The sequence below is a fragment of the Panthera pardus genome, unplaced genomic scaffold (genome assembly GCF_024362965.1).
Source record: "Panthera pardus isolate Hobbes unplaced genomic scaffold, ASM2436296v1 HiC_scaffold_17, whole genome shotgun sequence".
NCBI classification, from domain to species: Eukaryota; Metazoa; Chordata; class Mammalia; order Carnivora; family Felidae; genus Panthera; species Panthera pardus.
Genome location: NW_026526732.1, coordinates 115,307,587 through 115,451,765, shown reverse-complemented (window position 1 = coordinate 115,451,765; position 144,179 = coordinate 115,307,587). Strand labels below are relative to the sequence as shown.

Here is a 144,179-nt window from a genome sequence, read left to right as displayed (position 1 = left end):
TAGGTGTAAGGTTAGATTGTTTGATATTTTTCTTGGTTCTTGAAGTAGTTCTGCATTCCTATAAATTCCCCTCTTAGAATTGCCTTTGTTGCATCCTAATGATTTGGAACCATTGTTTTTCCATTTTCTTTTGTCTCCAGGGATCTTTAAAAATTCTTCTTTGATTTTTTCATTGACTCATTTGTTGTTAATAGCATATTGTTTAGCTTCCATGTGTTTGTGGTTTTCCAGCTTCCTTCTTGATTGATTTCTACTTTCATACCGTTGTGATTGAAAAAGATGCTTGAGGGGTGCCTGGGTGGCTCAATCAGTTGAGCGACTGACTTCAGCTTAGGTCATGATCTCTCAGTCTGTGAGCTCGAGCCCCGCGTCAGGCTCCGTGCTGACAGCTCAGAGCCTGGAGCCTGTTTTGGATTCTGTGTCTCCCTCTCTCTCTGCCCCTAACCCACTCGCATTCTGTCTCTGTCTCTCTCAAAAAATAAATAAACATTAAAAATTAAAAAAAAAGAAAGATGCTTGACATAATTTCAGTGTGCTTAAATTTTTGCGACTGATTTTGTGGCCTAACAGCTGATCTATCCTTGAGAAATGTTTCATGTGCACTTACCTATACTTTTTCTTCAGTCTCACCTTACCCCTTCATTCTCCCTGCCCAAATCCATCATTCCTTGGAGTTCTTCCTCAGAGAGGCTTTCTGATGTCTCCCTTCTCTGGGCTTACAGTGGTTGATATCTTTCTTACTCATTTTGACAGTTGCTAACAAACTTAGTGTTACCTTTTTCAAGTTACTTTTTTCAACCTTTTCAAGTTACCTTTTTCAAGTATGTATGTATTTTCAGTTAGCCTATTGTAATACCTGGATATCTCATATCTTTAAACTTATTTTCATGGCTCTCAGCATGTTGTATAGTGCCAGAAATGTGAATCACAGATACAGAAAGAGCAGGAGTATCTGTGTGGAGGATATGGCAACTGCCCACCCACCTCCTCTCAACACTCACTTCCCTTGTACATGGAGCAGCTTCTAACTGAAATCCCTTCAACTATGTCCAGGGCCCTGTATGGCTATTAAGCAGGACATGCCATGGTGCTGGGGAGTTGTCTCAATGACAAATGAGATTTGGTCCACCAATACTCCAACTTCTTCTTTTCTCAGATGGGACAACTCTGGGGTGTGCTCTACATAGTCTCCCAGAGATCCCCAGCAGACCGTGCCCCATTTGCCCACAGTGGTAGTCTACTAATTAATGCATGTCGTATTATCTTCTATCCTTTCCCTGTCTCCCACATTCCAGGTCCTTCCTCTATCAATTCCCAAACAAATTTCTTCTACTTAAAGTGAAATCCCCATCTTAGGTGTGTTTCTGGGGAGATGCCACCCATGACCGTTTACGGACATTTCTTTGTCTCTAAACGGATCATTCTTCATTCAGAAATTAACAAGCCTTAAAAAACCAAATAATTACAATTTATTCAAACTAATAGCACAAGAAGATTTGTTTCATATAATTCTCAAAATTAGCTTACACAGTTTGGTGATACAGACTTCAGTCTAAGAAGGCAACTCAGTGTTCCAGTGCTGACGTCATCACTCCCTGGCTGTATAGCCATGGGAAAGTCGCTCGGCTTCTTCAGATATCAGGTTCCTAATTTAAAAATGGGTGGTAATACCTTGCTTTTGTTTGTTTTTTCTAAGGTAGAGGACAGTGTAGCATTTGACCCTGCAGGAACACAGTCATCAATATCTGACCTTTACTCCGACAGACTGTCATTTACAGTTTAAAAAACGAACACCAGATAGGTTAAAGTAGCAACTATTAAGTATTAAGAGTGTGAATGAATGAACTAACCTACCAAGGAAGGAACAGTGGGAGGGAAAAAAATGAATGAAAACTTGGCTTTGCAATGCAATATGAGCTCCCTGCAATTACCTGAAATGTCCACAAGATGTCGTTACTTTCCACCAATTCAGAAAAACCATCCTCATTCAAGTCACTTTTAGATCTTTGAACAGATATAATTGATCACTTGTAATTGAAAGAGGTTCTGTCATTTCTAATGTCTTTTGACTGCCTCCTTGTTTTCTCTTAAATCTACCTCAAGAAATACTGTAAAACCTAGACTAACTAAGGTTTGAGACTGAATGCTCTAATGCTGGGAAACATGAAGAGATCACCCTAGTGGGGTCCTCATGTGACTGAGTGTAAACAAAAGAAAGGCGGGAGACCTTGCATTAAGCCCTTAACCTGCTCAGTTGCAAAGCTTCTCTCAGCACTTTCTTGTAATTTCACCACCTTCCCTGCTTTCGACTCACGGGAAACAGTGATTCTGCAACATCCAAAAGGCAACACATTGGAATTGTAAATTGTGCTTTCTTCTTGAAATACTTCTCGCACTTTCCTTCACCAGGACTAGTGTTCAAATGACCATAGTGAGTTTATGTGTGTGGTGTATGCGTTCATCCAGTTTGGAGCAGTTCTATGCTTATTGGGTTTTTTTCCAGTAACATAAGCATTGTGTTTGCAAATCATTATTGCAAGTTTTTACACATTTCAAAAACACCAAAATTATGTTAACCAGGCTCAATATTTTAACTTCAGCTATGTTTAGTATTGACATACCTTAAGTCCAATTGAAATACTGTATTCATGCAAGATCTACTAATGCAAAATATGCTTATGGATTGAAGGTTTTTAAAGGCCCCAGATAATTCTGAAGTTTTGTATCCTTTATTACTGTTCTCTACTGAGATTCTTTCTCCTAATCTGTTTTTATGGACATTGGGATAAATTATCTTTATTAATGGCAGTTCAAATCTGGTGAGGCAGAGAAGGCAGTGAACTCACTCTGTTAAAAAGGAACTTTCTTGGTAGGTTTTCAGAAGATCATTCAACTTTATAGACCAAAAGAGTAGTTTTGCTTTAAAGGACTGTATTTCCTATACAGACACATCCAACTTACCAAGAGGCCAAATCAAGTCACTTAGGAGGTGGCAGGTTAAATGGGGCCTCAGAGAAGCAGACCTTAGCCTTGTGTTCTAATGGATTGTGAGATATAACTAAGTATTTTCTAATGTAGTTATTATCGAAGTATAATTGATATGCAATGTTGTATTAGTTTCGGGTGTCCAACATATTAATTTGACAATTCTGTATGTTACTCAGTCCTCACCACGATAAGTATAGTTACCATCCATCACTGTATAACATTATTATGGTATTATTGACTATATTCCTTATGCTGTGATTTTCATCTCTGTGAATTACTTATTTTATAACTAGATGTTTGTAGCTCTTAATCCCCTTTACCTAATTCACACATTCTCCTAATCCACCTTCTTTCTGGCAACCACCAGTTTGTTCTCTGAGTCTGTTTCTGTTTCATTTGTTCATTTGTTTTGGTTTTTAGGGTTCCCATGTAAGTGAAATCATATGATATTTGTCCTTCTGTCTCTGAATTATTTAACTTAGCACGATACCACAATGCCCTCTAGGCCCATCTATGTTATTGTAAATGACAAAATTTCATATTTTATATGGCTGAATAAAGCTCTACGTAAATGTGTGTGTGTGTGTGTGTGTGTGTGTGTGTGTGTGTGTGTGTGTGTGTGTGTATCACATCTTCTTTATCTGTTTATCTATCATTGGATACTTCGGTTGCTTCCATATCTTGATTTTTGTAAATAATGCTACAATAAACAGAGGGGTGTATATATCTTTTCAAATTAGTGTTTTTATTTTCTTGGGCTAAATAGCTAGAAGTGCAATTGATAATATGGTATTTCTATTTTTCATTTTTTTTAAACCTCCATATTTTCCACAGTGCTTATACCAATTAGCTTTCCCACCAACAGTACATGAGAGTTCCTTTTTGTCCAAATCCTCATCAACTCTTGATGTTTCTTGTCCTTTTGATTCTAGCCATTCTGACGGGTGTGAGGGGATAGCTCATGGTGATTTTGATGTGCATTCCATGATGATTAGTGATGGTGAGCATCTTTTCATGTGTCTGTTGGCCATCTGTATTTCTTCTTTGGAAAAGGGTCTTTAGACATTTTTAATGCCCATTTTTAATCAAATTATTTAGGGGGCTCTTTTTGGTATTGATTTGTATAATTTCTTTACATATTTTGGATACTAATCCTTTACAGATATATTATTTGCAAATACACTTTCCCATTTAGTGGCTTGCCTTTTTTGTTGTGTTAATGGTTTCCTTTGCACAAAAGCTTTTTATTTTGGTGTAGTCCCAATAGTTTATTTTTGCTTTCGTTTTGCTTTCTTCAGGAGGAATAAATAAATAATATATAAATAAATAAATATATTACTAAGCCAGATGTCCAAGAGATTACTGTCTCTGTTTTCTTTTAAGAGTTTTATGGGTTCCATTCTCACATTTAGGCCTTTAATCCATTTTGAGTTTATTTTAAAATGTGTATAGTGTGAGAAAGTGGTCCGGTTGTATTCTTTTACATGCAATTGTTCAGTTTTCCCAATGCTATCTTTGAAAAGACATTCTTGTCCTTACTGTGTATTTGTGCCTCCTTTGCCATAGGTTAATTGATCATGTAAGTGTGGGTTCATTTCTGGGCTCTCTATCCTTTTCCATTGATTTATATGTCTATTTTTGTGCCACTACATTCCTGTTTTGGTTACTACAGATTTGTAGTATATCTTGATATCTGGGATTGTATAACTCCAGCTTTATTCTTCTGTCTCAAGATTGCTTTTGCAATTTGGACTCTTTTGTCATTCCATGCAAATTTTAGTATTATTTGTTCTAGTTCTGTGAGAAATGCCGTTGGTATTTTGATGGGGATTATGCTGAAACTGCTGATTGCTTTGGGTAGTATAGACATTCTGACAATACTAATTCTTCCAATCCCTGAGCATGGTATGTTTTTCATTTGTGTTATCTTCAGTGTCTTTCATCAATGTCATAATTTTCAGAGTACAGGTTTTCTCTCTTTGGTTAAATTTATTCCTAGGTATGTATTTTACTTTTTGGTGCAACTTTAATGGGATTGTTAACTTATCTTTCTGCTTTGTTGGTATTAAAAAAAATGCAGCAGAGTTCTGTGTATTAATTTTGTATCCTGTCACTTTACTGAATTAATTTATCAATTCTAATAGTTTTTTGGTAGCATCTTTAGGATTTTCTATAATAGTATTATGTCATCTGCAAGTAGTAACAGTTTTACTTCTTCCTTACCAATTTGGATGCTTTGTACTTATCTGTCTTCTCCAATTGCTATGGCTAGGACTTCCAGTACTATTTTGAATAAAAATGGAGAATGGATCTGTATTTTGTTCCTGATCTTACAGGAAGTGTTTTCAGTTTTTCATCATTGAGTATGAGGTTTCTTGTGGGTTTTCATATATGGCCCTGATTATGTTGAGGTATGTTCCTCTAAATTCACTTTATTGAATGTTTTTAACATGAACGGATGTCCTATTTTTTCAAATATTTTTTCTGCATCTGTAGAAATTGTATAATGTTTATCCTTTCTCTTATTAGTGTCTACTAAATTGATTTGCAAGTGTTGAGTCATCCTGCAACCTTAGAATAAAGCCCACTTGATCTTGGTGAATTATTTTTTTAATGTATTGTTGAATTTCCTTTGTTAATATTTTGTTGAGGATTTTTACATCTATGTTCATCAGGGATATTGGTTTGTAGTTTTATTTTTTTTGTAGTGTTTTTGTCTGGTTTTGATATTTTGGGTAATGCTAGCCTTGTGGAACAAATCTGGAAGTTTTTCTATCTCTTGCATATTTTGGAATAGTTTGAGAAGTAATAATTCTTCTTTAAATGCTCGGTTGAATTCACCTGTAAAGTCATCTGGTCCTGGACTTTTGTTTGTTGGGAGTTTCTTGATCACTGATTCTATTTCATTACTGGGAGTCTGTCAAATCAAATTTTCTATTTCTTCCTGATTCCGTTTTGAAAGATTGTATGTTTCTAGGAATTTATCTACTGCTTCCAGTTTGCCCAATTTGTTGGCATATAATTTTTCATACTATTTTATAATGTTTTTACTTATGTGTGTTGTTATTTCTCCTCCTTGATGTCTCACTTTGAGTCCCCTCTCTCCTACTTGATAACTCTGGCTAAAAGTTTATCAGTTTTATCTTTTCAAAGAACCAGCTCTTGGTTTCATTTGATCTTCTTTTAGACTGTGTTTATTGCTGTTCTCTTCTTTAGTATTAACTTCCTTCTACTAACTTTGGGCTTTTCTGTTTGCTCTTCTTTCTAGTTCCTTTAGGTATGAGGTTAGATTACTTATTAGATATTTTTTTTGTTTCTTGAGGTGGGCCTGTATCACTAAATCTTACTTCTTAGTACTGCTTTTGCTGCATCCCAAAGATTTTGTATCTTTGTGTTTCTATTTTCATTTGTCTTCATGTATTTTTTTATTCCTCTTTGATTTTTTTCACTAAACCATTGGTTTAGTAGTTTGTGTTTTCTATTTTGTTTTTTTTTTCCTTGTAATTGATTTTTAGTCTTACATCATTGTGGTCATAAACAATACTTGATACGATTTCAGTCTTCTTAAAGTTATTGAGACTTGTGGCCTACCATGATCTATCCTGGAAAATAGTCCATGTACACTGAAAAAGAATGTATATTCTGATTTGGGGGGAGATGGAATATTCTGTATTTATTGGTTAGGTCCATCAGGTCTAATGTGCCACTCAAAGTCTGTTTCTTTGTTGATTTTCTGTCAAAATGATCTATTTGTTGACGTACATGGGATGTTAAAGTCTCCTATTATTGTATCACTGTCAATATCTCCCTTTACATCTATTAATATTTGCTTTATGTATTTAGGTGCTCCACTGTTGAGTGCACAGAAGTTTATAATTATTACATTCTCTTGTTGGATTGCTCCCTATTGCACTATTGTTTATTGCTCCCTTTATCCTCACATAATGCCTTTGTCTTTTGGTGCTTTTGTTTTAAAGTGTATTTTTTTCTGATATAAGGATAACTACTCTGGCTTTTTTCCCCACATTTATTTATATGTAATTTTTTTTTCATCCCTTCAATTTCAGTCTGTAGGTGCTTTAAGTTAAAGTGAATCTCTTACAGGAAGCATATAGATGGGTCTTGTTTTTTCATCTATTCAGTCACCCTTATCTTTTGATTAGAGCATTTAGTCCATTTACGTTTAATATAATCACTGATCCATATTTATTTGTTGCTTTTTTCTTTTTTCTTTCATGTTTTCTCGTTGTTTTTGTAGCTCTTCTTGGTTTCTTTGTTCTTCTCTTGCTCTCTTCCCTTGTGGTTGAATGTCTTTACATAGTGAAATGCTTGCATTACTTTCTCTTTATTTTTTTGAATATCAATTGCAGGTTTTTGTTTGTGATTACCACTGGGTTCATATATAACATCTTATGTGTACAGTGGTCTATATTAAGTTGATGATCTCTTAAGTGCACATACAATCTAAGAGTCTATATTTTTACCCCTTTCCATGTTTTGGGTATATGATGTCATATTTTGCATCTTTTTATTATTTGTATCCCTTGACTAACTTTGGTAGATATAATTGCTTTGGCTACTTTTGTGACTTGACCTTCATACTGGCTCTATAAGTGATTAATCTACTACTTTAACTTTATGTTTGTTTTTACCAGTGAAATTTTCTCCTTTCATAATTTAATTCTAGTTATCACCTTTACTTTCCACTTAACTCCCTTTAACATTTCTTGTAAACTGGCTTAATACTGATAAACTCCTTTAACTTTTGTCTGGGAAACTATTTATCTCTCCTTCAATTCTGAATCATAATCTTGCTAGGTTGAGTATTCTTGGTTGTGGGTGGTTGTTTTTGTTTTTCCTTTCAGCAGTTTCAATATATCATGCCACTTCCTTCTGGTCCACAAAGTTTCTGCTGAAACATTACCTGGTAGCCTTATGGAATTTCTCTTATATGTAACTGTTTCCCTTTCTCTTACAGCTTTTAAGACTCTGTCTTTAATTTTTATGATTTTCATTATTATATGATTTGGTGTGTGGACCTCCTTGAATTTATATTGTCGGGAGCCCTCTGCTTCCTAGACCTGGATGTTTATTTCTTCTAAAGATTAGGGAAGTTTCCTGCTATTATTTCTTCAAATAATTTTCTGCTCCCTTCTTTCTCTTTTCTCCTTCAAGTGTCCCTATAATGTGAATGTTATACTTGATGATGTCACAGTGGTTCCTTAACCCATTCTCACTTTTTTTAATTATTTTTTGTTTTTGGTGTTCAGCTTGGTTGCTTTCCATTATCTTATCTTCCAGACCACTAATCTGTTATTTTTCATCCTCTAATCTGATTTTTTTAATTCTCTTGATGTATTTTACATTCTACTTACTGTATTCTTTACCTCTGACTCGTTTCTTTTTATATTATCTATCTCTTTTTTGAAATTCTGAGTTTATCTACTCTTTTCTTCAGTCCAGTGAGTATTTTTACAATGGTTACTTCAAACTGTTTATCAGGTATATTTTTTTATATCTGTTATGCTTAGCTCTTTTTCTCTGATTTTTGCCTTGTTCTTTCATTTGGCACCTATTTTCTGTCTCCTCATTTTGTCTACTTCTCTCTCTTTTTCTCTTTGTATTAGGTAGGTTATCAAAGTCTCCTGGTCTTCAAAGTAGTGGTCTGTTGACAAAGGGGTCCCGTGGTGTCTTGTAGAGCAATCCCTCTGGGTCACTAGGACCAGACATCCAAAGGTGTTCTCTATGTGGGCTCTGTGCCCACTACTGTTGTGGCTTAGACACAGTTGCCATGGGCATGGTGGTGGGTGGGTCTGGCCTTCAGCCCAGCTGGCTGCTCTAACCCACCTCATATTCTATGGGCACATTGGCATGGTTTGCCCCTTGTTACAGTGTAAGGCCTGGATGCAGCCACCATGAGCTCACTGGTGGGTGGGCTGGCATTCAGCCTAGCTGTTTGCACTTAGTCTCTGTGACAGCTGCATGTACCCCACAGGGTAGGACTTTCTCCTTACACAGCCTGCTAAGGCTCTGCTGCAGGAACTGAAGTCATGCCGTGTGGTGTTATCCCATCACCTCCTCAGTACAGGACTTGCTTTGGAGTGATGCTGATTTTAGTTGGGGCTACCTGCTTTGGCAGGATGACTAGCTGGGGTAGGAATTGCTTTGGAGCGATGCCTGCCCCACTGGCTAGCTTGGGTTGGGACAGTTCTGCAGGGGAATGCCAGAGTGGATCACGCAGTGCCAAAAACTTAGATGGAGGGTGTTAGAATTGGCTCCTGCAAGCAACTGACTAAGCTGGGGGTGATGCAAGATAAATGACACCCACTAGCACTTTTGTTCCCAGAGAAATATGCAGACCCCCCACCCTTCCAGCACATGCCTTAAGATTAGTCAATAAATCTCCTTCACACATATGCCACATATTTTTCAAACTGCTGCTCTATGTTGTATCTCCCACTAAGTTATTTATGATGCTGCCTCTTGAAGGGTGCAGTCTCAGTTTCATATCACCTCCAGCTCTCCTGGAGTTAAGTCCTGCTGATTTCCAAAGTTCCCAAAATTAAGGCCCACTGACTTTCAAAGCCAGTGTTTTCCCAGTGAGGATCCCCACAGCCAGGGGTACTTAATGTGGATTCTCTTCCATGCTTGTGGTGTCCCTCCTGTTTATGGTTCATTGTGCTGAGAGTTTGGATCCCAATGGCATCTCCACTCCTCCTCCCCTTTTTAATGTGCTCTTTTCTCTATGGAAGATCTGTTGTGCCAGTCTTCAGGTTGTTTTCAGAGTTGTTGCAGAGAATGTAACTGTTGCCTCACGGTGTCCAGGTGACAAGGTAAGCTCAGCATCCTCCTATTCTGTCATCTTCTCCCTCTCCTGTCAACGTAATTTCTTACTGATAGTAATTTTAAAAGATAAAGTTGACGATAGACTTTTAAACATTTTAAAAAATTATATACCATGTCCAAGCCAACCCCCATCACGGCCTCACTGGTTTTCATTCCTCAACGTACTCACGGGAGCAGAAGAGAAAGGTATGGAAGATTTTGATCACTTGGGGCATCCTCACACTGTAAAGTTAAATAAGAAAAAAAAATCCAAACTCTGTAGGAAGTATTAGACTTCTGTAAAAATAAGTGCCTATAAAAGGAACTAGAAAATCTCTTAAACTGCAAAAGAAAAACTAGAAATACAATAAAGTGTTAACAGTTACTGAGATTAAGGATGCCTTATCCTCCTCATGAACTTAAAACTTTCTAAAAGGATTTTTTTTAACTGAAGCGACAATCCACGTCCAACAATTAGAAGGGGGTGTTTTTCAAAACTATGGCACATTTATTTACAAAATAGAATGCAGCTATTAAAAAAAACTTTTGGAAGATGGTGACATAGGAGGACGCTGGGCTCACCGCGCATCCTGCTGATCACTTAGATTCCACCTACACCTCCCTAAATAACCCAGAAAACCGCCAGAAGACCAGCAGAAGGGAGTCTCTGGAGCTAAGTGCAGACAAGAGGCCCACGGAAGAGGGTAGGAAGGGCCGCGAGGTGGTGCGCGCTCCACAAACTGGCGGGAGGGAACCGGGGCGGAGGGGCGGCCCAACGGCCAAGCAGAGCCCCCGAGTCTGGCTGGCAAAAGTGGAGGGGCCGGACGGAGTGTTCAGACAGCAAGCGGGACTTGACATCTGGAAGGTTATAAGCTAACAGCTCTGCTTGGAGAACGGGAGGGCTGGAGGACAATGGGAGGGAGAGTCCTTGAGCCCCAGACGACAGAGCTCAGCTTGGCGGGGAACAAAGGCACTCACCACCACCATCTCCTTTGCCCATCCCCTAGCCAAAATCCCAAAGGGAACCGGTTCCTGCCAGGGAACTTACTTGCACCACACAAACACCCAAGCTGTGCTTCTGCGGATCCATCCCTCCGGCTGGCGGGGGGTCTGACTCCCTCTCAGTGCCGCAGGGCCCCTCCCGAAGCAGATCACCAAGGATAAGCGAGCTTGAGCCTGCCCCTCCCGCCCCCCTACACCTGGCCAATCCACCCCAGCTAATACGCCAGATCCCCAGCACCACAAGCCTGGCAGTGGGCAAGTAGCCCAGAGGGGCCATGCCACCCCACAGTGAATCAAGCCCCTAGGAGAGGGGAAGAGAAGGTACACACCAGTCTGACTGTGGCCCCACGGTGGGCTAGGGGCAGACATCAGGTCTGAGGCCCCGCCCACCAATGCAAGTTATTCAAGACAGCACAGGGGAAGTGCCCTGCAGTTCTATCCAAAATGACAAAACAGAAGAATTCCCCTCAAAAGAATCTCCAGGAAATAACAACAGCTAACGAACTGATCAAAAAGGATTTAAACAATGTAACAGAAAGTGAATTTAGAATAATAGTCATAAAATTAATCGCTGGGCTTGAAAACGGTATACAGGACAGCAGAGAATCTATTGCTACAGCGATCAAGGGACTAAGGAACAGTCAGGAGGAGCTAAAAAAAAAAAAAAAAATGCTATCAATGAACTGCAAAATAAAATGGAGACGACCATGGCTCCGATTGAAGAGGCAGAGGAGAGAATAGGGAACTAGAAGATAAAATTATGGAAAAAGAGGAAGCTGAGAAAAAGAGAGATAAAAAACTCCAGGACTATGAGGGGAAAATTAGAGAACTAAGTGATGCACTAAAGAGAAATAATCTATGCATAATTGGTGTTCCAGAGGAGGAAGAGAGAGGAAAGGTGCTGAAGGTGTCCTTGAAGAAATAATAGCTGAGAGGGGCGCCTGGGTGGCGCAGTCGGTTGAGCGTCCGACTTCAGCCAGGTCACGATCTCGCGGTCCGTGAGTTCGAGCCCCGCGTCGGGCTCTGGGCTGATGGCTCGGAGCCTGGAGCCTGTTTCCGATTCTGTGTCTCCCTCTCTCACTGCCCCTCCCCCGTTCATGCTCTGTCTCTCTCTGTCCCAAAAATAAATAAAAAACGTTGAAAAAAATTTTTTAAAAAAAAAAAGAAATAATAGCTGAGAACTTCCCTGATCTGGGGAAGGAAAAAGGCACTGAAACCCAAGAGGCACAGAAAACTCCCTTCAGACATAACTTGAATCGATCTTCTGCACGACATATCATAGTGAAACTGGCAAAATACAAGGATAAAGAGAAAATTCTGAAAGCAGCAAGGGATAAACTTGCCCTCACATATAAAGGGAGACCTATAAGACTCGTGACTGATCTCTCTTTTGAAACTTGGCAGGCCAGAAAGGCTTGGCACGATATCTTCAGTGTGCTAAACAGAAAAAATATGCAGCCGAGAATCCTTTATCTGGCAAGTCTGTCATTTAGAATAGAAGGAGAGATAAAGTTCTTCCCAAACAAAAACTGAAGGAATTTGTCACCACTAAACCAGCCCTACAAGAAATCCTAAGGGGGATCCTGTGAGACAAAGTACCAGAGACATCACTACAAGCATAAAACATACAGACATCACAATGACTCTAAACCCATATCTTTCTATAATAACACTGAATGTAAATGGATTAAACGCACCAACCAAAAGACATAGGGTATCAGAATGGATAAAAAAACAAGACCCATCTATTTGCTGTCTACAAGAGACTCATTTTAGATCTGAGGACACCTTTAGATTGAGAGTGAGGGGATGGAGAACTATTTATCATGCTACTGGAAGCCAAAAGAAAGCTGGAGTAGCCATACTTATATCAGACAAACTAGACTTTAAATTAAAGGCTGTAACAAGAGATGAAGAAGGGCATTATATAATAATTACAGGGTCTATCCATCAGGAAGAGCTAACAATTATAAATGTCTATGTGCCGAATACAGGAGCCCCCAAATATATACAACAATCGCAAACATAAGCAACCTTATTGATAAGAATGTGGTAATTGCAGGGGGCTTTAATACTCCACTTACAGAAATGGATAGATCATCTAGACACACGGTCAATAAAGAAACAAGGGCCCTGAATGATACATTGGATCAGATGGACTTGACAGATATATTTAGTACTCTGCATCCCAGAGCAACAGAATATAGTTTCTTCTCGAGTGCACATGGAACATTCTCCAAGATAGATCACATACTGGGTCACAAAACAGCCCTTCATAAGTATACATGAATTGAGATCATACCATGCATACTTTCAGACCACAATGCTATGAAGCTTGAAATCAACCACAGGAAAAAGTCTGGAAAAACTCCAAAAGCATGGAGGTTAAAGAACACCCTACTAAAGAATGAATGGGTCAACTAGGCAATTAGAGAAGAAAGTTAAAAAATATATGGAAACAAACAAAAATGAAAATACAACAATCCAAATGCTTTGGGATGCAGCGAAGGCAGTCCTGAGAGGAAAATACATTGCAATCCAGGCCTATCCCAAGAAACAAGAAAAATCCCAAATACAAAATCTAACGGCACACCTAAAGAAAATAGAAGCAGAGCAGCAAAGACAGCCTAAACCCAGCAGAAGAAGAGAAATAATAAAGATCAGAGCAGAAATAAAAAATATAGAATCTAAAAAAAACTATAGAGCAGATCAATGAAACCAAGAGTTGGTTTTTTGAAAAAATAAACAAAATTGACAAACCTCTAGCCAGGCTTCTCAAAAAGAAAAGGGAGATGACCCAAATAGATAAAATCATGAATGAAAATGGAATTATTACAACCAATCCCTCAGAGATACAAGCCATTATCAGGGAATACTATGAAAAATTATATGCCAACAAACTGGACAACCTGGAAGAAATGGACAAATTCCTAAACACCCACATGCTTCCAAAACTCAACCAGGAGGAAATAGAAAGCTTGAACAGACCCATAACCAGCAAAGAAATTCAATCAGTTATCAAAAATCTCCCAACAAATAAGAGTCCAGGACCAGATGGCTTCCCAGGGGAGTTCTACCAGACGTTTAAAGCAGAGATAATACCTATCTTTCTCAAGCTATTCCAAAAAATAGAAAGGGAAGGAAAACTTCCAGACTCATTCTATGAAGCCAGTATTACTTTGATTCCCAAACCAGACAGAGACCCAGTAAAAAAAGAGAACTACAGGCCAATATCCCTGATGAATATGGATGCAAAAATTCTCAATAAGATACTAGCAAATCGAATTCAACAGCATATAAAAAGAATTATTCACCATGATCAAGTGGGATTCATTCCTGGGATGCAGGGCTGGTTCAACATTCGCAAATCAATCAACGTGATACATCACGTTAATAAAAGAAAAGATAAGAACCATATGATCCTGTCAATCGATGCAGAAAAGGCATTTGACAAAATTCAGCAACCTTTCTTAATAAAAACCCGTGAGAAAGTTGGGATAGAAGGAACATACTTAAACATCATAAAAGCCATTTATGAAAAGCCCACAGCTAACATCATCCTCAATGGGGAAAAACTGAGAGCTTTTTCCCTGAGATCAGGAACACGACAGGGATGTTCACTCTCACCGCTGTTGTTTAACATAGTGTTGGAAGTTCTAGCATCAGCAATCAGACAACAAAAGGAAATCAAAGGCATCAAAATTGGCAAAGATGAAGTTAAGCTTTCACTTTTTGCAGATGACATGATATTATACATGGAAACCCGATAGACTCCACCAAAAGTCTGCTAGAACTGACACATGAATTTAGCAAAGTTGCAGGATACAAAATCAATGTACAGAAATCAGTTGCATTCTTATACACTAATAATGAAGCAACAGAAAGACAAATAAAGAAACTGATCCCATTCACAATTGCTCCAAGAAGCATAAAATACCTAGCGATAAACCTAGCCAAAGATGTAAAAGATCTGTATGCTGAAAACTATAGAAAGCTTATGAGGGAAATTGAAGAGGATATAAAGAAATGGAAAAACATTCCGTGCTCATGGATTGGAAGAATAAATATTGTCAAAATGTCAATAGCACCCAAAGCTATCTACACATTCAATGCAATCCCAATCAAAATTGTACCAGCATTCTTCTCAAAGCTAGAACAAACAATCCTAAAATTCATATGAAACTACCAAAGGCCCCGAATAGCCAAAGTAATTTTGAAGAAGAAAACCAAAGCAGGAGGCATCACAATCCCAGACTTTAGCCTCTACTACAAAGCTGTAATCATCAAGACAGCATGGTATTGGCACAAAAACAGACACATAGACCAATGGAATAGAATAGAAACCCCAGAACTAGACCCACAAACGTATGGCCAACTCATCTTTAACAAAGCAGGAAAGAACATCCAATGGAAAAAAGACAGCCTCTTTAACAAATGGTGCTGGGAGAACTGGACAGCAACATGCAGAAGGTTGAAACTAGACCACTTTCTCACACCATTCACAAAAATAAACTTAAAATGGATAAAGGACCTGAGTGTGAGACAGGAAACAATCAAAATCCTCGAGGAGAAAGCAGGAAAAGACCTCTCTGACCTCAGTCGTAGCAATTTCTTACTTGACACATCCCCAAAGGCAAGGGAATTAAAAGCAAAAATGAACTACTGAGACCTCATGAAGATAAAAAGCTTCTGCACAGCAAAGGAAACAACCAACAAAACTAAAAGGCAACCGACGGAATGGGAAAAGATATTTGCAAATGACATACTGGACAAAAGGCTAGTATCCAAAATCTATAAAGAGCTCACCAAACTCCACACCCAAAAAACAAATAATCCAGTGAAGAAATGGGCAGAAAACATGAATAGACACTTCTCTAAAGAAGACATCCAGATAGCCAGCAGGCACATGACAAGATGTTCAACGTCGCTCCTCATCAGGGAAATACAAATCAAAACCACACTCAGATATCACCTCACGCCAGTCAGAGTGGCCAAAATGAACAAATCAGGAGACTATAGATGCTGGAGAGGATGTGGAGAAATGGGAACCCTCTTGCACTGTTGGGAATGCAAACTGGTGCAGCCACTCTGGAAAACAGTGTGGAGGTTCCTCTGAAAATTAAAAATAGACCTACCCTATGACCCAGCAGTAGCACTGCTAGGAATTTACCCAAGGGATACAGGAGTACTGATGCATAGGGGCACTTGTACCCCAATGTTTATAGCAGCACTCTCAACAATAGCCAAATTATGGAAAGAGTCTAAATGTCCATCAACTGATGCATGGATAAAGAAATTGTGGTTTATATATACAATGGAGTACTACGTGGCAATGAGAAAGAATGAAATATGGCCCTTTGTAGCAACATGGATGGAACTGGAGAGTGTGATGCTAAGTGAAATAAGCCATACAGAGAAAGACAGATACCGTATGTTTTCACTCTTACGTGGATCCTGAGAAACTTAACAGAAACACATGGGGGAGGGGAAGGAAAAAAAAAAAAAGAGGTTAGAGAGGGAGGGAGCCAAAGCATAAGAGACTCTTAAAAACTGAGAACAAACTGAGGGTTGATGGGGGGTGGGAGGGAGAGGAGGGTGGGTGACGGGTATTGAGGAGGGCACCTTTTGGGATGAGCACTGGGTGTTGTATGGAAACCAATTTGACAACAAATTTCAAAAATAAATAAATAAAACTTTTAGGAAGTTTAATAACATGGGAAATGCTTATAACATTTCTGAACGTCCAGATGCAGGGTACAGAATTTCTCTGAAAGACTGCACACAAAGAAGATAATAGTGACTGCCTCCAGGGAATGAAACAAGATTGCTGAAGACAAACCTAGGAGGTAGAATTACTTTTCTCTGCATATCTTTTAACATTGATCACACTGGCAAAAACAAAAGTCTGGTAACACCAGGTACTGATGACAATGTGGAGAAAGAACTGTTACACATTGCTGGGCAAAGGGGAAATTCCTATATGCATTTGGAGAGCAATCACAGCCAGGCAAGCTGAAGAATCCATTCCTTTATTGAGATCCTGCAGTTCCACTTCCCCCTATGTAGCTTATCACCCCCTGTGTGCAGAGAAATACAAAGGGTGTTCTTGCTGCCTGGCTAAATACCATGGAAACAGTGACAACAACCTAAAGGTCTGTTGTGGACTAAATTATGTGCCCCCAAAATTGTCATGTTGATGTCCTAAATCCCAGTACCTCAGAATGTGACTATATTTGGAAATAGGGTCTTTAAAGAGGTAATTAAAATGAAGTCATTGGGGTGAGCTCTAATCCAATATGGTATCCTTACAAGAAGAGATTAGGACACAGGCACGTACAGAAAGGAGACCGTGTGAAGATGGAGAGAGATGGCCATTGACAAGCCTATAAGAGGGGCGTCAGAAGAAATCAACCCTGCCAACGCCTGATCTCAGACTTCGAGCTTCCAGAACTGTGAGACAATAACTTTCTGTTGTTGAGGCCCCCCAGTCTGCGGTGCTTTTCTGTGGCAGCCTGAGCAGATGAATGCAAAGTCCATCAGTAGCAAATGGATAAATAAAGCCTTGGTTATGCAGACAATAGTCCCACTAACCACCAAAAGTGGTAAAAGATGAGGGTCCCAGCAATATGGAGTCCTGTGAGTAGACAACCCCCAGGAATTTAGTTGAAGCATGTTGATCTTATCCTACCTGAACTCCAGTGGCCAGGAGAGTTTGATCTAGCATCATATCCAAAGGAAAGCCTAGATGGTAGAGGAAAAGGCAACATGGTGCCTTTGGTCATTACAAAGGAGATTTATAAGGCTGATCTCTAAAGACAGAGGACAGAACCCCAAAGCCAGCCTGCGTCTCCAGTATGCCCCCTCTAGCTCATTCCAGAGGAATAATCCTGCCAGGGTGAATGGAATTTATTCCTTCGGTCATTTGTTCCACCAGCACTGACTCAAGTACCCCTTTGAGCCCAGTGCCTTGCTAGGTATGAAAATATAAAGATAAACACAGTTTATAGTCGTCAGGTAGCTGGCTGGGGAGAGACAAATGAAGTCATGTCACTACACAAGGTATTACTGGGGACCTATGAGCAGAGCCCAGAGGTGAGTGAAGATGTCACAGTGAAAACAGCATCTTGCACATTGTATTTTCTCTGCCAGAAAGGCCTGTCTTTTTTGCTTTCGGAAGTGTCTGTTCAAAAAAGACAGGCCTTGAAGGCAGCAGCAAAAAGTACAAGGACAAAAAGTCACAAATGCCCCAGGCTGGCTGGGGCAGGGCTCTAAGCGGGGCAGCCGCATTGCCTGGCATGCGGCATAGGAACCAGGCTGGTCAGGGTAAGAGGGGAAGGAGGTGGGTTTTAAGCTGTAGATAGTAGGCGTTAGACAAATTTTTTCTGAAGAAGCCTGGCCTGATGGGCTGTCCAGGAAGATTCTCTGGCAGTAGTTTGCGGAAGGACTGGAGGGAGAAGGGACTGGTGGCCAGGCAGAAAACCTGTCCCGGCATCTGGGGCTTTTTCAGGCTGGTGCACACAGAGATAGTTGTGACTCAGGACTGCAGCTGGAATCGCTGAAAGGTTATTTTGCCCGTGAAACACAAGACAATAGACAGAGGGCCCAGAATGAATGGATGAGTGTCGCTGGCAATTGCTTAGACCGTGTATATTTTAATGTCAAAAGTGCTTATTCCGTATGAATTTTCTTTGAGAACAAAAGGGCCATTTGATCCTCGGGGCTATGTGGATCCAGAAAGGCATAGAGAAAAGTGCTGTGCTATCCAGAAAAGTGTTCCCCATCTGCCTCCACTGGTTGGGTCAGCAGTTCTGAAAAAACTGAGAGGTTGACACGATGCTGCAGCATGTAGAAACCAGCTGGTACCCAGGTAACGCAGGTGTCCAGGCCACTGGAACACCCAACCACTCACCTGTGCTCCCATTCTCAGGCCTTAGAAGGGCATGCTCATCTGAGAAGGTGTCATTAAGATTTAGGAGGCACATCATAGACCCGTGTGTCCATGAGGTGCACTCTGGTGGGTCAAAGAATTTGTTTCTACCCTCAACTCTCCTACAGAAGAGCTCTGTGATACGTGGGGCCTCCGTTTCCTCAGATGTGAAAATAGGAGATGAAGCCAATTGTTACCAAACATGGCCGCACATCGGAATTACAAGGGGAGTCAGTTAAGACTAATGATTCCGAGGCATAACTCTAGACCAATGGAATCAAGGTATGTGGGGAGGAGAACTCTGGAGACTGTTCATGACCAAATATTTGTTAAGGCGTCTGTTACCTGCCTATCCCCAAGGTCCCTCACTTTATAAGATATCCTTGTACTTACAAATTCAAATTATAGGAAGCATAGCACCACCCCTAACCCTATGGCCAATATTTTGGCCAGAATTCAGGGCAGTTCTCACAGGAGGCGTAGGTGACTCCTGGACATACCTGCTCCAATCTCTAGCACTTACTGTATTCTCTATCTCGCTGGGTCTGTTCCTTTCTCTTTTCCAATGCCAGTCAAACTTGAACTGAGCCCACCGTCATTAAGATTAAGAGTGTCTCCAGCCATGGTGGTAAGAGACAAAAAGTCCATAACACTTCAGCTGACCAGTCCACCCATGGGGATTTCCCCTTCCCCTCAGGTCCCAAAGTTGTCTCTTGTCACTCTTCTCCTGAGCAGTGTGTACCTAATTCCCCCCAAGTCCTGTCCATTTCCCCCATGAGGCAGTTTGCCCCACACAACCTGCATCAAATGCTGAAAATCTCGGCCAACCTTTGCTTATTTCAAAATGCACTAAAGATTGCGTTAAACAAAAGGTCTTTGAGGAGCACAAGCACTGACAGAAGTTTCAAAACACCTTCTCTTGAACAGAATCAAATGATTTACTTTGACTCTCACCTCATGGGTTTGTTCCTTCCCCTAAGCAGCAGAGAGTAATGGCAAGGTAACCATTACCTTCCATGGATATTAATTCTGCTGCTTCCCTTAGAAGATGGGAATAGTGGCAGATGGCACTTTCTCTTCAATAGCAAATCAGTCTATCTCCCCACTCCTTGCATGTTTACTAACTCCCTAAGTGTCCAATACAGCCATTCTGTATTTGGAAACCACTGGACCAGGTGAACGATACAGTTACCTTCAACTTTAAGATTCCTGGTCTCTCTGAAAACAGAAGTGCTTCTGCACTTGTGAGATGGATTTGGGCGATCCACGAACTAGCTGGGCGATCTTGGGCAAGTTACTTCAAGTCTCTGAGCTTTGGCTTCCACATTTGCAGAAAAGAGAATGAGAATACCAAGTTCATGGAACTGTAGGAGGTGACATTAGATGGGACGGGAACCCACAGTACTGCTAGCTTTCATCTTCCTAGCATCTGGTAGGCAAACTTGCAGAAATTTAGGAATTAGACAAAAGCTTAGGTGGGATGAGCTTTCTCTTTGTCAATACATCTTCTCCCGGACCTCATGAGGTCATTTACTGAGTGTGGGACCTTTACCAAATACCCTTCCAGACAGGGACTAGATACCCCACTACTGCTCTGGACAACTGTGAAAGTACAGCCTGCTGCCCTGGGTGGTCACTGCATTAACAAGTACTGATATGCTGCAAGGTCAACATCTAATTTCAGGACAAGGGCAAGCTCGATTCCGACAGACAGGACAGGACTCCTGGACATGAGGCTGGAAAACAGCAATGTTGCTGTGCTAGGCGGCCATCAGGCACCATGAAATGATGTGCTCCAAACTTACAGGAAAACAAGGGTGGAAGGCAACCAATCACTGAATAATTGTGGATGCTGGGGTTTTCCTGGACACTCTTACCTGCAGTCTTTTTTATCTGCCATACCTAACAGAGTACCAAGCCCATAGCAGACATAATAATAGTTAAGAAATTAAGTGAATGCTAGGACACCTGGGTGGCTCAGTTTATTGAACTTCTGACTCTTGATTTTGGCTCAGGTCATGATCCCAGAATCATGGGATCGAAACCCATGTCGGGTTCCATGCTCAGGATGGAGCCTACTTAAGATTCTCTCTCTTTCTCTCTCTCCCTCAGCCCCTCTCCCCTGCTCACACTCTCTCTCACTCCCTCGTAAAAAAAAAAAAAAAAAAAGAAAAAGGAAAGAAGTGAATGTGTTCATTAATGGATCAGATAGATGGATGGATGAGGGAGTTTTAGGCTATGGAAACTGCCTGAGTGGTTATTTCACATAACAGACTTTCTGAATCCCCTGAAAACACAAACCTTTATTTCAAAAACTCGTTCTGAAAACCAGAAAATATGTTTCCCAGTGTAAAAGGGACCCCATCAGAACTGTCAAGTGCAATGATGCATTAAACTAATTCATTCGATACTTCATTCATTCAACAAACTTACTAAATCCTTACATAGCAGGCATTATGCCAAGTGCTGAAGGCAAAAAGAGAAATAAAATGTGGTACCTTGAAGGGGCTGAGCACTGGTCAATTTTTTTTTTTTTTTTACTTCCTATGTGGTTCTACTCTGCAGCCAGGGTGGACAAATGTTGCCTGGGATGGCTGTCTTCCCAGAGCCTGCACAATAATGGAGGGGGCACCCACACCAGTTCTCAGACCACCTGCCAACCCCTCTTTCTCCTCTCCATTTCCCAGTCTTCCCAATTTCCATCTTTTTCTCCCTTAAACTGTAAAAATCTCACTGAATTTTTATTGCTTTTTGCAACTATTGAATAATGGTTACCTTAAAGAGAAAAAGAACCCCCCCCCAAAAAAAAAAAAACATTTTAGACTTGGCTTTTTGAAAAACAAACTATGAAATGGATTTTTTTTTTTAAATTTTAATTCCAGTGTAGTTAACATACAGTGTTATATCAGTTTCAGGTGTATAGTATAGTGACTCAACAATTCCATACATTACTTAGTGCTCATCATGATCAGTGTCTTTTTTAATTCCCTTCACCTATTTCACCCATCTCTCCACTCACCTCCCGTCTGGCAACCATCAGTTTATTCTCTCTAGTGAAGAGTCTGTTCCCTGGGTTATCTCTTTCCTTTGTTCATTTGTTTCTTAAATTCCACATACGAATGAAATCATACAGTATTTGTCTTTCTCTGACCTATTTCACTTAGCATTATACACTCTAGATCCGTCCATGGTATTGCAAATGGCAAGATTTTACTATTTTTATAGCTGGATAATATTCCATTGTATAAACATACTACATCTTCTTTATCCATTCATCAATTGATGTACACTTGGGCTGCTTCCATAATTTGGTTATTGTAAATAATGCTGCTATAAACATAGGGGAGCATGTATCCCTTTGAATTAGTGTCCCTGTATTCTTTGAGTAAATACCCAGTAATGCCATTGCTGGATTTTAAGGTAGTTCTATTTTTAATTTTTTGAAGAACCGCCATACTGTTTTCCACAGTAGCTGTACCAGTTTGCATTCCCACCAACAGTTCATGAGGGTTCCTTTATCTCCATATCCTCATCAACTCTTATTTCCTATGTTTCATCAGGACTAAAATCTGTCAGATTTTAGCCATTCTGATAGGCGTGAAGTGATATCTTATTGTGGCTTTGATTTGCTTTTCCCTGATGATGAACGATGTTGAGCATATTTTTGTATGTCTGTTAGCTATCTGGAGGTCTTCTTTGGAGAAATGTCCGTTCATGTGTTCTTCCCATTTTAAATTGGATTATTTGCTTTTTGGGTGTTGAGTTGTATCAGTTTTTTATATATGTTGGATATTAACTCGTTGTTGGATATGTCATTTGAAAAGATCTTCCATTCAGTAGGTTGCCTCTTAGTTTTGTTGATTGTTCCCTTTGCTATGCAAAAGATTTTTATTTTGATGTAGTCTCAATAGATTGTTTTTGCATTGGTGGTTCAGTGGTAGAATTCTCGCCTGCCAATAGATTGTTTTTGCTTTTGTTTCTCTTCCCTCAGGAGATATAGCTAGAAAGTTGTTGATACAGCCAGCATCAGAGAAATCATTGCCCGTGTTCTCTTCTAGGATTTTTATGGTTTCAGGTCTCACACACACACACACACACAAAAAAAAACCTGGAAGTATCACAATCCCAAATTTCAGGTTATATTACAAAGCTGTAGTAACCAAAACAATATGGTACTGACACAGAAATAGACACACAATGTGTAATGGAACAGAATCAAAAGTCCAGAAATAACCCCACAAATATACGGTCAATTAATCTTTGACAAAGGAGGCAAGAATACGCAATGGGAAGAAAGACAGTATCTTCAAGAAATGGTGCTGGGAAACTGTATAGCAACATGAAATAGAATCAAACCTGACTACTTTCTTACACCATATACAGAAATAAACCTGAATTACTCGGCAATCAAAAAGAATGAAATCTTCCCATTTGCAACTATGTGGATGGAACTGGAGGGTATTATGCTAAGTGAAATTAGTCAGAAAAAGACAAAAATCATATGACTTCACTCCTATGAGGACTTTAAGAGAAAAAACAGATGAACATAAGGGAAGGGAAACAAAAATAATATAAAAACAGGAAGGGGGACAAAGCAGAAGAGACTCATAAATATAGAGAACAAACTGAGGGTTGCTGGAGGGGTTGTGGGAGGGGGGATGGGCTAAATGGGTAAGGGGCACTAAGGAATCTACTCCTGAAATCATTGTTGCACTATATACTAACTAATTTGGATATAAATTTTAAAAAATAAAATTAAAAAAATACTTAAAATGTATGTCTTTTAAACTGAAAGCTCATTGATCCAAAACTGTTTAATGTATTTTTAGGACAACTTGGATCTATAAGGCAATAGAAATAGTTCCAACTTTCCATCTAAACTTTGGTCCTAAATTGAAACTTTTTCTATGTATGAATCATTCTCATGGAGAAAATGCTGCTATTCACCCTTCTAGGAGTTGTCTTTTTAGTACAAGAACACCTCAGAGATATTTCAGATTTAGTTCTAGACCACTGCAATAAATACTCTAGTATCTATTGCAAATATTGCAATAAAGTGAGTCAAATGAATTTTTTTGGTTTCCCAGTGCATATAAAAGTTACATCTACATTATGCTGTCATCTATTAAGTGTGCAATATCATTATGTCAAAAAAAGGAATGCATACCCCTTAATTAAAAATATTTTATTGCTTAAAAATGCTAACCATCATTTGATATTTCAGCAAGTCTTAATCTTTTTGCTGGTGGAGGGTCTTGCCTCAATGTCTTTGGCTCTGGACCGATCAAGGTGGTGATCTGAGGTAGGTGGTTGTGGCACCTTTGGCTCTGGACCGATCAAGGTGGTTGCTGAGGTAGGAGTGGCTGTGGCAATTTCTTAAAATTAGTCATCAGTTAAGACTGCTACATAGATTGCTTTTTCATGAACAATTTCTCTGTAGCTTGAGATGCTGCCTCATGGCATCTCACCCACAGTAGAACTTCTTTCAAAATCAGGGTCAATCCTCTCAGAACCTGCTGTTACTTAATCAACCAAGTTTATATAATATTCAAAAGCCTTTGGTGTCATTTCAACAATCTTCACAGCATCTTCACCAGGCGTAGATTTCATTTCAAGAAATCAAATTCGTCGCTCCATCCCAAGAAGCCAACTCTCTGTTCATTCAAGTTTTATCATGAGATCGCAGCAAGTTTACCACATCTTCAGGCTCCGCTTCTAACTCTAGTTCTCTTCATGTTTCCACCACATCTGCAGTTACCTCCTCTACAGAAGTCTCAAACCCCTCAAGGTCATCCATGAGGGTTGGGATCAACTGCTTCTGAACTCCTGTTCATACTGATTGTTTTGATCACATCTCATGAATCACAAGGGTTCTTCATGGTGAGTCCTTTCCAGGTGGGTTTTTTTTTTTTTTAACTGATTAATTTTTTGTTGAAGTATAGGTGACATAAAATGTTACATTAGTTTTCACAAATGTAACATAGTGATTCAACAAGTGTATACAGTATACAATGCTCACCACCAGTGTAGCTACCCTCTGTCACCATACAATGTTATTACAATACCATTGACTATATTCCCTGTGCTGTGTCTTTCTTATCTCCATGATTTATTCATTCCATAACTGGAAACCTGTGTCTCCCACTTACCATCACTCATTTTGCTTATCCCCCCACCTGTTCCATTCCTAAAACCTTAAGTTTATTCTCTGTACTTATGGGTTCTTTTCTGATTTTGTTTTGCTTTTTAGATTCCCACATAAGTAAAATCATATACATTTGTTTTTTTCTGACTTATTTCACACAACATATACCCTGTATACATAGCCATCCATGTTGTTGTAAATGGCAAGAGTTCACTCATTTTTATGACCAAGTCAGATTCCATTGTATATATCATCCATTCAGTGTATATAGCCATATTTTATCCATTCATCTATTGATGGGCATTTGGGTTGCTCCCATATCTTGGCTTTTGTAAATAATAGGGGTGTACATCCTTTTTTTTTACGTTACTGTTTTCATTTTCCTTGGGTAAATAACCCAAAAGTGGAATTACTAGATCATATGGTATTTTTATTTTTAATTTTTTGAGGAATCCCAATGGCTTCAGCAATTTACATTCCTACCAACAGTGTACAAGGGTTCTTTTCTCTCCTCATTCTTGCCAACACTTGTTATTTCTTGCTTTTTTTTTTATTCTAGTCATTCTAACTGGTGTAAGATGCTATCTCGTTGTTTTGATTTGCATTTCCCTGGTGACTAGTGATGTTGAGCATCTTTTCATATGTCTGCAGGCCAGCTATAAAAATTCTTTGGAGAAAAGTCTACTTGGGTCCTCTGCCCATTTTTAAATCAGATTATTTGGGGTTTGGGGTATTGATTTGTATAATGTTTTAATATAATTTGGATATTAACCTCATCAAATATATCATTTGCAAATATCTTCTCCCATTCCGTTGGTTGTCTTTTTGGGTTTTTGATGGTTCCTTTGCTGTGCAAAAGCTTTTTGTTTTCATGTAGTTCCAATAGTTTATTTTTGCTTTTGTTTTGCTTTCCTGAGAAGACATAGCTAGAAAAGTGGTGCTAAGGCTGAAATCAAAGAAATTACTGCCTATGTTTTCTTCTAAGAGTTTTAGGTTTTCAGGTTTCACACTAGGTCTTTAATCATTTTGAGTTCATTTTTGTGTATAAGAAAGTGGTCCGGGGCGCCTGGGTGGTTCAGTTGGTTGGGCGGCCGACTTCGGCTCAGGTCATGATCTCGCGGTCCGTGAGTTCGAGCCCCGCGTCGGGCTCTGTGCTGACAGCTCAGAGCCTGGAGCCGGTTTCGGATTCTGTGTCTCCCTCTCTCTGACCCTCCCCTGTTCATGCTCTGTCTCTCCCTGTCTCAAAAATAAATAAAACGTTAAAAAAAGAAAAAAAAAGAAAAAAAAAGAAAGTGGTCCAGTTTTCATTCTTTTGCAGGTAGCTGTTCATTTTTCCCACCACAATTTACTGAAGAGACTGTCCTTTCCCTATTGTATATTTCTGCCTCTTTTGTTATTGATAATATAAGCATGAATTTATTTCTGGCTGTCTATTCTGTTTCATAGATCTGTATATTTGTTTTTCTGCCAGTAAAATCTGGACTATGATGCTTCCAGCTTTTTTTCTTCTTTCTCAAGATTGCTTTGACTATTTGGAGTCCTTTGTGGTTCCATACAAGTTTTAGTATTGTTTTTCCTAGTTCTATGAGAAATGCTGTTGATATTTTGATAGGGATTACAGTGACTCCATAGATTGCTTTGGGCAGTATAGACATTTTAACAATACTAGTTCTTCTAATCCATGAACATGGTATATACTTTTATTTGCTTGTATCAACTTTCATTTACTTAATCAGTGTTTTATAGTTTTTAGAGTATAGGTCTTTCACCGCCTTCATTAAGTTTCTTCCTAGATATTTTATTCTTTTTGGTGCAATTACAAATGGAATTGTTTTCTTAATTTCCCTTTCTCCTACTTCATTATTAGTGTAATGAGATGCAACAGATTTCTTTAAGTTAATTTTATATCCTGCAACTTTACTGAATTTATTCCAATAGTCTTCAGATGGAGTCTTTAGGGTTTTGTAAGTGTAGTATCATGTCATCTGCAAACAGTGACCATTAGTAACATTTTTCTTACTAACTGGTATGACTTACATTTCCTTTTCATCTCTGATTGCTGTGAATGTAACTTCCAGTACTGTGTCGAATAAAAATAGTGAAAGTAGACCTTTTTCCATTGTTTCTGATCTTAGGTGAAAGACTCTCAGTTTTTCACCACTACGATGTTAGCTGTGGGTTTTTATATATGGCCTTCATTATGTTGAGGTATGTTCCCTCTAAACCCACTTGAGTGAGAGTTTCTAACACGAATGGTTGTTGTATTTAGTTAAATGTTTTTTCATTGAGATGATTGTATTTTTATCCTTCATTTTGTTAATATTGTGTATCATGTTGTTTTGCAAATATTTAATCACGCTTGCATCACAAGAATAAATCCCACTTGATAAGAGGTGAATAATCCATTGAATATGGCTTGCTAATATTCTGTTGAGAATTTTTGCATCTATGTTCATAAGGGATATTGGTCTATAGTTCTTTTTTTTGGTTGTGTCTTTGTCTAGTTTTGATATTGGGGTAATGCTGGCCTCACAGAATGTATTTGGAAACTTTCTTCCATCTTCTATTTTTTTGGAATAGTTTGAGGAGAATAAGTATTACATCTTCTTTGTAAAGAAGATGTAATACTTATTACATCTTAAAAAAAATTTTTTTAATGTTTTATTTATGTTTGACAGAGAGACAGAGCATGAGCGGGGGAGGGGAAGAGAGTGAGGGAGACACAGAATCCAAAGCAGGCTCCAGGCTCTGAGCTGTCAGCACAGAGCCCAATGCAGGGCTTGAACTCACAGACTGTGAGATCATGACCTGAGCTGAAGTCGGACGCTCAACCGACTGAGCCATCCAGGGGCCCCTAAATCTTCTTTAAATACTTGGTAGAACTCACCTGTGATGCCATCTGGTCCTGGACATTTGTTTGTTGGGAGTTTTTAGGTTACTGATTTAATATGGTTATGACTAACTGGTCTGTTCCAATTTTCCATTTCTTCCTGATTCAGTTTTGGAAGATTGTATATTTCTAGAAATATATCTGTTTCTTCTACATTGTTCAATTTGTTGGCATATCATTTTCCTTACCAGTTTCTTAAAATCCTTTGTATTTCTGTAGTGTCAGCTGTCATTTCTTTTGTATCTGAATTTATTTGGGTCCTCTCTCTTTTTTTTTCTTGATGAATCTGGCTAAAGGTTTATCTATTTTAAGCTTATTTATTTTTGAGAGAGAGAGAGCACAAGCAGGAGAGGGGCACAGAGAGGAGACAGAGAATTACAAGCAGGCTGTGCACTGTCAGCACAGAGCCCAACATGGGGCTCAAACTCATGAACCCGTAAAAGCATGACCTGAGCTCAAATCAAGACACTTAACCAACTGAGAAGCCCAGGCACCCCTTTTCTTGTTCCTTGAGGTAGGCCTGCAGCACTATAAATTTCCTTTTTAAAATGGCGTTTGCTGTGTCTCAGATTTTGGCCATTGTGTTTTCATTGACCCATTGGTTGTTCAGTAGCATGTTGTTTAGACTCTACGTTTGTATTTTTTCCAGTTTTTTCCCCATGATTGATTTCTAGTCCAATCCCATTGTGGTCAGAAAAGATGAATATGATGTCAATCTTTCAAAATTTATTAAGGCTTGTTTTGTGGCATAACATGTGATCTGTCCTGGAGAATGTTGCATGTGCACTTGAAAAGAACGTGTATTCTGTTGGTATTTTGGGGATGGAACATTCATACAGATGTGTTAAGTCCATGTGGTCTGTTTCATTCAAAGATACTATTGTTTTTTTTTTTATTTTCTGCCTGGATGATCTATCCACTGATTTAAGTGAGGTGTTAAAGTCCCTGTCAGTTTCTCCCTTTTCGTCTATTAATATTTGCTTTATGTATTTAGGTGTTCCAATGTTTTGTACACAAATATTCACAATTGTTATATCCTCTTGTTGGACTGATCCCTTTATCATTACGTAATGTCCTTCATGGTGCCTCATTACAGACTTTGTTTTAAAGTCCATTTTTTCTGATATAAATATTGCTACATTGGTTTTTTACTTTGTGTCTTTAAAACTGAAGTGAGTCTCTTCTAGGCAACATATAGAAGGTCTTGTTTTTCTATCCATTTAGTCACCCTGTGTCTTTTAAGTGGACCATTTAGGCCATTTACATTTAAAGTAATGTCTTTTAAGTGGACCATTTAGGCCATTTACATTTAAAGTAATTATTGATAGATATGTACTTGCTACATTTTGTTCGCTCTTTCATTTTTTTGTAGTTTTTCTAAGTTTCTTGCTCTCTCCTTATGACTGGTGACTTTCTGTAGGTGTTATGCTTTTACTACTTTCTCTGTATTTTTTGTACATATATTCTAGGGTACCATGTGGTTCACATGTAACATCCTAAGTACACAGCAATCTATATTAAGTTGATAGTCCCTTTTTCACTCCCCACTCTACATTTTATGTATATGTTGTTCCATTTTACATCTTTTAATTTATAATTTTCTCCTAATTATGTCCTTTTATTTTCCATTTAAAGAAGTACCTTTAACATTTCTCCTAAGGCCAATTGAGTGGTGATGAACATTTAAAATTGCTGTCTCAGAAACTCTACCTCTCCTTCAATTCTGAATAACTTTGCCAGGTAGAGTATTCTTGGTTGTAGGTAGGGTTGTTTTTTTTTCCCCTTTCAGATAGGCTTGGATTGTTCTGGGATGCTTTGTGACTGTGTTACCTTGGTGAGATGGCTAAAGCTGTAGTTTGTGTTTACTAGGGGCGTCCTGGTATGTACCATGCTGGGGCCACCTTGGTGGGATGGCTGGGGCTGGTGTGGGCTAGGTGCCTGGGGCTCACTGAGGTAGTAGGCTGGCTAGGGTGGACCTGAACGCTGCTCCTACCCATGCTATCAGGGTGGAGAAGGAAAGTTAACCAAGGTTAAGCCATGGCTTTTTTTCTGTGCCCAGGGGTATCTGTGGCTGGTATGAACTAGGCACCCAGGGCTCACTGAGGTGGCTAGCCAGTTGTGGTACCCAGAACCTTCCCTCCATCTACACTATCACGGTACATGGTAAACATAAACCATGGTGCTCCCCAGCCCCTCTAACCTGGATAGAGTTCCAGAAGATCTGCTATTTGGAAGAGGTCTAGGGCTGGATCTCTTCCATTCTAGTTGCTCTTTGAAACCACTTTTTTTCTGTGCCCCAGAGCATCTTTGGCTGGTGTGGGCTAGGGTCCCAAGGCTTTGAGTCGGCGGGCCAGCTATGGTACCAGAACCCTGTTGTCATCTTCACTGTCAAGAAGGAAGGAAAACAGTAGTGCTGGGTGGCTCTCTCAGTTAAGCATCTGACTCTCGATTTTGGCTCAGGTCCTGATCTCACGGTTCATGAGTTTGAGCCCCGCGTCGGGCCCCTCACTGGCAGTGCAGAGCTTGTTTGGGATTCTCTCTCTCTGCCTCTCTCTTGCTCATACTTGTTTGCTCACTTGCTCTCAAAAATAAACAAACTTATTAAAAAAACTTTAAAAAAAGAAAAAAAGGAAGGTGAACATAAACCATGGTACTCGTCAGCCCCTGCAACCCAGAGAAAGTTCCAGAAATTCACCAGCCATTTGCAGGGTTCTAGAGCAGTTCCTTTATATTCTTATTCTAGTTGCCCTTGTAAACCATGGCTTTTTTTTCTGTGCCCCACATCACGTCAGATGAATCTGCTCACGATCCCTCAATACTATTCCTCCCCACTGCTGTCTGCAGCATTGGGGATGGGGGGTTCCCTTCATTGCCATGTCTCCCATCTCTCTTGCTGTTCTCTACATGGCTTATCTTTACCTGTGCAAAACCTGCTTAGCCCCCAGTTCTTCTTCAGGAGGAACTACTCTGTAAATCGGTGTAGATTTGCTGTATCCATGGAGGAGGGGAGAAAGGGGGTCTTCCTAGGTCACCATCTTGGACGAGAACCCCAGAAAGTTTTCAGTTTACTTTGCCTGGATCCTTCAGAAGAATCATTATCTATAGCAGCTATACCTTAGGAGATGTATTAATAAGACGTAAAAATCAAAATTACCCTTTAATCCATGGGCTACAGAGTGGATATTGCATCAGCAGGCATGAAAACACCATTCATCTCTGTCCATCTCTATCAGAACTCTTGGGTGACCAGGGACACTATCAATGAGCAGTAATATATTTAAAGGGATCGTTTTTTCCCCAAGCACTAGGTCTCAACTGTGGGCCTAAAAGATTCAGGAAACCATGTTGTAATTCAGACTCTGTCATTCAGACTCTGTTCTTCCATTTATAGAGGGCAGGCAGAGTAGATCTAGCGTCAGTCTTAAGGGACCTAGCATTGGCTTCAGCTTGAAGTCACCCACTGCATTAGCCCCTAACAAGAGCCAGCCGTGCTTTGAAGCCATGCATTGACTTCTCTCCAGCTCTGAAAGCCTTACATGGCATCTGTCATTCAGACTCTGTTCTGTGCTGTCATTCAGACTCTGTTCTTCCATTTATAGAGGGCAGGCAGAGTAGACTTAGCGTCATTCTTAAGGGACCTAGCATTGGCTTCAGCTTGAAGTCACCCACTGCATTAGCCCCTAACAAGAGCCAGACGTGCTTTGAAGCCATGCATTGACTTCTCTCCAGCTCTGAAAGCCTTACATGGCATCTTCTTCCAGTAAAAGACTGTTTAGCATAGCCACCTTCATTAACTACCTCAGCTAGAACTTCTGGAGAACTTGCCGAAGCTTCTACATCAGCACCTCCTGCTTCACTGTGAACTTTGATGTCATGGAGACGGTTTCTTCCCTTAAACCTCACGAACCAACCTCTCCTAGCTTCAAACTTTCCTTCTGTAGCTCCTCACCTCTTTCAGCCTTCATAGAACTGAAGAGAGTTAGGGCCTTGCTCTGGATGCAGCTTTGACATAAGGGATGCTGTGGCTGGTTTGGTTTATCCAGACCACTAAAACTGTCTCCAAACTGGCAACCGGGCTCTTTTGCTTTCTTATCATTCCTGTTTCACTGGAGTAACGCTTTGAATTTCCTGCAAGAACTTTTTTCTTTGAAACACAGCTTGGCTGTTTGACGCAAGGGGCCTAGCTTTTAGCCTGTTTTCAACATGCCTTTCTCACCATGTCTAATCGTTTCTAGTTTTTGATTTAAAGTGATAGATGTGTGATTACTGCTCCCACTTGAACACTCAGAGGCCATTGTGGGGTGATTAATGGGCCTAGTTTCAATATTGTGTCTCAGGAATAGGGAGGCTGAGGAGAGGGGGAGTTGGGGGAACAACTGGTTGGTGGAGAGGTCCGAACACACACAGTTCTCAATTAAGTTTGTTGTCTTCTATGGGTGTGCTTCATGGCACCCTAAAACAGTCACAATAGTAACATCAAAGATCACCATAAGAAATATAAAATAACAAAGATGTTTGGAATATTGTGAGAATCACCAAGCTGAGACAGACACGAAGTAAGCAAATGGTGTTGGAGAAATGTTGCCAACAGACTTGCTCAACACAGAGTTGCCATTAATCTTCAAATCGTAAAAACAACAACAAAAAACGCAGTATCTGCAAAGCACAATAAAGTGCCTGCACTGAATAAAGTCCCACAATAAGAAAAATGTGCCTAAGAGCCCAGCGCTGTCTGACATAAGGCCTCTATGAGCCCAGATTCCAAAGGCCTGACTTTGACTCCATTCTGTAATACTTGATTCTCGGCAAACACGGGAGGGACCAAATGGTCCAAGTTTCCCCACGACTGAGGGGTCAGTAAAGTCACTGTACAACAGGATGGTCACCCTGGTGATCACCCCTCCTCTTGTTACCAAAATTTTTCTCTCAGAAATGAAGTTATTTAGATACAGTGAAGCCTGAATATAAATCATATTGCCAAGTTCAAAGACTTTACTGTAATATGGATTACTCCAAAGACTTTGGGCCCACGGTGATCTATATCATTTTTACTGGTGTGCATTTTTCTTGGTCTTGCACCTCTACGTGTTCCTGTTGGAAAAAGCCCCTGATAGATGGTAAGTACCCATATCCCCTCTCCCCTAACATTCCTCGTGGACCAGCAAGGTGGTATTGCCCCAAGGTTACCTGGTTAAATTGGGGTGAGCCTCAAACACCGGCCAAAATGTGCTATTTCTTAACTTCCATTATCTTACATATAAGGCCTAGAGTTTAGGTTCTAGTATTCTCCATGAACACCATACAAACTCTTCAAGGGACAAGCACATCACTTCACATTTCATCGCCCTAAGCAGCAGCAGGGTACCTCCTGGAAATTACAAACTGTCCAAAGCTTTGGAATTTGGATTTTAATCTCTGCTCCTTCACTAACTCTGTGACTGTGGGGGCACTTAGAAAACCTCCCCCTGATTCTCTGTTTCCTCGTCTGGGAAAGGGGGTTAATCCTACCTGCAAAGTTGGGAATGAAGACAGGAAATTAAACCAAAAAAACCAAAACCTTCCAAGTACATGACACAGAGGACAAATTGAACAGGTCATAAAAGGTCAAATTTTAAACAAGTAAAAACTGGAACTTTGTGCATTTGTTAAAACTTAAGAGAAAAACCTGAACTATGTGCATTTGTTAAAACTTAGAGAAACACACAAATATAAGGCACGTACTTCAGAATGCTGAGTCACCCCTCACAGAAACAAAAAGCAATCATTCCATTCAGGAATGCTTCCTTTATATAGAAACACAGCATTCATTTGGTAAAAAACCAATTGGGAGCCATCTGATTGGAACAAATTCTCTCACCATTACTTTAGGGTACACTGTTGTAACATATAATTTATTATTATCAGTTTCATCATTTTGCACATTTAATACCATGTTTCTTTCTCCCACATAGAATATTATCCAATAGAAGTCCCCGAAAGGAACCACAGCACATTCATAACAAGGATAGAAAACGGTCCTCCATTTCTGCTCTCCGATACAATGATTCAACTAAAATAGTCAAATTTAATCAACTGCAAAACCAGAAAAGTGAAAATCAGCTGGTGTGTGTATCATAACCAAGATCATGAACACCTCCACGAAATGAGGTGAGCAAAGAGAAAAATGCTGCTTCTTAACAAGCTTCTATGGAACTTTACTTTTTTAAAACAAATTACTTATTTAGAAGGCTTATTTATTCTGCCTTTGATGGTACAAACATTTGGGTGTTTTCTCAGGGCCATCCCTGGGCAAAGAGATGGCGTGTGTGAAATGGAAAACAGTAGCCCTTCCTAGACTCCCGGAGTACAGGAGACTGATTTCCAATCTTGGCTCAGTTCAGAAGGAAAAAAGGGAAGAGTTCTATCTCTTGGGGAAAAAAATGCAGCCTACTTTCGGGCATGCCTGATTTTCCATCCACTCAAGTGTTCATGGCAAGTCCTCCTGGTTCTTTCGTGCCGGCTCCTCCTCCTCCGCGGTCTTCTGAGTGTCGTCACTGTGGTCAAAGGGTCTGGGGCTTCCCAAGGAACAACCATATCTGGGTATATTCTGGAAGATCAGCTCTGTCAGCGACCACACCTTCTGCCTTCCGGAGCAGATGTATGGGCTCCCGTGGCTGGAAATGGTGCCAGAGAAGCAAAGACCCAGCAGCCCAGACTGCACGGTCTCTGGCACATTCTGCACATACCTCCACACCACTCAAGTGTCCTAGGAAATATTAAGTCAACCGGACATGGCTGACTTAAAAAGGCTTGAGAAAAATTCTCCCTGCACTTAAAAAAAAATGCACGTAAACATTGCTTCTAAGTCACTGGAGAACCCTTGAGCCTTTTGGTCTCAACTTTCCGATGTTTTGCAGTTTTACACGCTCAGCTTTTTCTTGGAGGTATCAATCTTTTTTCTTCTTATTAATGGAGTTCAGAGTCTGAGGCTGCCTCTGAATATGAGCATGGGGTTTGACCGGCAGAAATAGTATTATCAGAAGACTTATGATGTGTAAATAAAAGTACATGGACCTAAAATAAAACACAAAAATTGTATTTCGCACAAGGATGCAAATGGGAAAAGTCACATGGGTGTGATTACATCATCTGTAGGCCAGCAAGTGAAGGCACAATTTTGGGCAGTAGCCAACCCGTCTGTATTCCAGTTTGCCTTGATCCACCCCAAGGCGGGGGGCTCCTTCGGTAGGTGAGCAGGCCAGGGATGGACCAAAAGCATAGAACTGAACACAGCAAACCCATCAGCCCATCTACAGATAGATACACAGTACTGTCCCCCTGCCCTGATCAGACTAAGAGCATGAATCCCATAACAGCCAGAAACCCCTAATGATTTGAAATCTAAGAACACACAGGACCCAATTCAAACCCTATACTCTGTTCCCTAGACACAAACGCACCTTACACTTTAACTGATATGCTCAAGTGTGAAGAGTTGTTCTTGTGTGCGTTAGGAGCCAGAAGAATCCAGATTTTCAAAACCTGCTCTATGACTCTGAAAATCGCTTTCACCCAAACTAATAAGAAACAAGTGCTGCTTTTTCAGTCTGTGCATTTCTATTGTGTAAACGTGGCATTCAGCACACTGAGCACAATGTAGACAATAAATATCTGTAAATGCAAGTAATTAGAAACAGCTCACATTTGTACAACTGTTCTATAGCCTTTTGGAAAGGCTGAACTTAAACGTTCTCCAATGCTTCTGGAAGATCAAAGGAAAATAATGTCAAGAAACCCAGAACGGATTCATGTGTCCTTCTCAGACACATTGGAATCAGGTTAATTCACATATCCCCTAAATAAATTTCCCTGAAAGCATCTACAGAATAGTGAAGAGTTCTAACAGAAGCAAATACATCTTCACTTATTCTTTCAATAAGCATTTACTGCTTAGGATGTACAAAGCATTAAACCAGGACCTAAAAAAAAGGCAAAGCCCTTCCTTCCTTCAGGGGAATGGGGAACAACAGGAATATAGGAGTGAGGGTACCACAGATACCTCCCTCCCACCTTAGCTGGAGGACACGGTCCAAGAGCCCCAAGTAGAGGTCTGAAACTGTGGACAGTACTGAAACCTATATATACTGTTTCTCCCTCTACAGACCTATGATACAGTTTAATTCATAAATTAGGCAAAGTAAGAAATTAATAGAACTACAACCATGTACTTTAATAAAAGTTATAAGAATATGGTCTCTCCTCTCTCAAAATACAGTACAATAGTACTGTACTCACCCTTGTGATGATGGGAGGTGATAAAATTAGTAACATTAGGCTACTACTGACCTTTTGATCACACATCAGGAGGCGGATCATTTGCTCCCAGAGAGTAATTGCGGGTAACTGAAACCATGTAAAGCAAAACCGGGGATAAGGAGGCTCCTATAATTTAACCAGCCCCAGGCAAGTAAACAATTAATTTATTGTCTAAACCAGGACACTGAGAGTGAAAAAGAGTTCTATAGATAGACACACTGGCTCAACAGGCACTCCAGCCACGCTTTGTTCTTGCATTTTCCTTAATCTTTCATCTACACTGGAACAGTTATGTTAGATTAAAGCCAATTATTTTGGAAGTCAGAAGGAAAATATTTCAATCCCCTCCCAAAGTTTAGTAACCTATTCTGCCATTCCATATTTTTCTAAAATTTTAAGAAATACTTCATCTCTTTATTATGGAAAAACTCAACATTTGTTGAGCACCCTAGTTCCGAACCAGGTACCCCAGATACACCGACGAATGAGGCATAGTCCTCACTCTCAAGGAGATGCTATCTGCAAAAGATGTCTCTACCTGGCATCCTTACACACTGAATTTAAGAAAGTGTCACTACTAGGGCACCGGGGTGGCTCAGTCAAGCGTCGGACTTCGGCTCAGGTCATGATCTTGCAGTTCATGGGTTCGAGCCCCTGTGCTGACAGCTTGGAGCCTGCTTCAGATTCTGTGTCTCCTTCTCTGTCTGCCCCTCCACTGCTTGCTCTGTGTCTCTCTCTCAATAAGTAAATGTTAAAAAATATTTTTTAAGGGTCTTCTACTTAAAGACAAGTTCATGGATAAGGATTTGCCTTTCAAAATGAGTTCCCAAAAAGGTCCAGCCATGGACCCCAAAGGTGCCCCAACCTTCCAATTCATGTATTGAAGCCCTAACTTCCCAAGGGATGGTATTGGAGAAGCGGAACTTTGGGAGGTAATCTGGTTGGGGGTGGGCCCCGTGATGGGATTAGTACCTTTATGGGAAGATAAAGTGAAACCAGAGTGTGAGCTGCCTCTCCCTGTGTGGCTCTGCCACCCTGTGAGGACACGGAGAGAAGGCAGCTTCCGTAAACTAGGAAGACAGCACTCCCCAGAAACCCAATCTGCCAGCACCTTGATCTTGGGACTTCCCGGCCTCCGCAACGAGGGAAATGTTTGTGGCAGAACTCACTCGGGCTATATTTAGTCATAGTATCCTGAGCTCAGACAGGTTCTTTCATAATACATTTAAGTGTTTACTTGGGATTCACAACTTAAAGATTAGACAGGAATTTAAAGCTGAGATGGGAAGTCACCATAGATTGAAAACCGACTAGACCTAAAATTAAAGCACATCTGAAATTTAAATGTTAAGCAGTGATGGATGTGCGGAGAAGTGATTTGCATACAACTGCCATTCATTGCCAGTCACCGAAATTAGCCCCAAGTGAGGAACAGATCTGGAATGCAACCAGACCCACCTCCGCTAAAAAAAAAAAACAAAAAAACGCACATTCAATTTTCATTTCTTTCATCAGATTCAGTGATTCTCTTAAGAGATGCTGAAAACACTTTGTGAGATGCAATCTATGATAGCCGTTGGCAACACGTGGCTGTTACAATTCAAATTAATTAAAATTAGATAAAATTGACCATTCAGTTCCTCAGTCGCCGCAGCCACATTGCAGACGCTCAACGGCCACACGTGCCGATGACTAACACACCGGATAGCATTTCTAGACTGTAGAAACTTCTGGACAGAGCTGATCTGGGCAGGGAATTATTGTTTTTGTAAATACATGGAAATCTACTTGGGTGATCTGGCTTGGTAGCTATTTGCTTCTCTTCCTCTAGAGCCCCTGAGTGTAGGAATCAGCATACTTCAGTCGGTTAAATGCACGTTATCTCCAACAAATCGCTATTTAGCATGATCTCCAACCAGTAACATTCTGCCCAAATAGCTTGTAAAGACATTTTTCGTGACTGCATTACTGTTCTTGCTATAAAGGAACTCCAGGTCTGAAACTCAGGTCGAGGTGTGTGAGTTTTGTTCAATCACCCTCTCTGAGCTTCCACTTCCTCTTACGACAAACAGGGATACTGAGAGCTACTCTCTCCCCTCAGCTCACCGCTATCTACCATGGATTCTCGGTTCTGCCAACACTCAGGTCACTTGGGGCTTCAGTGCCCAGAACCTCCTCCTAGCACAGGGGGCCTTTTCAGTGCTGTTCCCTGTGTCTGGAGCACAGTCCCTAGGGTGCTCCACCTGGACCATCACCCTCACATCCCCACACACACTATGTTTCACTCCCCCCCCCCCCCCCCCCCCATGCAGCCTCCAGGTCTTAGCTCGAATGCCGTTGTCACCCAAAAGCTACCCTTGATGTCCGGTCTGAGTCCGATTCCTGTTACGTGCCCTCCTAAGTCTCGATACTGATGAGGGAGCATTAAGGCAAGCTGAGGGCAAAGTGCAAGCCAGCACCCCTGCCCCCGCCCCGCCCCCAGGTGGGATATGTGCCATATTCCTCAGACACTCCTGGCCGCCCAAGGACCAAGGAAAGGAAACAAGCAGTTAATAGAGATCAAAGTCATGCGGGACGGGAGTCTCCCTCAGTTCACAAATATCTTATGATGGCCTTTTTTTGGTAATTTATTATCAACAGACTCCTCTCCAGTTATCTCTAGACTCCGTTTCCTGGAGCCCCTGGTATCACCTTCCTCTCCATAGGGATATAGGGAACAAAGGCAAGAAAGAAACAGCAGGTAAAATTAAATTTCTTTACAACCTGCAGCCCATTGATAAATACTTCAGGCAAATTCGTAGTAGAACATTTCCTCCAGGAACCCCCCCACCATCCTAGCGTAAATGCCTTACTAGAGGAAAAACGACCTTAGCTTCACAATAGCAAGGCCTCAGGTATCCTAGGAGTCCTCTTTAGCAGACCAAAGGCCTTCTGGAGGCCTCCTTTTGACTCTACCTCCCCCAACTCCGGGGTATATAACTAGTCACTCTTCACAACCCCAGTAGAGCTGTTCCTGCCCACCGGTCCTGTCCATGTGCTTTGATAAAATCACATCTTGCAGCAAAGACATCTTCAACAATTCTTTCTTGGCCATCAGCTACCAACCCCCACCACTCCAAAACCTCATCAGTATCATTCACTCTGAGTACAATCTTAATGTACTCTTAATGTACTTAATGCCTCTATCAAGCTATCCCCTCCATGGGACCAGGAAGGATTTCTTTTATTTTTCTCACCATTTTATCCCTAACTTCTAGGACAGTGCCCAGCAACCAGAAGGTATTAAATGGTTTTGAGCTGAACGCAAACATTCCTGCTGTAAGTTGACACATATTTCACATTTTGGCAGTTTCCTCCACTTAAGATACGTGGAAGCCATATTTAGAAATTCTTAATACTGATGGATTCAATTTGCCAACTTCCAAGCCAAACGCAGAGAAGACAAGTTTATGAAACAGCAATGGAGAACGACGGAAACTTACTTGTATAAGCTGATGGTTGGTTCAACTGCTAACATAACGAAGGGAGCAACGGTGTAGGACACGGCCAGCTGAGTGACCGCCCAGGTGACCACGTCATACGCAACCTTGAGGGCTTTTGAGGAAAGGAAGTAATGTCTGTAGTTGTTCCTCATCTGCAAGCCAAGGAAGGCAGAGCCAGGGATAAAAAAATAAAAACAGTTTTTATTCCATGCATGGGGGCAGTATACCTTGGGAACACAGGTGATCAAAAATGCCATTATGATTTTTATTATCGTAAAAACATATATTTATGTCCACTGTTGACAAGTGTTCAAAGAACTAAGCAAAAAAGAATTTTATCTTTTGATATCTGCCAGCGAAAAGCACTGTTTATAACCTTGGCACATATCCTCCCAAGCCTCTCGCTATGCATACACATCCACATTTATATTTTCACTGATGGCACAGATTTATTTTCTAGGCTTTTTTTTTTTAGTATTCTATCGGAAACCATATTTCATGCCGAAAATATTAATCTGTGATATAATATGGAAAAGCTAACTTTTCCATAATTATTTGTAGGTCTTTTAATAAATGGGACTAGATTTGCCTCCAGAAAGACATGTAATTCCCAGATCCAAGAACCAAAGGCGCAGCTGGGACAGTGACTGGCTTACAGGTAGCTTAGCCCCAACGCAGGAGAGGCTTCCTGGGGGCCTCTGGGTAAGCTAAAGACTCCTTCTTGGCGAGTTCAAGACAGTCAGAGCTCCACCCCCTGGGGAGCGTAAGCAGTATCAGCAAACTCCTGAGTTCATTCTCCTGGGAATACTGTTCTACCAACCCTCTCTACCCCCTATCTAACTCATTTGTGAAAAATATGTCCGGGCCACCCAAAAGAAAGGCTTTCCATAAATCAATGCTTTGATACCAGTTGAAATCACAGAGCTAAAGGCATTTTCAGGAATAATACTTTGGATATATAAACGAGCACAATTCCGGTCTTTGTTTTAGCTTGTCCTGGCCATCTGTTCTGTGCTTTTATAATGTAAGGGGTATGTGAATGGGAGAAAAGACACGGCGTTCCTTGTTTTCCACTTACAGATATGTGGAATATAGACGTTACTACTCATGCTGATTGGTGCACTTTTAAAATAATCAATTATTCTTGTTCACACGTATATTCCAACCCACATTCATCGAACTAAAACAGGTATTCTGCAGGGAAGGGACTCTTGCTGTGGGATTCCAGTGCCTGAAACACTCACAGGATACATGAATTAAAGCGTGAATAGCTATGCTGGGGCTCCTGAATTCACATCCAAAATACAGTTTAACATGGCAAATCCATGGCACCAGGGGCACCTGGGTGGCTCAGTCGGTTGAGCATCTGACTTCAGCTCAGGTCACGATCTCACGGTTCATGGGTTCGAGCCCCACGTCAGGCTCTGTGCCAACAGCTCGGTGCCTGGAGCCTGCTTCGGATTCTGTGTCTCCCTCTCTCTCTGCCCCTCCCCTGTTCATGCTCTGTCTCCGTCTCAAGAATAAATAAACATTAAAAAAATTTTCTTTTTAATCCCTGGCACCTAAATATGGAAGGCCACAATCATTATCAAAGGTTGTGATTAAATCAAATACAAAACTCTACTGCACAATCAGCATACCCTGATTTACAATTACTCACATATGTGTTCATTTCGTTCTTTAAGGGCAGGCAGGGTTTGTGTTTCTTTAGCATCCTACTCTACAACCAGCACAGAGTAGGAACAGTCCAGGACGAACTGGAGGCTACCCAAACAAATTCACAAAGAATTTCACACAAACTAACTTAATCGGATCAGGCATGAGCATGTGACAAGTTAGAGTGATCTCTAACAACACAATTTTACTGGCTGCACAGACTTGGCGGATTGTTTCTCAGCTTACGATAATGAAATGAGAAAATGAGTTGGGTACAAGCAGAATGAAGCCTGTGGAGCCTCAATTACGAAGGCATCGTAATTGGTAGACCGCTTAATGATTAAAAATGGTTTCATCTCTTAAGGTACGAAACATTCGTTACTCCTAAAATTCCTTGTTTTGCAAATACCATCTGTAAATAACAGAAAAGCAGTTAATCACTTGGTGGCCAAAAATTCCTATATATTGAAGTATTTCTCTAAGAGGAAGACTTCTGTTGTGTGGTGATTTTTCAAAGCATCACTCCCATCTCCACCACCTACTTCTGAGACCAGAAGGTAACACACATACAGGCATCAGATTATTAGGGAAAAGATCCTACAACCAAAGGAAGCTTACCGTTCTGGCTGCTACTGTGACAAGGGTTCCAGTTAAGAAGGTAAAATAGTATCCAGGGTAGACACCATGCCACAAGGCAGACAGGACAAAGGTTAGCACCGTGGGGTACCAGGGAACCCGCTCATAGCACACTCTATGAAGAGAGGAAGGTACAACAAGCCATCAGTCCGAGGAGCAGAAACGTCTTAACTACACTTGTGCCTTCAGACCACACAGAAATCATCTGACCCATTATAGGTAGAACAAGCCTACCCCTATCAGGGCTTTTCAATGCAACGCCAGCTGCCTGGGCTCCGTTTCCTGAATGCTACCAGACAGGGAATTCGTAGTCCAATCGTCTGGGGAGTAGAATAGGAAGTTTTAAACTGCATGGAACTAAGTGATCTGGGCCCCGTCATACGAGATCTAATAAAAGTCCAAGCGGTCACTCCACCCAGCAAGAGCTCCTGCCTCATAGAAGCGCACTCCTCCAGTGCCCTGATCTACCGGGAACACTTATGGATCAGGGCCACTGGCACTAGAACTTTTCAGATCAGGATAGCGTCTTTCGAAGTGGGTATCTTCCTTCGGTCAAAATGAATCCCAACCTGGCCTCCGTGCCATCTACCCAGCCAACGCTGCAAACCGATTCATCTCTCTTGGCAAGGACTCCAGCACAAAATCACGGTGTCGGTTACACGACTTTTCAGCGCTTCCGGTGTCCCTTTGGATTTCAATCCACGAATTCGCTTTAAAGAGTGACACTGTGAGGACCTAGAAACTGTCAGCAAATACCCTGGAGATCTCTGACTTCTTGGTTGATTAAAACGAAGTGATGGGGACTTTCTCCCAAATCCGATCTATAAATCGCCAGTGGCAGCATAAGGAAACCACGACGTGCTTTACTAAACAATCGAACCCCCAAAAATAAAATAAAATAGGAATTCAAACAGTTAACACCAATCCAGCTCTGTATGGATTGTCAAACGCAACGGAAGTGAACCCAAACTAAGGACTACGGCTTCCTTGTCACACAAAGAAAGAGAATGCATTTGGGGAAAGAGACACAGAACCTGGATGCCACTTGGAATGTTTCTTTGAAATGGGCTAGTCTTCACAGGTATTTTTCTTACCCTCTGTATCTTTTTGTATGAATAAGATGCTTTGTTTTCTAAAGTGATTTTTTAATATCTGTTACATTTTTTATGTTCAGTCATCTTAGAACATAAATTCCCAATGGAGATATTGGGATTACCTGACATACAGAAATAGAGGTTTAGGGGCACCTGGGTGGCTCAGTTGGTTGAGCATCCGACTCTTGATTTCGGCTCAGGTCACGATCTCACGGTTCATGGGATCAAGCCCTGTGTCACGTTCTGTGCTGACAGTGTGGAGCCTGCTTGGGACTCTCTTTCCCTCTCTCTCTGTCCCTCCCCAACTCGTACTCTCCCCCTCCCCAACTCGTACTCTCTCTCTCAAAATAAATAAACATTAAAACAAACAAAAAAAGAAATAGAGGTTTATGCTAAATTTTCTGGTAAAATTAATAGCACCAGTAAGTACAAATTCCCAAAATTTGCATGTTCAGGTCAATTCTCAGATGGCGCTGCTTGAGTTTACTTTGGAGTGTTACCGTATATTGTCTCTTACCCCGATGTTGGGACCTATGAAAAATGCTATGTATCAGAAACAGAATCTACAGCTTGATAGTTTCACACTCTTCTTGCACTCATATGATCAGAGTATTTGCTAGCTAGAGTTTTTTGCTTCAAGGATAGCACATTATTAATTCCATATTAAGTAACATTTGCAGTCTTGGAATGTGTAGGGAAATAAATGACAGAGAAATATGAACAAAAATGTGAGGTTAAAAAAACCTAAATCTTCAAAGTGCCATCAAGCTGTTAATGCTAGGGATAAATGGAGATCTTCAGTGATTTGATGCTGACATTGACCTTCCTTGACCTAATCTCCTATAGGTAAGAGGCAGCAAAACACAGAGGTTTAAGAGCCTGGCTCTGGAGAGAGTCTCTTTGGGCTCTTATCAAGTACTCATTAGCTGTGTGACTTTAAGCAAGTGTCATAACCTCTCTGTCTCACTTTCCACATCTGTAAAATGGGGATAACCGCCATCTCCTATGGAACTGACCTGAGAACTGCACGAGTGGCTGCTAGACAAGAAGGGCACTATTAGGTGTTTGATACACTAAAATAACTATGCTACGCTGCGACCCTCTCACATTATTTCTACTTTTCCATTATAGGGCAGAGATGTTAATACAAAACAAAAGTGTCAGATGACACGTTACTCCTGGCAGACTACTGCTCATCTAGCGACGCCCATCTAAACATATCCCAGTGCCATGAGCAATGAGGTCATTTTTTTTATTTTTCTTACCGCTTTAGCCAAGTAGCTGTCTGAATATTCCAGTTTTCTAAGTACATTTTGAAACTTGTGGCAGTCTAGAAAGAAGAAAATAACACCTATCATTAGCTTCAAAAATTCCCCAAGTAATGGAAAGTCCTCCCCAGAATTTCCCTGGCGGCAGATTAGATGTGCATAGAGACGACTCCATCCAGAGAAGATCAGTGGTTCCATCCTACACAGTACAATTTCCCGGTGTTTAGACAGTTCGCTTTGCACTAAAACTTGGCTTGCAAAGTCTTCATTTCCCTCAAAACTTATTTTCAAATTATAGGAAAATTGAAGGAATGTCTTACAGGTTTTTCTCCCACTCTGGTTAAAAAAAATTTTTTTTAAGTCATCTGAGTTTAAAAACTAAACACTCTAAAGGGGGATTTGCCATAGGAAAAGTTTCATCATGTCGATTTAGGCTTTTCTGGAGACAACCTAAATTTAACTGTCATCTTTCCCTATGTGGCCATCTATACACTAGGTCAGTCTTGTGAAGTGATTCTGCCAAGAGCTGCACAGGTTCAAGGGCTTCCAGTTGGATTTAGAATAGGGAGAGATTTCACGCATGAAGGAGTCTCCATACAAAAAAAGAAAACAAACATCACCCAACTGGCAATGACACAGGTGCCAAGGAGAGAGATTCCAAAATAATCCATCAATTGGGTTTTCTCATTAAAAAAAAAAAGAAAGAAAGACAAAAGTCATATCAAAGGCTGGCAGTAGAAAGCATGAAGCAAACTTTCAAGAACCAGAACTCTTGGGGTGCCTGGGTAGCTCAGTTGGGTAAGTGTCTCTTGATCTCAGTTTAGGTCTTGATCTCAGAGTTGTGAGTTCAAGCCCCACATCATGATGCCTACTTTAAAACAAAACAAAAAACCAGAATTCCTAACAAAGGCAGAGTATAAGTGGCACTTTTTTCTATGCAGCCCTAAGGACATCTTGGGCCATACATTGGCCTAATGTAGTATGTTTGGAGGGAAGGTGAGAGATGGTAGGTAGGTAGATAGATCAGACAGAAAATTAAATACATAAGTAGATATTATAACTTTTTAATTCAAAGCCCTAAGGGGTTTTATTTATGTTGTCTTTGGCTAATACAACGCTATATGTACAGCTTCGAAGTACCTTAACTAAATCAGACTTCCTTGGGTTTCTTCAGCTCTTTGCTCTAGATCAACTCTACTGAGAATGCAAACTTCTGCTTTCTGGTTTTCTCTTCTAATAAAGATGTGACTTAACAACTTAGCGCTTCACCCTGACCACACACCCACAACAGGAGGGCTGTGTTTTGGGCACACAGCTGAGGGTACTGGTGAGCAGGCCAAAGGGAGATGCTGTAAAGGACGTGTACCCGTAGCACCCCAAGGCAACCAGCAGTGATCCGAGATTTTTGAGGAAGCCAAGAACTTGAGTGGGAAAAGCGAATGAAGTCCCGATGCGACTCTCTCGGACGTCATCTGTATAGAAATGGGAAGCTTGTAAGTGATCTACACTGCTTTTCCAAGCATGACAAAGGTCGTACTGGAGGCTGCTGCTTGTCCATTAAGAAGAAGAGAAGCCTCGGGCATTAAGAAGGTGGAGAACATCGGCCATGTCCCCTTTTGGCCTGGTGTCCACCTAACAGGGAGCAGGCGGTCAGTCTCCACATCCCTGGTTTCTTGCTCTACACGCACATCCTCTTCTGCTCAGACTCTCCCGTGGCACCCTGCCTGCCCTGTGGTGGGTGGGAAACCAGAACCGACAGCAAATATGAGTCACCCGGCTAGAGGACCAACCCTTCTGTAGGTCGAGAACCGAGTCCTTACTCCCACTCAGCAGCCAGAAGGAAAGGCTGCTCTGACCGCTCACACAATGCCAGGAAAACCGGGAATCTCATGGCCCCAACAAGACCACCTCTGAAGATAAGGACATGTCGAGAACCGAACCGTGATCCAAGAACAGAGCCAGGGAAAGACCAAAAACAAACAAACAAACAACAACAAAAAACCCACGCTGATTCGAGTGGCCTAAAAGCCATGTGCCATGACAACGCTTCTTAAAAGCAAATGGATTAGAAATGTTTCAGAAGGAACCACAGAGAATGCCTGCCATACAACAACCTAAACGCAGGAACTTCCAGTCTGTATTCTTGACTGAAGAAAGCAGAATGTGAAATGAGAGAAGATGACATCTGTACTTTCTGGTAGAAAGAACAGGACTGTAAACAACAAAACGATTTTCCTGGTTCCTTTTCAGATTTCTACACGTCATTCCTTGAGCCATGCAAACTGTCAAGAAAGTAGGTTATCTTAAAAAAAAAAAAGTCCAAGGGGCTGCTCGACTTAGAATTCCCTGATCCCTCGGACACTCTGAGGAAGAACTTCCAGGGACACGACACTCAAAGCAAATCATTTGCTCTATTTGCGACGGAAGCTTGATGCAAAAGCATAATAGACTCACCTCAATTTTCCAGATGTTTAGGTTAGAAAGCAGATCCCAACAGAAATTTCCATTCTTATCCACTCCGCTGAACCCAAAGCCCGCTGCATTATTCACTGCATCAGCTATGGTTTTTAAAACAACACATTAGGATATGGAACAAAAGTCACGTTGCTGCTTTATAAGATATTAAATGTCTGTCTAACTTTAAGATTGAGAGAGAGGCAGTGGTCTCTCCTTTGGGAAAGAAACCAACACAATTTTAAGGACCTGGTACCATCATAAATCACAGAAACATCAGTGGTTCTTTGGTGGCCTTAACGTTCACGGACTCATTTTTATTCATTCGCTAGCATTTAGTGAACACCTGCGAATAATAAGGCACTAGACGCTCACAGAACACAAAATGGAAGTAAAAGAGAAATGAATCAGAACAAAGCAGCAAGGATTTAGTGACCAGCTTGATAGAAGGGGAGACAGGGAAGAAGGTAAACACACATCTAAGCTCAGAAGCAGAGGCCAGAAGAAACCGAGGACCCAGGGGACTCAGGCCCGAGAGTTGTCATTCAAGATGGCACAACGTGAACTGATAGCGTTAGTTCTGAAAGAGAAACCGGAGCTCATTCTGGACACATTCAGGGTGACATGCCAGTAGGTTTCAGCCAGAGCTGCTGAGATACAGTTAGAAAAGCTCAGAACACAAGACAAAGAGCTGAGACAGAGAGACATGAATCTGGGGCCAGCAGCCACGGAGACCACACGTGGACCCCATTACCAAAGCATCCTACCCACAAAGTCAGTCTGAGAAAACGCCCGTTTCCATCTTTATTTCACTTCACTGAAGTGTAAGAAGATGTCCCCCTGAGGTGAGTGCAACATTTCTGACTCCTTAATTATGCGATTTTGTAATCAGATAGAGACCTGATGAAATCGACGTAGATGCCGACCAAGAGGCTGATTTTCTCTTTTCACTTCAATTCTGTCAGACTATTTTCTTTAAAAAAAGAAACTTCAACACCCCACCCCCCCAAAATAATAGTCCAGATAAAAAATGGGCAGAAGACACAGACATTTCTCCAAAGACAACATCTAGATGGCCAACAGACACACGGAAAGATGCTCAACATCACTCATCAGGGAAATGCAAATCAACACTATAATGAGATATCTATCACCTTATTACTTGTCAGAGCGGTTAAAAAATACAACAAACACCAAGAGTTGGCAAGGATGTGGAGAAAAAGGAATCCTCATAGACTCCTGGTGGGAATGCAAACTGGTGCAGCCACTGTGGAAAACAGTATGAAGGTTCCTTAAAAAGTTTAAAAAAAGGCCTACCCTATGATCCAGTAATTTCACTACTGAGTATTTACCCCAAAAATACAAGAATACTGCTTCAAAGAGATACAGCATTATTTACCATAGCCAAACTATGGACACAGTCCCAGTATTCATCATTGATGAATGGATAAAGATGTGATATGTGTGTGTATATGTATACACACATACACACAATGGAATATGATTTATCCATAAAAATGAAACCTTGCCATTTGTAACAATATGGATAGAACTAGAGAGTATCGTGCTAAGTGAAATAAGTCAGAGAAAGACAAGTACCATATGACTTCGCTCATATGTGTTTAAAAAACAAAACAAATGAGCAAAGGGGGGAAAAACACAAACCAAGAAACGTACTCTTACTTAACTCTAGAGGACAAACTGATGGTTACCAGAAGGGAGGTGCATAGGGGGATGGGTGAAAAAGGGTCTGGAGATTAAGGAGGGCACTTGCTGATGTATGGAAGTGTGGAATCACTGTATCACACACCTGAAACCAAATACAACACTGTATGTTTACTGAAGTTAAAATAAAAAATAAATCACAGCGCCGTCTTAAGATCTGGGGAGATCTTAGAAAAATCTTTCTTGTAGCTCTACTCATTCTTTTCTATAGGAGTTCAGGGCCAGCTCCAGAGTGACTTCTGAAGGGTTACTCTAAAGAAACACAGCCCGTTCTATGTTCGTCTCCTTTCCTTTTGAAAGGGCTGATGACTGCTTTACCACCTCCAGGTTGGTCCTCTAGCCGGGTGACTGTGTTTGGCTTCACTGGGAAACGATCTGGCTTCTTTTAGAAGGAGGGAAGAGAAGTACTGAGGGCTGATAGGTCATTCTCCCAAGCTGACTGGATGGATACTCAGCGGACAAGGAGAAGAACAACAAAGCAAGGGTGTGCCAGTTAAGAAACGACTGGGTGTGCCAGTTTAAACGTGCGGGAAGACACTGAACAACAAGACAAAGAGAAGAGGGGCAGTTGGGGTCGGTGTTGGAGACTGAAACAAGGGCCGGGACCCGCAAGGCAGCCCCTCACTCAGTTCCTTCCGCCCCCTCCGGCCTCATCTAAAACGCAGATTAACAACTTCTTCTCTTTCTGGTTCTCGCTACCTTTCCAGGATTGTAGAAAGCTCTCTCTCTACAGGTGTTCTCAGTGTTCCCAGCGGTGCGAAGACAGTGGCAAGGGTGAGCTCCGGAGGCAGAGCCCCTGGCTTCCTGCCCCCCATCGAGCAACACCCTGAGCGTATGGCCTGGGAGAGTTGTCTGACATCTAGACACCCATTCCCTTGAGAGGAAATTGGACAGAAGAATGGTATCGAATTTAAAGCCATGTGGAAAGACTTAAACGAGATATGAGTGAGCACAAAGCACGGTGCCTTGCCTGTGGGCGCTCAAGAAATGTTAGCTGTTATCACAGTGTCCGTCTTGCCCAGGCTTAGTGATGCTAACATTCTCATCACGCAGGTGGTCAACAATGCCAGACTCCGAATGCTAGAAGGAATTCTGATCCCACAGCCTGAGCGGCTACGAGCCACCCCGCCAAGATAAATGAAGGACCAGAAATAGCGACTCTCGGATGCTACGTCTCTATAGAGGATGGGGGGACCTACCGGGTCCCCCTAGTGCATTCCGCCTCCTCTTAACCGAAGACTTGTGTTTGTCTCCAAGCGGAGGTGGGTGCTACATTCACCAGCCCCAAACTGGCTTTACTTGTATTGCCTACTGTATGATCGAAGATAAGTTGGATACCCATATTTTGGAGGTCGTGTTCCTTGGAACACAGCCTGGGCTGAAGTTGAGTCTCGCTAATTAGTACTAATTAGCAAGGGAAAAACAACCAGGATCGTACATGAAGTCCAAAGAAAACAGCTTTAATTATTTCACTGTAAACAGTAACGAGAAAACGAGGCTAACACGGTGCAGCTCAGCTGAGATCCATCAAGAGGCCAGCTTTAAGGATTAAATTTATAATCACGTATAATTAGTGCATCAATTATATGTAAATGATGTTTTAAGGAGCTGGATAAAACAATTATTTGGTAAAGCAGTTTAAGCATTCCCTGTTACACTCTTCATTGCTTCTTTATTCGTAACACAAAGGTTAATTTCAGACCAGCCCAAGCAATCTAAACTAACAAGGTTCAAATTGAGGCCATACAAATTAATGAAGTGTTTCTACTGAAGCTATCAAAACCAGATAAAGTGAAGAGGGTATAGAAAAGAGCCAAGTCCAAAAAAGCTACCCACGGGAAAGAGTACTTCTATACTCCCAGTATCTGGGGCACTCCCGAAAGGGCAGAATGACACCAGACACCCCGTTCCCTAGAACCCCCTCCCCACCCACAGCCCCACCAGCACAACCCACCTCGTGTTAGACTTTCCCTATGAGGCCACGGACTGGCCTTTCTTTCCTCCTAAAGCAGGAGCTCATTTAGTCCAGAAGCCAGCCCGTAAGCCCTAGGATACAGAATACGGGAGAGGGAAAAGTAGGGAGAGGAGAGAGAAAAGGAAAGTAAGTGAACAAGCAGAAGGCAGAAGAGGGCGTGAAAGAGTATTAGCTCTTCCTCTCTCGCTCATTCTCTTACACGCCCACGTGCACACACACACAGACGCACCCGCAGGTTAGAGCAGAGTGAAGACATTAAGTAATTCACGTAGAAAACTAAGCCTGGTACTCCGAGCAGGGTTCACCATAGTATGTGTCACGCCTGCCTACAAGAAATTCTCCTTCTCAAGTAAGCAAACAACTACAGAAAGAGGAATAGGACTTTTGAAGCCCCAGCCCATATTCCTCGTCCCCTCTGTACTCCTCGCCTGGGGACAGCTCTCTCTGTGTCCTGCCTGGATGGGGTGCACAATTCTGTGCCCACACAACGTAACCATCTTGACCACAGACCAGAGCTCTTGTTCCCCCTTTGCGTTCCCCCGAGCACAGCACCCGGTCCTCGACAAAAACTCCCTGCAGTAACCAAATAGGACAGACACAATTTCCCATGCTGCAAACTTGTTTAAGAGCCTTAAGTCAGATCTTTCTGGCCAAGCATTACATCAATACCGCACCGGACTGAACTTATCCCTGAACATCTCGACCTATGAAAATCATGTAGACCAGGGGCCGGGGAGAGGGAGGAATGAGGAGAATATTACTTTTTCTAACGGGTACAGCATTCCTGTTTGGGGTGACGGAAAACGTCCTGGAGACGGATGGTGGTGATGGTCGCCCAACACCGTGTATTTACTTAATGCCCGTCTGTTGTACGCATAGAGATGGTTAAAATGATAAATTCTACGTTATGTCTATTTTACCACAAAAAATAAAAATTCAGTAGCTACCAGCTTTAATTTGGAGATAAAAACTTGGGAGCATGAAATGAGAAAAAAGGAACTCAATTAAGCGCTATGCCTTCACTCACGGAATATGGGCGAAGCACCAGGCACTGAGTTTAATCATCTGTTTCGCTTAATAAACCAAATCACCGCTCCCTGACATCAAGCCCCAGGTCACCCTCAGCTAAGAAGTCAAATTTCCATTCCTGAAAGGGTTCCAAATGTGAACTAGACACAGCTGCCGTGCCTTATCAAAATCCCTTACCACGCCTGGTAAGTAAATAGAAGGACTCACGGCTCACTCCAGCAAAGCTTTAAACTTTTCCAGTCTAAAATTGTTTGAAAGGAAAGAGAGAAAAATCAAAGTGAGTTGAATTTTCTACCTTAAAAAAAAAAATCACTTGAAAAAATCTTAACCAACAATTAAAGCAGCATAACCTCAATCAGCACGTGCATTGGTAAATTATTCAAGCATGTATCCTGTATTATGTACAACCCAGAAAAATGGCCCGATGACCAGCTCATGCTGGAATTTTTCCCTAACTTTCCGCTGTACTGAAGGCCAGTTCTGACTGGTGGAGGAAGCTTCCAGATTTGGACATCTGTTAATAGCATTGAGTTTAAACGAGAGGCAGGATTGCTTTTCTCTTATCATGGGTGATTGACTTTACGGATGGCAGGAGACAGAAGTGCTGTGCGATAAAATACAAAACGATACTGGCTCAGCCACCCCCATTACGTATTGAACTCTGTTTCGATTAGGCGATCCCAAATGCGGTTCTGTCATGCAGGGCCATTCCATCGAACGTACCTAACGTCCAGGCAAAGTAATACTTGGGCTTCGAGGCTTGCATGACGATATACAAGTAGCACAGTCGAGTCAGAAAGTTCGCTTTATGAACAAACCAGTCATCAACCAGGCAGGTGACAGGGAAGGTCTTCGTGAGTGTCAAAAACAGAAGGAGAGACACCAAGGTCATGTACAACTTGCGGATCACTGCTCCCTGAAAATGTGGAAAAGAATCGGTGTGACCATTCAAGATTCCAGTATGAAGAAAAACAATTTGAGCAAGGGCACATGAAGAACAAAGCTGTTCCAAGAGCCGCTTTGGCAATAGGCCCTAGAAGGAGAGGCACGCCTAGGACACAAATTGGATGCTGGGCATATGGGCTACAAGTGAAGAAAGAACATACCTCTGACCCTTGAGGATTGAACGTATCTAAAACGGAAGACAATGATTACCAGCACATTCTACCAATAAAAGGTAGGCGTCTTATTACCCAAAACATAAGGGAAATAACATTACAGGGTGGCAATCTTCCATCAGAAAGAACCATTTCGCTTGTCTTCCACTTCTGTCACCCGCAGAGCCGAGGAAATGGGTTTCAGTCACCACAAGGACAGAGGCTTAGTCAGGAAGGATTCTGTGCCAGTTTTCAAGGGCCTGAGCCAGGACGTGAGCAGGTAATGGAAAGCTTTAGGAAGCCTTCCAGGATGGTTTACATGTGGTCTGCTCTGGCCTTGAGATGTGCTAGTGGTTTTTTGGCTTTTTTGACGTTTATTTATTTTTGAGAGACGGAGAGCATGAGCGGGGGGAGGGGCAGAGAGAGAGGGAGACCCAGAATCCGAAGTGGGTTCCAGGCTCTGGGCTGTCAGCCCAGAGCCCGATGCGGGGCTCAAACTCAAAAACCGTGAGATCATGACCTGAGCCGAAGTCGGTCGCTTAACCGACTGAGCCATCCAGGCGCCCCATGATGTGCTAGTGTTTTAAATGCCTCTGGACCAAGTGATTTCTGCTCAGTTTCCCTGACATTCCAGGCAATGTCAATGAACATCAATAGGATTCTGGTTCCCAACTTTAAAAAAAAAACAAAAGGGGGCCACTTTCTCTTTGTAATACGGGGACAGCAGGACGGCAACAGCACCTCCCTCAGCTTGAGGGTTAGGTGAGTGAGTGTCTGCAAGGCATCCAACGGCGCCTGGCTCCCAGTCGAGTGCACGCCACGCTTAGCCACGATGATGCCAACACACTGGGGAAGCACCAGCTCGTGAGGGCCACCCTCTCCCACCGATGTGTCTTCAGCCAAAGTACCACCTCCCTGCTTCATGCTCTCCGTGCACAAACAGGCAAGAGGCTCCCTGGGGAGTGATGTTAAGACTCTCTGAGAATATTCTCTACGAGCGCGTGCAACATAAGAGCACTACTGTGCCAGACCCTGCCAAGAAACACCCGCGGGCACCCTCATGTCTCGTGGCCACGGTGACCTCACTGCTATGTTGTTTCGATGCCGCAGCGAGAGCGGAGACAGTGGACGGACCGTAAACTGTCAAAGACCCGACAGCACCGAAACTCTCTGAAAACGCATGCTCCAGAAGTCACTTAAATTTTCAAATAATTAACTTTGCCTGGGTTGTAGCATTTACAAAATATTTAACTCCAATCTCCCGGTTTTCTCCTCTTTCCAATGTCCCCTACTCCTTCAGCTAATTACAAACGTCCCTTAAATACAGGCCATGTGATCTGAATAAATGCAGCGTTTTTGTAAAGTTCAAGAAGCGATCCTATTGCTGACCACTTTGAAATGAGCAAAATGCAAATTAAAATGAAAGTATTTTTTAAAAAGCCATCTTAAACTCTCTCGAAGTCAATAAAACCAAGCTTTAAGCGTGCCCACGTAAAACTGGTTTCCCACATAAGAAGTGGGCTCTGAAATAAAAATCGCATTTATTCTGGTTCCCACCCCTTCCCATCCCCCCTTTCCCGATATTATCTTTGGGCTGGATATGAATTTCTATCCCTAAAGACAAAACACTCATAAATCCGAACGTGTTAACTAGCATAGGGCCGAGCACACTGTAAGCATTAAATATTGGCTGACTGACTAATGGACGAATCGCCTTAATATTTCCAGCCAATGAGCTCCTCTGTGAAATAAACATGTGGTGTTCCAACATGGAAAACTGCTGTAAATAAATACCAATACCAGTATTTTCAGTGCATAGGGGTGGTGGTGGGGGTTATTGGCCACGCTTTTTGGTGAACTGTTTGGCTTTTTAATTAGAACAATTACCAGTGAGAGTCAGCCCTGGAAGCAGAGCTCTATTTTTCTGGAGCTCTGCGTAAACACTCTCGACACTAAAAACTTACAGTGGGAGAAGGCTCTGGCAGGCTCTGGAAACCTCTCTGCTTCCAGTTCACTTCCAGCAACTTCATGTGCGTATGTCTCCCCTCAATAAAGGCTATGTAATCCTTGAAATTGTTGCAAGGGCCAGCTATGACACTCATGAAGTTGAGAAGATAGCTTAAGTATTGCAAAAAGGAGGGCTTTACCCTGTGAAAATAAACAACAAGTTGAAGTCTTCGGTCTTTGGATTTTTCTTTTAGATCCGCGAGTAGGCCAATCCTAAACACAGGGGTTGTCTTTGTAGATTACCAGACGTGAGGTGGTCTTTCTGGGTTCCGTTTCTCTAAAAATCCACCCAAGCTAGAAACCTGGTTTGAAAGGGCAGGTTAAATCGGGGAGTGGCTCGGGGAAGGCGCAGCCCTCCGTGGCGCCCTCTGCTGGCCGGCTGCAGCTATGGACATGGAGGGTGAGGTGCAGGGTAAAGGAGGCTCTGAGGCTGGGAAATGCGCTTTCTCATCACCCTTGGTCGCCTAACAAGAGAAAAAGGAAGGTAATAAACATAAGGCAGGGTGGGAACCTGACCTAATGTTAGCTGCTCGAGATGCACTGAAATGGGAAAACTCCCTCCCGACTGCCAAAATAAATACAAAACAAATGATGGGTGGAACCAGTTTCCACTAGAAGAGGACACACAAAACCACCCCTGTGCAGCCTCTTGTCTGCTCTGGCATCCAGGCACGAGGTCCTGAACAACAGACAGAAGTAGCGGCAGGAAACAATTCTGTAGAGACCAGTTCTGGGTAGTGTTTTAATGGCATTTAAAAGGGCAGGATGAGGGGCGCCTGGGTGGCTCAGTCGGTTAAGCGTCCGACTTCGGCTCAGGTCACGATCTCGCGGTCCGTGAGTTCGAGCCCCGCGTCGGGCTCTGGGCTGATGGCTCAGAGCCTGGAGCCTGCTTCTGATTCTGTGTCTCCCTCTCTCTCTGCCCCTCCCCCGTTCATGCTCTGTCTCTCTCTGTCTCAAAAAAATAGATAAAAAAACGTTAAAAAAAAAATAAAAAAAGGGCAGGATGGTATTGTGGGGACAAGGCTCCCTAAAATGCCACTGGTAACCCGTCACTGGAATATACCCTACAGCACTTATGCCCTCATAATACTGACCAAAGAGTTGGATTCATTAGTCTCTTGCAATGGGTCTCCATTTCTTCCAAGTCCCGATCCCTTCGTGTAGAAATGGGGCACTCCGTCTCCCGACCACTCAGGACCCTCTCTTCCTTAGCCTGCCTCCTACAAGTCTCTGGCAGGAACCCTCCACCGCCATGGCTGCACCACCTTCCCCGATGTGCTACCCACGGGCTCTTTCCACTCCCCATCAATGCTACTCTCCTCCGTTAGTCTCCCTTCCTCTCCAACACCCACACCAGCCACAATCTGTCTTCAGCCTGCTTCCTGCCACCTGCCTCCCATCCCCCGGCCCCCAGTCCTCTGTCCAGCCCTTTGAGTCCGTTTCGTACCAGCATTTAATCCTACTGACGGGCACTGACAACTCTTTCTTGAGGACCCTCTGACACAGGCCCCATAAAAATAACTCGGTAATAACGGACATAACAACCTCAGTGAAGGAGAATCTTGCAAAACAAACAAAACTACAGATCCATTTACTCTCCGGCCCAGCAACCGCGCTTCCGGGAATCTGTCCCACCATTATACCCAAACTTGTTTAAAATGACCAAGGAACAGGGTCATGCATCACTGACTTGTAAAAGCCACAGACTGACAGACAACCCCAAGTATCCATCAACAGCAGATTCATTAAACAGACAATATTACCTCCATATAATGCAGTGACTATGCAGATACTGAAAAGAGGGGGATTTCTGGACACTGATACACCAAGGCCTAGAGAACATACTGTGAAAACTTACTTCACAGCAAGTCGATGTTGCTCAGCAGAGAGGTCTTCAGCTCTTCGACCTAATCCTATAAAAAAGAAAAAAGTTAGAAAGGAGATGTGTGAAGCAGATAACTCATTCTAAAAGAGGCTTACAAAATTCATTTGAAGAAAGTGATTTATCTCATACTTCATTAATTTTGCTTCAGAAATCATAAAAGTGTCCTCCTTTTCCTTTTTTTTTTTTTTTTTTTTTTTAATGTCCCGGATTTAAGAGCTACCCACAAATATGTGTGTGAGGAGGAAAGTCTCTATATGTTCTTGTGAAGAGGGGAGGATTCAGGGACTACTATTGAATCTGCAGTCTGTCATGGATCCCAGAGAAGCCCCCACATCTCCTCCACTCCTTGCCCAAGTGCCTCTGGTTTCACTGCTCCATGAGAGAGAGAAGCCGGCCTTTGCTGCCTGCACCAGCTTAAGTACCTCCCTGAGTGCACTGGGTGCAAACACCCAGTATTGGCTGAGAACATAGGTGTGGAATGGGGAAAGGAACAGGGGACTTTCCTCTTCCAAAAAACAGGAAATGGAAGCCTGAATGCGGGGAAAACACAGAAGAATTATCAGGTGATTATTCTTTTAAAACTCATCCAGGGGCGCCTGGGTGAGTCAAGTCGGTTAAGCATCCAACTTCGCGGCTCAGGTCACGGTCTCACGGTTCATGGGTTCGAGCCCCGCGTCGGGCTCCGCGCTGACAGCTCAGAGCCTGGAGGCTGCTTTAGATTCTGTGCCTCCCTCTCTCTTTGCCCTTCCCCTGCTCGTGTTCTGTCTCTCTCTCAAAAATAAACATTAAGAAGAATTTTTAATAAAATAAAATTCATCCATGCCAGAAAATCACCTTAGTGCTTCTCATAAAATTTAGATGTTAACTTATACTCAAACTGAAGTGTCATAAGTTGACTTTAAAACTGTATATTCAGCTAAGACTGATTATGATCACCGATCACAGAGGCAATTCAGAAACATGTCTAAAGGCAGGCAGAGTGTTTCTGAATTTTACTTGTTCCTCCCATGCACAAGAAAAAAAGAAACGGCAAACAAACATCTTGCTGCATATAAGGGTTGTTCCAGAAAATCGGGTATACTGAGAATGCTTTAAGTAGTAAATATAGGCAAAAGGCCTATTAAAAAAAAAAAAAAAGGCAGTATTTAAAAAAAAAAAAATCACACTTTCTTCTAAGATCTCAACAATACATCTCTGGCAATCCTAGAAATTAAATTGATTTTAGTTATTGGTTTATGGTGCTAATATTAGTCTATAACCACTACCAAGTAGACTTTTAGGTACAAAAACATTCAGCAACTCACCCCCGTTTGCCCAGGACTTACCCAGTTTGGGTCCTAAAAGTCTCATGTCCTGGGAAAGCACTCAGTCCTGGGCAAACCAGGACAGATGGTCTCCCTAGAAAGACCCCATCCTTGGTATGAAATTACCCAGTTCTCTACACAGTGATTAAATTGCCAAGTATGAACTCGGAATACCCAGGGTCAAAATGAAATTAAATCGGTTCCCAAGCTTTAAAGAAAAATAAGACTAGCTGACAGAGACTGTAAATCTACTCAACCTGTTGGCACATAAAGAAGCTTCAACCGTCCTAAAGCGTTTGCCAGAGCAGTACAAATCCGCAGAATATACTTTTACTAATTGTACCTGACACCTCTTAAGCCCATATTAAAATCTTCCACCCAGCTGAAAGCGCTGTACTCATCCCCTGGAACCAGGTTTTAATCATGTAAATCACACTTTCTTGGCCATTTGCAGGAAGGGCATGAGCAAAGAAAATGTTCAGTTTTATACAAACAGAAGGTTCTTCCTTCTTCTAGGACAAGGGTCACACTAATCTCATTAGATAATTTTCCAAGCCAAGCAAAAACAAAAACACTAAGCTAACAAAACAAATCCAGCATGAAAAACGATTAGCCAAGGGCACCTGGGTGGCTCAGTTGGTTGAGCGTCCGACTTTGGTTCAGCTCATGATCTTACGGGTTTGTGAGTTCGAGCTCTGCGTTTGGGCTCTGTGCTGACAGCTCAGAACCTGGAGCCTGTTTCGGGTGCTGTGTCTCCCCCTCTCTCTGCCCGCCCCCCCCCCCGACTCGCTCTTGCTCTCTCTCTCTCTCTCAAAAAGTAAATAAACATTTTTTAAAAAAAAAAGATTAATCAGCCAATACTATCTTTTATTACCTTATGAGCATCTCAGATTAAACCAAAGAAAAAATCAACAGATTTAGAAATGAAGGGCAGAGCGCACCATACATTTAAAATGTGGTATAAACAAACAAAAAAAACCCTTCTCAGTATAAAGACTTCAGCAAATGTAGACGGCAGATTCAGCAGGAAAAGTGGTAAATAATAGCTGAGAAAGTAAAAAGCTTTGATTAAAGAAGCTTGCAAATTTCTGACAAGTTATAATAAGATCTGGACTGTGGATATAGTCTAAACGAAGGTCTCTGTCAGGCTCACTCTCAGAACCAAAAGGAGAGTTCTTCTCACCATCATGAACTTGGAATGCCAAGGTCGTGATCTTCTGTGTGACAATCATCAGAGGCCTAAAAGGAAGACAGAAGATAATCCATTGGCAGAAGGGCCACGAGAAGAAACTTTCATTCTATTTCCCTGAATGGTGGTGTTTTATCCCGAAGGTTATTCAATAAAATACGAACACACTGGATTTGAAAAACACATTTTTATTTCCTTTCCAAATCACTTTAAGTAAGTAGATACAACAACACGGAACGAGATCACTCCAGAAAGCCTCTCTTGCACTGTTACTCAAAGCCTTGAGTTTCAGTACCGGCACCGACTACGTTGTCTGGAACTCGTTAAAAACGCAGACTCGTACACTTTGTTCCGGAACCAGAGAATGGAAACCTGCATCTTACCAAGATCTCCAGGGAACTCAGATGCACAGTAACATATGAGCAGCATCAGTTTGGGGGACACCTAAATCCAGTGCCCTGCTTCTGCCTGGATGAGGTACATATTCTGGCTTCTTCATTCTAGTATCTTCTACCATGTGTTGTTCTAGTAAAGGCAATTCTTGCACGTACTTTTTCCGTAGTAAAAGATTCATTTGTAAAACGCAGCCACCTGTCCATAAACCGTTTAGTGACCAAAAATAACACCAATCCTAATCTGAAAAAAGACCTCAAATAAAAACTTGCCTAAGAAGTGGCATCGTGTCAACAAGGATGCCAAGATAATTCAACAGAGGCAAGAACAATTTTTTTAAATAGTGATGGCACAACTAGATAGTCACATAAAAAAAGATACAAAAGTAATTAAAACTGCATCGAATACCTAAAATGCAGGCTAAAACTATAAATCTCTTAGAAGAAAACACAGGCATAAATCTTTATGACCTTAGATTGGGTGACGGTTTCTTTTTTTTTTAATAATTTTTTGAGACACAGAGAGAGAGAGAGAGACAGACAGACAGAGCGTGAGCAGGGGACGGGCAGAGAGAGAGGGAGACAGAATCCAAAACAGTTGCCAGGCTCCAGCTGTCAGCACAGAGCCTGGAGCGAGGCTCAAACTCATGAACCAGGAAATCATGACCTGAGCCAAAGTCAGATGCTTAACCGACTGGGCCACCCAGGTGCCCCTTGGTGATGGTTTCTTAAGTGCAACGCCAATAACCTGTAACTTCACATGTAACAAAAGAAAATTATAGATTAAATGGATATCATTAAAACTTAAAATCCTGTGCTTCAAATGACACACACCATCAAGAAAGTGAGAAGATAGTTCACAGAATGTGCTGAATACATGTGTAAATCACACATCTGGTAAGGGACTTGGCACTAGAATATATAAAGAACTCTTACAACTCAATAAGAATAAGACAGTAATATCATTTAAAAATGGCCAAAGGATCTGCATGGACATTTCTCTAGAAAGGATATACAAATGGTAAGAAGTTGCTCTGGCCGAGGTATAAGCAGATGAAAAGATGCTCAACAATGATCAGCCATCCAAGAAATGCAAATCAAATCACGTACCCCTTCTCAACCACCAGGATGACTAGAATCAACAAGACAGATAACAAGTATTGGCCAGGAGTTGGAGAACCCTCAAACACTGCCAGTGGGAATATTAAATGGTACCTGCTACTTTACTTTTTATTTTTTAATGTTTATTTATTTTTGAGACAGAGACAGAGTGTGAGCAGGGGAGGGGCCGAGTGAAAGGGAGACAGACTCTGAAGCAGGCTCCAGGCTCTGAGCTGTCAGCACAGAGCCTGATGCAGGGCTTGAACTCACAAACCATGAGATCATGGCCTGAACCAAGGTTGGACGCTTAACTGACTGAGCCACCCAGGCGCCCTGGTATAAGCTACTTGAGAGAGTCTGGCAGTTTCTCAAAAGGTTAAACATAGAATCACCGTATAACCAAGCAATCCCACTCCTAGGAACATACCCATGAAAAATAAAAATACACTTACACAAAAACTTGGGCACACGTGTTCAGAGCAACATTATTCGTAATAGCCCAAAGGGAAATAACCTAAATGTCCACCAACTGATGAATGAGTAAATGAAATGTGGTATGTCTACACAATAGAGTATTATTCAGCAATAAAAACAAAGAAGTCCTGACACATGCTATAATACAAATGGTCCTTAAAAACATTATGCTAAATGAAAGAAGCCAAACACAAAAGTCATATATTGCACGGTTCCACTGACATGAAATACCTAGGACAGGCAAACCCATAGAGAAAGGAAGTGTTGCCCAAGGCTGGGGCAGTTGGGAGGAAATGAGGACTGAGGGCTAATGCATACCGGTTTCTCTGGGAGGTTGATGAAAATGTCATATAATTGGGGCGCCTGGGTGGCTCAGTCAGCTAAGCTTCCGACTTCGGCTCAGGTCACGATCTCGCGGTCCGTGAGTTTGAGCCCCGCGTCGGGCTCTGTGCTGACAGCTCAGAGCCTGGAGCCTGTTTTGGATTCTGTGTCTCCCTCTCTCTGACCCTCCCCCGTTCATGCTCTGTCTCTCTCTGTCTCAAAAACAAATAAACGTTAGAAAAAAAAAATTAAAAAAAAAAAAAAAGAAAATGTCATATAATTAATTATGGTAATGATTGCACTCTGTACATCCACTCTGTGAATACATTCAAAACCACTCAATTGTATTCTTCAAATGTTTTATTTTTTTTTTAATCTTTAATTTTCTAAAGTTTATTTATTTATTTTGGAGAAGGTGTGCATGGGAGGGGCAGAGAGAGAGAGAGAGAGGCAGAAAGAGAGAATCCCAAGCAGGCTCCACACTGTCAGCGCTGGGCTCAGGCCCAAATGGTGAGATCATGACCTGAGCTGAAATCAAGAGTCGGACGCTTAACTGACCGAGCCAGGCAGGCATCCCTGAATCGTACTCTTGAAATGAGCGAACTGTAGGATATGTGAATTAGATCTCACCAAGAGGAAGTGGAGTTAGAATCCTCCCTCATACTCACTCTTCTATGCATGTAAGGAGGAGTGCCATATGCTCTTGCTCAGAAGCCTTCCTGTCTCAACATTTTTCATTGATCCATTTATTTAAACTTACGAGTAGATGAGATGCCAAATTCAGAATGCCCAAGTTATGAGATTTGAGAGTCAAATCCGTAAAGTTACTGACTTAAAAGATGAAACTCAAATACCATCCATGTTGTATATTTCAGTCAAAACCTAAAATAGTCCAAGACATGTCGATGATGATTGGAACTCATGCTGACTTTTTGCAAAAATGCAAAACGCGGCACACACGAGCAACCGCAAGTACAGGAAGGACGCAAAAAGGCTCCTTGATGCAGCCAACGAACTTCCGCAGAACAACGAGGCCTTAAAAGTTGAGTTGTACTCGGATTTTCCACCGCTGAGAAGTGCGCCTTGTGCTGGGGTTTGCACGCACTCACCAGTAGCAGGCGCTGCACTTGCATCCATGGGAACCATCCGGTCAATCTGAAATCAAGGTTTGAGTCCAGCGTGGTGGAGGTAGGGCCATTTCTCTTTTGTCCGATAACATTCTTCATGATTAAGAAATAAAAAAGATAAACAGGCCAACTTCTGGGGAAGATGGTAAAATAGGAGGATCCTAAGCTCACCTCATCCCATGGATACAGCCAGACAACAGCCACATCGGTGTAGAGGACCCAAACAAGGACCTGAAGACTGACAGAACAGGGTCACCACAGCTAAACGGAGAGAAGAGGGCCCACCGAAAAGACTAGGAAGTGTGCAAACACGGCTGGGAACCAAACTGACCCATGGGACTGTGGGAAGGAGGGTCACTGCAAGCATGGAGAGGACCAGACCCCACACCAGGCACCGGGAAAATAAATCCCCCTCACAGTTTGCTTTGAAAACCGCAGTGGCTTAACGCCACCAGTCCTTAAAACCAGCGGCATATAAACCTAGAACGTTAAAAACCGGCAGGCTCAGCTCTGGGACAGCTGGAGCTTGATAGGAAACGGAGTCCTGGACCCTAAAGAGACAGCATGACAAACAGGCCTGCTGAGATACAGCACAGAAGCAGCAATTTGAAAAATACCTGGGGTATACTGTGGTATACAGGAAGGAGATTTACTAATCTCAGAGCGTGTGCTTGAGAGACAGGGATCTTTAGGAGTCTTCTCCAGACACAAAACAGCTGGTGGGCGCCATTTCTCTCCCCTACATCCCTGCCTAAATAGGACACCTGTGGGAACCGGCTCAAATACTCTCCAATTAGCTTGATAATACCGCACAACCCCCACTCTCCTGCCCCATCTAATCTGCCCTTGGCAGGAGTCCATCCAAAGCAGCACCACAAGCTGGCATTGTGCAAGCAACTGCCACAGGGGCCAGCGCCACTCTAAGTGACTCCTGCCTTGGGGAGGCAGGTAGAAGATAACCACACACACCAGTTAGACTCTGGCCCCAGCAGTGGGCTGGGGCAGACATCGGGTCTGACTGCAGACCCCACACACCAACTAGAGCCTGTCAGGGGACAAAACAGGAAGAGCACCCTGCAGTTCAGTGTGACCACAGCTCTGAAAAATTCAAGCCCGAGGTAGCCCAACTGGCCCATTAGACACATAGGAACCAAATCCTGCCCACAACGGGCAAAGAGAGCCATTGCAGACAACTGGTCTGAAGGCAAATGCAGCTCAGTCACAACAATAGGGTGTGCTCAACACACAGAGAAAGCAAAACCATAAAGCCCCAGGTTCTGGTGAACATGGGACATTGCACTGTAGGGCACTAAGGGACCCCTTCTTCATAATGCCACTGCTTTCAACAGCAGGAGACACTGCTGACTTTCCTAACACAGAGAAACAGACACAGAGAGTTAGACAAAATGAGACAGAGGACTATGTTCCAAATGAAAGAACAGGACAAAAATCACAGCAAGAGAGCCAAATGAAACAGAGGTAAGTGATATGCCTGAGAGAGAACTTAAAGTAATGTTCATAAAGATACTCATGGGACTGGAGAAAAGAGTGGAGGATCTCAGTGATATGTTCAACAAAGAGAAAACATAAAAATGAGCCAATCAGAGATAAAGAACTCAGTAACTAAAATTTATACAGGAAGGAATAAATAGTAGACTAGACTAGAGAAAGCAGAAGAATGGGTCAGTGAACTGGAGGACAGAGTAATGGAAGCAATCAAGCTGAACAGGAGAGAGAAAAAAGAATAATAAAAAATAAGAATAGACTAAGGGAACTCAGTGACACCATAAAACATAAAAACACTCACATTATAGGGGTCCTGGAAGGAGAAGAAAGATAAGAGGGGGAAGAAAATTTATGTCAAGAAATACTAGGTGAAAACTTTCCTAATCTGGGAAAGGAAACAGAACTCCAAATCCAGGAGGCCAGAGAGCACCACCCAAAAATCAACCCAAGGAGGTCCACACCAAGACATTAAAAATTAAAATGGCAAAACATAGTGGTAAAGAGAAACATTTTACAACAGCAAAAGAAAATTATTACATACACAGAAACCCCACAAGGCTATCAACAGATTTTTCAGCAGAAACTTTGCAGGCCAGAAGGGAGTAGTACAATATATTCAAATGCTGCAAGGAAAAAATCTGCGGTTAAAAATACTCCATCCAGCAAGGTTATCATTCATAATAGAAGGAGAGATAAATAATTCCACAGATAACATCAATAAAATTGATAAACCATTAGCCAGACTCATCAAAAAAGAAAGAGAATTCAAATAAACAAAATCAGAATTGAAAGAGAAGAAATAACAACCAACACCACAGAAATACAAAGGACTATAAGAGATTATTATGAAAAATCATATGTCAACAAAATGGACAACTTAGAAGAAATGGATAAATTACTAGAAACATATAACCTCCCAAAAATGAATCAGGAAGAAATAGGAATTTTGAACAGACCAATTACCAACAATAAAATTGAATCTCAAGTCCAGGACCAGACACCTTCATAGGTTAATTCCACCAAAGATTTAAAGAAGAGTTAATACCTATTATCCTCAAATAATCCAAAAAAATACAAGAGGAAAGAAAACTTCCAAATTTCTTCTATGAGGCCTGCACTACCTTGATAGCAAATCAGATAAAGTCATTACAAACAAAGAAAAAAAAAAAAGACACTACAAAAAAAAGAGAACTACAGGCCAATATCTCTGATAAACATAGATGCAAAAAGCCTCAACAAAATATTAGCAAACTACATCCAACAACATGTTAAAAAAATCATTTACCACAATCAAGTGACATTTATTCCCAGAATGCAAGGGTAGTTCAATACTCACAAATCCATCAGATCAATAAGAGGATAAAAATCATGTGATCATTTCAAGATGCAGAAAAAACATTTCACAAAGTACTATATCCATTCATGATAAAAACTCTTAAACAAAGTAGGCTAGGAGGGAATGTACCTCAACATAATAAAGGCCATATATAAAAAACCCATAACTAACATCAAGTTTTCCCCCTAAGATCAGGAACAAGACATGGATGTCCACAAAAGTGTCCTACCACTTTTATTCAACATAATACAGAAGGTCCCAGCCACAGCAATCAGACAAAAAAAAAAAAAAAGGAATAAAAGGCATATAAACCGGTAATGAAGATGTAAAACTTCCACTATTTGCATATGACATGATACCATATATAGAAAACTTGAAAGAGTCTACCAAAAAACTATCTGAACTGATAAGGAAATTCAGGGAGATCGCAGGATCCAAAATCAATGTACAGAAATCCGTTGCATTTCTATACACTAATAATGAAGCAGCAGAAAGAAAATTTAAAAATACAATCCCATTTACAACTGCACCAAAAATAACAGAATACCTAGGAAGAAATTAACCAAGGAGGTGAAAGACCTGTACTCTGTAAACTATAAAATATGAATGGAAGAAATTGAAGACAACAGAAACACATGGAAAAATATTCCATGCTCACAGACTGGAAGAACAAATATTGGTAAAATGTCTATACTATCCAAAGCAATCCAGAGATTTACTGTACTCCCTATCAAAATACCAACATTTTTCACAAAACTAGAATAAAGAATCCTAAAATTTGTATGGAACCACAAAGGACCTAAATTTCAAAAAGAAATCTTGAAAAAAGAAAAAGCTGGAGGTATCACTATTCTAGACTTCAAGTTATATTACTAAGCTGTAGTAATCAAAATAGTATGGTACTGCCACAAAAATAGACACATATTTCAATAGAACACAAAGGAGCCCAGAAGAAACCCGCAACTTTATGTTCAATTAATCTTTGACAAAAGAAGAAAGAATATGCAATGGGAAAAAGTCTCTTCAGCAACTGGTGTTGGGAAAACTGGAAAGCTACATCCAGAAGAATGACACTGGACCATTTTCTCACATCATACACAAAAATAAACTCAAAATGGATTAAAGACCTAAATATGAGACCCAAAACCATCAAAATCCTAGAAGAGAGTACAGGCAGTAATTTCTCTGACATTGGCTGTGACATTTTTCTAGATAGGTCTCCTGAGGCAAGGGAAACAAAAGCAAAAATAAGCTAGTGGGACTATATCAAAATAAAAAGCTTCTTCACAGCGAAGGAAACAATCACCAAAACTAAAAGACAACCTACAGAATGGCAGAGAATATTTTCAAATGACATATCCAATAAAGGGTTAATATCCAAAACGTAAAAAGAACGGATACAACGCCACACCCAAAAAACAAATAACCCAATTAAAAATGGGCAAAAGACACGAACAGACATTTCTCCACAGAAGACGTGCAGATGGCCAACAGACACATAAAACAATGCTCAAAATCACTCATCATCAGGGAAATGCAAATCAAAACCACAATGAAATATCACTTCACACTTATGAACACGGCTAAAATCCAAAACACAAGAAATAACAAGTGTTCCCGAGGACGTGAAAAAAAAAGGAACCCTAGTGCACTATCGGTGGGAATGCAAACTGGTGCAGCCACTGTGGAAAATCCTATGGAGGTTCCTCAAAAAGTTAAAAGTAAAATTACCATATGATCCAGGAATTCAACTACTAGGTATTTAACCAAGGAATATAAAAACACTAATTCAAAACAATATATGCACCCCTATTTATTTCAGAATTATTTACCATGGCCAAACTATTAAAGCAGCCCAGCGTCCATCAATAGATGAATGAATAAAGAAGATGTAGTATGTACATATACATGCAATGGAATATTGCTCAGCTAGAAGAACGAATGAAATCTTGCCATTTGTAACAACATGGACGGATCTAGGGAGTATAATGCTAAGTGAAATAAGTCAGTCAGAAAAAGACAAATACCGTATGACCTCACTCCTATTTGGACTTTAAGAAAGAAAACAAATGAACAAAAACGTAAAAAGAGACAAACAAAAAACAGACTCTTTAGTACAAAGAACAAGCTGATGGTTATCAGAAGGAGGTGGGTGTGGGGACGGGTAAAATAGGTGAAGGAAATTAAGACTATACTAATCATGATGAGCCCAGAGTAATGTATAAAATTATTGATTCAGTATACTGTACACCTGAAGCTAATATGACACTCTATGTTAATTATACTGAAATTTTAAAAGTCAACAGAAGGAAAAATTTATACATATATAAGGAAAGAAAATCACTTTTTTTTTCTGAACCTAAGATTATGCTTCCAATTTGGATAAAGACATATAGGGAAAAATGAATAAGGGAAAACAGGCAGATGGAGATGTGATTAGGGTAGAAAGAACAATGCCACTCCCTCCAACACACACACACACACACACACACACACACACACACACACACACACACACACAGAAAATCAGTGCCTTCCTACAAACTCCGGGCAATTTACCAGAAGTGGTACCCATTCGTCCGTGTCTATTTTCCGTATCAACTCCCACCAAAAAATAACCTGTCTTTTAAAACATTAAACAGAAACTTAATTTTGAACAACATTCCAATAAAACCTACCTAGTTTACCTTACTCTTTGGAGCTAGCGTGGTTAAGTTCTCTGTCCTGGTAAAACTGAGATGGGGCAATGATATAAAGTTGGCTGGCCAGCATCACGCCAGATCTGACATTCAAGATCCAAAAGAGTATATTTTGCATTTTCATTACTCTTTTCTTTATAATAAAAGTCCTCTTGGGGCGCCTGGGTGGCGCAGTCGGTTAAGCATCCGACTTCAGCCAGGTCACGATCTCGCGGCCCGTGAGTTCGAGCCCCGCGTCAGGCTCTGGGCTGATGGCTCGGAGCCTGGAGCCTGTTTCCGATTCTGTGTCTCCCTCTCTCTCTGCCCCTCCCCCGTTCATGCTCTGTCTCTCTCTGTCCCAAAAATAAAAAATAAAAAACGTTGAAAAAAAAAAATTAAAAAAAAAAAAAAAAAAGTCCTCTTGTAATACTAATATATTAGGAAAGCAAAGAGTCAGGCAAGCCTAAGTTAGACAGGGTGGGAGAATAGAAATATGACAAACTTTCAATCAACGGCAACCTAGGCTGGGACTGCCATCTTGCACAACCAGGGGCTCCAAATGCAACGTGAACTGTGCAACTAGTAGCCTTAACTCAGCAGCTGAGGAGCACAGGAGGCTTGGACAGTACTCCCTCATCTCTGTTGCTTCTGCCCCACTGGTAACCCCCACTCCCTGGATTACCAAAGAAGGAGGTGATGGTATGACAACTTCAGTAGAATGTTACCAAACTCCTATCAACTCTTCCAGCATCAGGAAGAATATGGAGGGCTCCAGAAGTCACAGCAAACAAAACAGATGGTTCCATGAGCTCCCCAGGACTACAACTAAGGGTAGCGGGAACTCTTCTCCACTTAGTTCAAAGTTCACCGAGTATCTGTTGGGAACCATCCAGTGGTCAATCAGAGTAGAATAGGCTTACCCTTCTCATTAATCTTTCCAAAGTTGTAATCTCCACACTCTCGCACTCAAAAATAACAGAATCATCAGTTCTCCATTCTAATAGGCACCCACCAAATATACTTACTTGGTAGAACTTATACTCATGTCTGGGAATTAAATTCCAAGTGACTATACTAGTTATCAAAGAGCTGACAGAAGCCTGAAGAAGCACGAAATAAGCAAATCTCCCTGCAGACATCACTTCTTTGCCCATATTATAAAACCCAATTATTTGCACATACTGAGTTGGTCAGGTGGAGGGGCCAGGATGTCATAAACCAAGAGAAGAAAACATTTCCCAGACAAATGATCATCTCTAGCAGCAAGGGGTGCAGACAAGTGATATTTCTATTATGCCCTAGTAAGGTAAAAGGGAACACAAAGGCTATTGTTCTACTCCTCTAGACCATTTCACCATAATATGCATGCATATGCATTCATAATATGCATACTTGCAAATATATTTAAGTATTGTTTATGATTTCTCATTATAATCATATAAAAGAATAAAACAATTATTAAAATCACTAATAAAGACCTCCCAACAGAACTACTGTCTCAGCATTTTGATTATTTCCTTCCAGGGCTTACTACACATGTCCACGTTCATAAAAATGGGAATCTTTTTTTTTCTTTTATTTTTGAATGTTTATTTTTATTTTGAGAAAGAGCACCAGCAGGGGAGGGGCAGAGAGGGGGAGACAGAATCCCAAGCAGGCTCCATGCTGTTAGCACAGAACCCGAGGTGGGGCTTGATCCCATGAACTGTGAGACCATGACCTGAGCCAAAACCAAGAGTCAGATGCTTAACTGACTGAGCCACCCAGTCAGGGACTGAGCGCCCCTAAAAGTGGGAGTCTTAAGTCATGTATTAGTTTTGTGGATTTGATTTTCCATTGTATTGTAAGCATTTTCCAGTGTCCTTAAACATTCTTCGTAGACAACATTTTCAGTGGACACATATTAGTACCATGATTTAATCATTCACCTCTTTTGGACCATTGAGGATGCTAACAGCTTTTCACTATTGACAACAGCTGAACACCCTTATGAATATATTTGATTTCCTTAAGGTAATTCAATTCTTAGGAATTTCTCCTATCATAGAATATGAGCTTAAAAAAAAAATCCTGCTTGAAATTTTATGGCTAAGTTGCCTTCCAGAAGGGGACGGTACCAATTTGTACTCCCACTATCAGTGTGTAAGCGTTCTTGTTTCAGACTGTTCTCAAAAACACACGGGCAACTCAAATTGCCAACATGATGGGAGAGCAATTAGCTGCCTGAATCGGCCGAGCCTGCAAAGAGGAAATGAGGGTTCTTCTTTCTGCTTCCCTCAGAAATATCAATTTGTACTCTTCTGGAGCAAGAGAGAAGAATGAGCTCACTTCCACACACTTCAAAGGAATCAAGTACCCACTTTATTACCAGCAACTGTTGAGCGTCCTGCAGGGGAACAGTAAATGTTCTGGTATTTTTAACAGCCCACATTCACAGAGAAAACACAAAGGATATTCGCCACTAATAAAAGTGTGTCGTCTGTGGTATCCTCGCCATTAACAACAGTCCAGCCCACAAAAACCTGATTACTTTCAGAAAGACAAATAAAATGCCAAGCCCCAGAATAATTTAAAGTATGAGTTTAGCCGTTACTCTCAAATTAAAAACATATATATGTTGTTTGGCACAAATGCTGATCTCCTCTAATCCCACTCAATTCCTGTCTGTGCTCTTATCCTAAAGACGTTTATAGGGGTGCCTGAGTGGCTCAGTTAAGGTGTCAGCTCAGGTCAGGATCTCACAGTCCCTGGGTTCAAGCCCCGGGTCGGGCTCTGATGGTGTGGAGCCTGTTTGGGATTCTCTGTCTCCCTCTCTCTCTGCCCCTCTCCTACTCATGGCCATGCACTTACACTCACTCTCTCTCTCTCCCAAAAAAAAAAAAAAAAAATTAAATAAACAAATAAAGACGTAATAAAGTATGTTAAGCTCTTCAGTTTGGAAGCATGCTACAAAGGGAACAGCTATCTCGTTAGGCTGTTTTAAAACACCAGGTTCAACTTCAAGACAGAACTTTAGGAGCACCTGGGTGGCTCAGTCAGTTGAGCATCCGACTTCAGCTCAGGTCATGATCTCACGGTTCATGGGTTCGAGCCCCGCATCGGGCTCTGTGCTGACAGCCTGGAGCCTGCTTCAGATTCTGTGTCTCCCTCTCTCTCTGCCCCTCCCCTGCTCATGCTCTGTCTCTCTCTCTCTCTGTCACAAATAAATTTAAAAAATTTTTAAAAACTCTACTTTATTCCTCCACAAAACAAAAATTTTAAGCTGAAACGAATGGAAGTGTCAGACAAAGTCCATTCTGAAGGGCAACTGGGGTTTTCTGCATGCTCATCATCAAAACAGACATCATTAAAGAATCTCTGTAACTGACAATCTGGGATTTAAAACCTCTTGTCAATTTCAGGTTGGTAGGTGCCTCTCTGTTTATCCAAGAAGGCAGATTTATGTGTCAGTGAGGCACAGTGCATTTCTGGTGGCAGGGAAAAAATAATGCTGCTTAATAATGTTCTATAATTTAATTTTTTTAATGTTTTATTTATTCTCTGACAGAGAGAGAGAGACAGAGACAGGGACAGAGGGAAAGCATGAGCAGGGGAGGGGCACAGAGAGGGAGACACAGAATCCGAAGCAGGTTCCAGGCTCTGAGTGGTCAGCACAGAGCCCGATGTGGGGCTCAAACCCACGAACTATGAGATCATGACCTGAGCCAAAGTCGGACGCTAAACCGACTGAGCCACCCAAGCGCCCCAATAATGTCCTATAATTTAAAAAAAGACATATGCTGAAGAACCGAATAGCACGGCCATCCAGCAGTTAGAGAAGGAAGTCTCACACAACTACAGGGAACAGACACATCTTCTCTGTATCCTTCCTCAATCCACAGTGTTCTTTATAGGTCAAACGTTCTATGATCTAATGTGTAATCTAGTGTGTAATCTAGTGTGTAACTTCTTAATACAAGGAGATCTAAAAAATGCCCGAGGGGCCCCTGAGTGGCTCAGTCGATTAAGCACTGACAGCGCGGAACCTGCCTGGATTTTCTCTCCCCTTCTGTGTCTGCACACCGCCCCCCCCCCCGCCATGTTCTCTCTCTAAATAAATAAATAAACATTTAAAAAAAAATTTCCAAGCACCAACATCACTTGAGGAAAGATGTCACGACCATGCTGCTGGAAGTCAAGCTGACAGTGACTGATTTCCATTGTCCCCTTCTGTCAAAGTCCCCGGTTTTACGGACAGAACCGACAAGGAAGGAGGTGTGACAAGAGTGGGGAGAAGTGGGGACGCTGCAGGTGTTCTCACCTGCATGATCGGGGGCGAGGGACAGCTGTTGGCCCATCAAAAGGCACACTATCACAGAACACCGTGTGCTGCTGTCTGAGAATGGCCGTAACCGAGTATCACAAATTAGGTGGCTTAAAACCAGAAACTAATTACACCTACAAAGACCCCATTTCCAAATAAGAATACATTCAGAGATTGAGGTTGGAGGAACATTAATCAACCCAGTACACGACGATAAATATGCTCTCAAGAGAACTTCCCAAACCAACCTGAAGTCAGTAACCCTATGTACATGCCAGTCTTTGCTCACCCCTGTCTCCTGTAACCGGGCCTGGCATGTTCGGGGTTCTCAGCCAGTGCCTGCTGAGTGAGGAATGAATGAGCCTTCTGATTCAGCACCAAAGCCCTTCCTCGGAGTGGGGATCTGCAGAGTGATGGCATTGCTCTTCCATAAGCCCCATCTGCCACCTCCACAGTCATTCCTCTAACGGGGACTGAGGCAGTAGAAGCAAGTCAAGATGCCCAGCCTGCCGAGCGACCTGACAGCCGACTGCTGCAGGACTCCAGTCCTCCCCGTCCCCTTCCAAACTCCCTACCCTCTTCTCATTCAACAGCCATTACTTGTGGCATGATGAACTTGCCTTCGTCTCTTTCCAAAGGATCACTCTCTCCCCTTTCATGTCCATATACAATCAGTTTATATAGCAGTACAGGCAGGCCGGGGAGGCTCAGTCGGTTGAGCGTCCAACTTCGGCTCAGGTCATGATCTCATCGTTCGTGAGTTCAGGCCCCGCATCGGGCTCTGTGCTGACAGCTCAGAGCCCGGAGCCTACTTCGGCTTCTGTGTCTCCCTCTCTCTGCCCCTTCCCCGCTCATGTGCTCTCTCTCGATCTCTCCCTCTCTCTCAAAAATAAATAAACATTAAAATAAATTAAAAATTACATTTAATGCTGTAACTTCCTGGCTGTATTGTTATCTTTGTTGCTCCCATATTTTCCACATGTTGCTAACGTGTCATTAAAAAGTAAAAAGTTGTGAACTTGTTTCAGAAAAACTCAACAACAGCCGTGCTCCACAACATACAGGGAGGGAAATGCAGAAAGGAGACGAGTCAGAGAGAAACGTAAAATCCCAGGAACCCAAGGATAAGAAGAACCAATGCATGAAAGACCAAACCACAGTCACAGAAACTTCAGGACACCAGTCTTTGTGGCCAAAACCAACACTTCTGGCTTCCCAAGCCTCTTCAAGGTGGGACAGTTAGGTCGCAAAATTTGCAAAGTTCGCAGAACTGAGCTGTGAGTTGCAACACCTTTATTTCACTACCTCCCCTCCAATAACTCATGAAAGGAAGTGCAATTCAACCGGAAGGGAGACCCCAGGCTCTGCCTGACCTCGCGCTGCTGCAGAGAACAGACCCAAATTCCCCAGGAAGGAACACGGTGAATATACAATGTGTTAGGAGGAATCACCCTGCTTCAGTGTCCATTCCTCAAGATTCATAAACAGCTGTTCCTAAACAAACAGTGACAGAGTATAGAATGTTCACTTATCTGCCCACGGTCATCACCAGGTGACCATCAGGAGAGGGGTGGCCCAGCAGGTTAGGGCCAAGAAAAAACTTTTGCAGCCCAGCATGGAGACCCTTGCTGTGCTGGGTATTACCTTCACGTCACCAGAAGCCTAGGGAATCTGGGGGAAGGGTCAGGACGGGAACCATTTATCAGCTGGGAGCGAAAAATTTCTGTATTATTAATTAGTAGGAGATAAACACCAGGTCCATGTTAAGAGCATTGTAACAGAGGACTGGAAACGTTTCCTTTAAAGAGGAAGACAGTAAATACTGTAGGCTTTGCAGGCGACATGGTTTTGTCATGACTATGCAACTCCACCGCTGTAGTGCAAGAGAGGCCAGAGACAACACGTAATGACCCGGTGCCCAGTTGTGTTCCATTGGAACTCTACAGAAACAAGCGGCAGGACAGACATGGCCCACGGGCCATCGGCTGCCACCCCAACCTTACAACACAGCAGGGCCAACAGTCCTGCAGGGCAATCAAACCTTCAGCCCCAACCTCATTAGCACAGTCTTACCAACCGATTGAACCAGCCACCAAGGAGTCTCCTGTGCAGCCTTGATCTTTACAGACCCCGAGAGACGGAGTGCAAGTCTGCAGTCGGGCCCTCCCCCCCAAATTAATACACTCACCCAGAAAAATCTGTAGTGAGAATTCCATAGTGGAAGATGTATATCCGGCTGATGTGGCATATTGTAAGGTATCCCATTGCCACAAAGAAGGAGTATCTGAAAGCAGAAGAGAGAAGATCGGATGATTATGCGTGGCAGTAACACGATCGACTTTCTCCTCTTCCTCTCCCTCCCTCCCCACATATAGTCAGTCACAAAGTCCTCTCTGCTTGGTCTGTAACCCAGCTGATCCCCTCCGCTCACTTTTGCATTCACTGCCTGGGACCCTTCATCTTTTCTCACCTGCACACAGCACAATGGAGTCACCCCGGTGCCGATGCCTGGGCCTCACCCCTGCTATTCTGGCTTAACTGGTACAGGATACACCCAGCAGGTGTAATTTCATCGTGCAGCCAGAGCTGCGAAGCAAGAACCTGCAAGATCTTGCGCTCAGATTCTCCTCCTCAGAAACCATCGTGTCTACACAACGATCTTTGTAAAATACAAACCAAACCAGCATTATGCCGCCGACCTCTCCCTTCCTGACATACTTTGTTCTCTTGGCTTCTCTTCTCCGTGATTGCTTCCCGCCTCTCTGGTTAATGCTTCCCAGGTTCTTGCTCAGCTTATCTTCCTCCACTTACTCCTTAGGTGTGAGCATTCCCAGTGCCCTGCTGGGCACACCCCTGCCCAAGCCTGAGGCTTCAGTTACCACACACCAAGATCACGTCCTGGCTTCCTTCCAACACCTGCCATGACCACCGGGGTACGAACCAGCAACACAAAGACAGACAGACACACACACACACACACACACACACACACACACACACTCATGTACATCATTCAGAACATTCATCAATTTGTAATCACACATATGTGACATTAAAGAACAAAAATTCAACTGAGTAAACTTTGAAGATCGAATTATCTTTATTTAGCGATTTGTTGACCTGGCTGTACCCCACTTAGCAAATAGAGGGGAGCTCCGAGGAGTTGCACAAAATGGAAGGTTTTTACAGGAAGGAGGGTGGCACAGGGAAGTGACTAGGAAAAGAAGGGATTGTTTCAGGCAAGGCCACTTTCCCTTAGGAGGAAGGGTCTCCTCACTCAGATGACCTCATGTTCCCTTTGGGGGATGGAGAGGGCCCATGGGATAGACTCCAGAGGCCATTAGTGCTGACCAGAAAATTCCTGGCTGACCGGTTAAGACTTACATTTCTGGGGGGTTTGAAACTGCCCTAAGCCCTAGTTTGGTGAGTTGGCCTACGTGACTCCATTTTGGGTCTGTGGTCTTCTTTTTCATAATGATCATCAAATTAACTGTTGTCTCCCTTACTGGACCATGAAGGCAAGAACGTCTTGTGTGTTTCACTCACAAGAGTGGCCTCCTGGGTGCTAAGTGAACAAAAACCAAATAAATGTTATTTGTCTTAAAAGTCTCCAATGGCTCCCACTGTCCGGTCACATCAAAACTCCTAAACGCAGCAGGCAACGTGCTCCTGCACGGAGCTCTACCTTTCCCTCGTGGACTCCTCTCTGCTCACACCCCACGTCCACTTATGCTCAGACGACACCGGCCGCTCTCTCTCCACAATTACAGCTTGCATTTCCAGGCCAGATGTCTTCCGCACAGCCCTTCCTCTGCCTGCAACTCCCTCCTCCGTCCTCCAGCCTACCTAGGAACTGTCTAATTACCAGGTAAGGCCGGGCTCCGGGTCAGTCCCCCCCGCACCGGCTTGCTCCACCCCTTCCCTCCTACCCCCAGCACAATTCACTGTTCCGCTCCTGGTATATCTCCAGTGCTCCATGCCAACCTCATCATTATGATGCTGAAATTATATGCATGTGTCTGTTACACCAACTCACCATGACCTTGAGCACCCCAACCCTTGGCCATAGAGGGGGTTCGTGTATGGTTAGCTGAAAGGCACTGAAAGGAGCACATTCAACATTTTAAATGGTGCAAGAGCCCATCAGAAACAGACATAAATTTAGAAGGTGTAACACTGAAACATGGGTCATAAAACAGAGATGAAGCATATTCTCAAATTATATTGAAATTCACGAGTTCATGTTAAAATAACTCATGGAGACCAAATGGTGAGGTAAGAATAATAAAAATGCACTTGGTAGCAAGGGAGAACCAGCTAGTGGGCGTGAAGCAGTTCTGTAAACTCTAAAACACTACATAACTTTACGTTCTCTTTGCAAACAAAGACGTCCTGACACAAAATAAGACTTTCCCTGCCTTGGGTTCATCCTTAACCCTTTCCCAAACAGAAAGACGGTGAACAAAGTGGGACTGAGAGAAAACAACTCCCTGAAGGGCTGAGCAGAAGCAGAATGGTGCTAGTTAGGCCCTTCTGCCTCCAGCCTCTGTTTTCTCTCTCCAGCCAGTTCGTGAAGGTCAAGGCAAAAGCACGAGGCAGATACAAAAGACAAATTCTCCCACGGCCCTCTTGAATACAACCATACCTGCTTCCTCTTTCTCCTTCACAAGAGCTAGACCCATACCTTCCCCTGCCCCCCAGCCGAGCAAAGAAAGAGACTTCAACTCAGTAGTTATAACAAGCACTGTGTCCCGAGACAACAGCACAATGCATTCATGCTCTGGACGCACCTGAAAAATCTAAGGAATCCAGGAGTGGTAGAGAGACTACGCATTATGTTCTGGAGACAGACCAACAGGACTTCAAAGCCCAGCAATGGCAAAGCTAATGTGGGAAGTTTAAATACTAGCTATTTTATGAAGGAAGGATGTGGCAGAGACTGGGGCATGAGTGATGGTAACATTCCCCTGCTGACCTGGGTGGTGGTAACATGGATGTATTCATTTACGAAAATTCCCTATCTGTATACCTATTTACCTCTCTGAGCATTCATTTCTTCAACCTGTGGGGAGGGGGGGGGGAATCTGTATCCCAACTAATTGTCCTAGAGAGAATATATTTGTAATAATGACGTAAAGTATTAAATATATTACATGATATACTAAGTAAGAGTTTATAGATTCAAAATAATGAAACAGAACTATTTTTTGTAATGTTTTTGTTCTTATTTACGAGAGAGAGACGGAGAGAGCGATTGAGCGCATGAGCAGGGGAGGGGCAAAGGGGGGAGCACGGACAGAGGATCAGAAGCAGGCTGTGCACTGATAGCAGGGAACCCGACGCGGGGCTCGAACTCACAAACTGTGAGATCATGACCTGAGCCAAAGTCGGACGCTCAACCGACTGAGCCACCCAGACACTCTGAAACATATCTTTTTAAAAGAGCATGGCTTAGCACTTGGCACAAAGCAGGTACCCCAAAATTGGCAACTTATCATCATGTTCTCACAGAGGCGGTCTATCCTAGGAGATATAAACTATATTCTGCTCCAGTCGGTCTGGATATGATCAATTAACACCTGTGATTTCTGCCCAACATAGTGGCTTAGGAAGGAAACAGTTGGCACCCCAAGAAATCTATAGACAAAGAGAAAACAGTATGTCTAGAAATCAGTTAACTCCCCATAGCGGCAAAGCCTGACCTTCCCCGACTCTCCCCAGCCATGTGACGGAACTCTTGTAACTGGCTCGGCAAGGGGAAGAAAACGATTCCCAAAGAATCACGAAATCCTGATCCTGAAGAAACCTTAAGTTCAAACTATCACACACGCCACATTTTATAGGTGGGAAATCTGCTGTACAGAGAGGCTGCATGACCCTTCTGAACTCACACTGCCAGAGAGAGCCAGATTTCCAGTCTCATGTTCTTTCCCTGCATCAATAGGAAGCAATTTCCCTCCGTCAGGAACCATGAACCACTCCCTACTTCCGCAGTCCTGGCAAAGAAAGAGCTTGCGCTGGAGTCCTTTTTGGTCTTATGACCTGGGCCTCTGCTACCACAATATTACTGTGGTGGGACAGACACAGCCTGTCCGTAAACTGCTCGGCTCAGCCAAGGCTGGAGTGTTCCATTCCTGGCCAGAGGCTGACACTGGGCCCCGCACGGAACAAGCATGTGCGTGCAGGTTCTTGACTCTGAAAAATGGTCCACACCGATCGGGATCACACGAGTGTGGAGAGAGCTGACAAATCACAACTTGTAAGGTAGTTAAAAATATGCTACAGAGATATACCCAATTTTTACTAACTGTTGAATGGCTTCCAAACTCAAGTTTGGGGAAAGCCAGACATTTTCACCTCCCACTAACAACGGCATTTTGTCATAATATGGAGCATTCCCAAAGCCCATTCTTACCAAATCAGAAATATAGATTTCCTATTTCCCTTCTGAAGGAGTGACACTATCCCTTTCAAGGAGGGCATTCAGAAGGAAGAGGATGGCAATTCAATTTTTCAGAACTCATCCAGACACTAAGTTGGGTGAAAATAAAATTTTAAAGCATACAAAAATATTTTCCCTTAAAAATTTTTTCCCTTGGAAACAGGAAATTTACTGTAAGTAATTTACAAGATTATACATTAAAAAGTGAAATTTCAATGATTTGCAGAAGGAAAACTATTGTGCTAATAGTCTTATTAATCAGAGTTTTCAGGGAGCCTGGGTGGCTCACTTGGTTGTGCCTCTAGGGCTCAGAGACTCTTGATTTCAGCTCAGATCACAATATCAGACTCATGAGATCGAGCCCTGTGTTGGGCTCTACACTGGGATCTATGCTGGGCATGGAACTTGCTTAAGATTCTCTCTCCCTCTCCCTCTGCCCCACTCCCACTTGCACAAGAACTCTCTCTCTCTCTCTCTCTCTCTCTCTAAAAAAAAAAAAATCAAAGAGCTTTCTGAAACTAAAATAAGGCATCTGCTTTTTCAGGGAAGCCATCAGAAAAGAACTTACAACAGGACAAATGTCTTTTCAAAGGTATTCATTCATTCCATAAATATTTATTGAGACTTTACTTGTGACAGATACTGTTCTAGGCTCTGTGGAGACAAGAGTGGACGGTGTTTTCACGTTTCAGTGTTACAGAAAGACAGAACGAATGCTGGGGTTTCACAAAGACCACAGGAAACACAGACAATGCTAAACAGATACCCAGGTGTCTGAATCGATTATCCAAGCATGTTGCCTTCAAGGCAGAATTAAGTTACTTCTCTACTTTCTTTTCTTTTTTTTTTTTTTTTTAAATTTTTTTAACGTTTATTTATTTTTGAGACAGAGAGAGACAGAGCATGAATGGGGGAGGGTCAGAGAGAGAGGGAAGCACAGAATCTGAAACGGGCTCCAGGCTCTGAGCTGTCAGCACAGAGCCCAACGCGGGGCTCGAACTCACGGACCGTGAGATCATGACCTGAGCCGAAGTCGGACGCTTAACCGACTGAGCCACCCAGGCGCCCCTCTACTTTCAAATCAAAATATCACAGTAAGAATATTTCTTCCTCTTTTGACCGTTTTAGTATACATATTTGAAGTACACAAAGTTTTGACACGGGTCCACGCCTGGAAAGCCACAGCCAAATTCAAGATAACAGACATATCCGTCACCCCCCCAAGTGTCTTCCTGCCTCTCCGATCTCTGTCACATCTCCCTGTGCCGCCCCACCCCGGGGAGCCTCTGATCTGTTCTCTGTCACTTCAGATTAGTCTGCATTTTCAAGAATAGAAATGTGTGTGGCTTCCTTCCTTCAGCACATTTACTTTGAAGATTCATCCATATCATTGTGTGCTATTCATCCTTCGTTCCCTTTTCCTGCTGAGTAGTATTCCACTGCGGTGACCATCTGGGCGGTTTCCAATTTGTGGCTACCATACAGCTGCTTCTCTTCCGACACGAGGGGTTTGCCACCCTTTTCACAAAGCTTCCTCTGACTGCTCCCAGCACTTAGGGCCCCCATGTCTCCTTCTGATATCCCAGAGAACTTAGGATACGCCACTTGTGACGGGCACGTGGGGAAAGTGCCCCTTGACCCTAGAAACACATTTCACCGGTCATGGAAGAAAACCTCACCTTGCACGGCTCACTCCCAGAATCTTACCTGTGAATACTGGATACACTTGCTGTGACCATGATCCCGTAGCACATTAATACCAGCACAAAAAGATGCACAGAGTACCTTTAAGACATCAGGGAGAGAGAAGGAGGAGCGTTGAGTATATTCCAAATGAACATGCCTACTGGGCACGCACACTGTGCTCCGCCTATGCCCCCACCAGAAAGCACATGATCTGCTAAGTCATGTTTATGCAACAGAAAATACATCGAAGAGTTTTGCTCTGTGTAATTAAGGTACTAGACTAGATCTTGAAGAAGCAGGAGGAAGTCATGACACAGTCTGTCACCTGTGGTGCCAGTAACGGCAGGATCCATAAATGGAAGGCTTGCACTTTGGCACACATACAACTGAGAGTCCAGAAGAGTTCTTTCTTTCTTTAGAACCTTTTTTTTTTTTTTTTTTTTTTAATTTTAAAGCACCAGGACCAAAACTGATCTTCACCAGATACCAAGACTTTTACCTGGTAGTTGATTCAACATACTCATCATCTTTTCTCAAATTTTTACTGAAGGAAGAACAGCAGTATTATAGTATCCTGAATGAATTCACAAAAATCCTTAAGTTGTATTTCTAGAAATGTTGGTTCCTAAAACTCTTTCTCCGAGAAGTGCCACTCCCAGGGTATTTGGCCAGCTTATCTGGTAGAGAAAAGAGTCATCCGCAGGCTCTCGCTGTTGAGGAATGACTCACACTTCCTAAGACCAGCACTAAAACTCTTCTACATTATGCACAGGACTAACATCAATTAATATTGTCATGCAAGAAAAACACCAATATCTACAACAGGTAAGAAAGGTTCCTCATCTGGAAAATGAAACCTTATAGCATTCCACTTACTTGACCCAGGGTAACATCAATGGAAGCACAATTTCTAGAAAAATCCACCGAATTGACTTCTAATGGATAGTCAGTTTATTGGTTCTAGGTTCTTACAATAAATGATATTCCTAGAACATACAATAGGAGTGTGTATGTGTGTATATATATATATATATATATACACACACACACACATATATATATGTGTGTGTGTGTGTATATATATGTATGTGTATATATATGTGTATATATATATGTGTATGTGTACATATATATGTGTGTGTATATATGTATATATAAAACAATAGGAGTATATATATATTTTTTACAATAGGAGTATATATTTCACTTCCTGCCTGGGAAATGCCAAGAATGTTGCCCCAACACACCCAAATGATAAATACTAGAGTTTCTGAGGCTCATACTCACCAGCCAAAACAAAAGATGACAAAATAGATGCCAAAAATGGTGGCAAACGCGTGCCGGACATCGGGACTGGTTTTACCAGGACTTAAGTAGATGCGGAACCAGAAAGCAGCGAACAAGGCAAAGAGCTGACATGCTACAAAATTCACCTGTTGGGGGGGAAGAGAGAGAGAGAGAGAGAGAGAGACTCAAAACCTTTATTTATCCTTCTGCCTGTGTGCGAATTCTCTCCGGTCTTTTCGGATTTCCGCATCTGGGTGCATCGGCGACTTGGACTTTTTCCTCAGCAGAGTGTTTGTTTGGAAAAGGTTCAGGAGACTGACCGGGTAGCCAGGCCCTCATCTGATGTGAGAAGTGAGGAACCTGAGTTTCGTTCTCAAATTTTTTTTCATTTTTTAGATACATATAATTTGTCAAGTTAGCCACCATATAGTGTATACAGTAGGCTCTTGATTCTGGGGGTAGATTTCACATCTAATTTTTCAAGACTAGCCAAGGTTGCTCTCTCACCCACAACACAGAGGGCTTTTCAATGTAGAGGGCCTCAGTGACTGTGAGGTCATTTTGCTGGGTCTCTTTCCACCGCATCCCCAGCGCTATCCTAAGATAAAGCACGTGTTCTGTAAGAGGCACAAATGAACCAAATCTGTGACGCGTGCCTCATGAAATACCTGAGAAACTAAAGGCTTCTCTCCAAAGTCATCATCAACTGTTTGACTCTAATTTTTCTCATTTTAACTTAACACCAGATGAAAAAAATAAAATAAAAACACATGAACACCAAATGAACAAGAGGACAGCTCAAGTTCAAGGAGTGGCACTGAAAAGCCACACACAAAAGAGAAACACCCCCACCTTACACTTCCAACGCCACCCTATCCAATTATTTAAAATAGGCAACAAATTTCCTTAGAAAAGTCTCATTCATCTATCTCTCAAAAATATTGTACGTACAAGAAAATATAAAATAACTCCCTGATACCCCGGGGAAAGACCGGCTGATGTAACACAAAACCCAAATGCATCAAGTGATGTAACCATTAATTACAACAGGAAGAGCGGTTCAAACTTTTCAGAGTGTTCGGAGGGAAAACTCAGCTTCTAGAAGACACTTAACGGAAAAGGGATCGAGGATATAAATACTTGAATAGAGCCTCAAATTCAGCCTCCACAGTTTCTCACACGACAAAAAACTGTAGCTGCTGGTGAAATTCATTAGGGCTGTCTCCCGGCGGGGGCGGAGGCAGCAACATTAGCTCCTCCTGAGCTCACTTTGTTTTCCCGATAAAAACCAAGACGACTTGGGGCCCCTGGTAATTCACAGGAAGGCTTTCCAGAGAATCTTCTGTTTCGTTTTTGAAAACTGTGCTGAGTTTCCCCTCTGTTTGGAGACCACTCTTCGCGGACCTTTCCAAACACTGATCCCCTCTACTGCCTGCCCTGGCTTTCTACCCTGGAAGACAGAGAGGACGTGAACCATGATTCTGGTCTGCATGATGCAGTCCTATCATTCCGTGTAGGCTAAACATGCCACCGCCAACCCTCTCTCTCTCACACACACACAATGGAGAGAAAAATAATCATCTTAGTGAGGGTCCAAATGTAAAAGAATTGGCAACTGGAAAGTCAAAGTTATGATCATCTGTAGGTGATCAATCACACGTTCTTTCATTCTCTTAGCCACAGCAGAATACGGTCCCCCAGGCAGCAGAGCAGCTCAGGGGAAATTGGTTCCATTCCTTGAGGTTTACAGGTAATTACTGAGCACCCCTGCACGTGAGGAATGATCCAAAGGGTAGATCGTGTTCTCACGTGCAGTCCCGGGACCGGCAGCCGCAGCTGGAAAACCATCAGAAATGCAAATTCTCGGGGCACCTGGGTGGCTCAGCCGATTAAGCGTCCAACTTAGGCTCAGGTCATGATCTCGGAAACATTTTTTAGAAAAGAAATGCAAACTCTCGTGCCCCACCTGAGACTTAACTAAATTAGACCTTCCCAAGGTGGGTCCAGCAATCTGTGCTTTAACAGCCCCCCAAGAAATGGGGGTGCACAGTCACTTTGAGAAGCCCTGGGATACAGGAGAAAGGAGGCACGCTGCCTGCCTAGCAGACCTTATACTCTGAGAAAGGAACACAAGAACCCACAAGTAATTGTAAAGTAACATTAACATGGCTCGAAGTTAGTACATGATTATTATTCTCTTACATTACACCCCCTTTAGATCCGAAGTAAATAATGAGAAGTTTCACGGTTAAGGAGGGATGAGACTCAGGCTGACAACTAGGAAAAAAACTGTTGAAATAGGTAAAAACTGAGGCGCGGGAGCAGTTAAGGACATGAAAAATACTGCTGCCTGGGGCACCTGGGTGGCTCAGTTAAGTGTCAGACTTCGGCTCAAGTCATGATCTCGCAGTTCGTGAGTCTGATTGAGCCCCGCGTTGGGCTCTGTACTGACAGTGTGCAGCCTGCTTAGGATTCTCTCTCTCCTTCCTCTCTGTCTCTCAAAATAAATTAAAAAACGTTAAAAAAAAAAAATACTGCTGCCTGGACCCTATCCGCAACCATTCTGACATAACTGGCCTGACATCAGGACTTTCCAAGGCGTTCAGGTGGTTCTGATATTCAGGCAAGATGGAAGGCACCTGGTTTAGAAGTATAATAAGAGGGACCCTCAGAGGCATCCAGGAGGAACTAGACTTTCTCATAAAGAAGAAAAGCACAAATAAAGGAGAAGGAGATTGGTGAACATCGTGCGGCAGGGATGAGACAGAACAGATTTAAGCTCAATGGTCGTCACTCAGCCGGCCCAGGCATCCTCAGCCTCCTGACAGTCTCATCAGCTTGGCTCGTCTTAAGGAAGGTGGGTCCTTCTAACCCACCTCCAAGGAAGAATAAGGCTCACTGTGGGGAAACTACCTCTGATCTTGTCACCCTCGTGATCGATAAGGAGGAAACAAAGACTCACTGGGCCACTGAAGCAATCTGCCATTTTTCAGCCACCATGATCTCATGTGTAACCAACTGAATATCCTAGTTCTGACTCTCGGATGTCAGCTGGGTGAGCTTTGGTAATTCATTCATTAATTCTACAAACACTGACTGGCTGATGCTATATGCCAGATACTGGGTACAGCGGGCAAGATACTCTCACTACCAGCAAGTCAAGAAAAGAAGACTTACATGCTCTGGGTTTCAATTGCTTTTTTCGGGGGGTGGAGGGGGGTTCCAAAACATGTGCTTTGGGAGACCTAGTCTGTAACGGTCTCTGATTCTAATCTAACTCAAATCCTTTCCCTTAACTGGTAGTAGTTAATGCCTAAACGCAAGACCCTTGGGACTAAAAGCTTCCTCCTACACACAGACACAACCCACACCCCCATCCTCTTCCCAGGAGTGAGTCATGGATGGCTGGATGAATGTTCCCTGGCAAACTGTTCCAAGGCAAAAGTGGAAACACACACACACACACACACACACACACACACACACACACACACAGCAACACCGCTCAGTTCTCGCAGGAGGCTCCTAGCCGGATTGCTTTTCAACCACCAGATGTACATCTTAAAAGGCACAAGCTGAACCACAGTTAATACAGTGGAATATTATTCAGCCTTAAAATGGGGGAAATTCTGACATATGCTACAACATGGATGAACTTCAAGGGCATTATGCTAAGTGAATAAGTCAGTCACAAAAGGACAACTATTCTGATTCCACTTAAATGAGGTACCTAGAATACAGCAGTTAAATTCATAGAGACTGAAAGTAGGACAGTGATTTCCAGAGACTGAGGGGTAGAAGGAACCGGCTTATTATTTAGTGGATACAGAGTTTCAGTTTTGCAAGATGAAAAGAGTTCTGGAGATGGGTGGTGGCATGGTTGCACAACACTGTGAACGTTCTTAATGCCACTGAACTATCCTACATGCTTAAAAATGGTTAAAATGGTTGTGTCTCCCTCTCTCTCTGCCCCTCCCCAACTCTCACTTTGTCTCACTCTGTCTCTCAAAAATAAATACACGTGAAAAGAAATGTTTTTAATGGTTAAAATGGAAAATTTCATATTTTGTGTATTTTATCACAATTTTTTTTTTAAGTATAGGCTGAAGCATGACACCGATTTCTTTGCATTTGCTACTTCTGCGGCCAACGGTGACAGGCTGCCGTGACAACAGTTCTTACAGGAACAGAATGAGATCTTGGCTCCTTTCCTCTCTATAGGGCCAACAAAATTGGAGGCATTATTCTTCAGAAATGCATCCCAAAGTGGATTGTATTTGATGTATAGGATCTGCTTCCAAATAACCTTGAAGGGATGGCTAGAGTGGAGTGAGTATAAATCAGTGGTTCTCAACTGGGGACGACTTGCCCCCCTCCCGGGAGACATTTTTGGTTGTTATAACCAGAAATGGTGGTGGGGGAATGCTCCTGCTATCTAGTGGGTAGAGGCCAGGAATACCGCAAAACATCCTAAAAGGCAGAGGACAGCCTCCCACAACAAAGAATTTCCCGGCCCAAAATGTCGGTAGAGCCGCTATGAACAAATCATGGTATAGACGAAACAAGATTGGCCATGAGTTGAAAACTGAGTGCTGGGCACATGACAGAGGTCATCCTACTAATCTCTCCACTTGTGTGTATGTTTGAACTTTTCCATAATAAACCGGTTTTAAAAATCACACAACTCTGGAAAGCAAATCACTGGCCTGGGATGATACAGATATTAAACTTTGGTGACTACAAGCAGCTGAAACTGAGAAGGCCTCTTTATCCAAACTGGAGAAACACTAAGTTAATCAAGTAATATACATAAGTACAGAAACAAACTAAAACAATAAAGGGATCGCATCTTCCTAAATGGGGGGGGGGGGGGGGGAATAAAGCCTTTTGGAAATGATTGAACCCCCGTTAAGAAGAGAATCAAATTACAATTACAAGAGAACAAAAGACCTACCTTCAATACTAATAATCAAATGAAGTATTTGACCCCATCCCACAACCAAGAATAGACTTTGTGGTTCCAAGAGTCAACACAGAGCCAGAATACCCTGCTGCACGACCAGGATCCACCACCTACTGGTTGAAGAGTTACACCAGCTTGCTGCATTTTGGCTCTTAGCTCATGTGACGGGGGTACGAACAGTGGTACCATTTGACAGGATTGTTGGGACAAAAGAATATATAAGACTATTTGAAACAGTGCCTGGCACTGATAAGCACTTACTATTAATATCATTCTACATCTACTAAGTTAACATGCAGATTGTGGGTAGAATAACTCCATACACCGTCACTACTGTTGAGCTATTAAGAGCCGGCCTCCCCAGTCTCCTCCCTGCTGCCTTTGTACCGATTCCCTTTCCCACCCAACGTTCAGGCAGCCGCCAGAATTTTCCACGTGTCCTTTCTTCCACAGGGAGAGGCAATGCAGCTTCTGACAAAGAGCCAATCTCTGGGTTTTCCAGCTCCCAAGTGGGGTTTTATAAACTAAAAGCAGAGATCAATCTGAATAAATCAAAGCAGTCTACCAATGTTGAAAAGATAGGTTTTTTTTTCTTTTTAAAATTCTAAAAATTGTCTTTATATAGATCAAGAGCAAAATGGAGGAATTTAAAGCACGAAGTTTCTACTACAATCGTGGAGGGAAGAAAAGTTCTTAATGATGAAAGGGTTATTTTTCTGCCCAAAAAAAGGAGATAGAGTTTGGCCAGTGCGTTGAAGGAGGGATTCAGTGGAGTAGGACTAGCAACTTGACATGGGGTGGGAGATGGCGGGGGGGGGGGGGGGGGTGACAGCAGAGGCGGTGGGACCTCAAAACTTGATGGGATCCTGGAGAAGTCCGGAGGAACGACACAGGTTATCACTGTTGGAGATTGGCTGTCTGGCTTCCCAGGATGCAGCCCTGGGAGATGGGCCAGCATTGCTTCCAGAAGGCCCAGAGGGTGATGAAATACATGGGCCCAGGGCATCTCTCAGGCCCCTCTCCCAGGCTCTAGAACAGCGGAGAGGCCCGAGAAGGTCTTGTGGTTGGATTCAGGAGAATGTTGAGTGTGAACCTGCCACCAGGAGCCACGGAAGATGCTGCAGCGAACAGCAGAGAAACCGGCAGCAAGAGCCTAATGCCCAAGACCACAGGGAGGGGCTCCACTCAAGCAGAAGCCAGCAAGACCCCAACGGCACAGGGACCCGAGACCCTCACCCAGGCTACAGAGGTCTGTAGACCCCTCGGGGCTTACCTGATTCCCAGCCGCAGAGGGAGACAAACCTCTACCACAACCGGCCCCAAACAGAAGGAAGCCGCTTATAACTGGCAATGTAGCGCGAAAGCTAAATTAAGTTTAGTAGGAACAAACTTAAAAGTTACAGTTTTTGCACATCTATCTCTGGCTGAAAATTTTCAGCCCGTCATTATCACCACGATTAGAGATGTGCACAAAAAATCTCCACAAAAAATATTTAACTCCGTGTTAACTTCTCGAAGCAAGAAGGGACCTAAAAGTTCAACAAAATTAGTAAAGACATTGGTTAACACATGAACAACTCAAGGACGCACCCTGAATTATAATCCTTTTTGAAACGACCGTGGTACTATTTGCCGTAAGCCACACTTCCAACCGAATGGAAATCTATTCGTTGGATGACAAAAAAGCAGAATGCTAAAAAAAAAATATTAAGGCATTATTTACAAGACAGAATGACATAAGATTTACCTAATCCTAGGACAAGAGGATAGTAATTAATGGTAAACCTATGCAACAGAACAGTATTCCAGGGGTGCCCCGGTCGGTTAAGCCACATCATGACTTAGGCTCAAGGCATGATCTCGCAGGTCATGAGGTTAAGACTTACATCAGGGCCTGTACTGATGGCTCAGAGCCTGGAGCCTGCTTCGGATTCTGTGTCTCCCTCTCTCTCTGCCCCTCCCCGGTTCATGTGCACACTCAATCCCTCTCTCTCTCTCTCTCTCTCTTTCTCTCAAAAAGAAATAAACATTTAAAAAATAATAATAAAATAAAAAATAAATAAAAGTGGATGTATGCCTACACCTGTGTTAAAAAAAAAAAAAAACAGTGGCATTAGGAAAAAGGCAAACGTAACACGTGAGATGGAATTCGGAGGTTTTGTCAGGGTGACGGGAATCTGAGCAAATTTTTTGCAAAAATTCTTTTACAATTTATAGTTGTAAATTCCATGTGGAATTTCTCACACACACCACACACACACACACACACACACACACACGTGCGCGCGTGAGCACACACAATCAAGGCAATCTAAGAAACTCTAAAAAATCTGTATTTAATTCTACTTACGCTAGCCTCAAGGCTGCATTTATTAGCACCTACCACAGCTAACTTTTAGGAAGGAGTTAGGCATAAATAAAAAAAAAAATTAACCTGTAAAAAGTTTCCTCTTAAAGAAAAACATGTTTTACAGGCGGTAAAATGTCAAGGGTAACAGTGTGGACAGCCAAAGAGAATAGAAATATGTCCCATGATGCTCTTGAATAAACCCTTCACATTTAGAAGGAACATGTGCGGATGTCTTGACTTTGGGGCTGGCGTACCCCCTCCCGAGCAGAAAAGAAAGCTGTGCTTTCATCTGTGATACACAACAATATGCTGTGCACAATTAGAGTATTGTGTGGGTCCTATGCCTAAGGAAACAGCAGAGCACAGCGGTTTTGATCAGACTCTCAAAACGCAAGCCTGGCGTACCTCACGTTAACAAGAGCTCGGTTTCCACGGCTCTTGCAAGATTTCAAAGTCACGACAAGCAAATAAAACACGTGCCCGAGGCCGTGATTCCCTATTTCACCCAAGCACAGTGAAACCCTACTGCAATGTTCAAGCGCACGTCTTCAATCTTTCTGCTGTAACGCACTGCTGGAGAGGGGGTTTATTTGGGGATTTCTGTGCCTCGGCCTTCATATTCTTGCAACGAGAAACGAACTCTGCCGAGGGCGAGAAAGCACTGCCTTCCTCCTAATGAAGAGATGCAAGCAGTCTATTTTTAACAAACAGCAAATATTAACGGTCCAAAATTATTTCCTCCATGACAGTGGCTCAGCAATGAGGTGCAGGCGACTGTCCAGGCCTGGAATGTTTCTCTCAGCAACAGTGCCTTATATGTTCCCAGACAAAACCGATCTAATTAAACAATTCCTTATTTAAAGGCAAGCCATTCCCTCCTCCACAAACAGTGCTCTTTTGCATTGCCTCCTACGAATAAATGTGGCTGGGGGAGACTATAAGAAATGCTATTCCCTTCTGCACCACGGAACAAAAAGTGTTTGTGCCACAGTCTTCAGCTACTTTGCGCTTTCAAAGAGAGCCTTGTTACACTTCTGTTCCAACCTCCTTGGAATGTCAACAAGAAATGCTTTTTTTTTTTCTTACTTGTTTTTTAATGTTTATTTATTTTTGAGAGAGAGAGACAGAGCGTGAGCAGGAGAGGGGCAGAGAGAGAGGGAGACACAGAATCGGAAGCAGGCTCCATCCAGGCTCTGAGCTGTCAGCACAGAGCCCGACGCGGGGCTCGAACCCACAGACCAAGAGACCATGACCTGAGTCCAAGTGGGACGCTTAACTGACTGAGCCACCCAGGTGCCCCATAACATACAAGTTTTAAGTAATAACAATAGGGATGTATTGTGCATGTATATTTACTGAGCTCAACAAAACCTTGGCTGTTACTCTACATGCTTCACATCCATTACCGCATTTAGTCTTCTCAAAGAGCCTCACTGTCCCACTGAGGAACCTCAGACACAAGGCGAAGGGCCCCAGAGCCGTCAACCGCTGGTTTGACACTGGTTTAGAGACACTCAGCCGGGAGCGCCTACATGGCTCAGTCCATTAAGCATCCAACTTCGGCTCAGGTCATGATCTTGCGTTTGTGAGTTGGAGCCCCGCGTCGGGCTCTGTGCTGACAGCTCAGAGCCTGGAACCTGCTTCGGATTCTGGGTCTCCCTCTCTCTCTGCCCCTCCCCTGCTCACGCTCTGTCTCTCTCTCTCACTCACTCTCTCTCTCTCTTAAAAATGAATAAAACATTAAAAAAAATATTTAGAGATGCTCAGCCATTGCCTACGATTGTCTCTCAAGATCTCGATCTTTCTTGTAGGGTGGCGGGGCTGGGGGTAGGGGCGGACCTGAATCAGGCTGCCAGGCTCAACATCCTGTCCAACAACTCTTCTCTGAGGCTCACCCAGACCTTTTCTCTGGAGTTTGTATACTCACATCAGAAGCTTCCTTCCCTCAGTTCAGAGTATGTCATCCAGTTCCTCTGGAGTGAGATAATCCCTCTATTAATTCTCAGGGGAAAAAATCCTGTATTTTGGTTAGTTTAGACTTGTGGCTACCCTATGCTGTAAATATCATGTCATGTATTAGTTATGATTTAGAATGAAAACGCTTTAGAAATGAATTCCAGAAGATACAAGGGCAAAAAAATGTTTATGCTGTTTAGCCATGGCAGACTGAAACCTTAAAATATGTGGGTGACATGTTTTATAAGGATCTGCCTCCAGCTTGCCTCCCAGCCCACAAATCATTTCCTTCTAATCCTCGGCCAAGGAGGCAGGGAAGACTGAATAGAATCTGGGACCATTTGAGGAGTGCTGAAAACACTGTCCACAAACACCCACCCATGTCCTCTGGAGATGTGATCTCCCCACGAAAACCACCTCCGTCGTTAGCCACTTGAAAGCGACAACAAAGGGGTTCCTGGGTGGCTCGCCACAAAGCGTCCAACTTTGGCTCAGGTCAGGGTCTTGCGGTTTACGGGTTCAAGCCCCACATTGGGCTCTCTGCTGTCAGCACAGAACCCACTTCAAATCCTCTGCGTCCCCTCTCTCTCTGCCCTTCTTCCCCTGCTTGCTCGCTCTCTCTCTCTCTCAAAAATAAATATTTATTAAAATAAAAGAAAGTGACAATAATAACACGATAATAATAACTAACAGCAGGATGCGTACCACATCACAGGCACTGCTCTAGGTCCTTCTGAGTAACTTCTTCAACATTCACAACTCTCTGAGGCTCTTCGAGGCATTCATTTTAGAAAAGAGGAAATTAAGTCACAGAGAGGTTAAGAAATTTTCCCAAACATCGCATACCTCCCGGATCCTGCTTCCAGAGCCCATCTGCTTAGCCAACCATGCATGATTCATCTAAATCTTCACCTGTAATTCCAACATCTCATTCTCCAGGCAAGGAAAGGTGGAGACCAGAGATTGTCAGTGACTTGGCCTGGGTCACACAGCCACGGAATGTCAGAGCTGGGACGAGAACTAAGGTGTCCTGACCCTGGTCCAGGGCACCTGCCTGCAATCCTTTACCAGCCGTGGATGTGGGATGGAAGTAAGACAGGACACAGGTCAGAGAGGACCATGCCAGGGTGAGGTCTGAGGGAGGAGTCCCAGACGGCCAGCGGGAGGAAGGGACACACACGGCAGGAGAAAGCACCACCACACAAGGAAGTGCAAGGTTTGGGGCGACTTTATCACCTTTGGTTTTCTTCTTCTTAAGATATAATTGACATGTAACATATTAGTTTCCGGTGTACAAAAATAACATATGTGTACAAAAGAATGACATCTGTATATGTTATGAAATGATTACAATAACTCCAGTTAATACCTATCACCACACATAATTACACACTTTTTTTTGGTGATAACTTTTTTATAAGTTTGTTTTGAGAGAGAGAGAGAGAGAGAGAGAGCAGGGGAGGGGCAGAGAGAGAGGGAGAGAGAATCTCAAGCAGGCACTGCATGGCAACACAGAGCCTAACGTAGAGCTTGAACTCACGAACTGTGAGATCATGACCCAAACCGAAATCAAGAGTGAGCACTGAACCGACTGAGCCACCCAGGCACCACTTTTGGCGATAAGAGCTTTTAAGATCTACCTCTTAGCAACTTTCAAATACACAATACAGTACTGTTAACTATAGTCACCACGCTGGGTATTACATTCCCATGACTTACTTATTTTATAACTGGAAGTATGTACCTTTTAACACCCTACACCCATTATGCCCAAGCCCCAGCCCCCACTTCTGGCAACCACCAATCTGTTCTCTGTTTCTGTGAGTTCTGGGGTTTTTTTAGATTCTGCGTATAAGTGACATCACAAGGTACTTGTCCTTCATCTTATTTCATTTAGCATAAAACCCTCAAAGTCCATTCATATTGTCACAAATGGCAAGTTTCCTTTTTTTTCTGAAGTTTACTGATTTATTTTGAGGGAGAGAGAAAGCGTGAGGGAGAGAGGGGCAGAGAGAGAGGGTGAGAGAAAGAATCCCAAGCAGGCTCCACGATGTCAGCACAGAGCCCAACATGGGGCTCAACCCCATGAAATATGAGATCGTGACCTGAACCAAAGTCAGATGCCCAACTGAATAAGCCACCCAGGTGCCCCTATTTTCCTTTTTTATGGCTGAATAATATTCCATTGCGCGCGGCGCTGCGCGCGCACACACACACACACACACACACATTTTTTTTAGTTTATTTATTTTTAAGAGAGAGCACAAGCAGACTCCACACAGAGAGCAGAGAAAGAAGAAGAGAGAGAATCCCAAGCAGACTCCACACTGTCAGCACAGAGCCCAGTGCAGGGCTTGAAATCACAAACCATGAAATCATGACCTGAGCCAAAACCAAGAGTCAAATGCTTAACCAACTGAGCCACCCAGGCGCCCCCACACACACTTTATCTATTCAACCACCAGTGGACATTGAGGCTCCTTCTACGTACTGGCTACAGAAAATGCTGCTACAACGAATATAGGGGGGCACGTATCTTTTCAAGCTAAGAGTTTTCATTTCTTTTGGATAAATACCCAGAAGTGGAATTGCTAGTTCTATTTCTAATTTTTTGAGGAAGGTGCATACTGTTTTCCCCAGTGTCTGCACCAATTTACATTCCCACCAGTAAGGCACAAGGGTTCCCTTGTCTCCACAGCCTTGCCAACACTTATTATCTCTTGTCCTTTTGAGTCTAGCCATTATGACAGGTGTGAGGTAGTATCTCATTGTGCTTCTGATTTGCATTTCCCTGATAATCAATGATGTCAAACACCTTTTCATGTGTCTGTTGGCCACCTGTAGGTCTTCTTTGGAAAAATGTTTATTTCAGCTCCTCTGCCCAATTTTTAATCAGACTGTTTTTTGCTATTGGGTTGTATGTGTTCTTTATATATTTGGGATACTAACCCCTCATGAGATTTGCGATTTGTAAATATCTTCTATTCCACAGGCTGCCTTTCATTTTGTTGTGCAGCTTTTTAGTTTGTTATAGTCCTACTTATTTATTTTTGCTTTTGTTGCCTTTGCTTTGGGTCTCAAATCCAAAAGATCATTGCCAGACCTATGTCAAGGAGCTAACTGCCTATGTTTTCTTCCAGGAGTTCTATGGTTTCAGGTCTTATAGTCAAGTCTTTAATCCATTTTGAGTTAATTTTTGTGTATGGTGAAAGATAGTGGTCAAGTTTCATTCTTTTGCATGTGGCTGTCCAGTTTTCCCCCACCATCTATTGAAAACACTGTCCTTACCCATTACATACTTTTGACTCCTTTGTTATATGTTAATTGACCATATACGCAAGTGTTTATTTCTGGGCTCTGTAGTCTGTCCCATTATTTTGTTTTATGCCAATACAACAGTATTTCTGATTACTACAGCTTTGTAATATGCTTTGAAATCAGGAAGCATGATGCCTCAAGCTTTGTTTTTCTTACTCAAGATTGCTTTCACTATTCAGGGTCTTTTGCCGCTCCGTACAAATTTTAAGACTGTTCGATTTCTGTGGAAAATGCCATTGACATTTTGATAGGGATGGTACTAAATTTGCAGGCTGCTTTGGGTAGTATGGGCATTTTCACAATATTCATTTTTCTAATCCATGAACATAGAATATCTTTCCATTTACTTATGTCCTCTTCAGTCTTTCTCATCAGTGTCTTACAGTTTTCAATGTACAGGTCTTTAACTTCTTTGGTTAAATTTATTCCTAAGTATTGTAAACTATATAATTATGGAATTATAAATGAATTATTTTAATATATCTTTCTGCTAGCTCATTTTTAGTGTACAGTAATATAACAGATTTTTGTACATTGATTTCATATCTTGCAACTTACTGAATTTGTGTACTAGTTCTAAGTTTTTTGGTTCAGTCTTTAGGGTTTCCTATATATAATACCATGTCATCTGCAAACAGAGACAGTTTTACTTTGTTCTTTCCAATTCTAATGCCTTTGTATCTTTTTCTTGCCTAATTGCTTTAGCTAGGACTTCCAGTACTATGTCGAATAAAAGTAGTGAGAGTGGGTACCCCTTGCTTTTTCCGGACTTAAGAGGAAAAGCTTTTACCTCTTTGTCATTGAATATGATATTAACTGTGGTGTTATTATATATAGCCTTTATTATTCTGAGGAATGTTCTCTCTATACCTACTTTGTCAATTTTATCATAAATGGATATTGAATTTTGTCAAATGCTTCTTCTGCATCTATCAAGATGACCATATGATTTTTATCCTTCATTTCGTTAACATGTTGATTGGTTTGCAGATGGTGAACCGTCCCTGCATCCCTGGGATGAATCTTACATGATCACGGTGTCTGATTTTTGTCATATTGTTGAATTGGGTTTGCTAATATTTGTTGAAGATGTTTGCATCTCTGTTCACCAAGAATACTGGCCTATAATTTTCTTTTCTTGTGGTGTCCTTGTCTGGTTTTGGTTTCAGGGTAACGCCGGCCTCATGACATGAGTTTGGAAGTGTTCTCTCCTTTCTTTTTTTTTGGAAGAACTTAAGAAGAACTGTTATTAATTCTCCTCTTCAATATTCAGTAGAATTCACCAGTGAAACCATCTGGTCCGGGACTTTTATTTGTGGGAAGGTTTTTGGTTACTGATTTTGGTTATGGCTTTATAATCTCGACCAGGGCCTGGGTATAGACAGAGACCACCACCAGAAGCAGGTATTGGAGGGAGCATGTATAACATACATTCAATATATAATCTATGTAAATGTGTTTATATGTACACGTGTGTGTGTGTGTGTGTGTATGTGTGTGTAATTTTTCACGTGACCCCAATCCACCCAGCTGGGTCTGCAGCTGCCTTCTCTCAACTGGGTTCCAGAGTGAAAAGCAACCTCCACTAAGAGTCTCCCACCACCTACAAGGTTACAGGACACAATAACAACATCTGCTTCACAAGATTGTAATGGGCACTAAATAAGAGGGGAAAGAACCTTGTGTATTAGGTGAGCTACAAACTGTCCAGCCAGCTAACGAACTGCCACACGGACCACTTGCTGCTGTGCTGCCCACAACTCAACTACCACACAAGACCCCTCTTCAGTCAGTGACTCTCAACACCAAACACTGGAATCAACCAGGGAGCGATTTTTTAAAAAACAAAAAATAAAAAGGACTGATGCTAAGGCCCCGCTCTGACTCTGGGGCGACAGGTGTGGAGGAAGGCCAGTCATTTTAGTTTTTTTAAGGTTCCTGGCTGATTCTAATGTGTCGCCCAGGTCTGAGAATGAATCACAGCTTCAACTTATCATATTGCTCACAGGGAGGGAACAAGCAGTTTAATAAGTGTACTTTAGGGGCACCTGGCTGACTCTGTCCGTTAAACATCTGACTTCAGCTCAGGTCATGATCTCACGGCTCGTGAGTTGGAGCCTCGCGTCTGGCTCTGTGCTGACGACAGCTCGGTGCAGCCTGAAGCCCGCTTCAGATTCTGTGTCTCCCTCTCTCTCTCTACCCCTCCCCAGCTCGCACTCTGTCTCTCTCTCAAAAATAAATAAACATTTTTAAAAGTTTTTTTAAATAAAAATAAGTGTATTTTAGAGTAACCAAAGATTTTAAATCAGGCATAAAATAGACAAGAAAATTTTAGGCTATTAACAATTACCTGGTGCAAGCCTCTCATTTTGTGGATAAGGAAACTGGCTCATGGGGGGGAAGAAACGGGGGGACTACGGCTGGAGGTTCCTAACTCTATAGGTAGATCTCCTTCCACCTTATAAATGGATTCAGAACCCCATGCCCTGTGCAACTTATGACATCCTTATTGATACGTCATTGACATATGTGCTGGCTGGCTAACTCTGGCTATGTTTTGGCTCCTGGCACTCACCACCCCATCACAGAAGAGCTTTCTCAACTGGCAAAAGAACTACTCAAAAGGTCCAGCGCACTGTATACCTCACTCTTCTCGGAAGGTTTAAAAATGAAGAGGAAAACCAACTGGTTCATACAAAGGGAATAAAAGGCATCCAAACGAATCAAACTACTATCCTCCATTGTGAGGACTCAATGAAACACATCAAAAGAGCTTTAGATCCTTCTTCCAGGCATCCAGCAAAACTACACCTGAATGAAGTCAACTGAAAGAAGTCATGTGGTTCTTTTTCATCCAATTTTATATTCCTATAAAAATTAACAAATGCTCACTTTAACAACTGAAAGATACAGAAATATACAGTGAGAAAAGTTCATGGTCCCCCCCATCCCCAAGCTTCTACACACAACACCCACCATTCTCCATTTTTTAACACTTTTTTCTATATTTATAAAACATACTCATACACATTGGTTTCTCCTTTTGTTTAATACAATTGTGGCATAAAAATTACCCTGTAACTCAATGTTTCATTTCACAAAATACCATCGACATCTTTCCAAGTCCATTCACGTTGAGCTAGTATGTACTTTTCAAAGCTGCATGATATTCTATAACATGAGTCGGGGTGAGAATGTTTTCTATTTTCCACAGAATGATTTCCATAGAAATAAGATGATTTCCACGGAATGATTTCCACAGAAGTAAGATAATTTCCACTCCATTCCCTCAGAGGGAAAATATGAAAGGTCTCCACCCTGACCGGCTCAGTCCCTCCTCCCCTGGGAAGAAGGAATGACTTAGCCACCTGCTGAATTTGAGAAGAGACACTGAGCATGGCTAGTCAGGCCTTCTGGGATCTCTCTGTGGGGGCAGGTCCGCATTTAGAAAGAGCCTTTCCTGCTCTATGCTCCTTGCCTTGTCCTTCCCCAGGGGTCTTGTATGGTTGCCCCGCTCCCAGTGATTGGGGGGGTAAGTCAGTCAAGGGTAAAGAGATAGGGAATCTGTTGTGGTTAATCAGCTTTATCATTAATAAAGATTAATATTTTGATCTCCCTCTGGCTGTCTCTTGGGTTTTCTTTCCAAGTTGGTCCACATCCAGGAGGGAAGCAAAGGGTCTTAAGCTTTCCAAAACTTCAATATTATGTACGTGACATAATTTCCTCAAGCATTTTCCAACTTCCAAGTGGTTTCCAGGGGTTTTTTTTTGGGTTTTTTGGGGGGCGGGGGGAGGGAGGCACTGCAAATAGCACCATAAAAAAAAGTCCTTGTACATATACTTTACGTACTGGGTATTTTATGTTTGTAAGATAAATTCCCAGGAGTTCAGTCAAGTGGCATATTTATGTAAAATTTTAACAAATATGACCAGAGATTTTCTCTAAAAGTTGAAGCCATGTTTTACTCCCACCATCATATATATATGTGTATGTGTCCTTCACCCCTCACCCTTGCCAGCCAGCACTGAATGCTGTCAATCTGTTTAATTTTTTCAATCAGATGGAAAAACACTGGTATCGTAGTAATTCAATTTACACTTTCCTGACTACTAGTTCAGCACCTTTTCATTTATTGTTGATCTTTGGCCAATGACTTTATTGGCCAACAGATTAACATTTTTAAGTTATTTGCTATAAAAAGGGAGAGTTATACAGATGAATTAAGCACACAGATTTAATCAATAGTGACGAGACCCAGAACAGAGTTATAAAGAGCACAAGCTGGGAAGTCAGACTGCTGGAGACAGATCCCACCCTAACTCTAACCTCTACCTGGACCACCTTAGCCAAGTTACTTAACCTGTGTCTTAAATTCTTCCAAAAACTGAGGATTATAATACAGATACCCTCATACAATTAAGTGAGTTAATACATGTAAAGTGATTTAGCACAATGCCTGTCCAGCAAGAAATGCTCAGTGCGTACTAATCATCTCTTTTTTTTCCCATCAAGCTGTTTCCAAACACAGTAGCAAGGAGAAAAGCTCAAACGTACTAATTATAGCTGACCAATTTCTCTACACATCCTTTGGTAGAAAGCATATAAATGATAAAACACCCCTAACCAAAAAATCACTGATGGCCTATGAAATACATAATATGCTCCTATATAGTCAAAGACCTTTCCCAGATGAAAAACACAATTAGCCCATTCTTTTGGGGTGCCTGGGTGGTTCAGTCAGTTAAACATCCAACTTGGGCTCAGGTCACGATCTCACAGTTCGTGGGTTCCAGCCCCGCATCAGGCCCTGTGCTGACAGCTTGGAGCCTGGAGCCTGCTTCGGATTCTGTGTCTCCCTCTCTCTCTGCCCCACCCCTGCTCATGCTCTGTCTGTCTGTCTGTCTCTCTCTCTCTCTCTCTCTCTCTCTCTCAAAAATAAAGAATCAAATTTACATTTTTTTCAAATCTCATTATTTATTTTAAAATTCTTAGGCATACATTTAAAATAGAATTAAGAGACATAAGCCCAATCAGCATGGAGCATGAGTCAATCATAGGATACCATCGTGTCACCTCTCTTAGAAAACAGTAACTGTACCCACACGCATGCACGCGTACACGCACATGTTGCATTTGGTTGTTTCACGTCACTAAGGAGGCAGTAAGTACAAATAGCATCAGTGTTTTCCCAGTGGGCAAAGTGGGGAGGTTAAATAAGGTTATTTAACGCGAGAGAAGGAAACAGATTCCCAACTTGCCTCTCTCCCCAACAACCTATGTTGCCTCCTACACACACACAAAAAAATCTGACTTGAACAACTTCTTTCCTGGGACTTTAAGTAACAACTTTACCACTCTAAAGACGATACCCTCCATAGACATGGACACTTTGCTGTCACCCATAATACTACTGGCTATTTAAGATGCTACTCTGAGCGAGATCTATGGGGACAATGGAAAATGCAGAACCAGGACTGTATGTATTTTCTTATGCAATACCCTAGGGTGTGACCAATTATCTGAGCGTGTTATGCAATTCTCCAAAGTCACACGACAGAATTAATTTTTTTCATTTAGTTTACACCGAAAATAGAAGACATCACCATTTGCCTTTTACAAAACAGAGACCTTTTGGGGCCACAGGGGATACAACACAGATATCACAATTCCAAGAGTGGAGAGCCGCAAGGGCTGCTGGCCCTTGTATAACGGGGGACCATGATAAGAGGAAAATCTGTGATTTTGCCTGGCCCCTAGGAATGAAGCTATTTTCAGCTCCTATTATGTAATCATCTTCTCTAGAATATGTGTTTGTAACAAAAGGGAAACTCCAATGTGGACTGAGAGTCAAAGAAACCATGCATCCTATTTAAAAAACAACAGTAATACCTTAGCCTACTCAACAGCAAACTATACACAGTTTTCAAAGGCAGGAAACAAATCGCCAGCTGTAGGTTAAAAAATGTTTTTCAACTAGTCAGCAAGCTTTTCTTTGGTGACTATTAATTCTTCCACCTATACATTCATAGAAGTAAAGGAGAGGAAAGGGAATTTATTTTAAAAATTAAACTCCAAAGAATCCCTAAAATCACCCTCCAATTGTAACCTCCCCATCATGCCATAAACCATGCCATATCCCTAACACTCCACAACTGCTTGCCCAAGTCACCACCATGTCCTTGTTTGTCAAAGCCAAGGAACCACATCCAGTCTTTGTCTACCTGGAGTACATTTGGCACTTGTACTTTATGGCCTTTCTTCTTTTTTTATTTATTTTTGATTTTTTTCAATGTTTATTTATTTTTGAGAGACGGAGAGACAGAGTGCAAGCTGGGGAGGGGCAGAGAGAGAGGGAGACACAGAATCTGCAGTAGGCTCCAGGCTCTGAGCTGTCAGCACAGAGCATGACATGGGGCTCGAACCCACAAACCACAAGATTATGACCTGAGCTGAAGTCATGACCTGAGCTGAACTGAGCCACCCACACGCCCCTCTATGCTCTTTCTTTTTGACTCCCTACCACCACATTCTCTTGGTTGTCTGTACCTTTCTGATCACTCCTTACCTCCTTCCTGAGAGCTGCTCCCCTGTTGCCCATTCCTGCTAAAATGGTGCCCTTCGGGGGGCCATCCCAGGCCAGCTTTTCTTCTCACGCCACATTATATGCCAAGGGGCCGCTCTCATTCCTGTGCCTCCAACACCAGCTGATGACTTCCAAATCTTTTCCTCCAGCCCAGATGTGCCCCCCTGAAATCACAGACACCCCACGCCTACTGGAATCAACGCTTAGATAAGCCACAAACACCTAAATTTCCGTAAGCTCCCAACAGAGTTCATCACCTGCCCCCTCCATCAATTCCTCTTGCTAGGTCTCCGATCTAAGGGTGGGACCCTTCAACCACCCAACTGTTCAGGCCAGAAACCAGAGAACTCTACCTCTCTCTTACATACCCTCCAAATAGAATCAATCTCACTCTATTAATTCTACCTCCTAAATCTATCTTTAATCCATTCGTTCCCCTCTCCACATCCACCTTAATTCAGACTACCATTCATTTCACCTGGACAACTTCAACAGCCATTTACTAATCTCCCTGCCTCTGACCTTGCCCAACTCTCCCTCCCCTCCTCCTCAGTCCTTCGGATCTCAGCTTAGAGGTCACCTCCTCCAGAAAGCCTTCCCTTCTGCTGCTCCCACGGCACCTTCAGCTTCTGCAATCACATCACTCCTCGTGCTCTGTTATTACTGGACAAATAGCTTCAAGAAGGCCACATCTATCCTTTTGATCAATGTACACACAGCGCCTGCTATATATTAGGTTCTCTATAGTGCAATGAATGAACAAACGAATGGCATGCTAAGGGCAAGGAGTTAAGTGGTCAGCATGTCAGGAGAATAAGAAAAGGTGGATAAAGAAACGCAGGGCAGAGAAGAGGTAAGAGAAGGCTCTGGAGACTATGTTTACTCTTTTAAGGAACATAGTTTCAGACCTCTGCTAGGCATTCAGAAAATGTTTACTGAAAGACATTTTCAGATGCAAGAACAGACTGTTTTGGAGCCTTCAAGAGTTCCAAGTGTTACTTCTTTAAATAATCGAAGTTATTTCATGTACAACGATTTAGATGTGATTGATACAATCCACACCCGATGGTCTCTCCCAAATCTAACCTTCACCCCCAACTGCAATGGGAAACAATGCAGTTAAACCTCTTAATCCAAACCCAGCAGCATCACTGACAGCAGGAAACTCTTTTACATTCTTTAACACAAGAAAAACAAAAGAGAAGATAATAAATATGCTGTGGTCTCAACTACTACGAAAAACTGATTCCTAAAGATGGCTGTTCTACCTACGAAAATCGAAGAAATGTCTATGGCCTTGCCTTCTCAACTTTTGCTCTTACTACCAAACCGAAGGTGAAGTCAGCCTTTTCACCTATCTAAATCTTAGTTAGTTAGCAAGTGCCCTCTGCGCCTAAGTTTCAGTTCCAAAAAAAGTCAAAGGCAAATGACAACAAAAAGTCCTGTAAACACCTAAGTGTAAAATACACATATGCATATATGACCTTGATATATGCATACAGATCATCAGTAGTGTATTAAACAAACATTTCAACATAAAAAGATAAATAAAAACATAGGAGGGAGCAGGCAAAAAGGGCAGGAATATATGAACACGGTTTAGCTTCCTCAGAGGGACTCTGAAGAAAATGCATGTTCCTCCCCATGTCACACAAAATTGGAACTTTAGAGTCTCTGAGTTTAGAAAGCTAGTATTTTCTAGACCTCGGCTCCCACAGAAGCAAAATACTTCTGAAAGTTAATCTAAAATTTAAATCTTAAAATTCCATAAAATAATCACAGAAATTGAAACAGGTTTTTACAACATACTACGACTTAATGGAAACATGTCACCCAAAATGATTAATGACTGATTTTGGAAAATATCTGAAATAGAGTCAAAATACATTTGGCTGTTCACAAACAGGAGGACACGAAGGAGATTTAAAACTCTGCTTGACTTAGAAAGAGACAGACCAGAGATCAGACAACTGTTGAAGTCTGAGTACTCTGCACAGAGCTAGGCAGTGCCAGTAAATATTTTGGAAATCCTGGGTTTAAAATACAGAGAAATGATAAAGACAAAAATGTTGGGGAAGGGAAATAAATAAGAAGGGAAAAGACACAAAGGATACCGTAACAGTCGCTTCTTACGATGCCACTACAGAACTCAGATGAGATATCAGAATCGACGGAACAATTGAGACTCTTGACCAAAATCTCTAATTGTTCTTCCAGTAGAATGTGAGGGTCTCGTGGACAGAAATCTACTGCCTTGTTACCCCTTGGATCCTGGCACCCAGTACAGTGCCTGGCACGTAAGTATTTAATCTCTGTAGAATACGTGAATGGAAAAATACATAAAGAAGAAAACTGAAATAAATCTAAGGGAGAAAGGGGGACTGCTCAGCTGCAACAGGCATCGCTCAGTGGCACCCACAACTGGGGGCTCCAAAGAACGATGCCAGCTAGTTCCTGTTGCTTTACGGTAGGTCATGTGCTATTTGGGTAACGGCAAAATTATATCCAGGCTTTACTGACTAGAAGACTGTTTGATTTTTTTTTTTTTTTTTTTTTTTCTCTAGAGTTGAAAAGCCAAGACAATTCTACCCTGGTGCTCTTACCATTCCAGCCACCTCTTCTCAATGCCCAAGGGACAGCCCTCCGCAAACACAGTGTGGACAAGACAGAGGTGAAGCCGCTGCCTTCCTCATCCCGTGGGCCAAGCTCCAGAGGCTGCCTGGCTGACCCCGATGACCTTGAGCCAGGCATTACCGGGGCCTCTATGAACTCTGATGAAAAGCACGACTAATAGTAACTGTTGGGTTTTCTGTAAAGGTTTATATGTTTTACATAAAATACGGGGTTTGAAGGAACCTTTAAAAATGATAACACACTGGGGCGTGTGGGTGGCTCAGTCAGTTAAGCGTCCGACTTCGGCTCAGGTCATGATCTTGTGGTTCATGGGTTCGAGCCCTGCGTCAAGCTCTGTGCTGACAGCTCAGAGCCTGGAGCCCGCTTCGGATTCTGTGTCTCCCTCTCTCTCTGCCCCTCTCCCACTTGAGCTCTGTCTCTCTCTCTCTCTCTCTCTCTCTCTCAACAATAAATGTTAAAAAGATACATTTTTAAAAATGCTAGCACACTAACTGAACAAATCTGTGATGGCACTAACTGCAACTCTTACGGTACATTCCAGATCCATCGTGGTCCAAGGAATACGTATACGTATGTGCAGCACACCTGGATGTCAGGGGACCACGTCCTCCAGGTGGTGGGGTTACACTTGCTCTTGTCGCAGATAAAAGGTGACCTTCAGGACACAGTGCAAAGCTGGTGGGTATGCGTGGAGACAAACGAAGACACCAGAGGGGGAAGTGGGGAAAATAAAGTATCAGGCGCCCGGTGCCCAGGCCACCGATCTATAGACACTCCAGACAGCCACTGCTGTGGCTGGACTCACGCACAGCACAGCTACACTGCTGTGGGCAGCCGGGTGAATCGGGCTCAGGAAAGGAAGAGCTCCTTCTCGTGAGTAGCTTCAAGAAATCACGGGTACCTGCAAACAGTTCCACTCACAGGACCCACACAGAATAAAAATAATATCAAGGGCGCCGGGGTGGCTCAGTCAGTTAAACATCTGACTCTTGATCTCGGCTCAGGTCACGATCTCACAGTTGGTGGGATCAAGCCCCGCGTCAGGCTCCTTGCTGACAGTGTAGAGCCTGCTTGGGATCCTGTCTCTCCCTGTCTCTCTGTCCCTCCCCCTGCTTGCACGTACTCTCTCTCTCCAAATAAATACACTTTAAAAAATTAAAATAAAATAAAAGTCCTTGAATTTCCATTTTCCTGTCTGACATGATGGGTGCATGGCAGAAAAGAGGTGGTAATATCCAAGAGAGGCAAATTAATTCACCCTGGATAGATTATTTACTAAGACAGTCGAGAGAGCTATAGCAAAACCACTGTCCTTAAGTTCTGAAACACAGAATGAAGACTTCCATAGGCAAGCAGGGGAAACAGAGTATCAAAACACCGTCCCCTCCCCTAACAGCCGGTCCCCTTTAAGAGGCCCCAAAACACTTTTCCTTAATTAATGAAAGTAATATAGTGAGAAAGGCCCAAGGCGAGAAGCTATCTTTAGCACAAGACACTGTTTGGTTCCTCTTAAGTGGAGAATTTTAAGTTTAGGCTCTTCCATGAAATTTTTATTTTCCTTTACAAAAGAAAGTCTAGAAAAAAATACTACCTGCTGGAAAATACATATTCACTTGCAACACGTTTTAAGCAGCCCTACAGCACTGTTGTCTGCAAAGAGTTCTTCGGAGCTGGGTTGTGAGGGCATGTGAGTTTTTGGTTCTGTTTTAGGATTAATACGCTGCAGTGTTGGGGCACCCGGGTGGCTCAGCTGGTTCAACGTCCGCCTTCGGCTCAGGTCATCATCTCACGGTTCATGGGCTCGAGCCCCGCCTCGGGCTCTGTGCTGACTGCTCGGAGCCTAGAGCCTGCTTTAGATTCTGTGTCTCCCTCTCTCTGACCCTCCCCCAATCACACTCGCGCTCTCTCTCTCTCTCTCTCAAGTTTAAATAAACATTAAAAAAATTGCTGTTAAGTAAAAATTTTTTTCAAAAATACGCTGCAGTACTGTGGTAGAAAGCACAGCCAAGGGTCTGTTCAGATCCAAATTTTGGACTCACACACCATATTCATCTACGTAATAGACATAACCCTACCACTTAGGGTAATTGTGAGGTTTTAATGAATTAATATATGTAAAAATCAATATTTAGAATAGCTCTGACAAAAGCTATCTAAGGACTAAGGGCTTATTATTAATTATTTTTACTTCAGAAATAGCTTTGTTTATTTATTTTTTTAGAAACAGGTAATTTTTTCAAAGGTGAGGATTTAAACAGAAAATACAACCCGAAGGACATGAGAGCTTTTACTCCATTTCAAAGATGATAAGGAGGCCTGGCCTCATAATTACTAATTTTAAAGACGGGCTGAACTGGACAGTTTAACCAAGTTATTTCATACATATTAGAAACACTAAAAAAGACGGTTTTTAACCGTCTAACCTGCCATCAAGAATTACCTGCCCACAGTCACCATCCAGATGAAAACACTAATAAAGACCCTAACAGCTGGTGTTTCAACAATTAAAAAGTCACCTTTCTCCAGGGCGGCTGGCCTCTGAACTTCAGGAACGTAAATATTTTCTCCTGCTTCATTATTTTTTTTTTTAACGTGTATTTTTTATTTTTGAGACAGAGAGAGACAGAGCATGAACGGGGGAGGGTCAGAGAGAGGGAGACACAGAATCTGAAATAGGCTCCAGGCTCCGAGCTGTCAGTACAGAGCCCGACGCGGGGCTCGAACTCACGGACTGTGAGATCATGACCTGAGCTGAAGTCGGCCGCTCAACCGACTGAGCCACCCAGGCGCCCCCCCTGCTTCATTATTTTAAGTGGCAAAAAGTATCCCTGCCTTGGGATACTCTAATAACCAATACATCTATTTGAATTTGTTAATGTTTGTTTATTTTGAGGAGAAAGAGACAGAGCATGAGCGGGGGAGGGGAAGAGAGAGAGGGAGACACAGAATCCCAAGCAGGCTCCAGGCTCCGAGCTGTCAGCACAGAGCCAGACGCAGGGCTTGAACTCACCAACCATGACCTGAGCTGAAGTCGGATGCTTAAGAGACTGAGCCACCCAGAAGCTCCCAAATACATCTATTTAAAAAAATCCACCACGCTATGTAGATATGGACAATAAAGGAAGCACAATGGTTTTTCACAAAACTTGGCAAATGTTTCTAATTACCCTAAAATGCCTGCTATCGCTAAAACTTCACACTTTCTTATTTTTGTTTTGTTCCCTCCAAGTGCAACTGACCTCCCCCCACCTCTACCATGCCACCTCACTTCCCTCCTTCCCTTCCCTCTGATACCAGATTCTCTAAGTCCCTGATGGCAGGAATGACAGCTGGGCAGATTAGCTGGCATGGAGTGCCACTCAGGAGACTCATGTCCTGCGAGCGCACAGTTAAGCATTAAAGGGATTCTATCTTGGGGCGCCTGGGTGGCTCAGTCGGTTGAGCGTCCGACTTCGGCTCAGGTCACGATCTCGCGGTCCATGAGTTCGAGCCCCGCGTCAGGCTCTGGGCTGATGGCTCAGAGCCTGGAGCCTGCTTCCGATTCTGTGTCTCGCTCTCTCTCTGCCCCTCCCCTGTTCATGCTCTGTCTCTCTCTGTCTCAAAAATAAATAAACGTTAAAGGGATTCTATCTCAATATGGAGGGAAATGTCCTTTGGGTTTTATGTATAACCTCCCAGTCCTATAGAGTATATACTTTAGTTTTTGCAATGGTGTAAACTTTCAAAAGGCAATCTACTCACTTTGCAACCCCATTAAGCCAAGATGCCACTTCCTTTCACCTGTTGTGGTTTTTCTGTTCTGTTTCCCATGTGAATTGCACCATTCCACACTACAAGGCAGAAGTTACTGCCTGTTGCCACCAGTTCTCGAGGGTATAAATTCTATGGGGAAGAGGAGGCTGAAGGGTACCCACGCATAATGAAACAGGGAAGTTCCTAAAATCTGTACATAACGTGCACACAGTCATGACTTGCTTATTCGATGAATCGACTTCTAGGCCACCGCAAATGACACCATCTGCCTCTAGAGAAAAAGCTGGTCTTGCTCTGGCTACCTACTACTATGAAGAGTCCATCGCTGCAGTCTTTAGCAAGTAGCCAATGCCACAAAAACACGCCAGGGTTAGAAAAGCATCACAGAATTCTGGGAAGTAAGTATTTAAAACTTAATAGTCATTTTAGATGTGATGGCCCTTCCCAGTGCACCTGGCATCAGAGTCAGGCTGTGCATTCCCCAACCCTGGGCTGAACGCTGCCTAGCTCTGTGACAGGTTCAACGTGGGATACAGCAACATCTGGTACCTGTGGAACATCAGGCAACTCCTGTCATCACTGAGGACCTAATAAGGTTTCTAACTGGTGCCATCGGGAAGTCATATCAATGATCCATGAGTTCCCTTCTAACTCAGAAATTCTTTTTTTTTTTTTTAGGATCTAACTCAGAAATTCTTATAAACATTAATAATGCCTTGGCTGTGACCAAATGACTTAGCCAAAGAGAGCAGGCAGATTGGCACCTGCCAGCTAATGATTAACTGATTTACTTCATGTGAACTCACTGGTAACCACACAAGACAGCATGGGAAATTCACAAATGGTACTGGGTGGTGCAAGGTTATCCCACCAGCCACTCTTCCTCCAAGTTCAGCTCACCAAACATACACTGGGTGTCCAGTTGGTAAAAGGCACCTGCCAAGAGTTGGATTAAAAAAAATTATTATAGATATATAGATATAGATACAGATACAGATACAGATATAGACATATAGACATAGATAGATATAGGATCTCACCCTCCCTCTGGCACCCACGGCAATCGGCTCATGCTGGCCAACTGCACCCACCACGGCGTGTGTTGTGGCCAAAGTATCTGCGGACAGGTCATCTCTGCTAGTAGACTGTGTCCTCCTTGAACAAAGGAGCCTTACCCAGTTGACCTCTGCGTTGCCCAGAAAACACACTCCTTGGGCTGTTTCAACAAACCTCCAAGGTAAACTGATGTCCTCCAACCCACTTCAGTTTTCCCCCATAGTCCTCTCCCAACCACATCCCACTACCCTTGGTCTCCCCAGATGACCTGTCCATCATTCCCCACACGGCCCTGCAATATTCCATCTTTGTTCACTCCCATCATCTCTCTGAGACACCCCAGCACACACTCTCAGACACACCCTCAGGGGCGGCTCCCTAACCTCTTCCTGCTCCAATGAACACCACTGGCTGTGGATTGTGTACACCCCACTCTCCCACTGTCACAGAATCGGCTTCTCCAGTTTTTTTGCTAACTAAACTCAAGAGTTGTCTGTACTTGGTGTATCTGCCAACAAAATTCCACCCTGAATTGCCTTAAACATGGTGTGAATTTCTGGCCTGTAAATATGGCACCCACTCTCCCTCCTACCATTTAACAAATACCAATTATTTGGGTTGTTTTTTTTTCCATTTCAAAACATAGAGTATATCCATGGACAAGTGAATTTAATGAAAACTTCACTTAATAAATGGCATCTCTTATGTAAACTTGTAAAAGGTTTTCAAATTAGAGGTATAGAAAGGCTTCATTAGAACTTTTTTTTTTTTTTTTTTTGCAGTGAAGAAAGGTAATTTATTGGTATGGCACCACCCAGGAGAATGGGGAGCTAATGCTCAAAAGTCCCAGAATCCCTGGTGGCTTGCAAGTGAGGGTTTTTTTTTTTTTTTTTTTGGTTTTGTTTTTTTGTGGTTGTGGTGGTTGTTGTCTCTCATCATGATAAGTGTACTCTTTACTCCCCATCCCCTATTTCATCCATCCCCCTACCCACCTCCCCTCTGGTAACCATCAGTTTGTTCTCTAGAGTTAAGAGTCTGTTTCTTGGTTTGTCTCTTTTTTTTTTTTCCTTTGCTCATTTGTTTTGTTTCTTAAATTCTACCTAAGAGTGAAATCATAGGGTATTTGTCTTTCTCTGACTGACTTATTTCACTGAGCAGAATACTCTCTAGCTCCATACATGTTGTTGCAAATGGCAAGATTTCATTCTTTTTTATGGCTACGTAACATTCCATTATATATATGTCACTTGTTTTTTGTTTTTTTGTTTTTTTAGAGACAGCAAGCAGAGAAGAAGGGCAGAGGGAGAGAGAGAATCTGAAGCAGGCTACACACTTAGTGCGGAGCCCAGCGCACCATCCCACGACCCTGGGATCATGACCTGAGCTGAAATCAAGAGTCAGATGCTCAACTGACTGAGCCACCCAGGCACATAAATTAATTATTCCATTAATTTATGTGTCCATTTTTATGACAATACCACACTGTTTTAATTACTACCATTTTGTAATACAACTTGAAATCTGGAATTGTGATGCCTCCAGTTGTGTTTTTCTTTTTCAAGATTGCTTGAAGGTCTTTCAAGGTCTTTTTTCATTCCACACAAAGTTTCAGATTGCTTGTTCTAGTTCTGTGAAGAATGCTGTTGGTATTTTGATAGGGATTCCATTAAATGTGTAGGCTGCTTTGAGTAGTATAGACATTTTAACAATATTTGTTCTTCCAACCCATGAGCATGGAATGTCTTTCCATTTCTTTGCATCATCTTGAATTTTTTACATCAGTGTTTTATAGTTTTCAGAGTAGACATCTTTCACCTCTTTGGCTTATTCCTATGTATCTTTTCTGACCATAATGCTATAAAACTAGAAATCAACCCCAAGAAAAATTCTGGAAAGAGCACAAATACACGGAGGTTAAATAATATGCTACTAAACAATGGATGGGTCAACCAAGAAATCACAGAAGAAATAAAAAATTACATGGAAACAAATGAAAATCAAAACACACCAGTCCAAAATCTTTGGGATGCAGCAAAAGTGGTTCTAAGAGGGAAGTTTATAGCAATACAGGCCTACCTCAAGAAGCAAGAAAAATCTCAAATAAACAACCTTACATCTAAAGGAGCTACAAAAAGAATAAACAAAACCAAGCCCAGCAAAAGGAAGGAAAAAGTAAAGATCAGAACAGAAAGAAATGATACAGAAACTAAAAAAATAACAGAGTAGATCGATGAAACCAGGAGATGGTTCTTGGAAAAGATCAACAAAATTGATAAATCTCTATCCAGACTCATCAAAAGAGAGAGAGAGAGACTGCGCACAACAGAGGACCCAAATAAACAAAACTGCTAATGAAAGAGAAGAAATAACAACCAACACCACAGAAATACAAACAAATGTAACAGAATACTATGAAAACCTATATACCAACAAATTGGACAACTTAGAAGAAATGGATAAATTCCTAGAAACATATAACCTACCAAAACTAAAGCAGGAAGAATAGAAAATTCTAACATACCAATTGCCAGTAATGAAATTGAGTCAGTTATCAAAAAACTCCCAAAATACAAAAGTCCAGGACCAAATGGCTTCACAGGTAAATTTTACTAAACATTTAAAGAGTAAATACTTATTCTTCTCAAACTGTTCCAAAAAATAAAAGAGGAAAGAAAACTCCCAAATTGATTTTATGAGGCCAACATTACCCTAACACCAAAACTAGACAAAGACGCCACACAAAAAAAGAGAACTACAGGACAGTATCTCTCATAAATATAGATACAAAAATCCTCAATAAGATATCAGGAAACCAAATCCAACAATGCATTTTAAAAAACCATACACCACAATCAAGTGGAATTTGTTCCTGGGATACAAGGATGGTTTAATATTTGCAAAACAATCAACGTGATACATCACATCAATAAGAGAAGGGATAAAAGCCATTTATCAATCACTCCAATAGATTCAGAAACAGCATTTGACAAAGCTCCTGAGCAAAGTAGGTTTAGAGAGAACTTATCTCAACATAATAAAAGCCATACATGAAAAACCCACAGCAAACATCCTACTCAATGGTGAAAAACCGAGTCTTTCCTCTGACATCAGGAACAAGACAAGGATGTCTACTCTCACCACTTTTACTCAACATGGTGTTGGAAGTCCTAACCATAGCAATCAGACAACAGAAAGAAATAAAAGGCATCCAGACTGGTAAGGAAGACGTAAAACGGTCACTATTTGCAAATGACATACTATTATATATAGAAAACCCTAAAGACTCCACCAAAAAACTATTAGAATTGATAAATGAACTTAGTAAGATCACAAGATATGAAATCAATGTACAGAAATCTGTCACACTCCTACACGCTAATAATGAAACAGCAGAAAGAGAAATTACGAAAACAATCCCACTTACAGGTACACCAAAAACGATAAAATATCTGGAACTTAAAATTTAAGAATTAAAGTTTAATGTAGCCAAAACTGAGTTTAATGAGACCTATAATTAAAAGAGAATAAAGTAGCAAATGATTACCTTGGGCCAATCAGCTTTAGGCAGTGCTAACAGCATGCTAAAAATAGAAACCAGGTGGATTTATTAACCTTGCCTCTTGCCTACTTGTCAGTCGCCAAAGTACTTGCCTGTTGAGGGCATTTCCCAGCTGGGTGGCTGCTGCAGATGAATTATGAGTGACACTCTGGCGACAAAAGAGGCCTCCCTGGCCACTGCTGTGGTGATGCCTTCCTCAAGTTCCGCCAAAGACAAGTGTTGTCAGAGCCTCCAAAAAGGGAGAGGACTAGAGGTCTCAGCTAGAGGAGGCATAATATCCTGGCCCATGTCAAATGCCCACCATGCAACCTCTCCTTTCCTCTTCTTTTTAAACTGTATTTTCCTGGGGCACCCGGCTGGCTCAGTCGGTTGAGCATCCAACTCTTGATTTTGGCTCAGATCATAATCCCAGGGTCATGGGATCAAGCCCCACATCTGGCTCTGTGCTGAGTATGGAACCTGCTTGAGATTCTCTCTCTCTCTCTCTCTCTCTCTCTCTCTCTCTCTCCTCCTCCTCCTCCTCCTCTCTCTCTCTCCTCTCTCCACCCCTCTCCCCTGCTTGTGTTCTCTCTCTCTCTCTAAAAAAAAACCAATAATAAATAACTAAATAAAATGTATTTCTTATCGCCTCCCTTCTGTCCTCTCCTTCTTCCCGCCCCACTTAATTCTACTTTCTCTTTCTGGCCTTCTCTCTCCATCTAGTCCTCCTCTCTTGCACGCTGAAGTGGATCCAGACACTTATTCAATTGAACAAACAATCCCACAGAGCTTGTGTGGGTCCAGGCATTGTGCTACATGCTACACTTGGTAGGAAAACAGCAAGTGCCTTGGCCCCCGCCTTCTTGAGAAAGGGGTGAAGCGAGGCCAACAGACAACTCAAGCAAGAGGCATCGCTGATCCTCACACATGGGAGACACAAACCTTATGAGCATCAGAGAGAGCTCATATCTGCATGGGAATGAGAAGTTAAAGAAGCAGTCATGCTAAGAGGACACTGTGCATGTAGAGCACAATTAAAGGGCACAGGTACATATATTTACCATCTCGTGCCTTGGATTACTAGGAGATTATTTTACAGCCACAGTGAATTTAAGGAAGGGATAGCAGCACACACAACTTCTCATAAACAAGTTGGTGTGATAGGATATAGCCTAGATTTTAAGTCAGGGGGACGTGGATTTAAGTCCCTGCTCTCTTCCACAGCCCTGGGTGACCCTGAACAAATTACTCCAATTCCTCAGTCATAAGACGGTAGTATCGACCTACTTTTAGGGTTGCTACAAGAATTTGAGTATTTACTCAAACCAAAGGTTATTCAAACCTTTCCAGGCCAGTAAGCTTTCCCCCTGGGCCCACACATAATCAAAGACTTTTCCTTGCTAGAACACTGGGCAGAAACCCTCTCCATTTTCTCCTCCCCTCACTCAGTCTGCCCAAGGGAGGGTATGATTGACACTAGGGGGACCCTTGCTTCCTAGAAGGGAGGGAGCAGTGCCTTCAGAGTCTGGACTCTCTCCTGAGATGCCTTCCCGAAGGCTGCTCAGTCTTCCACTCCTCTTCCCACCAAGGGGCAAGCCCCTCAGGCAGCTGCTCAACCTGCCACTGGGATAGATCAGCTCAATCCAGGTTTGTGGGAGCTTCTCGTTAGCCCCAGAGCCATACTGACATCTCCAGTTTAGCTTTCCCAGTATCAAAGCTGACATCCAGCAGCCTGAGACCTATGAGTATTTCTCAATTGATTCACAGCCCACAGGAAGGGGTGAAAATGGAACGAACCCTCACATCCCAACCGTTATTGTAACCCTGGAACATAATGAATAAGTTATCATTGATGGAGGAAAACCTCGGAAAACACAATGGAAAGGACTGGTGTGATATTTACCAAAACAAGTTGACATACAGCACTCTTCAGTCGTTGAAAGTCCCCTGGCCTTATCATTCGCTCCTCTCCAGAGAGGTGAGGCTATGACTACAGCCAAAGAGAATTCCCTGTCCTCTGCTCCCCTTCATTACTCTCTCACTCAAGGTATCTGGCAGGCAGCCCTGTCCTTGAGGCTGGAATGTAACTAAAATAAACGATAATTTAATCCACGGTACTATGACCTACCCGGAAAAGATAATGTGTTTACAGAAAGGGGAGGTCTGCAAGGATTCTATTAAACAACAAAAGAAAAAGAAAAAAAATTTTGAGTACGTCAATACGCTATGGGTGAACAGGTACCACAACTAGGTGGCCCAGGTACCAAATGTGATGCAACGGGGTCCATCTGACTAACATGGCTCAATCACCATGACCACGATGCCCACCCAACTGACTCCCTTTACTTCTGATTATACTTGCAATTTGTAGGAAAAGTTTCCTACATGGGATGTGAATGGAATGACTACCCAACACCAGGATTTCTGCCCTGCATGTCAATTGTATTAGCCACAGTGAACGGATAAAAAGGTATTCTGTTTGGTTGGTGTCTATCCCTGAGTCCCATCAAGTCTAAGTACCCCAAAAAAATCAAGACTCTAGACTAACTAGCAAAGTTAAGAACAGGACCCTGAAGAGCTGTGACTCCACCAAATTATTGCTGTTCCCCAAAAGGGTTGCCACCCGGCTCCAAAACCTTTGCCATTACTTGCCCTAAAATTGAAAGGTACTTTAGGAACGCCGGGGGTCTCCAGCCAGTAACTCACAGCAAGATGTGCAGGAAGAGGGCCACCGGTGAGGGCATGCTAGGGGGCTGTTCAGGTGCTGGCACTGACAGGAAGTCCAGCCTGGCCGGCAAAAGCCGGGTCTGATGATCACAGCATCCCCGGTCATCCTGCAGACGGTCATCTTGCAGGGACAGGAGGAGGATGGGACACTGTCTGCAGTGAAGCCATCCACAAGAAGTGGACAGAGACTAGCTAGCAGCAACCCAGGGTTAGAAGCCCATCCTGGCAGAAAGGCAGACAAGGCAACGCCCCCCTGGAAAGCAGGACCCTCGTCACTTAGCCAAGGCTGATGGCCAGGCCTCAATCGCTAGATGGTAAGCAGCCCCCACGTGTCTGTAATTATTTGTTTGTGGGCCCATATTCTGGCTAAGTTTGAGTTCTCTACAGGCAAAGAGGAAGTTTTACTCATCTTTGTAAGCCTAGCACCTAGGACAGTGCCCAACAGAGGAAAGATCGGTAACCTGCCCAAGGCGTCCCAAGCAGTTCATCCCAGCTCAGTCCTGGCTCCCTGCCTTCACCTGCTGCTTCACATCAATAAGTGATTGGGAGGAAGGAAATGGGGGTGAGAGGGCTGGAATTTGCTGGAAGCTTCGGCACCCACAGGTACTCTATCTTCACCACACCCCTCCCTGCCCCCAGAACAAGAGTCAAAAGCTTTTCCATGTGATTGAAGACAAAATCAGCTTTTCTTGATTTGCATATAAGTGAGACCATACAGTATTCGTCTTTGTCCGACTCATCTCCCCTAGCAGAGTGTCCTCAACATTCATCCATGTTGTCACAAATGGCAGGATTTCCTTCTCTTTTGGGGGGATAATATTCCACTGTATGTATCTTTACAGTGGAATATATATATATATATGTGTGTGTGTGTATAATCATTATCCATTCATCCATCAATGGACACCTTGGTTGTTTCCATGTCTTGGCTATTATGAATAACGCCACAATGAACATGGGGGTGCAGTTATCTCTTCCAGATAGTGATTTGATTTCCTCTGTGTATATACTTGGAAAAGGGATTGCTGGATCACAGAGTAGTTCTATTTTTAGGATTCTGAGAAATCTCCATACTGCTCTCCATAGTGGCTGCACAAGCAGGGAGTCCATTTTCAGTGGTGCTTCTGGTCTACCATTCCGACTGTCCTCACTCTCCAGTCCCAAGCACTTAAAAACCCATGTGCCCTGATTTTCATCACCATTCCTAAAACCCAGGGTGAGGGAATGAGAAACAGAAAGAGAGGCTAAGGAGGGGAGGGGAGGGGAGAGGAGGGAAGGGGAGGGAAGGGGAGGGAAGGGGAGGGGAGGGGGAAGTAAAGGAGGAGGGAAGACAGAGAGAGAGGGAGGCAGGCTGTAGTGGGACTATGTGGAAACATAAGAGCTTGATGTTTGGAATAAGTTGACTGCACAAGCTCTTCCCCGGCTGGCCACTGGCCTGAATCAGGACTCATAGACATCAGCCTAAACTCCCATGGCTTTGAGGCAGGGCCTTGGGGCAGCCCTTGAAGAAGGAGCACAAACAAGAATATTCTATCAAAGGCACATCTCAGACAATGTAAACGGGTTTAAACTCTAACCGGGTCTGGGACTTAAGAAAACCACATGAGAAAAAAGTCACTGACTTCTGAAAGTAAATAAACTAACCAGAAATTGAGAAGAAAACCACAGAGACTAGAGTCATTCCCAATGATCGATTTCTAGTTAATGAACGAGTTCCACATTTGGAAATGTGGAAAGAAAAGGAGAAGCCATTCAGCTTTAAGCAAAACCTTGCGACGTGTAAACATGGTTATAAAACTATTTACCAAGTTGTTTGGAAACACTGACTTCAAACTTAAACATCTTGGGGATAAAAATAACCTATGTTTATTCCTCTGAAACATCTCTGGCCATCACAATTTGCTCATTTCAGATATCAACCATAAAGTCCTCCCAAGGACATAAGACAGGATTCCTAGGGCGTCTGGAATGTTTCAACACCAGCAACTCCATTTGCAATAACCATTTAATTCAAAGGCCTAGCCTTCTTATCGTGGGCACATCTTATTAATTCTGAAGACACGAACAAGGTAGTAAGCAGCCACAGGGGAAAGCGCACAGACATTGGGATGAGACAACCAGTTCTGCCACTAGCCAGCTGGGTGTCCTTGGGCAAGTGATCTAATCTCAATGAGCCTAGCTCTTGTCTACCAAATGAGGACGGGAATAAGATTGTCATTAGGATAATTCTGAAAATCCCATGACAAAATTATATGTGACATATTTTTTGCACACGGCCAAATGACTCCTCCATGCACACTTCATGGGGAGTGTTCTCCGGGTTGAGTCTCTGCGCTGGGGTCCTGCAGAGCACCCCTCTCCTTCTCACTTCTCCTGTGAAAACAGTTCCAGATTCCTATTGTTACAAATTTAAAATAACGTCCAAAACCAGAAGAGATTCAGCAACCTCCATCTCCAACACAGACGAGAAGAAAGAAAAGAGAGTCACATCACTAAGAGGGAGACTCCTGGATTAATTCATACAAAGCAATAAGCAGAAACAGAATCATTTCCATCGGTCAGGGCAAGAAAGGAAGAAACTTAACAGAACGCTGGTTTTCTTCCTACATTTAAAAGTGAAATGGGAACACCATATGGAACATAAGAGGCCACCCTGAGAACCTGAAGAACACCCAGAGAAAAAGGACTCGGGGGGTATTCAGACACGCCTTGGAGTTGAGTTGGAAGGAGACACGGCAGGCTAAGAACAGCAAACACACGCATACCCGCACATACGAAGGCTGGCTCTGCCTGAGAAATAGTAAGTTGCCCGATCACCAGGGAAGACTGGAATTCCCAAGTGCGCAAAACTTCACAAGTCCCTCAAGGAGCCAATGCTCAGACGAGCCTTCACACAGTACTCAAGGCTATTTATGCTCTGGAAAGTCACGCTTCCTCCTCAAGGCAGCCGGCATATCCCCAGCAGCTCCTGAACGGAACATGGAATCTTTAAATTCCTAAGAGTCCCAGACGAGGACTTCGTAGGAAATTCTGACTCCGAAAGATCAAGGGTGGGACCCGGGCATCCCTGGGTTTCCAAAGCCACCCAGATGGTTCTGATGGTGACTGCTGGTTAGGAACGAGTGCCGTAGACCACGGACACTCTGAACCACCGCGGATGCCTTAGGCCCGTTGGATGTGCCTTTCGGACACACTGAGCCCAATCCCAACCTTTTGAAGCTCCCATCCACTTCACTCTTTCCGAACAATAAACACCGATAAATTAGTTTCCACATTTTCACCCAAAATCCAAAGCCAAGGCTATTCAGCAGGAGCACCCCACCTTCTTCCCATCTCCACGCTGAAGCGAGTCAAGTCCATCCCCACCTCCTGGGTGGAGAGCGGACCTTCTCTCGGGGTCCTCAGCTGACCAGGGGTTTGACCTCATCCCTCCTGACATTCAGTCCACTCTGCACCACCACGTCGGTCAGCTTCTTCTCCCCAGGTTTCGACTTCACTGCTGTCTTCAAACAAGGACAACTCCCCTCTGTCTTAAAAAACAAAACCAAACTCCCCTTGATCCTTCCCGCCATTGTTTCTTGTCTCTCTTCTTCAAAGTCCCCAGATTTCTCTCTTGAGTGGTCTACACAGACATCCATTTCCTCCCACCTTGGGCCCCTGTAACACCCTCCCCCGCCCCTCCCCCATCTCCAAGCTACTGGGCTCAATTACCTTTTCCTGGCTCCCCAGTGTGCACGGTGCTCAGCAGGATCACTCGTCAGGGCAAACTGAGTCTCTGTGGTCTCAGGTCACCCCCTCTGCCCTCCCCCAACTTCACACTTTTTCTGGCTTCATCTGCCCCCAGATGCCAGTGATCTCCAAACCTCCAACTTCTCAGCTCTGATGGCTCACAGCTCACTTTCCCTTTGGGACATGTCCATTTTGAAATCCTGCTCTCATCTCAACGTGGCCCAAGCAGAAGTCACATTGTAAATCAACCTCTATTTCCAGTTTCCTCATTCCTGTCAAAAGTAGTCCCATTTGCCTAGATACTCAAAACCCCAAGTGCATAACAGCCCCGTCTTCTTCCTCTTCTGACATCTTCCTCTGCAACCCTATTGGGTTCACAACTGGGTGAGCCACAAAGTAACCGCCACATCACCCATCATCTTGCACAACTACGTCATCCCTTTGGGTCTTGAAGCTCTTTCTTTTTATAGATTTTAAATGCCAAAATACTATGGCTGTTAAACACACACACACAGATGTAAAATTTTAAAGTTTCCTTCACCCTTCCCAATAATCTGGATGATTATTGCGAGGGTCAAGGCCACTGGGATGAGACCACTAGCTACATTTTGGTAACTATCATTCCAGAACTAAAGACAGAGAGAGAAAGAAAGAGCAAATTGATTTTTTTTTTAATTTAAATGGGAGATGGGATCATAATATACATGCTGTTCAGCAACTTGCTTTTACTCAGTGTGATAGATATCTTTCAATCTGCCTTCCTTCTAATATTTGTATAATGGTTCCATTAAATAGCATAATTTAATCTGTTCCTCTACTGCTTAACATTTAGAGATCTTACGATCTTTTTTTTTTTTAATTTTATTTTAAATTTTTTTTTCAACGTTTTTTATTTATTTTTGGGACAGAGAGAGACAAAGCATGAACGGGGGAGGGGCAGAGAGAGAGGGAGACACAGAATCGGAAACAGGCTCCAGGCTCCGAGCCATCAGCCCAGAGCCTGACGCGGGGCTCGAACTCACGAACCGCGAGATCGTGACCTGGCTGAAGTCGGACGCTTAACCGACTGCGCCACCCAGGCGCCCCTAATTTTATTTTAAAAAGAGAGAGAACACAAGTGGGGGAGAGGGTAAGAGCTGGAGAAAGGAAGAGAGAGAGAGAAAGAGAGTCTCGGGCAGGCTCCACACTCAGCACAGAGCCTGACACGGAGCTCTACCCACGACCCTGTGATCATGACCTTGAGCCAAAATCAAGGTTCAGATGCTCAACCAACTGAGCCCCAGACATCCTGGGCTCTCATGATCTTTAAGTGCCTACTGAGAAACTTTGCTCCTCAAACCACTGACTTATTTGGCAATTAATACTAAAACAAGAATCACATGGAGTGGCAGCTGGACACGAAACAGAACTCAGGACATGCGTGTAGGGACGTCAGGAAAGGAAGGGTGTAGTTCCTGAAGACAGGCACCATCATCATACAGCCTCTGCTTGAATCCTGCCGGGGATGGGGACTCGTGAACTCCACTGGTCATCAATTCTTTTATCTATGCAACGCACAGCAATAAGGAATTTTATGACGAATTGAAACCTACCTCCCTAAAGCTTCTGTCCAATGAGTTTAACTCTGCTAAGGACACAGAATAACTATATTCTTCAAATATCTGAAAACTGCTATCCTATCATTCCTGAGGCTTTTAACTTAAACACCCCTTCTTCCTCAACAATCCTCATATGAATTAGCTTCCTGCTCACCTTCCGTCAGCCATGCCTCAGTTTTCCAGTGTCCTTCTTAAAAGCTAACAGCTTTGGGGAGCTGTGACTACACCACACAGCGTGATCTGCTGTGACACCTGCTCTTGCACAGGAGAGCAAGACATGTCTCCTGGGTCACTGTACCCCACTGCACAAGCCAAATGGGGCAGCTGCAAAATTTCTTTGTATTCTATCTAGTTCATTCCCAGATTTACCAAATATTCCCCTAATGATTCCTGTTTTGAGGCTGTGCTCCATACCCTTAGACATAAAATACAAGAGTGGATAAGAGTCCAGGGTTGGAACCCTAAATTCCTGGGTCAAAATCCATGGGATCTTACACAAGTCACATACCCTTCCATTTTTTTCCGGGAAAATATTATTTACCACATAGGGTTGTGGTGTGGCTTACACGAGATCATCCGTGCCGAGTGTTTAGCACAGCATATAGGAAGCACTCACTGTAAAAAGTTTTATTTATAGCTAGATAAGCATGACGACCAGAAGCTGAAAGGAGAAATAATGCCATAAGGTGGAATAAGTATACCTATGGCCCATACTCCCTCGGGAATCAAGCTGCATTTTCCTTTCTATCCGAAGAGAACTTGTATCTTTTATATACCCAACTGTCTGATAAATAAGCAAAAAAAACTGTGTCTCACCATCTGCTTTAGAAGACAGCTGATTTTCTTAATATTCCCACATGCAGAGCCATGCTGGTGGCTGTGAACACACCCCAACTAACAACCCCAGCATTTTCAGATGATAAGTAATGTTTACCTGATAAGAAGTTCTTTCACACTTCCTAGGTACACGAAACCTACTCACATATCAGCTTAGATCTCACGGTCAAAAAAAAAAAAAAAAAAGCTTTCCTTCCACCCGTCACCGTATCTTTACTCACTCCTCCCTCTGCCCCATCTTTTCTGCCTTGAAGTACCCTAAATTCCTTCCTCCCCAGCACCTGCAACGGCAGGTCTTTTCTTCCATTCACCGGATATTAGCCGAACACCACCCACACCCATCTCGCTGAAGTTCTGTGCTGTGACACTGGCATCCCTATTAGATTCAGAAGTGTGATGGAGCTGGCGATGGGGAAATGACAGCAAATGACACCGACCTGTTTCCTGACCGGTCTGCACACCCGTTCCCAGGTGATAGGTAGGTGAGGTGTTGATATTCACAACAACCCCTCACTGTAGATATTATTGGCTTGTTTTACAAACCAGGAATCAGGCTCAGAACGTCTAAATAGCTTGTCCAATACGTGTCTAATAAATACTGGCTCTCAGCTTAGAACACAGCTCCCCCATATGCTATTCCACCTTTCTTCCTACTCCCCTAGAGCCAGGTGAGTTCACAGGACAGATCTCAGAGGGAACCCCAAACATCAATTGCACAGTGTGTGTCTGAACTCTAGTCTCCTTTTATACAGCTAGTATTCCATCGTTCCTTGTAAGATTTTTGCATGGATTCTTGTGGCTTCATCAATATGTGCTGTTTGCATGGAGAAGTGAGTAGCAGAAGAGCATTTCCAAGGAGGAACTATCTCAGTGAGCAATGGTGAGTGCATGGAGAGCTTGGTTTGGGGTGGTTCTGTTGTCTGATGTTACAAGAGAAATATTTACCTTATGAAACAACCATTCATTCGCTAAAGTCACCTGATTTGGAGCCTGAGGAGTCAGGATGAACCAAAAATCCCTCCCACCTTTACTGAAAGTAACTTAGACACATGCAAAGATTTTCATAAATCGAACCTTACAGTAAAAAGTAATTCTAAAGCACGAACATGGACCAGCAGAACTGCACGTTTTCTTTCCATGTTTCTGACTAGGAAATTTTCTAAAAACATACTGGTCCCAACTTCCATTTCTGACAATATGAGGAGTTCAACGTTCACAGTGACAGCACAACTAACAATCCTACTTTAAATGCAAAAAGCATCTGGGTGGGGGGATGGGTAAAAAAAGGTGAAGGGGATTAAGGGTACACTTGTGATGAGCACTGAGAAATGTACAGAACTGGTGAATCACTATACTGCACACCTGAAACGAATACAACACTGTATATTAGTAAGTAAAAAAAATGAAAAGCTGGGGTACCCGGGTGGCTCAGTTGGTTAAGCCCCCAACTCTTGATTTCAGCTCAGGTCATGATCTCATAGTTCATGGGATGGAGTCCCGAATAGGGCTCTGTGCTGACAGCAGATTCTCTCTCTCCTTCTCTCTCTGCCCCTCCCCCACACTTTCTCTCTCTCTCTCTCTCAATCTCTCTCTCTCTCTCTCTCCTTCTCTCCCTCCCTCCCTCTCTGTTTCTTCCTAACTCTCAAAATAAATAAAAACTAAAAAAACCTGATGCTTTTTTTATGTTTATTTATTTATTTTTGATAGAGAGCGCGAGCAAGCAGGGGAGGGGCACAGAGAGCGGGGGACAGAGGATCTGAAGCGGGCTCTACGCTGACAGCTTCAAGGCTGATAGTAGTGAGCCCAACGCGGGGCTTGAACTCACAAATCACGAAATCGTGACCTGAGCTGAAGCTGGATGCCCGACTGACTGAGCTACCCAGGCACCCCGAAAAAAAGCATCAATTTTTAAATAGACCTTATTTTTTTAGAACAGTTTTAGATTTACACAAAATTACAAAGACATTGCAGAGAATTTCCACACACCCTGCAGTTTCCCCTTACATCTTACATCGTATGGCAATTCGCCACAGTTAACGAACCAATGTTGATACACTAGTATTAACTAAAATACATACTTCATTCAGATTCCTTTAGTTTTTACGTAATGCTCGTTTTCTGTCCCAGGATCCCATCCAGGAAACCACACGACATTTCATTGTCACGTCTCCTTAGGCTCCTCTTGGTTATGACAGTTTCTCAAACTTTCCTTGTTTTTGATGACCTTGACACTTTGAGGAGTACTAGTCTGGTATTTTGTGAACTCCCTCAACTCATGTTTGTCTGAGGTTTTTCTCATAATTAGAAGAGGGTTATGGGTTTTGGAAAGGACGATCGCAGAAATAAAGTGTCACTTTCCCCACACCGTATTAAGGGGAACATACTACCAGTATAATTATCACTGTGGCTACTGACCTTTGTCACATGGCTGAGGTCATGTTTGTTAGGTTCCTGCACTGTGCCCCACCTTCCCTTTCTACACCATCCTTTTGGAAGGAAGTCACAACGCACAGCCCACACTTGCAGAGTGGAGAGTTACACCACCAGTATCATTTGGAATTCTTCCGCAAGGAAGAATTCTTCTGCAAGGAGATTTGTCTATTTTGCCCCATGTATTCACTTATTCAATTATTTTATACCAGTAGGAACTCAGTGATGTTCATTCTATACTTTGGCTTATCATCGGTAGATGATAGACCTATAATTTCTACTTCTTGATACTCCTACAATTTAAGCCTTCTTTACTTTGTTGCTCAAATCTTTCTACCTCTAGTCATTCGGACCTTCTCACCATGAGCTTTTGTTCTGGTTTTGGAGAAGAGTATCAGAAACCGACATGTGGGGACAGGCGTCCTCACCGCTAACGGAGTGTCACTGCCTGCAGACCCTTTCAGCTGAAAGCGCAAGGAACTATGTGTACACACTAACTCTGGAACATACACACATCTATAAATACTCCTACGTGCTGCCATCTATATTTGTTAAGCTAAACATGAGCTCATATTGCCACGCTTGATCATTTTCATGCACAGCTGAACTGGTGGGAAAATTCCTCAGAAGCCAGAAATGCAAGAAAGCAGAAATCAGACGTGTAGGATATCTGGCATGTGCTCCAGACAGTCCAGAGCCTGGGCACCAGAGACCAGGCAGGCAGGCTGAGAACGGACAGACGGGAGCAAGAACTGGAGACTCGGCAAAAAGTGAAGACGCGTCTTGAAGTCAGGACTGCTCCGTAAGTCCTGAAAGGCAACGGCTAACTAGGGAAAACCGCCCTCCCCACAGCCAAGGCAGTGGGGTGTGTGTTCATAGGGGCGCGACTCTCGGTGGAGAGCCGAAACGTGCAAAGACTCCCTGAGAATGAGAGTTTGGAGGCCTAAATTTACATGCCCTGTATGGCCCAAAAAAAAAAAAAAAAAAGTCCAAAGCAGAAAGTACGATTTAAGTGAGCCTGGATTGGGAATACTCCCAGGTGTCCCGGCAGAAGGGGAACCCAAATGTTTTTTAAAAGGGCTGCGCTTTAAAGCCAGGTCTCAAAACATCCCCACAGTTGAAGTACAACAGAGCAACGACGCATGAGCACCCAATCAAAAATCACCAAAGACCCTTGAAAAGTGAAGAAGCCAATCACAAAGACACATATTATATGACTGCACTTACAGGAAACAGCCAGGATAGGTCAATCTATAGAGAGAGAATGTAGGTTAGGGGTTGCCAGGGACTGGGAGGGGCAGACACGGAGAGGCAGGATTTAGGAAGAAACAGGAACTGCTAATGACATGGGCCTTTCTCTGGGGTGGGGGACAGAAATGTTCCAAAATTAGCTTGTGACAATGGTTACACAACTCTGTGACTATACTAAAAAACATTTTGAACCGTATACTTTATTTTTTTTTTCAACTTTTTTTTTTTTATTTTTTTTATTTATCTTTGGGACAGAGAGAGACAGAGCATGAACGGGGGAGGGGCAGAGAGAGAGGGAGACACAGAATCGGAAACAGGCTCCAGGCTCCGAGCCATCAGCCCAGAGCCTGACGCGGGGCTCGAACTCATGGACCGCGAGATCGTGACCTGAGCTGAAGTCGGACGCTTAACCGACTGCGCCACCCAGGCGCCCCTTGAACCGTATACTTTAAATGAGTGAACTGTAAGGTACAGGACCCTGGAATAAAAAGAGCGCACGAATGGAAAATTTGGTGAAATTCAAAAACTCTGGAATTTATTTAATAGTTATATATTCGCGTTGGCTTTTTGTCATTTTGACAGATGTACCACGTACGATGTTGACGCTGGGGAAAACTGGGTGAGGCATACATAAAAACTCCCTGTGCTGGGGCGCCTGGGTGGCGCAGTCGGTTAAGCGTCCGACTTCAGCCAGGTCATGATCTCGCGGTCCGTGAGTTCGAGCCCCGCGTCAGGCTCTGGGCTGATGGCTCGGAGCCTGGAGCCTGTTTCCGATTCTGTGTCTCCCTCTCTCTCTGCCCCTCCCCCGTTCATGCTCTGTCTCTCTCTGTCCCAAAAATAAATAAAAAACGTTGAAAAAAAAAAAAATTAAAAAAAAAAACTCCCTGTGCTATCGTTACAACTTCTCTATAAATCTAAAATTATTCCAAAACGGTAAGTTTTTTTTTTTTAATTACCAAAGAATGTGACCCATCTATTACGAAGCAAAGGGCCATCTTTAAAAGATGTGCAAGTCTTTTCTTTTTTTTTTTTTTTTTTAACTTTTTTTATTTTTGAGACAGAGAGAGACAGAGCATGAACGGGGGAGGGGCAGAGAGAGAGGGAGACACAGTATCGGAAGCAGGCATCCAGGCTCTGAGCCATCAGCCCAGAGCCCAACGCGGGGCTCGAACTCACAGACCACGAGATCGTGACCTGGGCCGAAGTCGGCCGCTTAACCAACTGAGCCACCCAGGCGCCCCTGTGCAAGTCTTTTCTTAAAATACTGCTAAGACCTTGGTACCTTTCACTTGAGTTTATGAGGGCTGATTACAAAATAATACAACAAAGGCCACCACATTCAAGGCCTTTGTGGGGAAACGAGGTGCGTTAGTGGTACACCCCACTTATGGTCACCTACCCTGCATTTTAAGGTCTTCACTGATGGCTCTCCATGATCTGTGGCTTTGGCTATCCTTAGTCACTTTTTCACCTGAGGTTATTTCCTTCTGTGTAGCAAACTTCACGTAATTGTCAAGTTCAATTGTTCTTAGAACCATTTTCGCTGCTCTTTTCTACCTTCTCCAATTCTTCTGGAAACTGCAACAGAGGACCAAAGCTAGACACGCATTAGTCTAATAAAAGTTTCAAGGCTGCCAAGTACACAAGATCTGGCTTTCCAGCTCTCATACAAACTTATAAGTGGTCAGTTTCGAAACAGTTTCATAGCCTACTACCTGCCTTAAAATTCTCTCCGCGGTTTCAGCTCTCAAAGGGGCACACTCATAATTCCTCATTCGTTGGTATGAAGAAATTGAGCCCCAACCTAAGTCCTGAGGAAATGATTTTTACTTTACAGCCACATTCTGCCCTTCCTTTAACCTAAGATAGCAGAACTGGCAATCAGATAAAGATATGTCTAAAGATGCTCTAAATGCTTCAGTAGAAAGATAAACACCACGTAAGTCAACTTCAGTTTGGCAGCTTAGTAAAGCTAACTATAAAACTGAGGTAAATGTTAGCTCAATGAGGCTGAGATTACAAAAATAAATGTGAAATAGTCTACCACTATACTCTTTTGTAAACTCCACCATTACATGAAAAACAAAAAATTAAAAATCATTTTCTCCTTTCCTCCACATAAACTGACTCTCGGAACATAATTTCATAGAAATGCTGGTTTTCTCCCCTTCCGTTAAATAATCTGCAGGCAAATGAACATGTATTGTTTGGAGAAGAATGGAGAAGGGAAGAAAAACAGCTCAACAAGCCCTAGCAGACAAGAAATAGCCACGCTGCTTTACATGATCTTTTTTCTAGAGTAAAGCACCCCAATTCCTAAATTCTGATTTTACACTAAAAAAGGGGTGCAGTGGTCAGGGTCAGGCCACCCCGAGATGGGGCCACTTTGGCATAAAGATTGTTTTGACTTAAAAGCAATCCAAACTGCAGATGCAGAAAAATCTCCTTCCCTCCCCCTCCACTGTGTAAATTTACATTGGAAAAGACAGCTAGTACCAGAAAGAGAGCTATGAACAGAGATTCCTCTTTACTAAAGAAATTTATTTGCATAGCAGGACAACCTTTGTTTTCTAAACATCTCCTCACCTTCCTGCTAATGGTCATCCTCTCCTTTGTACCTCCAGACCTTACCCCTCTCCTTAGCTCAGGAGGTCACAAAATAAGCTTTATGTGGCCTGAGTGTCTTTGGAATTTTCACGTCTGTGCAGATTCCTCATACATATGCTATTAGATTTGATTTTCTCCCGTTAATCTGTCTCATGTCAATTTCATTCTTAGTCCAGCTAGAAGGACTCTGAAAGTCATAGAAAATTTCCTCCACCTCAACAGATGAAAGAAGAGAGATGTTTCCAGAACCCCAAAGGCTAACTCAATTCAGCCAACATTCACCAAAAGGCACACATTACATTTGCAGAAAAAAAAAAGTAAAATATACATGTAGAATCCTATTACCTACGGCCACCAAAAAGTGGAAAATAAAGAGTCTTGGTTTGCGGGCTTTACCTTCAAAAAAGTGTTTCTTTACAGGGCACCTGGGTGGCTCACTCAGCTGAGTGTCTGACTTCGGCTCAGGTCACGATCTCACCGTTCATGAGTTCGAGCCCCCTGTCGGGCCCTGTACCGACAGCTCAGAGCCTGGGGCCGGCTTCAGATTCCGTGTCGCTCTCTCTCCCTACCCCTCACCCATTTGCACTCTGTCTGTCTCTCTTTCAAACATAAATAAACATTTAAAAAAATTTTTTTTAATAAAAAATTTTAAAAAACAAAAAACAAGCCTTCCTTGCTATTATTGAAGATTCTGGAAGAACAGAATTTTAGGGCTGAACAGGTTTTCAGCAGATGGGCATACCAAGAGTTCTGACGAGGTACAGCCGACACCGGTTAGAGACAGAGCCATTTTCATCCCTGGGACTTGAGGATTGCAGGGGTCTTTAATATTCTTATACCTCAGTCCAGAGTGGACTTCTCTCCATGTGAGGAGAAACTGGAAACAAACCCCAATTTCTCTCCCCACCATGTGTGCTACTGGAAGGGGACCTTGGTGCTCCCCATTGTTAAGCAGGAGAGAGCAGACCCAAATTGGGAGTCACTTATGCTAAGCCCCAATCGGCAAAGACTTAATACCTAGCCTAGCTGTAGTTTTGATTACCCAGGAATGTAAAAAAATTATTTATTTATTTATTTCAAGAAAGAGAGAAAGCGAGCAAGCAGGGGAGGAGCAGAGAGAGAGGGAGAGGGGGAATCCCAAGCAGGTTCTGCACTATCAGCACAGACCCCAACGCGAGGCTCGAACTCATGGGGCTTGAACTCATGAACCATGACATCATGACCTGAGCTGAAATTCAGTCAGGTACTTAGCCGACTGAGCCACCCAAGTGCCCCGCCCCCCCGCCCCCAGGATATAAGCTTTAACTAATCAGCTCAGAATTACCTGGTCAGCACCAATGCAATAATCCCACCAGAGAGACCGTTCAAGTCCCCTTAGGAAGGGGACCTTGCCTGGAACAATGCATTCTTTGCTAATAATTTCCTTTTTCCGCACCCTTTTTTCATTTAAAAGTCTTCCCCTGGGTAGCCAGTTGCGTGACTCTTGATATCAGCTCAGGTCATAATCTCACCGTTCACGGTGTCAAGCCCCCTGTCAATCCCAAGCAGGTGCACAGCCTGCTTGGGATTCTTTCTCTCCCTCCCTCTCCCTCTCCTCTCTCTCTCTCAAAATAAATACGTAAACATTTAAAATTTTTCTCCTTTTCTACGGCTTGTCGGAGCTCCTTCCAATCGCTTAAATGGGGTGCTGCCCAACTCATGAAAGGCTGCATAAAGCCAATTTGATCTTTAAGTTTACCCAGTTGAATGTGTGCTGTTTAATACCACAGTCCTCGGGAATGAGAACATAGGAGGGGGCGCCAGCGTGGGAAGCCCCGTCCCCGACCTCCTCTCCCACCATGACTGGCACTCCATGCTCTTGCTAAGGGGCAAGGCAGTTCCTGGAAACAGAAACAGAACTCTCAGAAAAGGCGGAAAGCAAGTCAAATGTCACAGGAGCTCTGTATATACAGATACAAATCACTCCTAGGAGGCACTAAGTTTAAAAAAAAAAAAAAAAGGCAAGGAGTGGAAGAACTGTCTACTCTCAGAAAAACAGGCAAAGAGATTCTGCACACACGTATGCACAGCCCATCTCGGAAAGGACGTCACTGGCTGCCAGTGGGGAGGCGATCTGGGCAGCTGCAAAGTAAGGGGCAGGGGGAGTGTGGGAAGGGACCCTTCATTATATCCTCTTTTCTGCCTTGTGCTTTTGATACTAAGCATATAAGCTACCTAGGCAGAAAACGAATTTTTTTTTACTGTACTTTTACAATGTAAAAACCACAGGGGCGCCTAGGTGGCTCAACTGGTTAAGCATCCGACTTAGGCTCAGGTCATGATCTCACAGTTCGTGGGTTCGAGCCCCGCGTCGCGTTCTGTTGCTGACAGCTCAGAGCCTGGAGCCTGCTTCGGATTCTGGGTCTCCCTCTGCCCCTCCCCCGCTCATGCTCTGTCTCTCTCTGTCTCTAAAAATCAACATTTAAAAAGATTTAAAAATGAAGTAACATAAAAGCCACAAAATTAATTTCAAATTAACTTTTAAAATTTAAACAAATAAATAAAACTAAATAAAAACAAAGACAGGGTAAAACATAATGCCAGAAAAAAAAAAAAAAAAGAAGTTTTAACTCTATGACATTCATAATGAAACCACTTCATGAAATTTCACAGAAGGACTTCTGAATTTAGCCAAAGTTCCTCTAGACCTAGTTCCTCTAGGCCTTAGCAACCTTCTGGTGTCTACCTTTGCTGACAAATTAAAGCTACAGAATGATGAATGCGACAAATCAGGGGCTGGGAGGAGATGAACTACAGTCTTTGTGATTTTAATTACTTGTTTGACCTCAGAATTTAGAACCACGGGGACAAAAACTGTTCAAAGGTTACCCCCTCCCTCGATCTTTCTCACGTTAGACGAGGACCTGAGTTCTGTGCTGGTGTTTGGTAAACAAGCCTGCGAATGGACTCTTTGTAATAATAAGATGGTTGGGAAACCCCCAGCACTATCAGCCCAGAAATCTGAATTCAACACTTAAAACCGCTTTCGTGCTGTTATGGGCTTTGAAAACCAATTTGGAGTCCGACTGATTACTAACGCATAAAAGATGAACCGCTGACAACTTGAGGAAGTTGTAACCACAGCCCCACTGTTACAAGGAACTGGATATCTGATTCACCAAGGGCACGTCTTCGGGAGAACCAGAAAGCACATTACAAAGAGGTTAAAGAGTTCATCGCGGGGGAGATGGTCACATTTCTTAAGCCCAAAGGGACAGAGGTCTTTTCATAAAGCACATTTTTCAGCTGTACAAACTACCTGAAGTTAACTTTTCCCACCGAGTATTACACTGATCCTTGGCGAAATTGCTAGAAATAGCCATTAATACGGCCACAGCAAGTTTCTCCTTTATCTTGTTTACTGAAAGGGTTGACTTACTTAAAATAGAAAGCTTCTGGAAGGCACACAACCAAGTTCTGTTATTAAATTACACATACGGAATTCCTTTTACAAGTTGCTACTACAAAACATAATTCCAGATTGTCTCTCCTTAGAATCTTTTTCAGAAACCTTTCTTTATAAATGTAATTCGGAGGCCATGCTGCAAAACACTTGGGTATAGGGCATCTTTTACACACGACACCTGATTGTAGGCTGCTGCGGGAAACGTCCACATTTTGCCCACACAAATCTGAGAAAACAGGCCCAAAACTGATACTAATAATCCCAAGGAATGCATACCTCAACCCCACATAATACAACTGGGAATGGTTTAAACAAGCCAAGGCTAATTTCAAACTATCAGCAACCGGGCCCTTCATTAACTTTCCAATCAGATATCAGGCCTACGAATCTGAAATGCAGGTTCCAAATAACAAACAGACCTAACCAGTTGGTAAAAAGAGCTGGCTCCCAAGTCTCACTGAATTTACTCATTCGTTCTAATGCAAGAACGTAAATAAAATTCCTGTTCAACAAACATTTATGAAGTTCCTGCATTGTACTCAGCACACCGAGATGACGAAGGTTCACCCTCAGTCACTGCCCACGAAGAATGCTGGTCTTTTCTCCAATCGAGTCTCAGTAGCTTTGCTCAAACAGCTTCCTCTTCCTGGAAGATTCTGCAGGGCCCATCTGGCCCCAGCCCAGCACATTCCCCTTCTCGTCCTAAGGCGGCAGCTCGCAGGGCGGCTGCAGAGGCCTGGTGGCCCCCGGGCAGTGGCACGTGCAGGCACTCCCTGAAGCATGCAGCACGTTGTATTACAAGGGTTCACATGCAATACAGTGGTTGAACAAGCGCGTATGGGTTTGTCGCTTGATTAAGGTACACCCTAACCAATCTCCGCAGCCCCATTCCAACCCAGTTATTTGGCCTCCCAGAGTCAGGCAGGGCAGAAAGACCAATTAATATCTAAGACGTAAGGTAAGCCCTGCAATATGGTATGCAAAGTCCCGGGGAGAAACAGAAAAAACGAAGGGACCCGTTTGCCCCTGGAGCGGAGGGAGACAGCAAGGCCAAGGTTACAGAGAGACAGCGGAGACGAAACAGGAAATGAGAACTGGGAAGAGGACGAGGCTCAGAGAGAGAAGGAAGAGTGTAGGCGGAAGCTGGCAGGTGCGAAAGGCACACGGCATTTGAGGCATAGGAAATAAACAGTCCCCTGGGATGACAGCACGGTGCACAGGGAAGCAAGTCGTGGCTGCCATACTTCCTGGAAGCACAACAATCAGACAGTCCTGGGCTGAAGTCCTGCCTCTGCCCCTTTCCAGCCTCTGGGCTGCCGGCAAGGCACTAAAGTCCCGTAGGCCCACTGCTTACATTGAAATTTGCGGCATAAATTTCAATGTTGTCACACCCGTTAAATGAGATAATGTACGCAGAGCAGCTGACTGAAGGCCTGAGAGCACATGCATTCAATATAGAGAGCCGCCGGTGTCATTAAGCCAGAAAGGTAAACCGAGGCCAAGCTGGGAAGAATCCACTCTTGTTCCATGACAGGAAGGTTAAAGCTCCAGAACCCACTGGGCCTCTGCTTAAAATGGCAGGAAGTATGTGGTCACGCCTGCAAATTCTCTGTCCTCTCTTCAATTATTGTCAAGTTAAGCCAGCAGATTGCGACACCAGTCAGCATTTTCCAGACGGGCCAGCCTACCTCCTGGACTCACCCAGAGTCCCCCCAGACGGAGACGGCTCATTCTCCTGCTCTGTGTGCACAGGCTCCCGCAGGGCCACGCCATGGGGCAGTCCCCAACTCCACCAGCCCTGCCCTCTCGACTCTATGGAATTCACAGCCTTGCCCTCAACACATCTTATCGCTTGGTATTCGCACACTGTTTCTGCAAGTTGAGCAATCTCTTCGGAACCACAAAGGAACTTTCCACCACGTTTCTGTGCAGCCCCAGGAAACACTGCACTCCATGTTCAAGGTCGGTCACTGGCCACAGGCTTATCAGGACTCCGGGACCCCAGGGGCCCGCACCCACTGCCCAGAACCCTGCCATTCATTCTGATTCCCATGCCCAGCCACCAAGCTCCCCTTTGTCAACTTGCAGCCATGTGCCTCTCGGACTTCCTCCTCCTCCGTGACTCATCGTCCCATGCAGACCTCCTTCCCTCTGCCGACCTCCTCAAAGCCCTCCCTCTGCTCTACCCAAAACCCCGCACTGCCGTCCCAGCTCTCTCCCTTCCCTCCCAGCCTTGGTGGAGAACTATGTGCCAACAGATGAGCAGAGACAGGAGCGTCACTGCTTTTCCAAATTCCCCTCCCCTTTGCTGCCTCAGCGCACCTCTCTTCCACCATCCTTCTAGAAAATCTGTGCTCCCTCCAGACTCAGCCCAAACTCCTCCTTTTATGAAGTGAGATGGTGCGGGGGCGGGCGGGGGGGGGGGGGTGGGATGGGGAGGAGGGAGGCTCAGTCGGTTAAGTGTCTGACTCCTGATTTCGACTCAGGTCACGATCTCACGTTGGTGGGATTGAGCCCCATGTCAGGCTCTGCACTGGCAGCACAGAGCCTGCTTGGGATCCTCTCTCCTCTGTCTGCCCCTCCCCTGCTCGCACATGCGTGCATGCTCTCTCTCTCTCTCTCAAAATAAACAAACAAAAAAATGAAGGGAGGTCATGCACGCAGAGCAGCTGACTTAGTGCCTGACAGGAGGGTGGGTCTACCCTCTCCGGTCCAGCCATATGCTCTCAGAACCTACCAACCTAGAGAGCTCAGTTACCGCCCAGCCTTTTCCTCTGCCTCCGGCTCACGTCCCAAGTCCACCTGCTTCAAACTTTGGGAGGAAGTCTGCCAGATCCCCCCCCCAGTCCACGGGGGTGGCTGGCTAAACCCAACTGTCACCCCTACCATACAACACCCGGACTGTCATCACTGCCCCGAACAGCTTCACTAGGAATCTTCCACTCACTAGGCCAGCCCCCACCCGCCTCCTTTCCTCTGCACCTACTCCTCAGTCCCTCCAAAACTCTGGATGTGTCCCTTCTCTCTCCCATCACTTCCAAGTACTTGTCGGCATCTTTCAACACCCCTTCTTCTTAACTGCCTAGCAACCCTCTCTGCAAACGCCCAACGGTTTTGCTTTTGCTCCTAGAAGGAGCTGCTCGAAGAGAAAAATCGCATATTGGCACAAACTCATGCCTTGCAAAATTTGTGGTTTTCAGCCCGTCGATTACACTCAGCAGCCCGTTAAATGGACCGTGCACACCCCCTTCTCCACATCCCAGAAAGACAACGCTACGCCTTCTCCCATCCTCAAACGCCCGCCCTCCTCCGTCCCTGCAACCTGCGGCCGTATGACTCCTGCCCTGCTCCACAAAATTAAAATCTTCCCACACCTTATGTCCATCACTGTCTTCCCTTTGATGGTAGCATTGGTGCCCAGCTTCAGCTGGCCGGAGAAATCACCTGGGGAGCCCCTCCACCCCAACATTTGATTCACCAGTTGGGGCCGGATTCCTGAAACACACATGTCAGTAGATTCTGAAGAATGTCCATGCATCAAATTTTATGGAAAACTCGTCTCTAGCAAGGGTCTACAAAATCCAATCCTCGGCCAATCCCAGCCCACTGCCCGTTTCCTGTGTGGCCTGCCGGCAAAAAAAAATGTTTTTTCTCTTTTTTAAGGATTGAAAATAATCAAAAGAAGAAAATTTCCTGACACATGAAAAATTATACAAAACTCCAATTTAAAACTTTTTTTAAAGTTTATTAATTTTTGAGAGACAGGGACAGAGCAGGGGGGAGAGAGAGAGACAGCGAGAGGGAGAATGAATCCAAAGCAGGCTCCAGGCTCTGACTTGTCAGCACGGAGCCCGACATGGGGCTCAGGCTCATGAGCTAGGACATCGTGACCTGAGCCGAAGTTGGACACTTAACCGACTGAGCCACCCAGGTGCCCTCGAAACTCCAGTTTACAAGTATCCGTGAGTGAAGTTTCCTGAGAATGCAGCCACACCCAATTATGGATTCACTATGTATTATGTTATTTATTCTACTCTCATGCAATGGCAGAGCTGAGTAGATGTGATGGGCTGCAGGGCCTGAGGCCGAAGATACTGACCGTGTGGCCCTTTATAGAAAACGTCCGCAGAGCTCCAGTCTGTAGGATGAGGTACAGACACGCCAGAGCCCATCGGCTGCCTCGTGACGTGACCCCTGCTCTCTTCCCCAGCCTGGACCCCGCAGTCCACTCACTGCAGCCCACAACCCACTTCAGCGTGTTCTCAGCTCCCAGAACTGAGCGGTTTCAGTCGTCCACACCTATGCGTGTGTTCTTTCTACCCACTTTGCCTGCTAAACTCCTCCTCATCCTGCAAGACCCAACACATGCTACTCCTCACCTGCCAGAGGCTCTCTGACAACCACGCCTTGTCCCCTCGCAAAGAATAGATCTTTCCCTCCACTCTGCTTGATTAATTGGGATCCCAGGGTGCCGTGCGGAGCAGTGGTTCTCAGACTTCGGGGTGCCTCAGCGCCCCAGGGGGCTCATTAAACCACCCAGGGCTGTGCCTGTCCCCCGAGCAGCAGATGGGGACACTAGGCAGAGAATGGACATTACTTTTTATTTTCTCGTTTATTTTTGAGACAGAGACAGCATGAGTGGGGGAAGGGCAGAGAGAGAGAGAGGCGGACAGAGGGTCCGAAGCAGGCTCTGCACTGACAGCAGCAAGCCTGGGGCTCCAACTCACGAACCGGGAGATCACGACCCGAGCCAAAGTCGGATGCTCAATGGACTGAGCCACCCAGGCGCTCCTGAGAATGTACATTTCTCACCAGTTTCCAGGCTGATACCGTTGGTCCAGGTCACTGCACATGAGCAACACCAGTTGACGTATGTGTCCCTGCCTCACCCAACAAGATTTTTGAGGATGGACCCTATTTTATTGCTGTTTGAATCATCGCAGCCCAACAAACCCCAAGGAATTCTTGGGGAACACGGGAGAAACTCAAAACTTGTTGTCTGCAGTCTAACCAAATTATTTTCCTCCTGTTTGCCAATCATTTTCGACATCAGAAGAAGGGGGCATCAAGGGGATTGCAGATCTGACTTTGCAGGAACTACTGAGGCCAAAAAAGAAAACTAAAGTAGCGCTCTGCAGGGCTGATGTTCTCTGGCCTGCCATATGCCCACACCCATCCTGAGCTGGGATGAACTGGAAAGTCCCAAGGTGAAGAGCAGATTGTTCAAGTCAGAAACCCAAGGGTACAGCCTTGAGGCGGCATCAGTGGGGGGTGTGGAGGGGGTGGGCCAAGCAAAGGACCCTTCTCCCAACAAAGGCTGATCTGCTGTCCACTTGGTTGTAAACCATGTTAAAGGTAAATAGTAACTTCTACAGGAATCCAACATGTCCTATGGCTTTGCCTTCTCTGTTCCACCAGGGCACCATCTACAAACTTCTGTCAGCACCTGCACAAGTCAGTGAGTACACAGTACTTGTATACTTACATGGGTCCTTTGTCTCCTCTACTGGTGTGCAAGCCCTTCCAGGACAGGGGCCTTGATGCTTTTTAGCCTTGTATTTGTACCACCTGGCCAGGTACCAGGCACTAACAGCATTAAATAAATATTTAATTGATTTAATAATGACTATGGAATGTGAGCTGAGCTTTTAACCAAGGGCAAGATCTAGATAAGAAGAGACTTGCAGGTTGGGCTTTCCAAGATTGGACAAGGGAAACAACCGGTGACTAAAAGCTCCAGGCAAGTAAAGAAACCTCGCGGTCAGAGGCCTCGGTGGAATAATCGAAACTCACTACTGGACTCACCATTCATCAAGAATGCCAGGTCTTTAGAGCTGGTCTTCATTCACCCAGCCTTTTAAACTATAACACAAGCTTATGTTAATTGTCCTAAACCTTTGCCGCTTTAATCTCAAAATCATTTCCTGGATTCTTATGTCCGGGTCTATTTTTCCCTTGACGCTTTTTCTGATTAGGTTGGGGTTTGGAAGGGGAATGAAACCCAGGCAAGGACTTCTAATTCAACAAAGAATTGCTACTTTATGCAAAAGTATACAAAGTCTGGTAGGACAACCGATAAAAACAGCCTTGGCCCCCAGAGCTCCCCACCACCAGAATGGAAATTCCTCATAGTCAGGAAACCCATTTCTTGCTCAGCTTTCAAAACTCCTTTCAAAACAGGCGTTTTAACAATTAACCACATTGATACCCAATGCATCACGCAATTAACAACATTGATATCCATCCATCATGGTGGTTAAATCAGTCTTACAAACTGTGACAGTTATGTTTAGTTTAGGGGCACCTGCGTGTCTCAGTTGGTTAAGCATCTGACTCTTGATTTTGGCTCAGGTCATGATCTCTGGTTCTTGAGTTCAAGCCCCACATCAAGGGGAGGGGGGAGGTTACAGTGACAGCATTGAGCCTGCTTGGAATCTTCTCTCTCTCTCTTTCTCTCTCGCAAAAATAAATAAATAAGCATTAAGAAAGAAAGAAAGAAAGAAAGAAAGAAAGAAAGAAAGAAAGAAAGAAAGAGAGAGAGAGAGAGAGAGGCGCCTGAATGGTTCAGTTGGTTAAGTGTCCGACTTCGGCTCAGGTCATGATCTTGCAGTTTGTGAGTTCGAGCCCCACATCGGGCTCTGTGCTGACAGCTCAGAGCCTGGAACCTGCTTCGGATTCTTTGTCTCCCTCTCTCTCTGCCGCTCCCCTGCTTACGTTCTGTCTCTCTCTCTCTCTCTCTCTCTCTCAAAAATAAATAAACATTAAATATTTAAAAACAAAAGAAAAGGAGAAAGAAAGAAAGAAAGAAAGAAAGAAAGAAAGAAAGAAAGAAAGGAAGGAAGGAAGGAAGGAAGGAAGGAAGGAAGGAAAGCCATCCTTAGTTTAAAGGCAGATCAGGTCACATTCCACAACCAAAACCAAGTGAAAAGGAAACAAGCAGATGACTTAAAAAATAAGACAAATACTCATCCTTTGTTCCCTGATTCACTCTAAATGAGAAAGAAAAGTTCTTACCTAATTTATCCCGGGCAAGTGAAGCTTTATATCTAAATAACCCTACTAGTTGTCGGCACTCCATACTTGCTATACACAGCGACCCACTGTTTTAGAAATCCAATTTTCACACACTCACCTGTGACACACCTGTGGAGGGTCCTACATCATCATCCATTTCCTACCCTCTGCATCTGAATTCTTCTGTACTCTACTTGTTTCTAATCAAGTAAGATGATTTTACATTTAACATCTCTAGGAAGATGTCAGACTAGTAAAGTCCCTGGAAATTAAAATAATAGACGTTTCCTCACGATCGATCGCCCGCAAGCTTCCCTGGGGAGTTAACAGAACAGATAAATGAAAGAATCAAATGAAAAATGAGTTCTTCACTCGCACAGTAGAATGCTCAACAGATATTTTAGGTTTTTTGCAAGTAATAAAATACTTGACACAGGGACACCCAGAAGCCAAAGACATTCTCAGATGTACGTTCAATGCAGAAATTACAAATACAAGCATGAAATGCTATGAAATGCGAACATGGGGAGGGGGGAAGAGTCAACGTCTTCAGGTGGCCTATAAGGAGCTATTTAAGTAACACAAGGGACATGTTTTGTCACCTCTAGCATATTGCAGGCCAATAAAAAGCCACTCTTCGGTGGGACAGAAGCAAACATTTATTGAGGACTATTCTCTTATTCCTGGATTGTCCTCCACCTCTGGCTCTACCTCTCTCTTCCAAGTTCTGGGCCCAGAGTGGAGCCCCTGAAGACCGCATCACCCAGGCACCCCAGGCCGTCACCCTTAGATGTGATCTGACTACTGCGGAGATGGGCAAGAGACGGAAGGACTGTGGGTGGAGGGAAGGAAGGCTGAGGCTCTCTCTCTCTCTGCTTCCGCCTGCAGGGGTGGATACAGCTCTCACTGGGCAACAGTAACAACACATCCTCCCCTTCCCCTTCCGCATCCAGGTCTTAGTACCTGAACCTCCTCCAGTGGGTCCCTTAATGCTGCCCACATCCCTCCATGTAGTTCATTAAAGTGTCTCCACTGCAACCCACTGAGTTGAGTTTCCTGCCAGGACCCTGTGTGAATGAAGGACCTTCCTGATGTAGAGCATTTTTTATCTGCATAAACTTTCTCCACTCTAAAATGCAGATTTTTTTTTTTTTAAAGAGAGAGAGAGAGCACAAGCAGGAGAGAAGGGCAGAGAGAGAGAGAAAGAAAGAGAGAGAATCCTAAACAGGCTCCATTCTCAGCAGAGAGCCCAACACGTGGGGCTCAATCCCACGGGCCTGACATCATGACCTGAGCTGATCTCAAGAGTCACACAGTCAACTGACTGAGCCCCCCCGGGTGCCCCCAGAATGCAGAACATATTGCCATTTCCCCTTTTACCCATGGGGGCATTTGGAGCTCTAGGAGGCTGAATGCCAGCCAGCGGTCACAGAAGCACTCACAAAAGAAGTCTGCTGGCAGAGTAGGTCAAGTCTGACATCTAAGACCTTAAAAAGGCCTTGAAAGGGTGAGGAAGAGGGGTGCCCGGGTGGCTCAGTCGGTTAAGGCCCGGACTTCAGCTCAGGTCATGATCTCACAGTCCGTGAGTTCGAGCCCCGCGTCAGGCTCAGTGCTGACAGCTCAGGGCCTGGAGCCTGCTTCGGGTTCTGCGTGTGTGTCTCACTCTCTGCCCCTCCCCCACTCCCTCTCTCTCGTGCGCTCTCTCTTAAAAATAAATAAAAAATAAACATTAGAAAGTGTGAGGGAGAAAAACACACGAAGCTTCCAAATTCTCAAGCCACAACTTAGCCTCAAACCACATTATTTATGGTTTGCGACTTTCATCAGGCCTTAAATAAGTGAGCTGGGGCATTGCCCTATATGTACTTCTTCCAGCAAGAATCACTCAGATGTGACCCTGCTGGAAGGTGGTGGGGTCATCCAAAGATCAAAGACATCATGGGGCAGTGGGGGGGGGGGGGGGGTGGGAAGGAGGGGAGGGGTCCTTCCTTGCCCATGGCCCCTTTCTTTTTCAGTTTATCCCAGAAATCCCCTTCTCCCAGCCTTAAACATCCTTAAGCCTCTTTTATTCTTGTTTATAAATTAAAAACAGGGTTCCTCTGACAAACCCAGGAGACTGGGGATGGGGGTAGATGAGTTAAAAAGCACCTGATAATATTGTACCAGCACCTCTCAGTCGTAACTTGTCAGGGTTCCTTAACTATCCCTTTCCATACGAAAATGCTCCCCAGATTCCTCTCTCTAGCAATGCCAAATAACTTAAAACAGAAAATGCAACTAAAATAAATTCTGATGGGGGTTGGGGCTGGGGCTGAAGGGTAAGTACAAAACACATTCCGCTTAAGGAAAGTCAGCTATGAGTTATATAGCAGTTTCAGGGCAAAAGAATCTGTTAGTATCTCTGCCTTTGCCTAAGTCCCTGGGACTCTCCCATCTTCATTACAAATCGAAGACTGATTTACAAAAGCACAAGTTAGCATCTAATACCTCCCCCCATTTGTTAACTTTCTGGATTTTGCAACTGATGCGAAGGCAAATGGCCACAGGAGGTGGAGCTCTGAGTCAGATCTTTGGAGGCAGCCAGGTAGAAGGGTGGCTCAGTAAACAGTATGTGAATAAGGCAAATGTCCAGGTCTCACTTCCTCATTGCAGAAGGAATGTGAGTGGAGAGGGCAGCAGGTATACTCCCGTTTGAAGAAGAAAAAAAAAAAAAGAAGAAGGGGAAAAAAAAAAAAGATCAGTAGTGAAAAGCAGAGGAAGACACCTGGGGCAAACCTGGGTATGAAACTAAACCGAGGTGAATGGGCGGTCCCCCAACACACTTCATTCCACTTAAATCAACATATATTTACTGACTCTCCACGAAAGACATGGCAGATCTAGCCTACAGCACCTGCAGACACAAGAAAATGAGTAAGGCAGCCTCAACCCTCAGGCAGATTTCCTACCAGGAATTATACTGTTTTTTATAGCCATTTTCAGTTTTAACGGTAGCAGACAGTTCCTGGACAGTCCAAGTAACTTCTCTGAGCCTCTCTTCTCCCACTATCCTAACTCACTCGGGAGCCTAGAACCTCAAGAATGAACCCACTGGATAAACTGGAGCCCCTTGGGAAACCATGGCAATCTTGTGTAACTCCTCCCTTTCCGATGGACATCACACCTGGCACAAAATAACTGTCCCTCTGATCAGGCAAGTCTCACCACCCAAGTCTAAAACCCAGGTGTCTGTTCAAGCAACGGGCCGCAGAAACAGACCAAGCCGGCTTATCTTTTAAGGACAGAAATCTAAATTAAAAATAATCAAGACTCGACTACACGGATGGAAAACAAAACAAAACAAAACAAAACAAACACCTGATTCATTTGTCAGAATACCTTAGAACTTCGTGACAGGAAACGAGGCAACCCAAAACCTCAAGAAGAAAAAATATATGTATCATTTGAACCCGTCTTTCAGGGTATACCGATTTTTTTCACACTTCGAGGACACAAACGTTGTCAGTAAAAAAGCCCACCTGTCGAGTCTGTGGCTGTGAAATCTGCTATAGGGGCTGGGGGGGTGGGGGGGGGAGGACCGTCGGTGGCTAACGCGTGCCCGCAGCCCGCACCCCCCGCGGTGGCCCGGGAGGAGGGTCCCTCGCTGCGCCCACGCCCCGGCCGCCCGTTACCTGGTCCAGCGGGATGCCCAGGAGCTCGCTGAGCGGGTGCAGGCAGGTGGAGCCCGTGGTGCGGTACGAGAGGCTGGACGGCGGCTCCGCTGCCATCCTGCATCTTCGGGAGGCGGCTGCCCCGGCCCCAGCCCGCGCCACCCCGCTCCCCGTCCCGCAGCCCGAGCGCTCGCGGGCCGCTGCCCCAGGCGCGCGCGCGCGCACGGCCGCCTCGCCCGCGGGGACCGAGCCACCAGGCCGGGGGCCGCGCGAACTCCCGGGGCGCAACCTCGGCGTTGGCGCGGCGGCCCCGGGGCGCGGTGGGAGGGCCGCGCCGGGCGCGCTCCGCTTCCCGCTGCCCTCCTCTCGGCGCTCATTGGCCCGGCCGCCCGGGACGGCCCCGGGAGGAGGGAGGGACGGAGGGAAAGTGGGGAAGCGGAGCCCGGCCCCGAGCGCCGCCCGGCCCGCCCACCGGGCCAGAGCCCGGGCCGACCCGGGCGCGGGAGAGCGACGCCGGCGGGCGCCGCCGCCCTGCCCTGCGGCCGCTGGCGGGCAGCCCCGGGGGCGGGAGGCGCCCGTCCGCTTCCTTCTCCCGAGCTCGCCGGCCTGCCTCCCCGCGCCCCGCAGAGGTCTCCATCCCGGCCACCCGGGCGGGCGCCTCTCCCCGGGGAGCACCCCGCGCCCCACCCTGTTTTGGTCTCGCTGCAGTCTCGGCTTCCTCCCCGCCCCCCTCCCAGTCCGCGCGCTGGCTAACATTTCCTGCGCTTTCCTTTGGAGCCTTCTCGCTCGCAGTCCTCGCTGCAAAGGGTTAATCTGCTAGGGGCTGGAGGCCCAAGGAGACACCACCCGCCCCCCCCCCCCCACCGGGCTGCAAACCAGCGCCCCGGAACCCAGGCTCCCTCTCTTCGCGTTCCCCTGCGCGAGACCCTGAGCCGTGTCACATCAGCAAATGGAGGGATCCTTTCCCCCCATCCCTTTGGCTTGGGAATTCTTTTACCTCTGTAAGAAGCGGTGCTTCTGTTACGTTAGTGCATTCTGATACACGTTTTCACGCACGTGTTCTCAAAAGGGAGACACTTCGTCTCTGTCCCCAGAGGGAGCCAAACGTATCACGGGCACTCAGAGAATGGTTTCAGTTGATTAATCGGTTTGGAGAGTCCGGAAAGCCTTGAACTGCTGTATGCCAGCTGATGAAGCAAGCTTTACAGGAAAGCAGCGCTCTCAGCTGATGGGCATAATAAATCCAGGGAAAGGGGAGCTGATGCGGACTCCCAGGATACACGGGGAAACCAAGCCCAAACTTTTGCATCAGCGGTTTACCTGGGAGTTGTTACTGAGCCAAGGAGAATCCAACGGGTGGGCAGGGACGTTCAGGCAGACGTAATATTGTTGTCAATGTGGCCTCCATCTTCAAATCCACCCGCAGGCCTGCCTGACAGACACCGGTAACAACTTCTCCCCAGTTCAGCCCTCACTCTTGCGTTCTCCAGCGGTTTAATCACCAAAGAGCCGCCCCAAACTTTGTAGTGCCAGGCCAGAGTTTCTCAACCTATGATCCCCCATCCAGGGGTGGAAAAAAAAAAAAAAAAAAAAAAAAAGGCTCTACCTCCACTCCCCTGCCCCACGGAGATGTTATAGGAGGTCACTAACAGCAGATGACAATCTCTGCTTTATTCACACCACACCCACATTCACACTCACTGAGGCACGAGGCTAGACAGGTTCAACAGATATCACACGGTTCTGGAAACTGACCAGAACTGAAGCTGTGTTCCTCTTACCCTGAGCAGCATGACAGCCTAAGGGAGGTGGTTGAGGGCAGAAGGGGCGTGGAAGCCTGTTTAAAAAATAAAAATAAAAATAAAGTAAAATCAATAAAATCAATACTTAGATGCGAACTCCCAGGAAGGAAGAGGAGGCCAGTTTGGGTGGTATTTATGAAGCAAGTACTCAGACCACTCATAATATTCTACAAACAAATCCATGCTCCTCAAGTTCAGAAAATGGGTCTTTGCATTGGCATAGATTTAAAAAGAAAAGAGTAGGGGCACCGGGGTGGCTCAGTCGGTTAAGCAGCCGACTTTGGCTCAGGTCATGATCTCACACTCCGTGAGTTCGAGCCCCACGTTGGGCTCTGTGCTGACAGCTCAGAGCCTGGAGCCTGCTTCAGATTCTGTGTCTCCCTCTCTCTGCCCCTCCCCCGCTCATACTCTGTCTCTCTCAAAAATAAATAAAATTTAAAAATTTTAATAAAAAATTAAACTAAAATGACAAGAGTAGCCATCTACAGATTTTCTTCTGCTCAGCAAAACACAGGTTATAATCTAGTCTAAAATTTTCCCTTAAAAATGCAGTAACTATGCTCAGATCTTAAAAACAAAATGTTACAGGACTTAAATCTTAACAGTTCTATTCTAGTGATATTGTAGTACAATTAATGCTAAAAGAACTATCAGGCACAATATCAAGAGAATGGAATAGCTCCATGATTGATTAATCAAACAGGCTACTAAAGAATGGACTATAATCCTAAGACGTATGAGAGATTCACCATAGACACGTCACTCCCTTTTCCTTCCCATTTATCTCTGTTCACATCCTCTGTCAACTGTAGATTTGTAATAATTATTATTTGATATATTAGCTACAACTTTACAAAAGTTGTTTCATTTATCAGTGACAATAGCCCATGTGGCAGTTACTATAATCAATATTTTACAGAGGAGAAAACTGGAGTTTATTTTTCTTTAATATTTATTTTTTGGGAGAGAGAGAGAGAGAGTCTGAGCAGGGGAGGGGCAGAGAGAGAGGGAGACCCAGAATCCAAAGCAGGCTCCAGGCTCCGAGCTGTCAGCACCGAGCCCAATGTGGGGCTTGAATTCATGGGCTGCGAGATCACGACCTGAGTCAGCGTCAGACGCTTAACTGACAGAGCCACCCAGGTGCCCCGAGAAAACTGGACTTTAGAAAGTTAAGCATCATAGTTGTGTTAAGGGAGGTTAAGCCAAAAAAAAAAAAAAAAAAAAAAAAATGTCTATCTGATCCAGAACCTGGGCTTTCAGTCATTATCCACATTGCCTTCTCTAAAACAAAGCATTTCTCTATCAAGAGGCCCGCCCAGGGGCGCCTGAGTGGCTCAGTCGGTTAAGCGTCCGACTTCAGCTCAGGTCACGATCTCGCGGTCCGTGAGTTCGAGCCCAGCGTCGGGCTCTGG

The 144,179-nt window shown here is 43.4% G+C and overlaps 1 protein-coding gene and 1 long non-coding RNA gene across 6 annotated transcripts; both read right to left on the bottom strand.

Annotated features, from left to right (window-relative positions):
- Positions 1-33,647: 33,647 nt before the first annotated feature.
- On the bottom strand, positions 33,648-141,357 carry MBOAT1 (membrane bound O-acyltransferase domain containing 1). 5 transcript variants are annotated; one of them, XM_053904853.1, is made up of 13 exons: positions 140,987-141,194; positions 81,527-81,672; positions 80,261-80,338; positions 74,300-74,395; positions 58,868-58,923; positions 56,354-56,408; positions 54,453-54,636; positions 52,115-52,307; positions 46,663-46,766; positions 44,206-44,270; positions 41,829-41,961; positions 39,555-39,706; positions 33,648-34,830 (listed from the first exon to the last, which is right to left on the bottom strand). In XM_053904853.1, exons 1-13 carry the CDS (start codon positions 141,080-141,082, stop codon positions 34,704-34,706), a joined length of 1,485 nt encoding a protein of 494 aa, XP_053760828.1. In that variant the 5' UTR covers positions 141,083-141,194; the 3' UTR covers positions 33,648-34,703. The 5 variants fall into 5 exon arrangements, with proteins under 5 accessions (XP_053760828.1, XP_053760830.1, XP_053760829.1 ...); XM_053904855.1 differs by lacking the exon at positions 140,987-141,194 and adding an exon at positions 125,649-125,832; XM_053904854.1 differs by lacking the exon at positions 140,987-141,194 and adding an exon at positions 82,667-82,884.
- Positions 108,953-115,661, bottom strand: LOC128777707 (uncharacterized). Its single transcript, XR_008423031.1, has 2 exons — positions 113,020-115,661; positions 108,953-112,012 (listed from the first exon to the last, which is right to left on the bottom strand). It is a non-coding gene; the product is annotated as an uncharacterized LOC128777707 (long non-coding RNA).
- Positions 141,358-144,179: the final 2,822 nt, after the last annotated feature.

What these genes read in the sequence shown, in the direction of transcription:
- MBOAT1 (XM_053904852.1), bottom strand. Translation starts at nt 141,342, where the DNA reads ATGAGCGCCGAGAGGAGGGCAGCGGGAAGCGGAGCGCGCCCGGCGCGG. An exon ending in CTCACTACAGATTTTTCTGG is followed by an intron (nt 58,924 to 74,299) that starts GTGAGTGTATTA and finishes TCTTCCTTTTAG; the next exon opens with GCCTCTGATGATTGTCACAC. An exon ending in TCACAGTAGCAGCCAGAACG is followed by an intron (nt 39,707 to 41,828) that starts GTAAGCTTCCTT and finishes CTTGGCTTGCAG; the next exon opens with ATGAGGAACAACTACAGACA.